General features: G+C 38.4%; 3 protein-coding genes across 6 annotated transcripts; 2 read left to right on the top strand and 1 right to left on the bottom strand.

Moving 5' to 3' along the window:
- The first annotated feature begins 15,049 nt into the window (after nt 1-15,049).
- C4H2orf88 (chromosome 4 C2orf88 homolog) lies at nt 15,050-28,293 on the top strand. Its single transcript, XM_048345087.1, has 2 exons — nt 15,050-15,394; nt 27,484-28,293. The coding sequence occupies exon 2, from the start codon at nt 27,640-27,642 to the stop codon at nt 27,937-27,939; it is 300 nt and encodes a 99-aa protein (XP_048201044.1). The 5' UTR covers nt 15,050-15,394; nt 27,484-27,639; the 3' UTR covers nt 27,940-28,293.
- A 2,559-nt stretch (nt 28,294-30,852) lies between these two features.
- Hibch (3-hydroxyisobutyryl-CoA hydrolase) lies at nt 30,853-75,887 on the bottom strand. Its single transcript, XM_048345086.1, has 14 exons — nt 75,794-75,887; nt 72,236-72,278; nt 70,126-70,266; nt 68,977-69,061; nt 67,307-67,387; nt 63,777-63,829; nt 50,321-50,399; nt 47,167-47,312; nt 44,717-44,803; nt 43,389-43,447; nt 41,738-41,819; nt 36,457-36,576; nt 34,205-34,238; nt 30,853-32,070 (listed from the first exon to the last, which is right to left on the bottom strand). The coding sequence occupies exons 1-14, from the start codon at nt 75,826-75,828 to the stop codon at nt 31,955-31,957; spliced, it is 1,161 nt and encodes a 386-aa protein (XP_048201043.1). The 5' UTR covers nt 75,829-75,887; the 3' UTR covers nt 30,853-31,954.
- Nucleotides 75,888-94,015: 18,128 nt separating this feature from the next.
- Inpp1 (inositol polyphosphate-1-phosphatase) lies at nt 94,016-122,089 on the top strand. 4 transcript variants are annotated; one of them, XM_048345084.1, is made up of 6 exons: nt 94,016-94,439; nt 110,838-111,108; nt 114,240-114,300; nt 115,197-115,397; nt 117,800-117,974; nt 119,854-122,089. In XM_048345084.1, the coding sequence occupies exons 2-6, from the start codon at nt 110,905-110,907 to the stop codon at nt 120,410-120,412; spliced, it is 1,200 nt and encodes a 399-aa protein (XP_048201041.1). In that variant the 5' UTR covers nt 94,016-94,439; nt 110,838-110,904; the 3' UTR covers nt 120,413-122,089. The 4 variants fall into 4 exon arrangements, with proteins under 4 accessions (XP_048201041.1, XP_048201039.1, XP_048201040.1 ...); XM_048345082.1 differs by having other exon boundaries at nt 94,016-94,573; XM_048345083.1 differs by lacking the exon at nt 94,016-94,439 and adding an exon at nt 95,307-96,012.
- The last annotated feature ends 22,090 nt before the right edge of the window (nt 122,090-144,179 follow it).

Here is a 144,179-nt window from a genome sequence, read left to right as displayed (position 1 = left end):
GGACTCTAGTGAATACTACTGCTGCATTTCCTCACATTTTGTCCCTCCATTTCTGTGCTCCCCATTCCTTCCCAAAGACAGATCAATGAACAAACAAGACCAAAACAAAAACAAGCAACAAAGAAAAAAACCCCTCTTGTTTCCATTTTCTGGAGTGAAGTTCTTTTTATTTGTTTTTTTTTTTCTATTTATTGTCAAAGTGTCATGCAGAGAGGTTACAGTTTCATATGTTAGGCCTTGGGTACATTTCTTGTACTGTTTGCTGCTACCTCCTTCATTCCCCCCTTCCCCCTCCCCCTTTCCCTCTTCCCCCATGAGTTGTTCAGTTGGTTTACACCAAATGGTTTTGCAAGTATTGCTTTTGGAGTTGTTTGTCTTTTTATCCTTTGTCTCTCGATTTTGATCTTCCCTTTCACTTCCCCAGTTCTAATACCAGTATATACAGTTTCCAATGTACTCAGACAAGATAAAGTGATTGTGCGGGTATAAACACAGGAAGGGGATACAAGAGGATCATCAACAATGGAAGCTATGGTTTCATATGGCATGTTGAAAGTAATTACAACAGTGATAAAACAGTCATTTCCATAACATGGAGTTCATTTCACTTAGCATCATCTTATGCGTTCATAAGAACATAGCTATTAGGCTCTTGTGATCCTCTGCTGTGACTAGCCTAAACCTGTGTTAATTATTCCCTATGAGGGAGACCATAGAGTCCATGTTTCTTTGGGTCTGACTCACTTCACTTAGTATAATTTTTTGCAAGTCCTTCGATTTCCTTACAAATGGGGCAATGTCATTCTTTCTGATAGAGGCATAACATTCCATTGTGTATATGTACCACATTTACCTGATCTATTTGTCTACTGAGGGGCATCTGGGTTGGTTTCATATTTTAGCTATGACAAATTGTGCTGTGATGAACATTGTTGTACTGGTGGCTTTAGTGTGTTCTTGTTTGAGGTCTTTTGGGTAGATGCCCCAAAGTGGGGCTGCTGGGTCATAGGGGAGCTCTATATTTAGCCTTCTGAGGGATCTCCATACCGCTTTCCAGAGTGGCTGAACCAGTTTACATTCCCACCAACAATGAAGTAGGGTTCCCTTTTGGCCACATCTCCTCCAACATTTATTATTGTTAGTTTTCTTGATAAAGGACATTCTTACTGGTGTGAAGTGGAATCTCAATGTTGTTTTGATTTGCATTTCTTTTATGGCCAGTGATGTAGAGCACTTTTTCATATGTCTCTTGGCCATTCTCATTTCCTCATCAGAGAAGTCTCTTTTTAAGTCTTTAGCCCACTTGTTGAGAGGGCTGTTGGTTCTTTGCGGTTTTGTTTTGGAGGAATTTAATTATTTTAGTTCTCCATGTATTTTAGATATGAGGCCTTTGTCTGTTGTATGGCCAGTAAAGATCTTTTCCCAATCTGTGGGCTTTCTGTTTATCCTTTGCCCTGCAGAAGCTCTGCAGTTTGATGCGGTCCATTTGTCCATCCTTTCTTTGATTTGTAGCATTTCTGGGTCTTTGTTAAGGAAGTTCCATCCTGTGCCAAGGAGCCCAAGTGTTTCTCCTACTGCTTCTTTTAATGTTTTCAGGGTATCTGTTTTAATTTTGAGGTCTTTTGATCCATTTGGAATTGATTTTGGTGCAGGGTGATATATAAGGATCTAGTTTTAGTTTGTTGCAGGTGTTGAACCAGTTTTGCCAGCACCATTTGTTAAAGAAGCTATCTTTCTTAGCCCCTTTATCAAAGATTAAGTAGGCATAGTTCTTGAGATGGAGAAGAGGCCAGTATGGCTATGCATTTGTGGGAGGAATTAATTAAATGGCATGAGATTAGAGAGGCAATCCAGGAAAGAGCTTCATGCAAAAGAGGAAATGTTGTATGTAACATGTAAATGGGAGAAGCTAAAAATAGCCAAGTTTCTAATTTGAGCCATTAGTTATCATTTTAATTAAAGAAAACAAAAATTATATTTGGCAAATGAATATTAAATATATTTGTACCCGAGCCTGGTGGCATATAGTTGTGGCTTCAGCTATATGAGATATTGAGGTAGATCATTTGAGTTCATAATTTAAGAGCATCTTGGGATCCAGACATGGTGGTATATGCTTGTAATCCCAGTACTTGAGAAGTGAAGGTAGAAAGGTGATGAGTTCAAGGTCAGCCTGGGCTACATTGTGAGACTGTCTCAAACAGGAGGATGTCAAGTTGAGAAATTTCAGCATAGAGATGGTTTAAAGCTGTACAATTGGGTAAGCTCACCTGAAGAAACACTGTAGGACAAGAAGAGTACCTACATCAGGCCTTGTGGTGATGACAATATTTACAGATTAAGTACAGGAGTAGGAACTGCTAAAGGCATGGGAAGAATACCAGAAGAATGTGTGGTCTCATAAGCGAAGTAGAAAGTACTTAAGTAGGAAGAGACAGGAGGTAACTGTGACTGAGAAATGCCATTGTATTAGAAAATACAGAAAATGTTAGTGTCTTTGATAAGGTCGGATATCTTATCGCTATGGAGCCCACTGTTGGGGTCTGAACAACCCCTTTCTCCCCCCACGGGGAGAATGGTAACCACAAAATCTATGAAAGAGCAGTCAGCCTGGCCCTCCGCTAGCGGAAGGCCAAAGGCGTGCTCACATGGGCAAACGCTAAGTTGAGGAAAGGTTGCTGAAGCCTCCCCTCCCCCCAGTCCCCTCACATGTTACCAAGGGCGGAGGCGAAAAGGAAGGCATCAGGGACACGCTGCAGTGGTGGGAAGCGTCTCAAAGACTTTAATATGGAAGGGCACTTATATAGAAGTAATGGCGGGAAAGAAAGGGGGCTGGCCAAAGGGCCAGTCATAGGCTAAGGACCATGTGCATCAAGTGACATCACGAAACTTCCTTTGTGGGCGGGACAACCCCGTCATGGTGGCACGCACGTGTTCACCTCCCTAGGGGTGGAGGCTTTCTCTTCCTGTTGAGGTGGGAGGGGCTCCTTCCCATTGTCCCAGGGCTGGGGGGAAGGACAGCCCCCAACAGCCCACTCCTCATATCAATGTTGAACAGGAAAAGTCAAAAGAGGATAAAATGCTTGGGTGCCTTCCCTCTTACCTTCTCCAAGCACAGCAGGCACAGCTCAGTCATCAAACTACTTGGGAAAGAGCCTATTCTGGGGGGCTCCACCTGGTAACCCTATTCAATTACATAATGAAACCCCAAGCCCTAACTGCATCCAGTCAGACCTTACCCAAGTGTTCACCTCATGCCTCAAGGTGAAGTTTCATTTTGGTAACAAATCATTACTTATCATCAAGGAATGAAAGGGAAAGAGAAAGGGACAGGGAAAGGGAGAGAAAAGGTGGGTACTGGTGACTCACTCCTGTGATCCCAGCTACTCAAGAGTCTGAAATATGGAGATTGTAGTTTGAAGCCAGCCCCAGAAGAAAAGTCTATGAGAGTCTTTTCTCTAATTATTACCATTAGAAAGCTGGAAGTGAAGGTGTAGGTCAAGTGGTAGAGTGTCAGCTTTGAGTGAAAAAGCCAAGCAAGAGATACAAGCCCTAGCACTGGAACCAATGAGAGAGAAGGTGAGGGGGGAAAGGAAGAGAAAGAGGAGGAGGGGAGGAAAAGGGGCAAGGGAAAGGTGGGGGGAGAACCAGTGTCTTAGCATGGTGGACTTAGAAGCAAGACTAGGATGTGGCCAAGAACAAATGGAGGCTTCCAGTTATAGCAGAATGTTTAACTAATACAAAGTTCGTCACTCTCTAAATACTTAAATTCAGATACCTAATTTAAATTTGTGGTGTGGTCATAAGAATCAAACAAAAATTATCAAGTATTTCTTTTTTTTTTTGGCCAGTCCTAGGCATTGGACTCAGGACCTGAGCACTGTCCCTGGCTTCTTTTTGCTCAGGGCTAGCACTCTGCCCCTTGAGCCACAGCACCACTTCTGGCTGTTTTCTATATATGTGGTGCTGAGGAATCAAACCCAGGGCTTCATGTATATGAGGCAGGCACTCTTGCCACTAGGTCATATTCCCAGCCCTTAGTGTTTCTTAAAAGAAATAGGAAACCAAAACATATTAGTTCATAAAGGATTAACTCCAAAGGTGAGGTGAAGGGGTAGAAATTGAAAGGCAAGAGCCAAAGAAAGAAATCCCAGGATCTTAGGTTGTAGTCTACCGGCAGCAACAGGAGGTAAGGTGGTCTTTGTCTTATGCAAGGAAGGAAAAGAGAGCTGAATATGTCTAGAATGGATACATGTGAAATGCAGCACCTTTGAGAGGAAAGTGAAACTAAGTATCATCCCAAGGAGAAAACACTAAAATCTTGTCTCTGTTTTGCTTGGTTTTTTATTTTGGATACAACCTTAGTGTCATCAGATAAGCTGGAACAGGCTTATTCAATGCTTGACTTTGGTGTCTGATACTATCTGAATGATACAGAAATCATAAACCAATAAATAAATATCAACATATTTCTCAGACTACTGACACTCCTGAATTGCATGGAGAGGCAAATCCTTCTGGAACTTCCTCTGCCCAATCCTCCAGAGCCTACTTTCCTTTTGGGGTAGAACTGAGATCATACTAGGATATATTAGAGGGGAAAAGTATAGGAACTGAATGCTGATTGTGATTTTTCTGATTCTGGGCTTAATTCTGAGTCTGGCTGTGGGCCTAACTCTTCAGAGACCTTAAAAATAAGTTGTTCCTTCCCTTCTGTCTGGATTTTATAGACTAATTTCAATGTCTGAGAGAGAATGAAAGACACAAGAATGGAAATGTTGATCATATTATGTTAAGTAGAAAATGTAAAACCCAAGAGAATTTCCAGAAACAAAAAAGTAATAAAAATACCCTCAAAGCATGAGCTAAATTAGTAATTAGACACAGCTGAAAATCAAACTCTAATCCACCAAAATTATTCAGTCTGCAGCATGAACAGATCAGAGTTGGAAAATATGAGCAATTATGAGATATTGAAGACACAATGAGAAATTCCAATGGATGTCTAAATTCCAGGAATTCCAGAAGGAGAGTGTTAGAGGAGGTGGTAAAGATATGACAATTGAACATTTTTATGTTCCCTGATGCACATTAATTTTCAGATTTAAGAAAGTGGAATTCCAAAGTGAATAATTAAGAGTCTATACCTGTCTGCAAAATGTCAGAGTGCCAACTATGAGGATGGATATTAATGAAACTAGAGAGAAAAGAATCCATGCAGAAAAGTTAAAGGAGAATAAATTTCCACAAAGGGTGAAGGGAAAACATCCCTTGGATTAGATGTATAACCCCAGATAAAATATTTAAGAAGATAGATCAAATATTGTCATATTTAGATAGAAACTAAGTAAACTATATGTTGACTGAAATATTAACTCAAGGATGTACTCACAGTAGAAGGAACTAAATCTAGAACAAAGGACTCTAATGTAAATAGCACTGTTGAAAAAGAACTATTACTAGGAATGGGAAAGAGAACCATAGAGAAGTTATTTAAAATATGGAATAATAAAAATTATTTAATCTTGATAAATTGTAAAACATAGGGGAAAATGGAGAACCTTCTAGAAATTACAAATTTTCATAATTATCTTAAGAATTGTGATACTTAAATATGTGGAGAATTTTTTTAATCAACCAAACTTTTTTTTCTATTTTGGATGAGTTTCCTAAACTGTTGTAAAAACAGAGTATTCTTATCTTCTATCACCTATTCCGAAGAATAAAGCCAAGGAGCTTTCACATGTATTCTACGATACTATAACTATATCAATACAAGAAAACCATTTAGAAATTATAGTATAGCTAGGTGTCAATGGCTCATACTTATAATCCTAGCTACTCAGGAGGGAGATATGAGGACTGCAGTTTAAAAGTCCATGAAACTTATCGCCAGTTAGCCACCAAAAATCCAGAAGTGGAGCTGTAACTCAAAGGATAGAGTCTTAGCCTTCAGCAAAAAAAGTTCAGGAATAGTATCCAGGCCATAAATGCAAGCCCCAGAATTGGCATGCATGCATGCATAGATAAATAAATAAATAAACCAATATAAATGGTAATAGTACTCATGAACATAATTCAAAAGTGCCAAAAATACACAGAGCAAATTCTGTAATTTATTAAAAACAGTTACAAGAAGTTTGGCTTATTCTAAAGAAAAAGTTAGAGAGAAAAGTTTAGCATTTGTAAATCTATTTTTGCAAGTTATCACCTTAACAGAGCAAAGTGTTCTCCATCACCTGTGCATGAAAAAACATTTCTTAGAAAACTCAGAAGCAGGTATCCCTATTCTTTATGGCTAACGGTACATTCAGACTAACAGAGTTCAAATTTCAGAATATTTTGGGCACAACAATGGCAAATGCAGCATTAAATGTATTAGTTAAGTCAATAACCAGATTTATAGGGCAAAAGAAAAGAAAAGGAAAACTACCAGCTGGATGCTGGTGGCTCACATCTGTAATCCTAGCTATTCCAGAAGCAGAAACATTTGCTAGACAGGATTTCCACAATAACCAGCAAAAGTAGCAGGGCTTGTGGCATAGTTCAAGTGGTAGAGCACCAATCTAGCCAGAGTGAGGCCCAGAGTTAAACCCTAGTACTGTCTTCCCCTAAAACTCCAAATCTCATAGCAAGCAAATACCTAAATAGCTAAACAGAAACTTCCTCTTTAAAATCAGAAATAAGAAAAAATATTACTAATTCTATTTGTATAAACTAGAAAAGGAAGAGACTAAAAATAAATGACATAAGGATTAATGAATGTGCTGGTACTGAGGCCTGAACTCTGAGCCTTCAACTCACTTGGCTGTCTTTCTTGCTCACAACTATTGTTCTACCATTTGAGCCATGCCTCTGTTCCTGGATTCACAAAAGAAGAAGGTTGTGTGGACATGACTGTCTACATTTTAAAAATTCTAAAAATTTGCACACGAACTATCTGAAGCAAGTTTAACAATGTGGCATGTGTAGGCCCCTGAATTAAACTCCCCAGTGTCACTCCAACCCTCCCCAAAGCCAAATCTTATAGCAAGCATTTGTACTACACAGAAAAATATACAAACATTCTCTTTAAAATCAGCAACAAAACGAATGTTCCTATTGCAATTTGTTTAGCTAGCAAGGAAAAAAATAAAATTATAATATAAGGGTTTGTGTGTGTATGCCCATACTGGGGCTCGAACTGAGAGCCTCTCATGCTCCCACAATGGAAAGAAATTGCATTCCTTCATTGCTAGCTTGTTTGGGTTAAGATACGGCATAATAGCTGGACGCCCTCAGAGTAGGATAATGGTTCTCTACACATGAAACTCTATTGGAGAAATATTAATAGCTTTAAAATTGTACAGAAATAATTAGGGCTGCCAAAACACAAAATACAAATATTTGTATTTGAAAAGGAGAACACAAGAAAGTAGAAGTTATTTGAAGCTATTAAAAAAAAACAACAAAATCAGGCCAGACACAATGGCTTGTGTAGTGGCTCATACTTGCAATCTCAGGTTCCTGGGGATTTATAGGTAGGAAGATCACTGTCTGAGGTCATCCCTGGAAAATACTAGAGATTCTTCCAGAGAAAAACAACTAAAATAATGAGCTGTTAGTATTGCTTGAGTGGTAGAGCACTTGTCTACCAAGGGCCTCACTGAGTGAACTCATTTGAGACCAAAAGTGAGTTTAAAGGGATAAAAGGTAATTTATTAACAAAGAGTGGCATGGGAGGGGTAAGGTTTTGTCTTAGTTCAGTCTAATTTAACAAAAATAGACTGGTGGTATAAATGAGGACTATATATCTCACTGTTTAGAACTATGGAAGTCTGAAATGGGGTGATCTGCAGATGGCTGGCTTCCTGATGTGCATTCTATAGCACAGAAAAAAGGATGGGAAGAAACTTCCTAGACTCTAGGCTTACAAGGCACTAACCTGCTCATGAGAATATCACTTTAATGACTTTACCACCTCCCAAACACCCATTCCCAAATGCTATAACAAGGCAACTATAGTTTTGTGTGGTTTTATTTTGTTGCTAGTCCTGGGGCTTGAACTCAGGGCCTGAGCACTGTCCTTGGTTTCTTTTTTCTCAAGGCTAGCACTCTTCCATTTAAGCCACAGTGCCACTTCCGGCTTTTTCTATATATGTGGTGCTGAGGAATCGAAACCAGGGCTTCATGTATACAACACGAGCACTTTACCTCTAGGCCATATTCCCAGCCCCTATAGTTTTAATATATAACTTTGGGGGTAACACAAACATTTAGGCCACACAGCCCTACAAAACTTAACCTTAGTTAGGTTATTATGACAAAATGTGGTGATGCTTTCTTTCCACCAGTAGCACAGAACTGAGAATTAGAACAACTTGGTAAAGACATAATTAGGTTTTAAGCTGCTTCTTCATCTATATATTGTTGCCTGTTTCCTAGTTTTTCAATTTATGCAATATTAGTTTCCCTGTTATTGTTTTTCCCCATCTGTTCTCAACCAGGACCCATAAATGGGCTATGGAACACTGATGGAACACTAATTTTGCTCTTAGAAAGTATAAATAATATAACTATAACCATAGAGCAATCTCTGTGACACTTTTCTTTAATGAAAGAACAACATAATTCATAGCTAATCCCCAGGGGACATGGTGCAATTGTAGTAAAGATGTTCTAATGTACCTTACCTTTCCTTAGAGTAACTATGTTCTGATTTGTTAAATTCCACTTTGAGAGAGTAGTCTCAATTCTTTGATCAAGCTGGTGGGTTATCTGGGATGAACGTTCTTTCAAACTGAGCTAGCCACTGTCTTTGAAAGGAATTTTGACTTAAATATCAGATGGGTTCATAGTAACTGTCTTTAATTAGAAGTAGTTCTTCAATTAAAATGGTCATGTAATTCAAAACTGGAAAAGTATAGTCAGGTTTTTAGAAGGACTAATCAATGGGAAGCTGATCAATGGATTCAAAGGATTTCATTACCTTTGGTACAGGTCTCTCTGAAAAACATAAATGAGATTTAAAAAAAACAGTAAAATTCTCATACTGTCCAAAGTATTTGAAGGTCATGGAAAAACTGGAAATTAGATTAAAACAGATTGTGAAACTGTTCTGGTAGCTAATTTCTATCTAATGACAATATAAAATGATCATCATTTGTTAACAATGAAGTTTTACAGACATATCTTTATAAAATCTTTTGTTATGCGCACCATGAAATCTCCTTTGCCTGTGTGTGTGTGTGTTTGTGTGTGTGTGTGTGTGTGTGTGTACTTAGGGTTTAAACTTATGGTCTGGGTGATGTACCTGAGCTTTTTTGCTCAACCATTTGAGCCTCAGCTCCACTTCTGGACTTTTGGTAGCTAATGGGAGAAAACAGACTTTCCTGCTTGCTGGCTTTGAACCACAATCCTCAGATCTCAGCCTCCTAAGATGCTACGATTACAGGCATGAACCACCAGAACTTTGTGTTTCTTGAAGTACATAAATCCAGTGGATAGTGGTCCTATTAAATTCAAGGATTTCAGATCTTTGCAAATAGTAGATAGAGTAACCATAGATAAACCAAGTTTATGGAAAGAAAATGAGTTATGTGGAACAACAAGCAAGCATCCTTCGTGAATTTTTTCCCCAAGCATTTATGGTAAGCCAGACAATTTAAACTTTTCATTGAGATTTCTGTAGCATGGTTGGTCAAGGCCTTTAATTTCTACCCTCACACTCAGTATTTGGCCTGGGCTTAAATTTCAGTCCTACCTCATGTTAAGAGTTACTTTGTCTTGTCCATTTTCTTATATTTAGAAGAGCAACCATACATGACTATGGGGAATAAGTGAGATTGCATGTGAAAGGTTATTATGGATCCCAAAACATAGTTTAAATTTCATTTTTATGTCCGTTAGAGTAGCTCTGTACTCCATCAGAGGTTAGTTAAGAGAAATGTCACAAGCACAAAATAGTATTACATGGATAGACTATGCCTTGTGTTTAACTAGATGGAATTCTTCAAGTACTGTTTATTTAATATTTGACTGTTTGTTTTCTAAGAAAAGCATCTAAAAATGATTGAAAAATTCCCCTTAACCGAAGACTAGAGCAAGTCACAGCCTAAGGGTATATACAGGAGGACATCAAGATGTTCCCAGCAGTGTTGGGATAGAGAGAGTCCACAGCCAGGAGGGTCTAAGTTTTCATGCTGCAAAGCAACTCTTGAGAATATAGATTTTTGGCTTTGTAGAAATTTTTTTAGAGACATGGAATTTTACTATGCACTTTAGAAACCCTATGTAGTATGTAGGTCATATCACTTATGGTACAAGAAAAAGCTACTTCATCCCAGAACACCCTATTGTAAGTTATAATCATCAGACAGTCATGTTTTAGTCAAATCCAGCTTCCTGCACTGACTTCTTTCCATTGGTTTTAGCACTGCCCATCAGAACAGTGTAAGACTACTTCTCAGGTAGCTATCCTATTTTCCCTTAACTTACTAGAACATACTAGAACTGTCTTTCATAGCTGTTCGCCTTTTCAAGGTGTGTTGTCAAATAGCAGCTTCATTGAAAGAATGAGATAACCAATGGATATGTGAAAAACCCAAAATTCCAAGGGGAGAACAAACTATTTGGATGAAATCAGGACAGATTGTTTTTAAAACTCGGAGCAGTGAGATAATGCAAAGTGAGTAATTCTGAAAGACACATATGTCCTAAAAACAAAACATACAATACAATATTATATTTGAAATGGTACATTCTTAGATAGTGATCATTGCAGTATTTTTTTCATTTCAACAATGTCTATCTCTCTCGTTTACAAACAAGCTGGTCCCATCTTAATGTCAGGTAATCCAATGATTTGGTCTTGCATTCTGGGTATATGTTAACAAGAAGGGTCTTTTGCAAGAGTGTGATTAAAGTCTACAGCAAGGATTTGAAGCCTGCTTGAGCACAGGAATAACTGGGAGTTAGAATGACAGAAGCAGAAAAAAAATATAGGATTAAAATGGATGGGGCACCATTCACACCTATCGCTAGTTCTTCATCAAGAAACATTCTTAGATGTCATGGGCTACAGAGTGTTGAAGATCAATACACCACATCTGCTTCTGAGTTGTTAAAGCTTTTCATGTGAAACCATAGGGTCTGACATGAAAATTGTCTGTCACCTACTTGAAGATCTGAGGCTCTCAGCCAAGTCTAAATAAAATCTGAACACATACAAGATAAGTTTTAAGAGATCATTTCTTTTAAAGAGACCATTTCAGCTTGAATCCATGAAAAAATAAAACTTGGATCCATGAGAAATTTATCTAGAAGTAGAAACTTCACCTCAGAACACATTATTGTAAGTTATGACCAAAAGACAGTCCTGCTTTAATCAAATTCACATTTTTAAGTAATCAATAAAGACTTTTCCCTATTATGTACTCTTCATACTACGTAAGAAATGAGGAAGCAGAACTTCAAATCTCATTTTCAGGTACCATCATGTTATTTTTTCCTGGTTCTTTGGTTACTTTATTTTGTTAGTATTTACATTTTCCTCTACCTGCCCAGTTGAAGTTGTCTCCTTTTTCATAACCTGAGTTTATTTGGGGGTGGGTGATGAGACTAAATCTTTCCTGTGATTTCTATGCCTTTTGAGCAAACATGCTCTAGCCTCATGTGAGTGAACACTTATTCTATCTAGCTATTTTTCCCTCATCACTACTGTTGGAAAACAAATTATGATCTTTGGCCATCTGATATGACAGTATGAGCCCACTGCAGAGAGGGCACAGATTTTTCTGTAGGGTCCCCTTGTCTTACTACTTAGAGTTCTTTTAGAGAAATTTCTTTTGCTTGGCCGATTGCTTCCTGAAAAGGCGCAAAGTTAAATAGAAGTTAAATAGAAGGTTGAAAAACTCTGTGCTTAGGGAAACCAATGGAGGGGAATCTGTTGTCCCCATGTCTGTAATTTGTCTATCTGATGTTGGAAGTGGACATTTTATGGGACTGGGAAAGAAAACGAGAATTCTTTATCAGGAAGTATATGGTGATGGCGATTTCTTGATTATTTCACTGAAGGTTACTATTTGGCATGCAGTCCTCATTGCAGCTCAATAGTTCTTTGTCAACAGCATGGTCACTAGGGACTGATAGCTTATATTCAAAGGTCAAATTTTTTTTTTATCATTTCTGTTGTAGTATTTTTTTCTTTCCATTGTCTTCATGACAAAGAGAAAGCCTACTAAAAATCTTGTCATATCCTGAGTGCTCTCATGTTAACCACACTGGTATTAGGCCATCTCTGGGGAGGGGGTGCTTTGTCCCTTTCTCATCTCATCCCCTTGCTCTTATTTCTTTTTTGGGTGTGTGTGTGTGTGTGTGTGTGTGTGTGTGTGTGTGTGTGTGTGTATGTGAGTCCAGCCTGAAACTTAAACTCAAGTCTTTGGCACTGTCCCTGAACTTTTTTGCTCAGGGATATTGCTCTACCACTTGAGCCACAGCTCCATATTTGGCATTTTGGTGGTTTCTTGCAGTCTCACAAACCTCCTGCCTGGGATGGCTTCAAACCATGGTCCTTGTATCTCAGCCTCCTGAGTAGCTAGGATTTCAGGTGTGAGCCACCAGTGCTTGGTCATTTCCTTGCTTTTGAAGTTTATTTCAGATTCCTACAGTTGGTCTCAGCTACCATTAGTTCTGAGGAGTTCGGGTCCCATCTCCTCTATTCTTGTCAACACCAGAGAAGATGAAAAGAGGCCAGAAATACTGGATCCTAATCCCCAGTTCCAGGCTGGAGTAGCTGTGATGGAAGCCAGCCTTTCTGAATCCCAGCAGCTCAGGAAACCTATTTCCTCCAGCTATCTTTAAATCTTACCAAGGCACCATATTGACCATAAGTACTCCCTGCAACATGAAAGAAAGGGCAAGGCTGTTCCCACAGAATCAGCTCAGCATTAGGATTCTGGGTTTGAGAAAGGCTCCGTGGAGAGGCAAGAGGGCTGTGTTTATGAAAGTAATTATGTGGGGTCTCTGTGGGCCTTCAACCTGACAAGCTCTTTCCAGTCTGCATCCATCAGGGCACACAGGCACTGGCAGAGGTTTTGCCCTACCAAACTCAAGCTAGGTCTCTACTGTCCAGCTTGACAAGATGGAGGATGGGGGAGGAGGGGTCAGGCAGCTCAGTGTGGTATAGACTTTGTTCCTCAATCACCTGCTTCAATCTTAGACCTAACTTAGGCTGAGAGCTAAAACTTGGTAAGCATAATTCAGTGTGTCCTTCAATCGAGTAAAACAAGGTAATGCACATACATCCGGGATTTTTTGTTTTCTGTTTTTGTAGAGGTTACAAACAAATTCCTCACTCATATTTTCCTTTTGCCTTTGTAACTGGAAACTCCAAAGTACAAATCTCTGTTTCTTCTCTCACCTCCAGCACATCAAGGATTCTTATCCACCTCCCAATGTGGAGCCTCTGCATTGGTCACGCAGAATGATTCTAGCACATTTCACAGCCTTAGAACTGGAGAAGGAGAAGGCAAAGAAATTACCTAACTGTAGAACTAGGCGTAAAGAAAACCTTGCATTTTACCATAATTATTTAGGATTGAGCGCCTGATGTATGTATGGCTAATTTATTAAATCTAAGTATGATCATTTGTATAAACTAAAATTAATGCTTATCAAACCAATTGATATAATAAATATTTTCATCTTCTATGCATGCCGGAATGCATTTACTCCAACTCTAGTAAGCATTGCAGCATGATGAGAATTTGCATTTCTGCACGACTATATTTGAATATAAACATTATGTTAGCTAATTTAAGCATAGTAAAAAAATCAAAACAAAGTCTCAAAGATTCGCAGCTGGATATTGTGTAACTCCTGTTTCTCAATTCTTCTGCTATCAGAGTTTCACTATTTTACCCTAAAATAACTGTCTTCAGACTTTAAGCTTTTTCAGCTCCAATTTTTTTCCTGTTCAGTTTTGAATCTGAACTTGGCTTCAGCATCCTCATCCTGTAATGAGAAAAAGCCCAACGAACTTATCAATAAGGTCCCTTCAGGCATGAATTTTGCATTGACTCATCCATTGTAGAACACGATGAAAATAATAGTTCTTTTGTCATTCTCTTGGGGCAGTTACTACTGCTGGGAATCGCTGGGCAGATACAGGCATCACATGGAATGTGGGAAGAATGATTGAATCATGGCTATGTTGTGAGTGAGAAAATGGCCTTTCCCCAGATGTTCTGAGGCGAAACAAGCTTGGAAAACGTTTATTGGAGAAATATAAAAAGTGACTTACAGAGCCAAACTGCTTAGGGCAGGCAGAGTTGCTGGCTGGACCACCCTACAAGGTGTGGGGATTGAAATCAAGTTAGGCTGCTAAACTTGAATTTGAGCTCCAGAACTTAGAGAGGAAGGGTGGCCCTCACCTTTGCAGGCAGAGCCTGAACCACCTCCAACCTGGATCTAACTCAGTGGGTTTGCAGCCTAGGGGGTGCAGAGAAGGAAATGGGGGCTGGAGGTGCAAGGGCTTGCTGGCTTAGCCCTGGTAACTCTTGGACTCTAGATTCTGCAGGAGATGGCAGCTGTTCGGATGGCGCCTTGGGGGTGGGCGAGCGAGCGTGCGTGCATGCGGTGGCCAGACCCAGACCCACACCCACACCCACAGGTGAACCCAACTCTGTCCTGACCCAACCCTCCCTGCCGAGTTATTCATTTTGGCCGCCACCGCAGCCGCTACCGCGTTGGCCCGGCGCAGAGGGCGTATCCTGGAACCACGCATCCCTCAGCCGCCACCTGCGTGGCCGCGCGGGCCGGGTGTGGGGCGGGAACCCGCGCGGAGCGCGCGGCGGCGGCAGGAGCAGAAGGAGGGGCCGGGAGCGCGGCCGAAGGACGCCCCGTCCTCCAAGCGCGGCCACCGGGCGCTGGAGGCGCCGCTGCCCCGCCTGCCCGGCTGCACTTTGCCCTTGCCCAGCCTGACGCCAGCAAGACCCTCCGCGGAGGAGCGCCCGCTCCGGGTGTTCGGGGACTGTCCCCTGCGCGGAGTCCAAAGGACCGGACGCCGCCTCGGCCCCCTGTGCGTCCAAGGCCGGCGATGGATGGCGTGTAGCCTGAGTGGACATCTGCGAGGCGGGCTACCCGGACGTGGGGCTGTCGTCCTTGTTCAGCCGCTGTGCCCTTTTGATTGTTCCAACCGGAGAAATCCGTGAGTTTCCAGGGGACTTTAATAAAAGCCTAAGATTTCTCGGTCAGCTGTCTTGGGTAGAACCTCCCATCTCAGTTCCCCGATCTGAGGAGAGTGAGCTGAATTCACCCCTTCCATTTTGTTCTGAATCCTCAAAAATAAAGACATCGCGTCAGGAGCTACAGGCTCACCCTCCTTCCCACCTGAAGAGTGAATGAAGACTTTCAGGTAAGAGATTTGCCTGTGCACATTTCATGCCTATGCCAAGCTGTCAGGCTCAAGCTCTTAAAGTGGCACACGACGAGCTAAGCACGAGTTCTGTACTCTTGGGAGCTGTGGGCGGATGAATGTTGGGGGGAAAACAATGCAATGAACCCCTCAGCCGTAGAGAAGGGGCTGAGAGGCAAAGCAGACCCATTTGGGAGTGGTTTCTTGTGTCTCCAGTCTGACCTCCGCCCTACACACTTGATGGAAGTAGGTTAACATAAAACATCAACTAGTAAATGCTCAGGTCAAAACTCCCTTTTAAGGATCTGGTGTACGTGCTACTATTTATCATCGGGAAAATGTTTAGATAAGAAATCAGAGGAGTAAAGAACCGGCTCTTATTACGATCAACTATAAATCAAACCAGGATCAACAGTTGGATATTCCTTTCTCCCGTTTCAGTTTCCATACCTGAAACAGTTGCCACTTATAAATGGGAAACATCATTATTTACATATAGCAGGATGGCCTGGAAAATAATAATGAATTTGTAACATTCTGTCATCAAGCAAAAAGTATGTATGTAATGAAAAGGGGTCCATCTGCATTGTGGGACTTCTTCCAGTCCAGGCCGAGCAGCCACATTTTAGTTGACTGCCACTGACAGGAAGTTCACTGAGAGGCATCTCTCCTGTGTGTTATCAGCAAGGCCTTGTTTACACTGAAGAACTGCTTCCTGGAACCTGTTTCTCTTGACTTCTACTTTTGCCAATAACCCTCCAGCTTTTGAAATTATATGCAGGTGTTTTTTTCTAAGAATACCTAAAACTTCGATCAGTCTAGAAAAGGCTCATAATCAAAAAGTAGTTAAGTGAAATCTCTCGAGTGATACAAAATTAGGATTTTTATCTATTTGATAGCCATTCCGATTCCTTATTTGTACGACAGTATCTGCCCAGGGTGTTGTGAAGATGAAATTAATGATCTCCGTGATATACATGTAGGTGCCAGATTCAGTAAATATTCATTATCTTTATTAATCATTTAATGTCTACATCCTTACCTAAGACCCTTCTTTGTGCTGAAGATCTTTAGCCCCAAGTTAAAATAAGTAAATCAGGCTAATCCCAAAGAGTATGATAAATTCGACCCTCAAGAAAATATTCTTGACTAAAATTAGTTGACTAAAAACATCACAACTCCTTCTTTCCCTCTATCCCTCCATTTTGCTGTAAAGGTAAACATTTTTCAAAAATTGTGTAATTGACCATTTCTTGAACCAAAACATTTTTTATTTTGTCATGTACTAATTAAAAAACTTTCTCTGGTTTCTACTTTGTTAAATATAGTGGGTTTTGGGGGGGGGGGTTGTTTTGTTTTTGTAGACATAGGTCATACCAGGGTTTGAAGTCAGGAACTCAAATTTTCTAGGCCCTTGAGCCATGCTTCCAGCCCTAGTTAAGTATATTTTAATATTAACTCTCATGTACATCATGTTAATTCTGCATATTTAATAAGTTTATTCATTTAAGTCATTGATAATACATGGGAAAAGTCATTTTGCTATGGGTTTGGGGGGGAAGAGGGGCTTATTGTATTTGTATTGTAATTGACATATAATAATTGTACCTGTTTATGGGGTAGTATGGCACATATATGTATATTCATATATATATGATATATGTAATATGACATATATATTTGTAGTAGATAAGGGTAATTGCACCTTATCATGTCATTGTGTCAGGAATATTCAGAATCCTGTCTGTTTTGAAATACTCAATTATTTTCATCCAGTTGAATGCTAGAAGTTCCTTACATCTTTCTGGACTTTCCATCTAACCCTCCACCCCCACCCGTCTCTAACCTGATCCTCCCTATAGTAGAACCTCTGTTCTACTCTTCTGCTATGAAGGCTTTCTGAAACTCTGTTTGGAAGTGTGGTCCTGACATCTGCTAGCTTCTTGACTTTCAGAAACGTCTTTCATCTCATCCATATTCAAAGTACTGACAAGCCAAATATAATTATGGCTGGAAATCTAGTTAGTCCTCAGTAAGTATTGCTCAAATTAAGGCATGAGGTAGACTGCACACTGATCTTTACACTGTTCCAGTCCATAGAACAGTCTTCTCTCTAAGACCATCATGAGAACAATCTAATGTTGTTGTTGGTCATTGATTGGGCACTCTCTTCAAGCATTTTTGCTCAAGGCTAGCACTCTATCACTTTGAACCACAGCTCCACTTCTGGTTTCCTTGTGGTTAATTGGAGATGAGAGTCTCACTGACTTACTGCCCCAGCTGGCTTTGAACAGTGATCCTCAGATCTCAACTTTCTGAGTAGCTAGGATTACAGGCATGAGACACCAGTACCCAGCTTATGAGAACAAACAATCAAAATCAAGAGAACTTGAGTATTCCCTAGTCTATCACAAAATTGACTTTAGTTGAAGAGTGAATGATTCTTCTTCAATTGCTAATTCCTAGAATTCTACAATCTTTTATCCCTCTAAATAGTGTGAGTTCATATCCTGACTTTTACCCTAGGGCAAGCCAACTGACCTGTAATACTTTTCTTCAATTTTTTTTTTTTAAAGTTGATGTGAGACTCTAACTTCTTTACACAAGGTTTTCTGGGTGCTCAGAAAATTCCTGTACTCATACCAGAGCTCTTTTGGGACCCTAGAGAGTGATTCACCCAGATGTGAGGTGTGCTTAGCTCTCTCTCTTAATGATTTTTCTATCCTTTCTAGCTTGAAGCTCATTTGCTGTAAGTCAGCACAACAGCTGCTGAACAGTTCTGTTTTCTTTCTCTAATTAGTAAATATAGCATCTGCCTTTGGATCTGGGAATTCTTTAACTGGAGCTTGTTTTCCATAGCCACTGTTCAATGAACAATACACGCACAAAGTTGGGGGATGAGGAATAAAGTCACACATGAAATAACATTAACAGGGCAGGAGTATATAACTCTAATCAGTATGTGATATGAATATAGCCTTGTGTTTTCATAATTCCTTAAAAATTACGAGCTGTAGCTGGCATGGGTGACTAGAACCTGTAATCCCCACTACTCGGAAGGCTCAGATCTGGAGGTTCATAGTTCCAAGTCAACCTTGGCAGACTCCAACTCCCAAATAACCAGCAAAAACCTGGGCTGGAGATATGGTTCAAGTGGCAGATTGCAAGCCTAAAAATAATTTAAGACTGTGATGCCCTGAGTTCAATCCCCAGAACCACAAGCAATTATTCATTAAGAGTTATGAAACTAAGGGAGGTTTCCAAGGACATGAAGGAAACAGATTAGTGACCAGTGGAAATTGACCTGAGGGCATGATAGAGACCTAGGAACCAGAGCTTGAAGACCTAGCTCAGAGGTATACTGACCTACAACACTGTAACCCCTGCTCTCCCATTCCATGTGAGCACCCAGAACAGGGAAGAACTATGAAAAGTTCCCTCTTGGGTTCCAAGTGTCTATCACACTGCAGGCAGGCACAAATCACCAAGCTTTATATATTTATTGATAAGGGCCTTGATGTAGAGAACTTTTATGTGAAAAAGGAGAAAAAATGACTTTTTTCTCATGAGTAATATTTAATCTCATCAGAGAGATAATATTTATAAAGTTCAGTTAGAGGATTCTGAAAAAGACAGAGAGGAATTCTGGGAAGTCTGCATGGAGATGAGCTTCTCTTGAAGCAGTACTTTGGTTTAAGTAGGGATGCAGGGAAAGGGTGCTAGAAAGAGATGCTGGGAAGGGTCTCAATTTAAGGAAATATAAGAGGAACTGGGCATGCATTGGCTTGATGGGAATGGAAAATTCCCTGAATTACCAACCTCCCACCATCTGAAGTACTGTACCCCCAACCAAAAACAGCAGGACATGTGATAGCTTCTTGGGAAAAGGGGTGTTGTATATATAGCCTGAGGAATGATTGTAAATGGCACACTTACTGAATTTTTGTTCTTTTATCTAGAGTCCAATTGCACTTGAACACTGTGTTCTCTGACGTCTCCACATCAGAGTAGTGCTCCTTTTCAGTGTTTAAAATTAAATATACTGTTGCCTGGAATTTAATCAGTGCATAGCACTTAATACTCTTTCATTATTTATGCCTCCTACTTGTTCTGAAGTGTTTGAATTGGTTTCAATGCATACAGACTAAAATTGGATTTATAGGGGAGAAAAAATTAAAAGCGCTTCTTGTATCCTCCTAGATTTGGTGACTAGGGCCTGACAATCAAACTGATGCAAGGCAGATATGATGAGAAAAGAGATTTAATTACATATGGATGGTCAAGAGTTCAAAGAGGAATCTGAGGCTTATCATAATGGGCAAAAAGTGTATAGAGAGTCTAGATTGTATTTTCTTTACTAGTTGTTCAGAAGCTACTTTTGATTTCCTGTAAGGACTTATTTACAATGCTGGAGAAGCTGCTGTAGTTTACAGTTTGTCCTCATAATCAGGAGTGGCCAGGTGAAGCCACATGCTATCCATAGAAAAGACCAGAAGAACTGAGAGAAATGCCTGCTTGTTTCCTGCTCATGGGGGCAGGGACCTGATAAATGAGATCAAGTATTCACATCTGACCTAAGAAATGTATCACCTTCTTTGACCTTGAAATTCCTGCATGGCTGTTGACATTCATTGGTCAGACTTCTTTCCATAATTCTAATTACAAGATATAATCTAAGCATTTAAGATAATAACTGGATGGTAGTACATTAAAGGAGCCATCTGAAAAAGAAAAGAAAATAAAAGAAACATACCTCTGGTCAAGGCAGATCCTGTATACTTCGGATCACACTTAATTTTCATGATGACTTAAGTGGAGCCCAATTTACAGGTAGAGTCATACCACCAGGTTCAATTCAGGCTGAGCAGAATCCCAAGCATTTCACTTACCAATGCTATTTTCTCAACCCATGCACTAAACAATTGTGGTTCCGCACCTGTCCTGCTGGCCCGCAGCTGTACACAGCAGGCATTCTGTGTGCCGGAGGAGCCTGCTACTTCAGTTTCTGAAGTCCTTATTGTGGTAGTCTTTTGGTGACTTTCAAATAGTCCAAAACCATAGTTATGTGTTCCTAGCTTATACTTTTTGGCAAAAGAAAAAGAACAGTAAATTTAGTCTATTTCTATTTGTTTAACTGGTATTACCTTCTCTTGTTAGGAATTTGTAGTCCAATGTTTCTAAATATCCCCATCAATGTCCAATTTTCATGGTCCTTACAAGAAGGAATACATATCCTTTGTATCATCATTAGAGAACAACTAGCAACAAATATGTGGATAGGAACTCAGTTGCTCATTTTACATGAACTATGTATGTCTTTAATTAGAATTTTTATTGTGTATCTACATATTTTTGATGAATACATGTAAACATGCATAAGACTTTTGAAAAGACCCTCATATGGCTCTGGGGAAGTGGCTTAGTGATAGAGGGCTTTCCTGGTATGCACAAGGTCCTGGGTTTGATCTATAGCACTGCAAAAAGAAAAACGACTATAATGTGATGGTTATTATATGAAGATTTGAATTAATTAAAAGCAAAGCTCATTTTAAGTCATGATTGATGGTTTCACGGACTTGTATAAGGATACAGAGCATGACATAAAATAGGACAACCATAAACAGACTGTTCAGTTACAATTCAAGTGGATTTGGAGGGACTTAGCAGGCTCTAGATTTTGGATTTTTTTCCTCCTTAGATTTTTGTCTGGGAGGAGGTCAGCTCCTACCCAAGTTGTGGATTTTTCTGTCCTAACCCCCCTGGCATAATCTCAAGGATCTGAGTCCCCTCAATTGTATTGCACTCAAGACAGAGGATTGGAGCTCAGGGTGCACCATGCAAACGCTAGGGTAAGTCTTTAACTTGGTGATTTGTATGAATGTGTCCATGCACTGGGATTCAGAGGGAAGAAAAAAGAAAGACTCCATTTGATGTTATTTTTGGTTGAAGAGGACAAAACCCAATTAGTCATAAAGTTGAGAACTTGAATGAGAAAAACGAGACCTTGACAATCACAATCCAGAAAAGGAATTATAGTAATGTAAGATGCATGAATCAAATATATTAAAGTGTTTGAACAATTGTAAAAAAAAAATTAGTTGACCTCACTTACTAGGGCAAAATACAACAAAGATATCCTGTCTAGTATCTTTCCTAATTATAACCTCAGTAAATTCTTATCTCATCCCACCCCTCCAGCTTTTAATTTTATTTTGTTAGATTTTGAAGGCATGTTAGTCCTGAACACACAGTTCAACACTCCATGTAATCAACTGGCTAAGAGATGTTCTCAGTGCAATCTCTTTTATCTACCATGGAATTATATACTGAAATATATAAGGTATTGCTGTAAATATTTTTGAAAAAAATTATTTTTGACTATTTTATGTTTATGCAATCAGCCAGTTAATCATGACCAAAAATGCCAAAAGATTTCCTGGATAATATCCAACAATTAATGTTGGATTTAATGTCTTCAACTAATGACTACCGTAACTTTCCAACCTGACATATTATTAATATAGTCTGAAAATTAACTTAGGACAGCCAATCCTGTCTACTTTCCCAAGAGTAGTCATATACTCTGCTGAAGTACTTACTTTTCATTATGGAAGGCCAAATCATACAAATCTTACTTGTCCTTCAATAGTGTAAAAGCTTAGATTGCAACTGCTTTTTATGTCTAGCAAACATACAGACAGCTGCAACTATGAATAGGAGATGTGGAGGACAAAATTACTACAATTTGGCTTTGACTTTTAAGGATCAAACTGTGTGTATGGGGGGGAGGTGCTGGGCATCAAAGCCTTATGCTTAGCAAGCACCTACCACTGAGCCACATTCTGTGTCCTGCCTCACTATTTCTTTTTTTTTTTTTTTTTGCCAGTCCTGGAGCTTGAACTCAGGTCCCGGGCACTGTCCCTGGCTTCTCTTTTTGCTCAAGGCTAGCGTTCAACCACTTGAGCCACAGCACCACTTCTGGCTTTTTCTATATATGTGGTACTGAGTAATTGAACCCAGGGCTTCATGTATACAAGACAAACACTCTACCACTAGGCCATATTCCCAGCCCCTGCCTCACTTTTTAATTCATGATCAATCTTAAGAGATTTTTGTGGATAAAAACTACAAAACTAAGATCTGAATAATATGTGATTAAGTTAATAATTTACTGATTAATTAAATCTGATTAAGTTAATATAGTTTACCAATTATATTCTATTATGGTACCTGAACTGCTTTAGCATGTGACCAACAGTTCCATTAGATAGTTACTGGAGCAGTTGATTACCTAATAATGGAATATATCAGTGATATTTTACCCAAGGCAGGACCTTGAAGATCAGAGCTGACAGCCAGTCTAGGATAGTGACCCTAGATTTGCTTTGGACCCTGGGAAGTTCTAAGCCATAGAGTTCCTGCTGATGATCAAAGATGGGAGCAATAAGAGAGTAATCAGTCCTGAGAAAGAGCTACTTTGGCTTAACAATTACCTTCAGAAGTTCTAGAAGTTATAGAAGTTCTGTACATTCAAGAGGTAGAGAAAGTTAAACACGTACCAATATTTATGATTGAAGAAATTATTGTTGGAGCAACTAGTATTGTATTGTGTGTGTCCAAGGAAGAATCTAGTAGGAGTGGGAGCACATGAACCCTGGCTCAGTCTCCTCTGTATGTGGAAGCATATTTGATTTCATCTACTAAATGGAAGGAAATAGTAAATATAATTTAAACTAATAAGCTAATGTGATGGATAACTGAAGAACAGTAATCTTCTATCCTTAATAGAAGCACTATAAACCTGGTGAAGACTGAGATCCTATATATAGGTAAGAAAAGTGTGATTAAACTATCTTGTGATCTTATTAATCTACTTCCCTGGATAAGCTTATATTCTCCCCATCTTAGTTTAACAGTGCTGTTAGGGATATGGCATGCTCTCATCCTACCCCCAAATTAATTTTTTATTGCCATCATTTGAAACCAAAGCACTCTCCATATGTTCATGAAGGAAATGAGAAATAAAGCCCTTGAGTGAGCAACGAGAGGTTTTAGTTTGAAGCAAGCCTAGGCAGAAGTCCATGTGACTCTTATTTCCAATAAAAGTACTCAGAGCTCTTTTTACTCAAGGCTAGCTCTCTACCATTTGAGTCACAGCACCACTTCCATTTTTTGAGTGGTTAATTGGAGATAAGAATCTTACAGGGACTTTTCTGCCTGGGCTGACTTTGAACTGGGATCCTCAGGTCTAAACTCCTGAGTAGCTAGGATTACAGGAGTAAGCCACTGGCACCTGGCTTTATATCAACTTTATATTCTGAGATACTGATAAAAATCACTTATTCTAGGAATTTAGGGTTATAATCTTTAGGATTTTTCTATATGTACAATCATGTTATCCACAAATAAAGGCAGTTTTCTTTTTAATCTTCAGAATTTTATTTGTATACACGCCTATTATGTTTTCAGTTTTAAAGATTTGTAAATGTTCTCTTTTTTTCCTTCTTGGACAGGACCACTGGTATTATATTAGATAGAAATCATGAGAATGAATATTCTTGCTCACTTAGGGAAAAATGTTTAATCTTTTACCACCGTTTAGCATTAGTTTAAAAACCCTTCTAATGTGACTTTGCTGAAGATTTCTAGCAATATTTGTTTTAGCAGATACTTTCTGTTTCTACTGAGAAAATCTGATTTTTATATTGATATGGTATATTGATTGCATTTTACTTTCTTTCACTCCCCCCCTTTTTTTTACATTTTACTTTTTAATATGACAGGCATAAATACTTCTGAATTCTTGGTATAAATCTTAGGACTAAATTTGTCATTTACAGTACAATAATCGGGTCCATGTTTCTGAGGACTGGCCTATAAAGTTTTTTCGTACTCTGTCTTGGTAACAGGATGGCTTCATATAGACAGTTTGGCTAAGACTGGGATCACTTTCTCAAGTGTGTGGTGTAATTTTCTAGATAGCCTTTGGACCTTGAAGGATTTGGGGGAAGTAAGACCTAAGTTAAAATTTCAATTTCTTTAATTGATTTTAGACTTTGTAATTTTCCTTATGTCTACATCACAGTTTTAATGGTATAAAGTTTTTCATATTCTTTTAATGTCTGTAAAATCTGTGTTAGTATTTCTTTTTCTCTTTGTAATTGCACAATTTTGGTAATAGGTGACTTCTCTTAACAGTTTAAATAGAGGTTTGTCTATTTTATTAAATTCATTTTTGGAGTTAAGATCTCACTGTATAGCCAGGCCTACACTGAACTCTCAATCCTTTTGCCTCCTACTTCCCAAATAATAGGATTTTGAGCATGTGCCACTATGCCCAGAGTACTGGATGTTGCTTTTCTTCTTCGTTTGGTGCCAGTCCTGTGGCTTGAACTCAGGTACTGTCCCTGGCCTTTTTGCTCAAAGCTAGCACTCTACCACCTGAGCCACAGTTCCATTTCCAGCTTTTTGTGGTTAACTGGAGATGAGGTTCTCAGACATTTCTTGCCTGGGTGGGCTTCAAACTGTGATCCTCAGATCTCAGCCTCCTGAGTAGCTATGAGCCACTGGTGCTCTTCCTAGATGTTTTTAAGGAAACTGTGGTTCTGTTGCTTCATTGATTTCTGCTGTTGTCTGACTTCTATGTATTCTGTACTTTTCTTTAGCTCAAACTATTTAAGTCTGTTCTTTCTGTTATAAACATTTAAATATACCCTATTTCTTCCAATCTTTAAAAATAGATTTCAATACTTTAATATATTGTAACTTTTATTTAGTTGAAAATATAATTTCATCTGTGACTTTTTTGTACTTAAAAATACAATATCTGTGAAGGATCATGGTTCAAAGCCAACATGGGAAGGAAAGTACATGAGACTCATTTCTGATTAACCAATAGGAAGCTGGAACTGTGGCTCAAATAGTAGAGTGATAGCTTTGAGCACCAGTTCAGGGACGCAGCACATAGGCCCTGAGTTCAAGCCCCAGGACCAGCACAAAGACGATATATTTTGGATATTTTTCTATATTTATTTCTAACTTAATTCTAGAGTTGCTGGAAAATGTATTTTAAAATTTCAAGCCTTTGAAATCTTTTGAGAATGTTTCATAAACACTTGGCAGGAATATGTATTTGCTTGAGTATAGGGTTCTATAAATGTCAATAACTCAAGTTGGATCATGTTATTTAAAACACCCAGTGGGAATGGTAGCAGAAAGGAGTGGTAGCTCCTGCCTGCCATCCTAGTTACTTGAGAGGCTGAGACCTGAAGGATCACTGTGCAAGCCCAACCCAAGGCAGAGAAATTCATGAGACGCCTTTTCAACCCGTAGCTGAGTGCAGTGACACGTGCCTGTCATCCCAGCTAGCAAGAAGCAGACATTGGGAGCACAATTCCAGGCCAGCCCAAGCAGAAAAGTATAAAAGTACACCTCTAATGAAGGAGCAAGTATACTGGAGTGCTTCTGTCATACCAGTTATGACAAGAAGCAGAAAATAAGCAGATCACGCATGATCTGAGCATATTCCTGGGCAAGGAGCAAAAACCTATCTAAAAAATAATCAGCAGTAGGGTGCTTGCCCACCAATTGCAAGGCCCTGAGTTGAAAATAAATGCTATGTATTTCTTCTTTTGTATTTAGATATTCTATTAGTTACTCGAAGAGCAATGTTTCTGTCTCCAGCTGTGCTGGTGGATTTGTTTCTCCCTGAGTTCTATAAGCTATTAGTTTTCATGTATGTTGAAGCTGTTAGTTACATATTTATATTTTAACATACCTGTTTTAGACAGCATAAAGGGGGAAATTTGGCACTATTTGTAATGCTTATATAAAACCAAAAATCCCAGGAAATAGGACATTCTGGTGATTCTACGGATAGCCTCGTAGTTGACACTCATCTAATTCTCTAATCTTTTTTGTGTTATTTATGCCCAGCTCCTTCACTGTCCCTCACAGTACATAACAGATATGGTAGTAAGTCATCACATGCTGGGCTGCACAACCACAGTCCTCATGTCCACATAGCTGAGTCTCATAAACAAGACAGACACCCTTTCTGAAATCTGGAGCTTCATATGAAGCAGTGTGTACAGAACTAAAGGTAATTAAAAGAAAAAGGCTAGAATTCCTTTTTTGCCTTCTATATCATCCTTGTTAGAAAGCAAGAGGGACCACATATACTATTGTGAGAAAGAAATGGGGTAGAATTTATAGAAAAAAGTATCATAGTATACCTGGCAAAGGTTGCCTTTCCTAGACTTAATTACAAACTATTAAAAATGAATTAGGCTTATGCTGTCTTTGATCGTCTAAAGGTCAGAGATTTCAAAAGCAAATTTTATGAATGTTTAGAGCTCTATCTGAAACTCAAAAACTAAGATATTAATCTGTGACTGTAATCTCACTCAACTGCTCTGAGATGGCTAGTGCTCTCTACAGTGAAACTGTTCTGTGTGTTTTAGTTATCCTTACATCCTACCTTCAAACAAGTTCACTCAGTGACACGTTGGAAGCCCAGGAGTCACGTGCTCTCTGATCATCAAATCAGGGTGGGGATGATATTTAGGAGGAGAAACGTGTAAACTTAAGCCATCATTCTCTGCTAAGCAAGTGGTAAACATTCAACCAGAGGATAAAACCTGATTTTTAATATGCCATGATGTGCTGGCTCACGTGGTTTGCAGCAGGAGCACATTTTGCTCTGTTTCCTGTGACATTCAAGATCAGTATCCGCAAACATTTTCTGTAAAGGGCTGGAGGGTAAGTATTTTCAGCTTTGTGGACTACATCAATTCTGCCATTGTCAGCATGTTTATAGACAACATAGAAACAAATGGACATGCCAGTGTTCTGACAATACCACAGGAATCTAGAATTTGGTCCAGGAGTGATGTATGTGGTCCTGTGATGGCTGGTATAAATGAATGTGGATAATTCAAAAGCTTGAGAACATGTTTTCATATTTGTAAACTGCCACGTGAAAAGAACTTGAATCATATTTTGCATTCTGTGTTATACTGTTTCCGCACATTAATGAATCCTATTTTACATTCTATAACTCCAAAATGAAAACTCCCTTCTCTTGACAGATAAATACCACACGGGAATAGTGAGGGGGACATTGATCACTGAAGTGGCCTGGTCAACATCGAGCGAAGGACCCCTTATTGTTTTCCAAAGATGCTGCAGAAGTAGTCTTTGCCAGTACTGCTTTCCTTCCCTCAGCCAAAGCTCTTCACACCACCATGGGCTGCATGAAATCAAAGCAAACCTTCCCATTTCCTACCACATTTGAGAATGAGAAGCAACATGAAAGTGAAGAAGCCTTTATACCAGAAGAGAGACTTCTACCTAAGATGCCCTCTTCAGGCACCACCCAAAAGGCTGGGAAAGTAATTCCACCACCCAGTACTGTGATCCTCAAATATGCAGAATCCCTGGCTCAGGAGATCGTGAAGGATGCCTTAAATCAATGGGCAAGCAATAACACCAAGTACTGTGACATCCCATACATTGAGAATGACAGCTCTGACACTGCAGGATGATGGAACTTTCCTGAACTTTGCATATAGCCGGTGCTAGTTTAAATACATGAGGCAAAAGCAAACACTGGTGTGAATAAGTACAAATAAGTCCACCTGGATGTAAAAACATGTGTGATAAATGCCACAAGTATAGGAATACTTAAGAAGAACTTGTGTTTTAAGCAGTTCTCTGTTAATGGCAATTTACATTGCATCTAGGTCACAGGCTGGACTGAGGGCATGAGCCTCAGTAATCAGCTGTCATGTCATAGCACATCTTCCCCAGGCACCAAAGAGAATGCTGGGAAATAAGTGCCCCAAGTTCCAAGTGGCTGTTTTATTGGATTATTTTTTAAATGACTATTTCTTTTATACCAAAAAAAAAAATCCCACCTGCCTTTTTTTCTCAGAACACTTTGGCAAGCAAATGGCTCTCAAGCCAGTGATCCACATGTGTCTTATTTGTCAAAATTATCTAGGTTAAGGATTCCCACTTATTTACATCTACCACCTAGGATTAGAAAGTGAACAGTGTAAAATCAGGTCCACTTGACCCCTGTTCTTAATATTTTTGTGGATGATAAGTGTAACTGCCACCTTGAACCTCACACCCTCACTAGAACAATTATAGGAGGATTTAGACTTTACCATCTTAAAAAGATAAAACTGATAGAAGCCATGACGTGGTATATTGCATTGAATTAGGCCCTCAAGTACCCCTTATAAATTGATTCAGTAAATCTCAAAAATAACAGAAGCCTAGTGTGTAGGAGTAGAGTCTGGGGTGAAGGTTAACTGTGTGAAGCTTTTTGTTGTCACTGCCTGTGGTGCAGTCATCAGCTACATAACTGTGGGGAACTGACGACACAGATTTGTAGCTTACTACAAAACAAAATAGAGCACTCCTCTGAAGGGAATACTCACATTTTTTAGTGGTAATACCTGCCATAGGGTATTTTTAGCCATATGTTATAGTACCTTCATAAGTTAAGGCACTTTAAAAAAAAAGAAAGTACTACTTAAAAAACAGCAACAAAAGATTAGATGAGGTGAAAAACACTGAAAAGACAAAACATGTAGGAAAGAAGGAACAGGACAGGAAAAAGGTACTGAGACTCTAGAATTATCTTTTCATCAAGATTGTCAAGTTTGTTGGAAAGGCAACTAAGCCCAACTTATGTTTGATACTTTTATAAAGGTATAATACACCAGTAACACTGATATCTAAAAGCAGGTAGAAAAAGGCTTGTGGTCCTCTAAAAGCAGATTAAATATGCTTTTGACTTTGTAAGCAGGTAGAAAAGGCTACCTCTAATTTTAACAATACTTTTTGAAACCCACAATCAAATAGAGCAAATTCTCCAACCAAAAGATAATTAAAATGAGTAATATGCCATCTTCCAGGGAAGCTGGCACATCTGATCAATTTTAATTTTCCTATGCCTCAGGATTTGTACCGTTTCCTGGATTTGCAATCTAGAAACATGTATAGAAGAGGCCCACTCATTCCCATTCATACTAGGATCTGAGTATTAAGGCTAAGTACAGAAAGTTTTCCATAAAAAAAAAAAAAAACAGATTTCTAGGTCATGAGTGGAGGTTTAAGGTTGTGAATGTTTATGCTAATTACACAGACAAAAACCTAGGTTATATTGCTTTTCATTCATCTTATTTTGTGACACTTGCTGCCAAGTCATTTAAATAGACTTAAAATAATGCTTCAGGGAGTACACAAAAGCCATATAAAGCAGATGCCACACTAAGGTTCGCAGCATACATGGGGACCAATACTACTGGGTTAGGGTTATATCTAAATATTTAATTTGATTTTCCCTCATTGCTCTGTGCCCCTACTTCCCAGAGGTGAAGCAGGTATATCTAGGTAGAAGCCTAAATTTCTACAGCCACCTCACCCGCCAACTGTGATGGAACACTTTTATCAATCAAAACAGCCATCATCCCTTTCCCTGCACCATATATTAATAGAGTATGATGTGTATATGTTCTAAGAGACTTTGAAAAAAATGTATATCAGCCATAAACAAGGCTTCTATGATCAGAGAATTAGTGGATAAACCAGGTGGGGAGGAGAAATGAGCTGAATGAAAATTGGACAGTTATTAGAATAGTTTGGCCTATCACCAGTGTTCTTACAAATGTTTGTATTCAAATATTGGTTTTACTTCACTTTGAAGATCTTTCATGGCCAAGGAACAGAGAAGAGACAGGAGACCTTGAAAGAATCACTAGTTACTAGAAAGGGAAACATTAGTAAAGGGCACAAGGAACTCCTAGAACAACAAGAACCTCCCAATGGAAGCAGATCTTCAGAAAATACTCGTGCCAACTCCTAATACCAATCCAATACCCAGTTGCTCACTGTTGCCTTCCACACTCATCTCTCTTGTGCAGTTAACTAACTACAGGCCTATCATCCTACAATTTTCCCCTTTCTGTTGCCTTACCAATTGTTTGCAACCTAGATATGGTTATTAGCACTTAAAGCACAATTGAAAAGGAAACAAAAATGATTACCATCTTAATTCCAAAGGAATAATTTGTGTCAAACTGCCTTATGAGCATGAAAAAATAAACACAGAACTAAAATGGAGTTTATTTCATACTCAATATCATTGGCACTTCATGAAATGAGACAGAAATGTATACTTCTGTATTACATGATCTTAGAGCCAAAAGTTAGAGATATTATTAATGCCAAAAACAAGTAATTTTAAAGCAAAGTTCTACCAGATACAGTTTTTAATCAAAATGCCTTTCTTTCTGTCACTGGCTTTAAAGAACTACCTGCATCTTGATTTACAAAACACAAGTATTATTTAACAAATTCTCTCTCCTGTTAGTAAAGTAATATTATTTTTTCCAAATATTTTGTCACTCTTTTGAAACTGTACAATAAATGCAGTTGCAATTAGCTAGTTGTGAGTTCCTCATTTAATTGATGCAGATTCATGTCAACATTTTATACAAAGGCATTTTTAACATAAAAGTATGAAGTGAATAGAAACCAAATACATAACAATAATAAATAGGTTAATTTATGAGCCTTGAAAATATAAGTATGTCTGATATTGTAGGCATTTTTATTCCAGACATGTTCTTGAATTTTTTCGAAGAAAAGCCCTTCATGTCAAATAGAAGAGGAACTGAGCAAATTTAAAATTAAAGCAATGAGCTGCAATCTCCCCTCCGTGAGAAGCTGCAGGACATAATCTCTGATGTCCTTTCCAGATCCCATAGCTTTTTGTAAAACTTATTCCTTCCTAGAACTTCAAGGTCTTTCCCCCTGGAACTCCATGAAGTTTCTTGCATAGCTTAAAAACACTTTTCTGCCAACAGTACCAATTATTGAAAATACATTTTAAACTGCTCTGAATTTTCTGAGGCAAATTTTTAAGGTAAATTGGGGTTTCACCAGAGGAAGGTATTCCCATTACTTTAGGGAAAGCCAAGGCTGAATTAATACATTGGATAGATTAATTACATGACCCCTCTTCTCTGGTAACTCAATTTCAAAACATACTTATAAAAAAGGAAATTCTATGCGACACGTAACATTCGTCCCCCAAATCCCAGGGTCTTTTATTTTTGATCGTTTATACTTGGTTGTATGATCAGCATATAAACCACTATTGAAAGGCAAATATGAATTTAGGTTAGGTATCACTAGAAACTTTCAAAATTCCCCCTTGTCTAAACAGGGATTGGCAAACTGTGGCAATGATGAGACAGACAGTTGGTATTTCAGGCTTTAGAGGCCATGCAGCTGTGTTGCGACTGCTCAATTCAAAGCAGCCTGTAAACAGGTGAATACAGCTTTCTGAACACTGATATCTGAAAGTACTGTGACTTTTCACATGTCATGAAGTACCTATCATTTCTTTTCCCAACCACATAAAAGTGGAGCAGTCATTGCTAACTATCAGGCTGCATAAAAATAGGCACCAAGCCAGATTTAGCCCATGTGCTGTAGTTTGCCAACTCCTGCTACCAAATATACCTTAAAATGTCAGCCACCTCAGAATTTCAAATCATTACTTCCCAGAGATTTAAAATAATTATTCACATCTTCATCAGTAACTTCTTTTAGATTAGCTGGTTTCCACTTTGGGCTCTGGTCTTTATCAATTAAAACTGTCAAAAGAAGAAAAAGATACCAGCACATTTACTTCTGGTATGATTTTACTGAGTAGACAAAAACTGTGTTGTTCTAGGTATACATTTCTATAGCATATTTTTTTCCTATAAAGTTACAGTTTTCTACATGATCTGTTTTTCTCTTAAACCCTCAAAGAATTTGCTCAGATAGCCATGTTCTCTGATGAACAATGAGGGTATTTCTCACCACCTGAGCTTCACATCACTAGCTTTAATAGAAGCTAGATTAATACAGTTCTTTGAACATTCCTTTTCCTTCTTCAAACAAAATCACTAATGAAATGTCCATGTTACAAACAGCTAAAAATCAGAGCTGGTATAGTTGAAATGGAAAGCAAGGGAAGAGGTCCAGTTCTGCTTTGGGAAGAAAGTTAATGACTAAAGGTAGAAGGGATTTATGCTTAATTAAATGTGGACACTGCTGTTCTGCTGAATCCCTCTAGTTTAGAGAGCTCTAAGTTTAAAAAAAAAAATCAAGGCTCTGTCAGGTTATCATGCAGCCTTCCACTTCTCCTGTTACCACGTAGTCATCACTGAGTGTAGCTACCTAATATTCCCAGAGGATGGTAAGTGTGAGGCAATCTGTAACCTCCTCTTAAAAAATAGAGTCTCATACCCATTTACTGGCTGTAATACTATAGTTCTGGTGCACACTGTAGTTATGTAAGGTGTTATTTGGGGAAGTAGGTAGAGGGCATGCAGGACTTTATTATTTTTACAAATGCATATGAATCTACAGTAAAACAGTTTTCAAACCATGGTTTTCAACATGTTTACAATATGCATAATTTTAATGAAGAGTAAAAATAAATTCTATGGATAACTGTAGAAACCCAATTTAAGTATTAAAAGGTTAAATAAACAGCGGTCTGGAAAACAAGGAAGAAGGCTGCATTAGGAGAAAGGAACCTTTATGTAAATGTGGAAATTAGGTGTTTGTTTTGAGGGGGTGGTTTTGTTTTTCCTTTTTGAGAGGATGTGCCTCTGCCTTTCCTAGACTGGTCTCAAACTTGTCAACTCAAACTCCTGCCTTTATGTCTCCAAAGTAGGATGGACTACAGACATGCATACTGGATGGCTTGAAGGTTTGGTTGTCTAGCATGTGACTCCAGAATCCGATCCATGATATCTGATCCAGTGGTATCTTGACCAGTATTCTGGTCTATAACCAATTTCAAAGTTTACATTCCCTACATATTGTAAATGAAGAATAATAATGGTGAATTCTTTCCATGACAATCTCTTCCCTTTTAAGCCTTCTGGCCAATATTATCTACCTCCTTGAGATACTACCAAAGGACAACAGAAAAGAGTATTACTAAAATCTGTGCCAGTTACATTTAAGCTAGCAAAAGTTTTTGCTTAGAAGAGATATAACCACCACTACCAACAGCAGCAAATTTCTAAGGCAGGGCTGTAGGGCAGTGGTAGAGCACTTGCCTAGCAAGTCTGAAACCCGAAACCAATCTTTAGTACAAAAGAAATATAAGAAATATAAGAATATATCTAGGGGCTGGAATATGGCCTAGTGGCAAGAGTGCTTGTCTCATATACATGAAGCCCTGGGTTCAATTCCCCAGCACCACATATATAGAAAACGGCCAGAAGTGGCACTGTGGCTCAAGTGGCAGAGTGCTAGCCTTGAGCAAAAAGAAGCCAGAGGCAGTGCTCAGGCCCTGAGTCCAAGCCCCAGGACTGGGGGAAAAATATAGATAGATCTATCTATCTATCTATCTATCTATCTATCTATCTATCTATCTATCTATCTATCTATCTACCTATCTATCTATCTATCTATCTGGACTGGTGCCAGTGGCTCATGCCTGTAACCCTAGCTACTCAGGAGGCTGAGATCTGAGGACTGTGGTTCAAAAAGCCAGCTTGGGCAGGAAAATCCATGAAACTTTTATCTCCAAACACAAAAAGCAGGAAATGGAGCTGTGGCTCAAGTGGCAGAGTGCTAGCCTTGAGCAAAAGCTCAGAGGCAGCGTCCAGGCTCTGTGCTCATGCCCCAGGACTACCATTTAAAAAATGTGGTCTTTAATTAGCAGCATATATTCACAAACCCTTGATAGCCAAGAAGGAATTATAGTAGTTATTTGTTACTCACCAGCTCTAACACCTTCATGAAAGTCATGATTTGCCTGAAAAAAAAAATTGAGATTAAATGGGTCGAACACCTTCATGAAAGTCATGATTTGCCTGAAAAAAAAATTGAGATTAAATGGGTCGATTTCTAGGCATCTTCATTCTTGGTGCTCTCCCTCTTTCCCCTGCTCCATGTCGGCCTCTCACTTCCATGACCCCAACCTGAATTGTGACATCCTGAGCCTGAACTACCTCCTAATTGTTTTCCTTTCAAGTATGTCCATTGACCATATTCTTGATCCTCTCTGCTTATTCTATGGCTCCTGTCTGTGCAGGCTTCCCTTCCAGCCGTCTTTCATCTGTTACCTAGTCACTTCCCTAAAAAATGTCACCTTCTGCAAACCTTTCTATTTTACACTATCCTGGCAAAATCCTGTACCAGCTGAGTACCAGAGATTTCATTTAAAACAAGGCACAGAAAACTAGTTACCTACAACCTATCATCTCTCCCTAGTCCCCAAAGCAACCATTTAAGTTATTTTCTATCTTCTCCAGTTCTGCCCAGCTTCACATTCTTACTATGTTTTCATGTAATGACTCACCATCCACTAACACAACAAAGTCCTCTGATGTGAAAATCCTATACACTCACCACTAAAACACCGGCCACCAACCATGGCCATTTGTACCTGTCTTCTTTCATGACTGTTGGAGGGGATTACCTCCTTCCCTCTCAGAGGCCAGCCCCTGCTACATTCTAATTCACATCCCTTTGTGCCCTCTTAAGAACTCTTCTTGGTAAGGAATCTATTTCTCAGTTCTCCAGACATCATCCATAGAGTCAGTTTAACTGAATGGCTGAGTATACACAGTTTAAATGTCTTTTTATTCCAACAACATAAGCCTAATATGAAGGTGTCTGTCACACAGTAACACCTGTGAGAAGGAAGTGAACTGGTTTATCTCAGAAGTGCACTAAAAGCACAGTCAAAATGTGTGAGGACTGTGTGAGGCTCACAGGCTACTGGCCAGACTATCAAGTTTACATGCCCTGTTCTGCCTCACAATAGCTGCACAACCTCCATTGCCTCATCTTTAAAATGGAGGCAACAATACCCATTTTCACAGACTGTGTCAGACTTAATAGAGTGCCAAACAGAGCAAATGTTCATAACACTTAACAGAGCTTCATCTTCATGGACATCCTCCAAGTAGTGACTTTCAGACATGGCTTATGAGAGCTTTACTTCTAATCAGATGTACTTTCCATATCTTAAGTATTTTGAAGACATTACATCCATTAAAATGTCTGATTTCTGGTTATTAAGTCAAGTATTCCTCTTTGGCCTTAAGCTTATTAGTAGAAATAATATGCTTCTTAAAGGCTCTCTACCACACAGGATGATCTGTCTCTGGGAATCTTTTTTTTTTTTTTTTCTTCTTCGGCCAGTCCTGCGCCTTGGACTCAGGGCCTGAGCACTGTCCCTGGCTCCTTTTTTGCTCAAGGCTAGCACTCTGCCACTTGAGCCACAGCGCCACTTCTGGCCATTTTCTGTATATGTGGTGCTGGGGAATCGAACCTAGGGCCTCATGTATACGAGGCAAGCTCTCTTGCCACTAGGCCATATCCCCAGCCCTGTCTCTGGGAATCTTAACATACAGAAAATCACTCAAATGTTTTATGAAATTGCATTTCCTGCCATTACTGTCTATTATATTTACAATGGAACTGTCAATGGTAATCAATTTAAATAGGTAGCAGAATAATAACTTCCATCTGTGCACTTATTGGACATATATGTATAAAATCTGCTTATATATATTATTCCTCTTTTTACCAATGAAGAAGCTCAGATTTGAAGCATTTATGCTTCTTTGTCTAGGACCAGGAAAATGTGGTACATATACACAATGGAATTCTATGCCTCTATCAGAAAGAATGACATTGCCCCATTTGTAAGGAAATGGAAGGACTTGGAAAAAATTATACTAAGTGAAGTGAGCCAGACCCAAAGAAACATGGACTCTGAAAAAAAAATGATTTCTTCTTATGCTTACACACAAATATAATTGATATTTCATAAAGGCTTAAAAATAATCTGGAAGGCAATATTTTCATACACTTACAACTACCTGGATTATTTTCTTTTCACAAAAGAGATTTATAGGTAATTCATTTTCTTGTTTATACTTTTCTGTACATTACACATCCTACAATGAATATATATTGCTATCCTAACTAGAAAGCCATAATTAATAAAAATAAAACCTTACCATGCATGCTTGACTGAGCCGGTATTCCATTGTTAGTACTTCCTGCAAGGTCTTTGAAGATCCCTCTATGAGTTGCCTTAGTGTGATCTTCAAGGACACTGGAGACATTTTACTAATGACCTTTTGGGGGGAAAAAATAGTAGTTGAAGACCAACAGTTCCTTTATTGACTAGAATAAACTCGCTGACATTCTATGTATGTTACAGTAAAATATGCCCTTTAATGTTATTTTTTTAAATTTTTTTTATTTTTTTGCCAGTCCTGGGGCTTGGACTCAGGGCCTGAGCACTGTCCCTGGCTTCTTTTTGCTCAAGGCTAGCACTCTGCCACCTGACCCACAGTGCCACTTCTGGCCATTTTCTGTATATGTGGTGCTGGGGAATTGAACCCAGGGCCTCATGTATAGGAGGCAAGCACTCTTGCCACTAGGCCATATCCCCAACCCCTTTAATGTTATTTTTTATGCCTAACATAATCCTGGCAAAGCACCAAATAAGTTTTCTAAACTGATACAAAAAAGAAAACAGATCATTCCATATGTGAAATAAATTCTTTATCTATATTTTTTAAAATCAGTATTTACTTGATATAAATTATGATCTCAGGTAGATAAACAGCAGTTACTTAAATGAAATTAGTGGACATGTCACAAATCACTAATATTCACAGAGGACTCTGCTTTATATGTAGACAAAGGATGGGGTTGGGAAAGATGGGGAGAATGATGGAAGGGATAACATTAAGATACATGTGCTCAAAAACTGACATGTGGAATTGAAATAAATCCCTTTTATAACTACAAAAAAAATAGAAGGATGAGAGGGTCTATTCTCTCATTACGTGACTCTGGAAAAGTCTCAACTCAACTGGGCTCTTCAGTCTACTCACTTTGGAAATACAAAAAACAACTCATGTTACTATGAGACACTGTACTTTAGTATAAGTATGAAATAGGAATTTTATACATAGCTCCAGTGCTGTGCTATTTGTTTTCAGCTTAAAGATTCTACTACCTGAGTTGCAAAACGTATATAAGTGTGACTATCTTGCTGGTACTGAATCAGTGTTTCAGATTTAAATTTTATTTTAGGAGTTCAGAGAATTGAGAGAACTAGGCTACTAGTTTTCTAAAAATGATAAATTTCTCTTTAAATGGAAAAAAACGATATAGAATTGAGAAAGGGTCTCATTTTCTGCCCAAGCCCGCCTGGATCATGATCTTCCTCTGCACACTTCCTGGACCACAATTCTATTTACACTGCTGCCATAGCTGGAATTACAGGAGTTATGGGAATCTCAACTTTTTGTCCACAATCTCCACAATCAATCTCAGCTTCCCTGGGGCTTAAACTCAGGACAAGGTCACTGTCCCTAAGCTTTTTCATTCAAGACTAATGTTGCCCCAGTTTGAGCCACAGCACCACTTCCTGTTTTCTGGTGATTAATGAGATAAGAGTCTTACAGACTTTACTGCCTGGGCTGGCTTTGAACCTTGATCTTCAGATCTCAGTCTTCTGAGAAGGTAAGATTACTGGTGTGAGCCACCGGCACCTAGCAATCTCAGCTTCCTGAGTAGCTAGGATCTGGGCATGAGGGTTATTACCAAGCCCGATTTTTACTTTTTTTAATGAATGAAAAGATAATGCTAATACTGACTTTTAAATAGAGATGATGAACAGGAAATGAGAGGTTAATTAAGAAACTAAAGGGAACAAATTGATTTGTTCACTACGTAAATCAAAGGAACACGTGAAGGTGTAGGATAATTATAATTTACATATGCATAATATTGCTCTTCTCTGAATAAAGACATGACATATTTCAAGTCTACTAACCTTCTATGAAATAGAAGTTTCTAATCTCTCCAGTAAGAAATAAAATATACAGTTTCTAAAAACTTACTTTGTACTTCTAAAAATACTGTGAAGAGTATAAGCTACACAGTAGCAATTTAAGCGTCCAATGAGGTTAGAAGGGAAAGATTCCCTGCACTATTTTCTGATCTCCATAGTAAGTCACATAAATCTTACTCAACATATTAAGTTTATGTGATTATTCTCTTGGACTTAGTCCTCCCAAATATAAGGATTGGATTGCTTCTGTACTTCAAGTGGCCCAAAGAGCATCTTGTCTATTCTCTCATCACACCTGACACCTGAAATTCTCTATGATAAGATGCTAAAATATAGGGTTAAACAAACTTTCAGAACCTATGGTCTAACAGAAGAGTAGGAGAGGAAAAAAAACAACAGGATCAGGACAAGCACACAGAGATACACAGGCCTAATTGGAGAATGCTGCCATTGTACAATGGTTTACAACACCACCACCAAAAGATGGGAAGCTGTGTCTCAGTTTTTGTAAGGTTTAGGTGGCAAACAGCTCTTAATTTTGTCTTCAAATTAGTGGAATTAAGTCAGAGAAAATCAAACCATATGTTATAAATCATATTCACTGTCATTTAAAAAACAAATACAGCAGAAAAAAACCCTTTTACATTCTGTTCTGGTAAATCAATCTTTGATATTTAAAAGTTTAAGTGAACCATAGCTAGGCATTATATTTTACTATGAATTAATTTATTTCTAAATGATCATATACTTGTAATTGCAAATCTTTGCCATAAGTATTCAGGCTGACAACCAATACAAATTCAACTTTCTATTCACTGTATAGTGCAATTCCATAGAAACAGTCATTAATTCATTCTTTCAATTTAGACAGTTTCACTACGCAGTCCTGGCTGGATCCTCATAATGCTGAGATTTTAGGTAGATGTCACCACTCCAAGCTCAGCATTTAATATATTTGTACCACTTTGAAATGTATGCAAAGATCAAATAGCCTTTTACTTAAAGCAATACTATTTTTTTCTTAGATATAATGTGTGTGGGGGGGGGGGTTATTGAGCCAGTATCTTTTCTAAAAATGCTTTCTGCAACTTTATTTCACACTCTCTGATAACTTCTTAAATGCATGAATGGTTTAAATAACTTTGGCAAAGATGATAAATACTTCTATTTCACAATATCCTAAAATGTTCATGATAGTATTTAAGACTTTAAGTGACTCAGGTCCATGAGGGCACTGGAGAACAGTTTTCTCTTGTCTACATAAGTCACTGCCTCCCCCCCCCCCCCCCACCAAGATTTACTACTCTACTTTCCTTGACAGGGTCTTTCAAAGAGGACAAGCATTTAATTAAAAATCAACTTACTGGTTGTTTTCCTTTTGCTATTCATGCTTTTGCATTAAAAGAGAATTCATTTCTCAGGTTTTCTTTTTCTGTCTAAAGAGTAGTATAGCTGTGGCTCTTACATTTAGGTATGTAATCTAGTTTGAATTTTTGCATAGTGTACAAGCCATGCATTTTTACATATTATTTTCCCCTTTACATTGGAATATCCAACCAGACCCCTTTGTTAAAAAGACTACCTTGCCCCTGGTGAAGTATTTTGGGCTTCCTGAGCAGCCATTTTCTAGTCTTAAAGAAGGTGTGAGCCTCTGCTGATGGGGAAGTGCATTCATCTCAGCCAGACCTTAATGAGCAGTGTTACTTACTCAGCACACTGCCTTCCTGTAAGTCTTCCCTTGGTCTTGTGGAGTTTTGCCTGAAACATGCACAGATCAATATTCTGGAAATTCTTCCAGGAGGAAAGCTGACGCAATCACTGTTGCCCTTTTGGGGGATACAGACAATTGCTTCATCTCTTTTCTCCACTTTTCGAATTCTTTACACATCAGAAGAATTCCTACTGCAGGCCATTCTTCATGAAGGACAGCTACTGATTTACTTTGAACTAGCACACTATTTGAATGGTTCTCAAAAGCTTACAGAAGGATTAGTAATCTTTTCAGGTTTAACTTCTCTTTTTAGTATTTTGCTATTTCTTAAAAAAGGGAAAATGAGGACTCTAAGAATGATAGCCAGGTCAGAGATTTTTTTTTTTTTTAAGAAATAGCAAAATACTAAAAAGAGAAACCTGAAAAGATTACTAATCCTTCTGTTATATTTTTACAAAGGATTTTGTGTCATGATTTTTTATGTTAACATCTAGTATAAAAGTTTCATTGACTCTTCACAAATGAGTACTTTAAAATCAAACATAAATCTCACAGTTGTAATTAGAAAGACAAAAAAAACACCAACCCTCTGAGTTTTCTGGTACTGAAAAGGAATTTATATGCCCTCTCTCTAAGCCCTTGTATCCAGAACGCAACAAGGAGCACACTTAAAAGACTGAAGGCAATGCTGGTTTCCTTGGCCATTCATCCCATCAGTCCAAGGCATGGTCCTACAATCCTACCTACTTGGAAGGCTGAGACTGGGACGATCATGTGAGACTAGTAGGAGCAATAAAGGTTCACAAGCCTCCTTCCTGATGAACAGCTAGACATGGTGTCACACACCTACCATCCCAGTGTGATAGGAAGCATAAATAGGGGATGATCAGAATCCAATCGTGTACTGAGGCAGTGAGACCCTATCTCAAAAGTAATCAGTGGGGAAAAAAAAAAGGTCTGGAGGCATAGCACAGCTAGAGAGTGCCTTTTTAACAAGCATGTAAGACTTTATGCAATTTCTGTCAGTAAGTTTCCTGAGAGCTGAAATGCTGTGACTATATAAATAGAGGAATGTTTCCTTTAAGGAAATATACTCTTCCTTCCTTTCTATCTAGACTCTATAATACCTCAAGTTTCATAATCCCATGACAAATGAAGGTCATAAAATAGCCAGTGTGTACGTGTTTCTATTAAAATAGCTTTTCCCTTGTTCACACCAGCTGAGTTGAATTATTTAAAAAAAAAAAAAGAGTGAAAAGTCCCTAATTCTGAGAAACACTACTTAAGGCTAGGCTTTGGCTATAGGTGAGTCTCTTTCTAGTTTAAATTGGATCATTTTTTCATGAAACCTTTTACTTTAAAAGACCATATTCCATAATAAACACAATTTATGGATTAATATAATTTCAGTATATCATCATGTGACTATCTTTTAGCCCAACTTTTCTAATAAATATGGAACTAAAAGCTAAATCCAGAGAACAAGAAGAACTACTCAGAAATGAAATACAGTTACTAAAGTCCTTCTCTGTTATATTCAGTTCGCCTTTGTTTTTCACAACTGGCCGGTAGGCACGGCACTTGGGTTTAAATCATGGTTTGATGGCACTGCTCTCAGAGCCTTCCTGTGTCATTACACCCAGCAATGACCCCTCAGGAAAAGCTTCTCTGACTGGAGAATTCGGCATACTTGGGGAAGGGAGGGTCCGTTTATTACCTTCAACTGTTCTAGAGCAAAAGGTGACCCATCTTGCCGTAAATTTTCAATAATCTGCTCCATAGTATTGGCTGAAAAACAACTATTAAGAAAAAAAAAGTATGATTTTACCAAAGTGCAAGTAATGTCCTATTTCTTTTTTTTTCCAAATTTTTATTATCAAACTGATGTACAGAGTGGTTACAGTTTCATATGTTAGGCATTGGATACATTTCTTGTACTGTTTGTTACCTTGTCCCTCATACCCCCGTAATGTCCTATTTCTAAGATAACAACAGATCTGTCTGAATGCTTCTCCCTAATCTGGTATCAATAATGAAGAATTCTTTGGACTATTTTATAGAATAATGAAATAGAATGCTATTTCCTAGTGAAAAGTGTTTATAGCCTACCATCATTAGTTCTAAACAATACTTAAGTCTCTTTTGTTTCATTACATTGATGGACCTATGTGGAAATAAATATCTCAACTGTGAGAAACCAATGTTTTTAAAATGAAGAGATTGAAACATTATCTTCCAACTGTTTTTTCTTTTTTTTTTGGCCAGTCCTGGGCCTTGAACTCAGGGCCTGAGCACTGTCCCTGGCTTCTTTTTGCTCAAGGCTAGCACTCTGCCACTTGAGCCACAGTGCCACTTCTGGCTGTTTTCTGTATATGTGGTGCTGGGGAATCGAACCCAGGGCCTCATGTATACAAGGTAAGCACTCTTGCCACTAGGCCATATCCCCAGCCCTTCCAACTGATTTTTCTTCTTTCCTTAGACAGTATGCAATTTCTTACATCACTGTACACTTTTCCTGGCTGACTTAATAAGATCTTCAGGAAATGACTTACAAAGATAAAAATGTATTCAATTATTATTTTGTAGCATCCTTCCCCCCCTCCTTTTTTTTTCTTTTTCTTTTTTTTTTTTTTTTGCCAGTTCTGGGCCTTGGATTCAGGGCCTGAGCACTGTCCCTGGCTTCGTTTTGCTCAAGGCTAGCACTCTGCCACTTGAGCCACAGCACCACTTCTGGCGGTTTTCTATATATGTGGTGCTGGGGAATTGAACCCAGGGCTTGATGTATATGAGGCAGGCACTCTTGCTACTAGGCCACATTCCCAGCTCCTTCCCCATTTTTTAAGAAGTCATTTTGTGCTGGATGATGGTGACTCATGCCTATAATCCTAGCTACTCAAGAGGCTGAGATCTAAGGAATGCAGTTCAAAGCCATCCTGGGCAAAAAGTTCATGAGACTCTTATCTCCAATTAGCCACCAAAAAGCTAGAAGTGGGGGCTATGGCTCAAGGGGCTGAGTGCTAACCTTGATTAAAAACAAACAAACAAACAAAAAACTCAGGGGCAATACTCACGCCCTGAGTTAAAGCCCCAGTACTGGCACAGACAGAAAAAAAACAAAAGTTGTTTTGCATTAAAATGGATTAGTATAGAATAATATTTGACTAGATAGTGATTACTATTTCTCTTTCAAAGAGTTAACAAGAAGATTCTTCCAAGCTTACATAAAAATAAAAGCACTACACTATCTGATCTCAGAATTTGCTACATTATAAAACACAAATATAATTTTTAAAATGTTAGCAAATTCAATTGAACAGATTATTTCCAAAGGAATACAGTAGAAATAATTGAGATCTCTTTGTAAGTACCTGTTTATTCTGTCCATGTGTTCCTCAAGTATAAAAGACTTGTCTTGATCAATCTTGCACTGTTTAAAAATAATTTGAAGAAATTAAAACTGCTTTAAATGCTCCCAAACTTCCTATTTAATTATATACTTTAACAGATTATCACTTTCAGTAAAATTACATCTAACACTCTCATAAATAACTACCACCATATGCTCAAAATTCAGACAGTATGTAGTATTCTAGACTTGTTATTAAAATGGATAAACTATCATCTACATGCATCTATGAATCCAAGAACTTAAGGGATCTGAGAGGTTATCCTGCCACAGTTCTCTTTGATCTACCATCCCTCGTGTCCCCGAAGCTCTGACCTCCAGAGACAGAAAACAGCACCCCAAGAAGGTACTCCCAAGGGTTGGCAATACAGTAACTAGGCCCCTGTTGTTGTTTGAATCCTGGGCCAAAAGTCCATCCTCTAGACTTTCTTCTTTGATTTAATCTCTTGATTACTGTATTCATTTCTCATAGGACAACACAGTTGTGTGTGTCTCCTCACGCAAGTCTTCTTCATGAACAAGTCTCAGTTTACCAGGCCATTCTTCTTGTCATCTCACCCTCCCCCTTTTCTTTTCCTTTTAGTAGCACTCGGGATAGAACCTAGGATTTGCACAGACTGAGTAAGCACTGCAACTGCGCTTTAAACCAACACCTACGCCTATCTGCAGAGATTCCTGGTCCTTTAGAAGGGCCCAGAGCAGGAGTCAGGTTACTTCTTCCTGGCTTCAGCAGTGAAGGATGATTACAGCACTTGCAGGTCTAAGTTAACTGACCTGGGCCTTCTCCTTTCAAGCTCTCATTATGGACATCTCATTTTCCCCCTTTTATTGCTCTATTATAATTTTACTTCACTTTCAGGAGAAAATAAAGCACATACTTAGAAACTACAAGGTTTTTATAGATACTTGGCTTTTATATAAAGGAACTCATGTTAGATAACATAAGTGAGGAATTGAATCTTGCAATACATTTTATTATTAAAGATATATAAAAGAGTTTTATTTTAGTGGTAGCACCCATAACATGAACACTGGGCCTTTATTACAGAAATGCAGTGTGTTGTAAAAAGCCCTTCCAAGGCTAATCACAAGGCAAGTTGTGCAGCTGCCCATTAAGATGTCATCTTTTCAGACAGCAATCCTACGGACTTTGGAGAGCTGACCCATCTAACCAGGCTTTAAAGCAAATAGTCCCCAGTACATGTATAATGTTTTTCAATGAGTAATTTTTAAATTACTTTTCTTTCCTCATAAATTAAAACCTTAAGGTTTGAACACTGACAAGATTACCTCTGCATGGTAGGTTGCTAAGACATTTGCAATGTTTTTTGCTGAAGGAGATTTCAAGGCTACCAAATCTTGTTCTAACATGGAAATCTAAAGGGGAGAAAAGGAAAACAGATTTGAAACACCATAAAAATACAAAAAGCTTTTCTTGTTTTTATTTTATTTATTTACTTATTTTTTATTTATTTACTTTGGGTGGTACTGGGGTTTGAACTCAAGGCTTTCTACTTGTTAGGCTGAGAGACATCTGAGCCATGGCACCAATCTTGACTTTCAGACAAAGTCTTTCATTTTCACTCAGGCCAGCTTTGGACCATGTACCTCCTGAGTAGCTGGGACAACAGGCATGAGCCACCACACCTAGCTTGTCTGTTTTTTTGTTTTGTTTTTCTTTTGGGGGGGATAAAGTCTTGCTAACTTTTTTCCTGGGGAATACATCAGGATCCTCTGGATCTCTGTCTCCCAAGTGGCTGGATTACAGGCTTAAGCCACCACACTGGCTGAAAGTTTTATGATACTCTCTCTCCAGTTGGGTCACTGAAAGAAACTGGGCTGAGGTAGCAAATACACTTTTGGAAGGAGGGAACCAAGATGGAACTTGAAATGCAGGGTCTCTAGTATGAAATCCAAAACACTTCTGGTCCCAAGCATTTCAGATGAAAGATACCCAAACTCTATTGCAACCAAAGGTCTCATTTATAAAATTCACCACATGACTTGTAGCTACTCTACTCACTGCCTAGCACCATATGCAACCCACTTACCTTTCTATTCTCTCCCACACCTAACTTACAATGAAATGGGACCTTTAAGCTGAGGTTTTCCTGTTCTTGTTTGTATATTCTATGTGAAATGCCTTTTCCTGACAATACTCACCTTAAGATCAGTAAACTACAACCTGTATGAAACAATCTGGTCTTTTCTTATAGGTAAGCTCTTCCACTTTTCATGCATTATCTTTAATGTATACCACTCTTTTTTTAAAATCTACTACAGGCCCTGAAATGGGCCATTCACTTGCTGCAGATACCCTCAATGGACAAATTAAAGAAAAGGGGGAACTGTGCTTCAGCTCGCTCTTTCCTATGCTCAACCAAATCCACCATACTAAAGTATGCTTCCTATAGTAGCTCAGAGTAAGGGTCAGATAGTTGCTTACACTAAGGATAGGCAAAACATGGAGACGGGTCTGAAGTTCAGGAAGAGAATTCTATGAGTGTCCAAACAGTGCATTTTATTCTATCCAAATATTTTAACTTCAGTGGTAGGCCAGAGGGGATACATGAGAGTAAAGAACTTTATTGTTTATTAGCAGTTTTTAGAGATTCATATAATAGTCTAAAAGTCAAAGTAATCTCTGGTATCAAAATAGTTAAATTTTGAATTACTTTGTTGTTGGTGGTGGTAGTGGTCAAGGGGCTTGAACTCAGAGCCTGGGTGCTATCCCTGAGCTCTTTTGCTCAAGGCTAGTGCACCACCACTTTGAGCCACAGTGCTACTTCCAGTTTTTCTAGTGGTTACTTGGAGATAAGAGTCTCAAGGACTTTGCTTTGAACCCTGATCTTCACATCTCAGCCTCTTGAGTAGCTAGGATTACAGGAGTGAGCCACCAGAGCCTAGCTGAATTCTTTATATGTCAGTTACTGGGTTAAGCATGTGACATGCATTCTCTAATTTAATTTTTATAATATTCCTTCCTCTATTCTAAAATGTCTTGTCCTCAAGATCAGATATTCATGTGAAGACTATGTGCTTCCTAAGAAGCAGACTTCCCCCCATAGCTCCACAGATAGAGACCATTACACAGGCCAGGCCAGCCAGCTGGTACATTCCACTCACTTACATGGTTCAGTGGTGAGATAAGCCAGTTCATCAAGAAAAACTAAGTCAGCTGAAGTAGATTAAATCACAGACCTCTGTCTGAGAATTTGGGATAAAGTCACCTGAGATTATTTAGCTCTTCTTGATGTTACATGTAATACAAGAAGTTTCAACTATGATGGTAACACTAACACCTCATTTTGGAAGCCAAAAGAGTTAAGTTCAAGTAAGGACTAAAATTCAGGCCTATCTAGCTGCATACTCTTCACCACTATGCTATCCAGTGCTAAGAAATTTGGCCATCTAGTTAGAAAAAAAGGAAAAGATGAAACAAAACAGGCAAAGATAAATAACATTCATTCTTCCTTGAAGCAAATACACTTTTAAAAAGTCACAAAAAGAACACATTTTGCAATGCAATTATATGAACTGCACTAAGGAAACTTGTAACCAAGAGAAATCTTCAAGAATGTTCTTACAAAATAAGAGCTTCCTTTCATTTTATATGAGGCGATTGAGAATCCAGACACTTACCCACCTCCTCTTAGAAGGTCCAGGACTCATACACATTTCTGCTTTGGGGTCTCAACCACCCACAATATTTTCCTCATACAAAATAAACACCTAGTTACCTTTCCAGAATCTATGAAGTGTGTGGCAATTCCTGCTTGGTACACATCTCTTCCTTTTAGTCTGAATCCTGTTAATGCAAGCAAGTAGCCCAGTTTTCCTGAAAGTCTTGGCAAAAAATAACCTCCACCCACATCAGGGAATAGTCCTGTAATTAAATACAACAAAAAGTGATTAACAATGACTCAGATAAAGATGAAGATAAACTTCTTAGTTTACATATTCATTTCTCTCTGGAGTTTGCACCTGTAATACAAAGATTATGAAGCTAGGTACTATACAATACAATCAGTATCACAAAAAATCTTGATATAAATTGTACTAAATTAGTATGTATATTTTTCAAAACATTATCTCAATATTTTCTTAGTGAAGCAATCGATAATGCTACCTAAATTTTCTTTTCGCTTATTAAAATAACATTTAAAAATAAAACATGTACTCCAAGGGCTGTTATATTATAGACAAATTATTTAAATCGCTACTAAGCTCAGGATAAAGTGTACTAAACTTAATCATGTAATATTATAAAGATTGATAAAATAATCATTACTACTATTGAATAAGTAACTGGCAGCAAAAATTTTTTAGCATAAATCCTCAAATTCTTTCTGGTTCTACTTACCAAAAGAATCCTAGAATTAAAAGAGTGAACAGCATGCTCCTGAAAGTGGAGATATTAGTACCTAAAACTAGGAAGGTCTAAAGTTGAACTAACCCCTCCCTAACTTCTACCGTTACCCACGTCCACAAAGGGAACAACAAAGGAGCACCCTGATACTTACTCTCATCCCCACCCCATTAATATTCACCAGTACCTACACCCTACTGATTCCTCCTCCAGAGTGATCTTTTTCAAACACAAATCCTGACTAGATTCCTGCATTCAAGTCCTTAAAACCGTTCCATGGTTTCCCTTAGGTGAAAACAATCATGCTTACCAATCAGACTCTTCCAAGCCCTATTATACATCTTACTACTCAAAATACTCCAGTCACTCAGTTTTGTTTATAATTTGTCCGGCATTCTATTCTTCCTATCCAGAGGTTCAGCTTGGCAGATCATTGCCCAAGTGAAAACACCCTCTCATTCTGAAACATGCTCTCTTCCAGGTCATTATAGTCTCTCAATTACCCCTGCCTCCACCACAAATGGCTGCTTTTTCCAGTTTCCCTGGATGCCTCTACCTCTTTTGATTGGCTGTCAAATGTTGTTAGATAACTTCCTCTTCCCTGTGTATACATTTTCCTTAGATCTCCTGGCTTTAAGTAACATCTATATGAGGAATAGTCTTGTTATAGACTGAACTATGTCCTTCCAAAATTCATGTTGAAGCCCTAACCCACAATGTGGCTATTCACAGACAGAGCCTTATTAAGTCTGGCAACCTAGCAAACTATTCACTGCCAAATCCAGTTACAGTTTTTCTCTTGAGTATCATACTCTTATATCTGCCTTGTAGGTATAACTATAGCTAATAAGTTTCTCCCAAACCACATCCTGATTCATATCCCTTCTTTCCTTGGTCAGCCTTACCCATCAAGTAGCACAGCTAAACCCTTGGGCGTCATCTCAGACTCCATTTTGTTAACTCCATAATGTTTTCCAAGTTCATTCAGTGCTATTCCACCATACTGTTTCAAGCTGGAATTTCCTTTCTCTAGATCTGTGCTGTCCAGTACAATGTACTGTGCTGATGAGAATGTTCCGTAATTTATGCTCTCCAGTGAGGTCCAGCCATATGTGGCCATAAAGCAGCTGAAATATGGGTGGTGCAACTGTGGAAGATTTGACTTCAATGTTTAAATTTAAATTGCAACGTGTAGCTAGTGGCTATTGTGCCAGACATTGTAGCTCCAACTTGGTAAATAGACCCCCTAAGCAATCTCATTTTTAATATTAGGGCATCTTTACAAGACTTTATCTTGAAAGCACCAAATGATGTCTAAAAATATAATCGAGACTGTGTCACTCCCTACTACACAAATTTCCCATAGCTTCTTGCCAAACTCTTCACTGGAGGTGGCCGTGTGCCTCTAAGAGCACATTCAATCACTCTTGCCCTAGATTCAGACCCACTTGCATGCATTTGATTTGCTGTAAAGGTTCATTCTCACCTTTACGTTTTTGAACCAATTTTTCCCATGCTATACATTCTTATACTCAGGCCTTAATTAACTGACCTCCTTCCTATTTTTCAAACCCTACCTCAAGGGACATTTCCTCATTTCCTCTCCTTAACCATCCAATCTAGCATGACCATATAGAAAATTTACCTTGGGCAAGATGATCCACCAGGGACCACATTACCTTCCTACCTGAAACAACTATAAAAACAGACACATGCCAAGCATGGTAGTACACACCTCTAATCTCAGCACCTGACAGGCAGAGGCAGGAGGATCAAGGAGATTAAAGGCCAGTCTGATATACACACCAAAAAAACAAGGGTTAGAAATAGGACTACAGCTAAGGAGTAAGTGCTTGCCTAGCATTTATAACACCCTTGGTCTTATCCTTAGAACCACAAAAATGTGTAAAACAATGTACACATTGCATATCAGACAATAAAGGAAAATAACTTCTGAGTATCAGAAGATAAGCAAGGTGTAATAGCTCCAGCTTAATGCCTTGTGAGTTTCCAAGCCTGGCATAATCCTTCATTTGAGAAGTAAAGCTAAGAATCCAGAGAGACCGGGGCATCTAGAATTCCCAGAAAAGTGCACTAAAGAAGAGATAGCCAGAGAGAGTACTGCAAAGAGAGGAGAGAGAAATTGAAGGAGGGGACAGGACAGGGAAGAGAGAAAAGATACAGAGACAGAGAATATGAACTCTGGGTATCTGAGAAAGGGGTAACAAATCTGTATGAGGCAACTTCCTGAGACTAGAAAGTATAGGTAAAGATCAGAGGAAAGGGAACTGGAAACCCACACAAGACTGAGGCGATGTGTGTTCCCACTAGCTAGACTAGCAAGAGCCATGATTCAAGGGCACTGGGTAGATGATGCCTGTGGGGAAGGGTGGGGGAATAATTAATTAGCACTCCCATGAATACTAGTCCAATTATCCAAACAAAAACAACAATAAACAAAATCCAAAATAGATAAAAGGAGCAAATTCCTTCTAAGTAATTAGGAAAACTGTCTGATATTTTACCTAGTCCTGTTTCTGGCATTGCAAAGACAGACCGTTCAGTAGCCACTCTGAATTGCCCATGAACTGAGACGCCAACTCCCTACAGAAATAAGAAAAAAGATTTTGGTTTAACAGTATTGTAGAAATTAAAAGCAGAAACCCACAAATATCACAAAGCAAATGAAATATATTTATATCCCAAAATATAGGTTGGAGGGAAGCCTAAGCCATACAATTTCAGGAATCCTTGATACCTGAAATTGATTGTTGTCTCTTCCCCTGTCACTTCAAAATAGATGCAGCCTAAGACATGGTAATGGGCAGTGTAAATGTAATCAAAGTATACTATATGCATGTATGAAAATGCCATGATGAAACTCATTAAAACTACCAACAAATCCCAGAACAAGTTTGTATTGTTTATTAGTAGCAAAAATAATAATAATGATCCCAAGTTATTCCAATAAATTTCAGTCATTCTGAAAAAAATATTTATTTACTTACATATTTTATCCATTTTTCTCATAACACTTAATGAGGCCAATTATAAAACTCTTAAAATCAGTTACTAAACAATTTGACTGAGAATCTACCTCAAACTTACATGGTATTAAAAGAGACAACAAGTATTTGTGTCATCTTATGAGGAGTCCATGAAAACAAAGTTCATAAGCTGGAGCTTGCTGCTATCAGTGTAACTGCCTGTATTATGCTCTTTTCTCATCAGTCAGAACTTCTTATTGTAGTAGTTCTTCTCATCACTAATTCTTTTTAACCACTTCTCTATCACTGACATCACAGAGGAAAGTGAGTTAAAACATGTATTTACTTTCCATAGGAGTTTGGCAAGTGTTAGCTAAAATAGAGGGCTTCATTTCTATTTGAGTCTTTTAGTTTTACATTAAAACCTCCCCACTTCTTTCAAATGCTTTCAAACTCAGTTTACTCACTTGCTAGTTATCAAGCCTTTCATTATGAACATACTTAGACATATTGGCAATTTCATATAAACTTTTTGTGCTGTACTGCTTAAAATTTAATAGATCATGTTCACAGACATGGAAATGAATAAAATTCTTTGGTCACAACATCTTATGGCTACCACCTAGCAATCGTATCTATAATAATATTAGATTCTCCTTATATAGGTAATAGAATTAGGTTTTATGTATTATGTTAGAACATAGTCAACTGAAGATATTAACCGAAATTAGTATATACTTTAAGACTATAATGAAATCTCACAATTCTTATAAAAATAAAACACTAGTTATATTGATAATTCTTATATATTTGGGAGGAAGGGTGGGACTGGGTCTTGAACTTATGGACACTTGCCAGGCAAGTGCTCTACTAGTTGAGTCATGCTCAGCTATTTTTGTTTTAGTTTATTTTTCAATTAAGGTCTTGCACTCTGCCCAGTGCTTATCTCAAACTGTGATTCTCCACTACACACCCCTTCCACACCACATGTACCTGAGATTACAGGCATGCACCACCATGTTTTATGATATAGGCCTCCATAACTCCCCTTCGCCCCCCCAGGCTTCCTATTTGTACCTCCCACATAGATGTGTTTATATATGTGTACCATAACACTTGGGTCACCTATGTTATTTTAAGAGCCGTTGTCTTGTATTTTATTCTCAACTTTTCAGAAATGTACTGCTAAGAATTTAAAGGAAAATATTGAGCTGAATAAGCAGCTCTGTCCCAGCCTTGCATAATTTCTCACTGCCCTAAAAACCTTACTAATGAGGTTTACCATGATCAGACCTTACTGATAACATCAACAATTGTAATGCATAATTTATTAATTGCACAAGATAGTGCCAGGTGGGTTTTTTTTTTTTTTTTTTTTTTTGTCAGTTCTGAGACTTGAATGTAATAGCTTCATGCTCAGTCGGCTTCCTTGGTCACAGCTAGCACTCTATCACTTGAACCATGCCTACAGCCCTGTTTTTTGGTGCTTGTTTTGAAGATAGAGTCTCATGAACTTTTCTTCCCTGGCTGGCTTTGACCAGTCTCAGCATCCTGAGAAGCCTAATAGCTTTTTAAGTGATCATTGAAACACTTGAGCTCACCACAGTAAGAAGAGGTAGAAATGAAATTATGACTATAGTTCAGTATTTTTATACAGTTATGATTTAATGCTTCTTTACAATTATTTACACTTTTGCAGAATGTTCACTTGAGTTTTAATCAATTTTAATTTTTATATTAGAACTGTGTATATTTTACAGTAGAAAAATTACTTTAAAATTGACCATTATCTATACATATTTAATGATACTAACTTCTCCTGGGTTTTTTCAAATTTCTATTAATTGTTGCAAATCTCTGGGCAAAAAAAAAAAAACTTTCCCTCTAGAAGTTCGAGGGTATGTCCTCCAAGGCTTCACTGAAATTCACTGTAGCTTTAATTTGCATTTCCTTTGTGAGTAATGCAGTTAAATGTGGTTTATTTTTGAGGTTTATTGTCTATCTGACATCCTCTTTGTAATGCATCTATTCTAATCTCTGCTTGTTTTTCAATTAGATTTCCATATTGACTTCTTACTGGTTGGCTATACATTCTGGATGTAATTCCTTTGTCAGATAAATTTATTCCAAATATATTTTCAGGGAGGGGGAGGAGGAGGAGGAAGAAGAAGAAGGAAGAAGGAAGGAGGAGGAGGAGGAGGAGGAGGAGGAGGAGGAGGAGGAGGAGGAGGAGGAGGAGGAGGAGGAAGAGGAAGGAAGAAGGAAGGAGGAGGAGGAGGAGGAGGAGGAGGAGGAGGAGGAGGAGGAGGAGGAGGAGGAGGAGGAGGAGGAGGAGGTTGAAGAAGAGGAAGAAGTGTCTCACAGACTTTCCTGACTAGGCTTGCTTCTAACTGTAATCCTCAGATCTCAGCCTCTTGAGTAGCTAGGATTACAGGCATGTACCACCAGCTGTGAAGTCATTCTTAAAAATATATCAGGTTACTACTTTTGAGCACATATACCCAATATATACCTAAATATTTATGAAGTATGTATTATTTATGTATGTCTTAGGGTTAATTTCTGTTGCTGTAGCAAAATACCCAAGACTAGGTAATTTATCAAGAGTATAAGAGCTGAGAAGCAGCTAATCAGCATCTAGGGGGCCTTTCTGCTGCATTACAACATCACAGAAGGTACCAGATTACAAGACAGAATCATGCACTAGCTCAGATCTCTCTTCTTCTGTGTATAAGGCCACTAATTGTTATCATGGGGACTCCATCATCAAGACTTCATCTAATTCTAACTACATGCTCACAAACTTCACCTCTAAATAAAGTTCACATGTAAATTTGGCATTGAGTTTATAACACATGAACTTTTGGTGCATATTTAAACTATAGCATGTGTGTAACTAGTCTAATTTATCTAAGTAAATTATATTTAATCAAAGTTTTAAAGGAAATTTCTTTTAAAAATAATACTGCCTTTTATCACATACTCAAACAGGGGAAGTATTAGGTAGACATACTCCTGATTGATCTCTGACTTACCCAAGGATTTTCATAAACTCAGTTAAACATATCGTTTAATATTCCTAGCAGCCAAATGCTACTCTGGGCTACTTTTGTCATCTGTTGCATTAGGAGTTTGCCAAGTGTCAGTCATATTTCTTTTCGATCTGTTTATGCTAACTGTACTTACATTTTTTTTTTGCCAGTCCTGGGACTTGAACTCAGGGCCTGAGCACTGTCCCTGCCTGCTTTTTGCTCAAGGCTAGCACTCTACCACTTGAGCCACAGCATCACTTCTGGCTTTTTCTATATATGTGGTGCTGAGGAATCAAACCCAGGACTTTATGCATGCTAGGCAAGTATTATTATGTACTTCAAATAGCATGAATAAACTGATGGGCATAAAAATAGGGTTTTTTTTGGGGGGGGTGGTGGAAACCAAGTTCAATACTTTGGAAAAATATAAAAAGGCTAAGTCACTATATTTTGGTTTATGCCAAATAGGTCAATTATTTCAATTGACATTGTATTTAGTAATAATGTTGGCAATGTTATTTTGAAATGATTATACACATAAAGATAAAGCAAGTTTGTAGCAATGTTAATATAATTTATAAAAGGCTTGTAATCCTAAGAAGAAGATACAAACATAAACTTAAAAGAACCTAAATTTGAACTGAAAACATTGCAATCAGGGTCCTAAAAACAAAATGCATTTTCATATTTCTCTTTACTAAAAAGGAAGAACTGGAAATAACTGCCAATCTACTGTGCCCAGTAGACTGTGACTACTATCTGCCATTTTGTAAGAGTTGCAACAAAAAAAAAAATGCAGAGGAGGAACCTGGAGTATATTACTTAGCATAAAGTAAAGAAATGGTCAAAAATCTGTGAGCACAGAAGCCAATGTGAAGATCTCTAAGACAATTTCTCTGGTTTGCCTCTACTTTCCGCTCTCCCCCTCCCCTTCCCAGTCACCTTTTGTTTTTTCAGGGTCTTTATAGGTTTCTTGTTTTTTCCCTGGTCAGTGAATACTGATTTGTCTTAGACCTCTATCCTGGACTTGTTATTACCACATTGTATCTGTCCTATATCAATGCACAATCTTCTACTGACCAGGTTCTCAACAAGCATCTCTACTAGAACACAATGAGTTCCTTAACAAAAAACAACAACCTTACAATCTATAAAACTACATAAAGCTAATAGGAAAAACTAGAGTTGAGATAGTCTGTTTAGAAGCTCAGAAGCTGGGCAACTTTGTAATTCTAGTGCTAGCGGAAAAACCACAAGTGGTCCCTGTGACCTAACTTAGATATACCAATGAGGCAATTCCACACCTGCCACAGCAGATATTTAAAATACACAAAAATAAGGCAGAAAGAAGACTAATACTTTAATCAGAGCAGCACTGTCAGGTACTGAGATAGTAAGCGTAGCTATGAACTATGGATGAGCCTCTCTTTCTCTCAGATCTTAGTGAACAATGCCATACTGCCTCTATGGCCCCAATTACAAACCTGGAGATGATCTTTTCTTCTTTCTCCACTTTATCTCTCACATACACACCAACATCAAATGCCACCAAATCTCTTCCTTACATCTCTCTTAGGCCAGTTTTCTATCCGTCCATTACTTCTATTCTAACGCAAATCTCTGCAACCTCACTTGGATCCCTGCAATAACTACCTGAAAAAAAATCTTTATCTTCAATCCTACTCCCTTGCAGTGTATTCTCCACCCCCCCCCACAAAAAATACCTTTCTAAAATGAAAATATAGTCCAGTTAAGCCCTAGCTAACAGCTTTCCAGAATGAAATCATGATAGACTACTTACCGCTTCTTCCATAGGACATGGAAATGCTCTAGCTTCTTGCTTATGTCATACCCCATTTCTACAGACAATAATAGTGTTCTTCCACATTGCATCAAACCCTTAAACACCTGCAACTGATCATATTGTATCCTTCTAGTACCATCTTGTCCCAGGCCAATTCCTCCTCCTGTTAGTCTCATGTCAGTGTAACTTCCTCCACAATGCTTCCCCTACCCTGTTCCCATACCACTAGCCTATGCACACACCCACATACTTTCAAGGCTGCTACTGTTATGAATTGCCAGACAACTTTCTGTTTGCCTAGAGACAGAAAGCTCCATGAGCAAAGACAATTTGTCACTATTTTATTTCCAGTATCTAGCATATAGATGCTTCGTAAAAAACAATAAAACAACCAAGCAGAATTGTCTGGGCCACAAACCATCAACCCAACATGGAAGGGTAAAGGCAAATTAAAAATGGTACAGAGGGAAAGATGCCTGCCATCTCACCTAGAACCTACAACTCACAATTCAAAGCAAAATGAACAAAAAAAATCTGACCAATACAACCACAAGTAATGGCCAAGGACAAAGGAAAAAAACTCCTTACAGATCTGGAAACCTATCTGAAACAATGAAAGCTGCCAAGAACACTCACACCCAAGACAGTCAAAGTCCATTTCCCAGAACTCAGTATTTTAAAGTGGGAGGAGACAATAAAGCAACATTCTCTGTAAAGAAACAGAAATCCTCCTCAATTTTGTACTTGGACATTCTTAAGTAAGATATGTGTGTGTGCATGTGCATGCTGCACATGCATTTGTTGTATAAGGGGTGGATGGTATATTGGGGGTACAAAAAGGTAGAGTGTGTAAGGGTCTAATTAAAATGGACAAGTGATGAGCTAGAGTTAGATCACTGAAGATAGACTGCCAGGCAGCACATTTGTTAGAGTATAATATACTACATTTTGATAAATTAATACAAACCAATGCTTACCTGTGGAAAAAAAAACTCATTGTGAAAATTGAGGGCTGAGGATATAGTTCAAGAGCAGCAATATTCATCTAGTATGTATAAGGCCCTAGATCTGATCTCCACAAAAGGAAGAAAAAGAAAAGGAAACAAATTGGCTCTAAATATTTCGTATGAGAAATTCTGCAACTAAAAGCAATACTAACTCTCCCGATGAGATGGAAGGAACTCGTTGGAGACTATCAAGAAAAATAAGTTATCCGTATACACTTAGAGAAAGTACAAGAGTGACACTGGATAAAAACAAATGAATAGAATCATGTGGCCTACACACTTAGAAATTCCTTCTATAATCTCTTCTCACAGCTCCTTCTAGGTTACTAATATCTCAGTTAAAACTTTTTTTTTCATTTCTTCAAAGAATTTTAAAGTGACTATTTTTTTAAAAAAAAAGATTTAAAAAATGTGGAAGTGGAGTGGGAAGTTTAGAATTCAGAAGTCCCTCTAAAAATCTTAACTGAATTCCCAAAAATGATTTCATCTCTTCTTTCAGGTTTCTTTCTTTGTTTTTTGCCAGTCCTGGACCTTGAACTCAGGGCCTGAGCACTGTCCCTGGCTTCCTTTGGCTCAACGATAGCACTGTGCCACTTGAGCCACAGCGCCACTTCTGGCAATTTTCTATATATGTGGTGCTGGGGAATCGAACCCAGGGCTTCATGTACACAAGGCAAGCTCTCTTGCCACTAGGCCATATTACCAGCCCCTTCTTTCAGGTTTCATTAAGCGCCTAGGTTCCATTAAATGCTTTTTTTTTTTTTTTTTGCCAGTCCTGGAGCTTGAACTCAGAGCCTGAGCACTGTCCCTGGCTTCTTTTGGCTCAAGGCTAGCGCACTCTGCCACTTGAGCCACAGCGCCACTTCTGGCCATTTTCTGTATATGTGGTGCTGAGGAATCGAACCCAGGGCCTCATGTATACAACACAAGCACTCTTGCCACTAGGCCACATTCCCAGCCTCCCATTAAATGCTTTTAAGAAAAACCTAACACTTCATTACAACATAAAGAACGTGTTCTTATTTTCAATTGTCACTAGCAGTAGCAAAGTCACTTCAAAACAAAGAGTACCAATTCTATTTAACAAGCCTTTACAATATATCAACATATTTTACCTTAGAGGACTGTTCATTCTTTTCATAACAAAGGACATGTCTCAAGTGACACCATCAGGAGCTAAATATAATTAAATTGAGAGCCCATTTAACTGCTCATCAACACCCACATGGTCACATTCACATGGTTGGTCGATGTCCTGTAAAGTCATTTGGTACCATACATATTCCCTGTTTCTATTCCCACTACCATTTCCCTATCAATCACAATGTACAAAAAGACAGTGTTCAGTCACAGGTCTAACTCCATTTTGTCCCTCTGGCTGAATTTGGCCTCTTTGACTTTTTTCCTCCTGAGTCTTTCTTCACAAAATCAGCATGACTGATGGGTAAACATCTTATGACAAGGCACTGAAACTATTCCTAAAGTATGGTGAACCTTGTCGAATATAGCACCCCATGATGAGGTCACCCACACATGGGAGCCAATGGCAACTGAGACTGCACCCAGGCGCAGAAGCAATCACCTCACAGGAACCAGATTGCTTCTCTTGAGGAATGATGAGGGACAAGGCAACAAACAGTACAAGAAATGTATCCAATGCCCAACGTATGACCACTGTAACCTCTCTGTACGTCAGTTTGATAATAAAAATTTGAGGAAAAAAAAAAAAAAGAGATAACTTCTCAAGATAACTTCCTAGAACCAGAACTTGACAGTAACGAAGCAGACCACTGGTTTGACCAAGATGACCTGTGCAAACTTCTAACCCCTAACCCTGTTTCCTTTTGCTATATAATCACAAAATCCCTGTCAGCTCCTTGGAGAGATACCTGGGGTCACTGAACCTCTCTGATCTTCCCTAGGTGTTCACTGATTAAAGATCCTTTCTTGCTCTTTAAACACTGCTCATCTCTTTAGCATGTGGGACAGGTGGTCAGCCCAGTCTGTTGACAGTCTCAGAGCTAAGCTTTTTTCCTGTAATAATCCCCTTCCTAAAACATACTTTCCAACTATTTTCATTATTGATTATGGAAAAAAGGAAAAACTTATTTTCTTCCACCCTTCTGAATTTTTAGCTGGGAGCTCCATGACAAAAGACAGGTCAGTAAGAGAAACAATAAACCTGGTACCTGGGAGGAGTCCACAGGAAAGTTGGAGACAGTAGTTTATGTAGCCTCTTCAACTAAAGAAAGATACAAGGAGGCAAATTATAGGAAGGTTTCCAGGAAAAGCATGCAAAACAAGAGCTATGTTTGTTTTACAGGATAAACATTGGTGCCTTCTCCACAGGTAGGTATTTCAGGAGATGTAGGCATCCCTCTCTCCTCTCAGTACAGAGACAGACAGACAGACAGACTCCTTTACAAATACAGATTTGTCTTATGGTGTAACTTTTCTTAGAAAAGGATAACTTGTACAGTTTTCAGAGCTTTTCCTATTCCTGCTGGTTCTCAAAATAGTCCTATGATAAAGTGATCTATTTGATGTGGCATATGTTGGTTGTCTACAATCACAAATCCTGCTGCTGGTAGCAACTTAAAGTAAGTCACCTTGAAAAACACAAAAACAAGTCCACATTATACCCATAATTTGAGTTGGCCTGGAAGAGCCAATACTGTTTCCTTTATAAAATTTAAAGAGAGGAGAGGAGAAGGAGGAAGGAGGGAGAGAAACAACTAACTTTTCTTTAAATTCAGCTCAGTAGGATGAATACCATGACGTAGGAATAGTATTATGGGCATGGAGTAAAAATTTAAGATAAATAAGTACTTTCCCTTTATCTATTTGAATTTTATTTTTAAACAAACTTGTCTTCTTGCTAAACATGACTTCAAAAGATGCTTAAAGAGGAAACCAGAAAATTTCAATATTTTTCTTGGAAAGAGAATGAAGCATTATTTAAGTATCTCTCTAGAAACAACTGCACTAAAATATAAATCATTTTACATATTTTTTATGAACTGTAGTGAACCACTTAGTAACACTCATTGTTATTTTACTGTTATATACTGAGCATATATTTGAATTTCAGAAACCTGAAACAGTAGAATATAGCCATTTCCTCCACTAAATGCTGTGCTGATGCTTTTCATGATGGATAATGAGACAGTAAAATAATGCTGAAGAAAAATACTTCCTACAGACAAAAAAAGGTGGTAGGAAGAAAAAAACAATCAAGTTTCATAGCGCCATCTTTTGGACGGTTAAAATTGCTACATTAGAAGAAAAGAAAATTACTGACCAGAATTAAAACAAAGAGACAATTAAACTTTATACCTTTTCTTAAGCCTAGCCTGCCTCATCCTGTGTTCAGTTTGTTAAATTATTGGTCTGAGACTATAACTTGAGTCCCTATGTAACAAACATAATAAAACCCAATCTAACTTAATATACTTTAATAAGCAGCTATGTTTCAGCCAATCATAGGAAACCAACTAATTAAGACCATGCCCAACTGACACAAATTTTACTTTGCCTCTTAGCTCAGCCTATAAAAATTACCTGCTTTTGCTGCCAAGCTGAGCTCACAATTGAGTTTTGTCTGCTCATGTGGTTTCTTTGCTCAATCTGCTCAAGGCATTGTCGCTTAATTGGTAGAATTTTGCCTAGAAAGGCTGATATGAAGTATACTTTTATTCACAAAGTTATTCATGCACCTTACAGTAAATACAAAAAGTAGACCACTGGAAAGAAGATCATACTTATTCAGTTCTACTCAAGACATATGAGCTAGCTATGTTCTTGCTGGGTTTTTCATGTTTAATTAGGGCCATGTTTTCTTACATGCTATTGGTTATGCTCATTGCTTTTGCTTTCATCTTTTCCTCATTCCTTTTACATTTACAAGGCAGTTCCACATCAATATTTCCAGTTATTTCCTTGCCCTTATTCTGTATAACCTTTTTTTTCAGGCCATATTTTGTGTTTATCTCTTTTCTTGAAACAAGGCTTCATTATGTAACCCAGGACTCCACTTCGCAAGTACTTGGATTACAGGAATGAACCCCCATTACTGGCACTCCAGAGCTTTTAATTTCCCCAAGTTAGCACTTCCTTGAAAATGGAAAAACAACAAAACCATGGACAGTATCTACCAACTGGAAGATGGGAATAGCCTGCTCTTGATGATGCTTTCTCACTACACAGCTGCTAGTAGACTCTCTTTCCAAATGACATGCAAGATCCAAGCCAATTCTTGGTACACAAGAGGCTTCACTAAAGGTGGTTTTACAAGAATAAAAGGAGAGACTTCTTTTCCAAATAACTAAATCCCTGAAATATTGAATCAGTAGAATGTTTAAAACTTCACCTTCCTGCCTTGTACTACCTGCATACCTAAGTCCTATCTGTTGTTAGGGCACATGTTTTGGAGGTCATTATCTAACTTTCCACCACCCTTCTGAATTAGGTCTGATTCTAAAGGAATTCTCCAATCCATCTCTACTAAAAGCACTTTGTAATACCCCGATGTGAAAGGCCTGCTTTATGCCCAGAGAAAACAGAAAGGAATATTACAGAGTGGCTGAGAATAATCTGTACAAGCAGGCCTTACTAAATTAGCTCTAATTTATTACCATCGGATTATACTGCTTCTGTCCAATCATTCTTTACTCAGCCATCCATTCTGCATTGAATGTAAATATTAAAGCACAGTTTCATTTCAGAAAGTTCCTGTGACATTGGATAGCTCTGATAAATAGATGTGTAGATGTGTCTCTCTCAATCATCTTTTGTTTTAGCAGGATCAGCCAAGACTGTTGGGATGGGTCAGAAGAGATGTTACTTTTTCTCCCTCAAACCATCTTTCCAGCATCAGCTCAATCCACCGTCCTCTACTTGCAGCCCCCTTCTGACCACTCACTTCTTTGAAGGATTGTCTTTGTTATAGTCAGAATCATCCAATTCACCACTTGTTCTGTAATTATTTCACTTTTTTCCCCAGTTTCATATTAAGCTCTTCAAAGCCAGTTATATTTCAGATTCTGTATAATAACACAGAGGCAAAGCAAATATGATGTCAATTGATAGAAATACCATTCTAAAGAATTTAGTATAAATTGCAAGCAATAACAAAGGCATGGTGGTATATGCCTGTTATAATCCCAGAAACCAAAACACTAAAAAGCAGGATCACGAGTTCAAGTCCAGTCTAGCTTCATAATAAGTTCAGACCAAACTGGGCTGTAAATTCCTGTCCCAAAAACTTTAAGCACTTCCAAGAATGAAAATTTTTATGCAATAGATATGATTAGCTAACCATTAGAAACCTAAAAAAAAAAACCAAACCTTAACATGCCTACGGACCCAGCAACTCAGGAGACGGACATAAGAAGCATTGTGAAAGGGGCGGGTCCTCCCCCGCCAAGCACCAGGCATGCCAGCCTCGCTCTCGGCATGACATGGGAGAGAGGAAACAATAAAGGACACGAAACTGAAAAAAATTCTGAAGAGAAAGCACCATTCTAGTTTTCAACAACAAGACCAGGGGAGAGCACAAACGCAGCACATCCAAGTGCAATGGATAAGCCTCCTCCTGGGAAAACCACCTTCGTGGTAATGGTATCTCCCCTGCCAGTACTAGAGCTTGAAAGTCCATAAGGCTATCACCAGTTTATCTCCAGAAAGACAGCAGTGGAAGCATGACTCAAGAGCCACCTGAGCAAGCAAGCTAAAGCACCTAAACCCCGAGTTCAAGCCCAGTAACCCCCCACCCTCCCACACACAAAGAAATAGCAAAGATTCACGACTGCACTGCCAACAACAATCATTGCCTGTTCTACAACAGTGAAACAATATTTTGGAATCTTAGAACAGAAATTAAGGCTCATATAGACTATTTGACAAATAAAGCAAATGGCATAAAGAGGAAGTAATTGAAGTTCTGATAACAGAACTCCTGACTTCTTTCAAGCCAAGTGTATGATTGACACCAATAGCACTGATATCTCCATTAGAAACTTAATGGTCCATCTAAGCTTTAGATTTTTTTTTATTGTCAAAGTGATGTAAGAGGGGTTACAGTGTCATACATAAAGCAGTGAGTACATTTCTTATCCAATTTGTTATTTCCTCCCTCATTTGTCTCCCACCGTCTCCCCCTCTCCCTTTCCCTACCCCTCCTCCCCATGAGTTGTACACTTGGATTATGGCATATAGTTTTGTAAGTACTGCTGTTGTATTGGATTGTCTTTTATCCTTTGCCTCTCCATTTTGATATTCCCTTTCCCTTCCCTCATTCCGACACATATATACAATACCCAGGGTACCAAAATCAGTTCCAGTGACATCAGGGATAAAATGATGGAGAAGAAAGACAAGAAAAAAAAAGCATAATTTCATGTGGTATGTTGAAAATAACAACAAAATAATAAACTACTTATTTCCATAAAAAGGAAGCATTGTGATTCAAGGCCAGTCAGACAAAAAGTTAGTATGACTCACATCTCAATAAATAAGCCAAGTGTGGTGGAATATACCTGTAATCCTAGCTATTCAGGAGCTGTAGGTAGAGGGATCTGGGTCCACGATCCACCCTAGAAAAATAACTTGAGATCTTACGTGGAGGAAGGAAAAAGAAAAAAGAAGGCTAGGGGAGAATGGCTCAACTGATAGAGTCCTTGCCTAACAAGCACAGGTGCTACTATTCAAACCCTAATACCACCGAAAAAAGAAAAACAACAGCTGAGAATATAGCCCAATAGTGGTGCACTTCTTCTTAGCATATGCAAGGCCATGAGTTTGATTCCCAACACAAGGAAAAGGCCCTATAACTGTAAAAAAAAAAAAAAAAAAAAAAAAAAAAAGGTACATACACTCATTGTTGCTTAAGAAATCTAGCTAATTCTAAAAGTTAAAATAGCATATAACATAACTAACAGCATAAAATATTCTTCTTTTGGGTTGAGATAGAGTGAAACTGCTATAATCATATATTATATCCAAAATCGACAAGGAATGTGAATTGGATCAAAATCCGATTCACATAAAATTTTGTTTCAATGGTTTCTATTGTACACTCTTCACTCTGTTTAATAACTTTTAGTTTATTTTGAATACAACTCACATCAAGGAAAAGGATAGCATCTACTTACCCCTCCCATCGTGATTCCATCAATAAGTGCAACATATGGTTTCTGATAAGAGCCTAAAAGATATAGAGCTTCAATGTTAGTTGGAATATTTAAAATATATTCACTTTTTTCTTTAAAAAATCACATTATATGCTTCTATTTTATGAAGGAAACTTTTACAAGACTTTTATAAGAATATTAATATTCATAAGTAAAATATGTAAATTTAGATGTTAATCTAAGCATAACACTGATTATTTATAGCATTTAATAATTCAACTTGCAATATAAAATAAAAGAATATCTTATTTCAGCTATTGGGAAGTAATATCTGCCTTAATAAGGCACCAATGTTTATGCACACAATTGTCATGCCCCGATTCTAGGATATGAACTCAGAGCCTTATTATCCCATTCAGGTTTTTTAAAAAATAATTATTTATTGTCAAAGTGATGTACAGAGGGGTTACAGTTTCATACGTAAGGCAGTGGGTACATTTCTTGTACAATTTGTTACCTCTTCCCTCATTTCCCTCCCTTCTTCCTTCCCTTGCCCTCTCCCCCCATGAGTTGTTCAGTTGGTTTATACCAAATGGTTTTGTAAGTATTGTTTTTGGAGTCATTTGTCTTTTTATCCTTTATCTCTTGATTTTGATATTCTCTTTCCCTTCCCTAGTTCTTTTTTTTTTTTTTTTTTGGCCAGTCCTAGGCCGTGAACTCAGGGCCTGAGCACTGTCCCTGGCTTCTTTTTTGCTCAAGGCTAGCACTCTGCCACTTGAGCCACAGCGCCCCTTCTGGCCATTTTCTGTATATGTGGTGCTGAGGAATCGAACCCAGGGCCTCATGTATACGAGGCAAGCACTCTTGCCACTAGGCCATATTCCCAGCCCTCCCTTCCTTAGTTCTAATACCAGTATATACAGTATCCAGGGTACTCAGATGAAATACAGTGATAGCACAGGGACAACCACAGGAAGGGATACAAGAGGATCATCAACAACAACAAAAAGCTACCATTTCACATGGCATGTTGAAAGTAATTACAACCGTGATACAATTGTTTCCATAACATGGAGTTCATTTCGCTTAGCATCATCTTATGTGTAGTTTATTTGTTTATGGTGCCAACACTTTCAGTCCAGTATTTTGTTTATTAATTAATAAAGATTTGTGCAATTTTTGGATTTAAAGAACTGACAGATGTCCATTCAGTCTGGCTCCTCATTAAGCTGTTCACTAGTCCTACTTGTAAGCCATAGAAATTACAGAAAAAGCAAATGCTAAATTTATATCCAATTTCATGTCAATGAAGGAAAGTCCCCAGCTGTCAGGAACACAAAAGAAACTTGAAGCCAATAGCTGAGTGGAAACGTAGTTAAAGATTATGAGCTTTGCAATCAGCTTTCTGTATAAAATTTCAGTTAGGAGGAGCTCTTCAATTTACAGTTAAGACTAGAAGAACTTCATTGGTTGATTAGAACTCATAAAAATAATAGCTCTCTTCCCAGGACAGAAAATTCAAGAAAGCAGATGTTCATTCACTTGATAAACAACTAGACAAAACACTCAACAGATAGGGAACAAAGTAATATCCTTAACTTGCTACAAGGAGATCTGAACCAAGAGACATGAATTGTTCAATACATACCATTATACATGACTATTTAAAAACTTTTCAAATGGGGCTGGGATATGGCCTAGTGCAAGTGTGCTTGCCTCCTATACATGAAGCCCTAGGTTCAATTCCCCAGCACCACATATACAGAAAACAGCCAGAAGTGGTACTCTGACTCAAGTGGTAGAGTGCTAGCCTTGAGCAAAAAGAAGCCAGGGACAGTGCTCAGGCCCTGAGTCCAAGCCCAGAACTGGCAAAAAAGAAAATAAATTAAAAAAAAAAAAACTTTTCCAATGATACCCAGTACAAAATATCACCACAGCTTCTCAACATTGTAACATGAGGTCCTAGCTAAAACTTTAACTCTCATACACAAAAATTAGAACATGAAAAAAATGTGCACATAACAAATAGCTCATGTAGAAAGGTGAAGAAAATCTACAGAATTATCATTAGAATAAATTTTAGCAGTTTTTCATTATAAAGATATTGAAATCTAAGGCACATCTATATGCCAAGAGCAGTCACTCAAAAATATAAATAGGAAAACCACCATTAAATAAGGTAATAAAAAATGCAAGTTAACTCAATAAATCTTCATAAAAAAGAAAAATCTAAAGCAATACTTGAGAAAATTTGAAGTTATTATAAAAGCATATGAAAATTAGCCAGAAGAAAGTGTTCTGAAACTTATTTGTGACTGACAGCTGAACAACCTTGTAACTTTACTAAAAATCACTGAATTTTACGTGTAAAATGGGTACATCTTTCTATCATGTGAACTTCAAATTATAACTCCACAGTTGTTTTTAATATATACAGAGATATGCCAGTTTCATGAAGGAAAGATTCATTATCAAAGATGTCAGTGCTCTCCAAGTTAATGCATAATTTTCATTCCAATCAAAAACATCTCTGAGCTGCATCATGAGCACAGCACCACACTGAATTATTACCAGCCCTAGAAAAGAGCACAATGTGAAGTGTATGGAATGTGCATGGCTTTCGTATCATTATAAAGCTAAAAGGTTAAGTTGAATCATCCCAAACTGGAGGACATCTGCATATATTTAAACTACAGAACCCAAAGTAGTAGTTCATACATGTGTAGTAAAAATACAAAATATGGCCTAAGAGAAAACACCACGAATTAATGAAAATGTAGTAACTACAAAAAAATAATAATAGTTGTTTCTGGTGAGAGGAAGAAATGGTACTAAGGAAACCACAAATGAGCTAAACTATAATTTTAATTCTGTAGTACTATATGCTTTTTAAATAAGTGTTATAATATCAAGCAGAAACAGAACATTGATTCTCTGTTAGGTCTGAATTAGTGGGTAGACAAGTACTATACTATTCTCTGTAACTTAATTTTTGAAAACATGTTTGACAAAAGTACTGCTTTGCTTTCATTGAAATCTAGAAGCTCGACCACAAAAAAAATTTTCATTATACAGTTCCTTAAGAATTAAGAAATGATTCTTCATTTTATACAGAAATCTGAGTCCGGAGTTTTTTGTTTCTTATAAAGCTAGCTAGATGATCAGAAATCCCTATTTTTTTATTTTATTTTTTTATTGTTATTATAAAGGTGATGTGCAGAGGTATTGTAAGTTACATAAGTCAAGTAATGAGTACATTTCTTTTTAGACAATGTTACCCCTTCTCTCACTCTCTCCCATCTTTTCTCTCCCATCCCAATCCACAAGGGAATCCCTATTTTAACATTAACTTTATAACAAATAGAAGTAGAGTCTACCAATATTAAAGTGCAATTCTTCTGGAATAAAGTAGTCAGGAGAAATCAACCAACTTTATCTATGCCCAATACATTGTACATAAAAGCTTCAATAAGAGTGCCTATCTAAACAAATCATACTATCCACCCCATTTCTCCATTGCATTTTGAATGCTCTTGGCAGAGTACACCTACCAATGGTATTGTTCAGTATATATTCTTCTCTGAAGAAATCCTGAGCTAGCTTCTGATTTGTCTTTGCAGCTTCTGAGATTGCTATGGAAGCAAAGAAGGAAACAAATTACAAATCAAAAACATGTTTTCTAGTCAGTATAGTCAAATAGATTTAAAACACTGTGATAATTAAGAACTGGAGCAAGCACTCTAAAAGGGCTTAACATTTGTAAACTGCCCATGTTACAGACATGTTGCACTTAGATGCAGATCAACTGTCAAAATTTTAAAGCAAAAATTTGTATTTGATTTACTGTGATATTATGATATATATTCCATAATTCCCAAAGCAGGCCATAAAAATGTCTCTTTCCCAAAGCTGGTCCTATGTTCGAATGTTTTCCTGCTCTGGCTTGGAGCTGGTCATGAAAACATGTTCAACCTCATTGTGAGAAGCAGACGCCCTCCTTTGAGGAGTCCTGAGCCAGAGCTGAGAACAGGAATGTTGCACAGAAGCCAAAATGAACGCGAATGTGCAGGCAGTGGGCTTCCTCACTCGTCTATTAGCATTCTTCATAGCCTTTTTGTCCGGTCACATTTCCATGTAGCTATCACATGCATCACTCATGCTATGCAATAAAGTCTCCATAAAAATCCAAAAGGACAGACTCTGGAGACTTGAATAGGAGATGCCTAGAGGGTGGTTCAGTCAATAGATGCTTCTCAATCCTTTCCCCATGCCTTGCCCTGTATCCTTTAAATAAATGCCCTTATAATAAACCAGTACATGTAAGTGTTCTCTTGAGTTCTATGACCAAGCAAGCATTGTAACAAAATTCAAGAAGTGTCTCATGGGAACTTGGGTTTATATTCAGTGAGTCAGAAGCACAGGCAAAACAAACTTGGGCCTTACTATTTACATCTGAAGTGCAGGGGAAGGGGGGCAGTCTTGAGAAATGAGCCCTTGAACCTGGAATCTGGACACTATCCCCAGCTAGATAGTATCAGAATGGAACTGAATAATAGGATAACCAACTGTCATCCTCAACAGATTTGCTTGCTTAGAATGTGAGGAATAAATCCCACACATAGGTTTAGAAGTGATTTGTGTAGTAAGTCGTAAGAAAAACAAAATTTGGGTTCATTTTCCTTCTATATTCAAAGACTGCCTATATTCATATTATATTTCCTGTACAAAATTATCCGAGTTTCAGATCTAAACTTTACTACATGTACAGTGAAATAAAAAACAAATCTATAAACTAACCATTCTGTATATCACCTTTACAATAAGAAAAAAATCTCTATTCCCTTCATTTTCTAACACTAACAACAAAAATTAGGTCTCTATTTCTTTTTTTTTTGCCAGTGCTGGGCCTTGGACTCAGGGCCTGAGCACCGTCCCTGGCTTCTTTCTGCTCAAGGCTAGCACTCTGCCACCTGAGCCACAGTACCCCTTCTAGCTGTTTTCCATATATGTGGTGCTGGGGAATTGATCCGAGAGCTTCATGTGTAGGAGGCAAGCACTCTTGCCACTAGGCCATATTCCCAGCCCTCTATTTCTTAATAATTATTAACTGTAAAGGTTCTAAAAAGTACCATGAATTACAAACATCCTCAAATATTTACCACTACTTTGTCAGTTCTAATCAGAAAAAAAAAAATCATTTATACCGGAAAAGGAAATTCACCTCTTACATCACCACCAGCACAGAAAGCCTTTTCTCCAGCTCCCTTTATAATGATCAGAAATGTTTCAGGATCTTCTTCCCATTTCTATTCAAACAGAAAACAAGATGGTATGAGTACACTGTAAACATAAATTCATTAAAGACACATTCATATGTGTACACATATATTCACATACATATATATGTATACATACATTGATGGTTTTATAAAACATCTAGAGGAGCAGATCCCATTCATTTCCTTCAGCAAGGAATGAACTCCATTTTCTGTTCTGAGATAAATTAAGAGGGTTCCAACAAGGCTGCTGCTCAAGTTCAATTTGTGATCAGATTTCATCATGGCATCTCAAGATTAGTAAGCCAATTAATATTATTGATTTGATATTAATAATATCCAATTGAGCCCAGGATGAATAAATATGGGCTTAATGATAGTTTACATAAATGTATAAGCCTGGTGAATAGCAGGAAGATTACTGATAGAACAATTGTCACAGGGCTCTGTTCCACTAAAAATGTGTATACAACAGAATAAACAATTTATGATGTTGCTGAAGTATGGAATTGACTTGGAATTGGTAACAATGGCTAAGAAACATGCAGGGCACTAGGGTAGAGCTGAATAGTAGAGCAATTGCTTAGCATTTGTGAATCCCTGGGTCTAGTCCCAGAGAGAGACAGAGAGAGAGAGAGAGAGACAGAGACAGAGACAGAGACAGAGGGAGAGAGAAAGAGGGAGAGAGAAAGAGGGAGAGAGAAAGAGAATAACAAAAATAGAATAAAAGAATCATGAGGCAAGCAGTTTTAAAACAAGTATCTTGAAACCAAAAGGTGATTGTCATGTGGAAGAGATTAAAACCCGTTTCGTTACCTTATGCTCTCAGAAGTAGAGCCAGAATCACTGTTTAAAAGGTCAGAGGAACAAAGAGTGGCAGAAAGCTACCTAAAAGCTTCTGGAAAGGGATTTCTCATAATGAATGAGCCTTCCTATCACCAAGGGTAGTCAATGATTAGTACACAGGAAGGAACTGAGGACTCAAGAATCAATGGAGTCTAGGTGCAGATGCCAGAGAGTTCTGTGATCCTGTCTGATAAAATTCCAGAAATGTTACAACGAATCTACATAAATGCTTTCAGAAAATGACAGACCTTCAGCTGTGAGTAAATCTGCCGAACCATATTCTGGGACAGTGCATTGAGGAGCTTCGGTCTGTTCAATGTTATCACTCCTGCACAACCTTTTCTTTCCAACAACACTTCTCCCGAGCCTCCTGAGTATGTAGACATTCTCTGTGCAGACAAAGAAAACTTAATGAAAAAAAAATACATTACTTTTCTTCACAACCTCATAGAAAATGCTTCATGTTAGTAACTAAAAGAATAGTTAAGCTTGTCTCAAAGGTTTCACAGACTGTAAGTGAACAAATTCCACAGAAAATTCCGCATACCTTCTGAATTATTTTTTTTAATTCCTGAGTGAATTAAGTGATTGAGAATCCCCTTATTTTCTAGTCCTAGAATTCCCTGGACTATAACACACTGCTAAAATGATTACTTTATTATTGTATTTTGCATTCTGTTATATGTTTAGAATGCAAAGACGAAAAAAAGAAAAAGATAGCAGCATGAACAAGTTTTAAAAAGTGACATCTGGGCTGATCTTTGATGTATGTAAAGAAACAGGGAGGCAAGAACTATTAGGTAGAAGAAACAGTACATGCTAGGCAAAAAGCAATTGATATTTGATAATGTTGGTGTGTTAAATATGAATAGAACAGGGGCTGGCTGAGGCAAGGAATGATGGTAGGAAAAGCAGAACAAGCAGTTTAAGGACAGATGATAAAACTTCAGATCTACATGTTACAGAATTCAGAAGAGATGCCTAAACACTAACTTAGGGGCTCACACTATAGACATAACATAACATGCAGTACTAATATAACACTTACAGGAACAGGAATTAACTAATTTTCTAAGACCCTGTCACAAAGAACAATCAAAGTTCACGATGCCACCAATCTTAAGACCTTTTTTTATACAATGACAATCCTATACCCATCACATAGGAACAGTGTGAAATGTAAAATTGGAAGTCAGGAGGCTGGGAATGTGGTTTAGTGGAAGAGTGCTTGCCTAGCATGCATGAAGCCCTTGGTTTGATTCCTCACTATCACATAAACAGAAAAGCTAGAAGTAGTGCTGTGGTTCAAGTGATAAAGTGCTAGAATTGAGCAAAAGAAGCTCAGGGAGAGTGCTTAGGCCCTGAGTTCAAGTCCCAGGACTGGCCAAAACATAAATAAAATTGGATGTCAGTTTAAACTGGAGAACTATAGCTGGAGATGCCTACTGGTAGAATGCTTGCCTAGCATGGCCCTGGGTTCAATCCCCTGTATAGAAAAAAAGAACTGAAAAGTATTAACCGGCATATGCCAATTAAAAGTAGATATCATTTTTTTCCTGTGGTTTTACCCCTGGTATCACTGTAGCTGATTTTGGTACCCTGGATATTGTATATATGTGTATTGGAACTAGGGAAAGGAAAGGGAATATCAAAATCGTGAGACAAAGGATAAAAAGACAAACCAATGCAACAGCAATACTTATGAAACCATATGGTGTAAACCAACTGCACAACTCATGGTTGGGGGGAGGCTGGGGGGATGAGGGAGGAGGTAACAAGTTGGATAAGAAATGTACACACTGCCTCATGTATGAAACTGTCACAGCTCTATACACCACTTTGACAACAAAGAAATGAAAAGAAAACTAGACAACATACTTTCAGTAAAATCTAATAAAATGCAACAACCCATCCTTTATAAAATCATGTTTCACATTTAATGCTGAAATTAATTTTCTTAAAATTAATTTTCAGGCAAAAATGTTTATATTTAGCTAGAAGAGTTTCAGGAAAGGTTATCAAAACCAGAAGAATAGCCAAGCACTGTGGCTCATGATTATAACCCTAACTATGGGAGGCTGCAAGAGACTAAATGTCTACATTGTAAGACTCATATTTAAGTCTAAGCAATTGAACTTACCCATGCTCAATGCTGTAACTAAAATGATTTTTAGCTATATAATACTGATATACAAACTTCATAGGCGATACCAAGTATAACATTATAAAACCAAGAATAATGGTATTCTAAGAGTAAGGAAAACCTGTCATTCCAGTTTTTCCTGACTTTTCTAATAATGACATGTTAAGTTAAACATCGGAAGTAATAAGGCCCGCAAATCAAAAGTCCAAACTTACCAAATGTTGCAGAATGATACTGGTTCTTTTAAATGAACCAAACCTGAAACACATGTAGAATACAATGAGTACAGTCCCAGGGGCAATCATGTCTTCATTTTCAAATTCTATAACCTTTCTTTTTAACTTAAACCCTTTCCAAAAGTCATTACAGCACTGGGGAAGGTATGGTTTAAGTAAGAGAAAGCAAAACTGCCTAGCAAACACTAAGCCCTAAGTTCAAATCCTCCCGCCACCAAAATAATAAGGCATTATTAGTATAAAAAAAATTTAAAGGATTTACCTCTCATTCATTGCTGAAAGGTACAGCAGTGAAATGAGAGCCATTTGTAAGTTTGTTATTCTCTTATAAAATTAAATATATTCTTGCCATTTAATCTAGTAGCCCACTCCTTGAGTTGTCTCAAATGAGTTGAAAACTTACATCCACAAGAGAAAGCCTGTGAGCCAGGAATCAGTGGCTCACACTTGTAATCTTAGCTACTCAGGAAGCTGAGATCTAAAGATTACGGTTCAAATTTTATGTCCAGGCATGAAATTCTGTAAGACTCTTATCTCCAATTAACCACCAAATCCTAGAAGTGGAGTTGTGGTTCACGTGGTAGAGTTAAAAATCAAAGAAGCTCAGAGACAGCACTGACACCCTGAGTTCAAGTCCCAGGACCACTATGCATACACAGAGATCTCCATATGAATTTTTGGCTAACTCCATCCACAATTGCCAAAAAATGTCAGTAACTAAGATGTCAAAAAAAGAAAAGAGGTAGCTTCACTCACACACACATACACACACACACACATACACACACACACAGAAATGAAGAAATGAAGAAATGTGAAGAAATGTGTACTAAGCAGAAGTCAATCTGAAAAGACTACCAAATACATGATTTACAGTGTACAATATACTGAAGAAGGCAAAATTATAGTCAAGAATCCAGGGCTTCATGCATGCTAGGCAAGCACTCTACCACTAAGCCACATTCTGTGCCCCTTAAGGAGTATTTTTTAAATCGTTTCCAAATATTTTTTTAAAATCTGAATACAGTTATCCTAATACACTATTTCTAAAATGATTTTCATCCTGATTCTATTTGTATACATAAGAAAAAACACTGCATAACAAATGAAGAAAAGAGCCTGGGGCCTGAACAAAAAAGCTAAAGGCCACCGACAAGCAGGAACAACACATGGACAATCACAGAGAGGGAAGAACCTCTTCAGTCTCTGAAAAAAAGTTAAGAAGCTGCCCTTAGAAAAGTAACAGTGGTAAGACTACTGCCTGAGATTGCAAATGTGGTTTTGTTCCAGTTACTTGGATCTGGTTAGTGTTTTAAAGCCACAAGCATTCATCAGGCTAACAACACTAAAGGTTTCTTGCCCTCTAAATTTTGGGTTGCATCTCCTGGCACAGAAAAACATAACAGCAGCAAAGACTGTATTATGCCTCCAGTCAACTAAGAAACACATAGAAACAAAAGAGAACAGACAGCCAAAAGAGCAAGAACCAAAACAAAGTAGTTAAAGGAGTAGAAAGCTAATGGGGAGCAGGCAAGAGAGAAAGAAAATAGTATGCCAACAATTTCAAGTTCAGCTCTTTTGAAGAGATTGACCTCCTCCCTCTCACATCTTTACTTATCCATTAAGATCATTATAAGAGCTGGTAACTAAATTCACTTTTGTCTAATCATTTATTTAGTATCTGCTCTTTCAGATGTCAAGGACATCTGGAAATCTTATATAACGAACAGAACAAAAACCTGATCCAGATAACAGAAATGCCTAAAATGCCTCCCAGTAGCTAGAATAAACTAAGTACTGTTGTATTCATGAAGTAAACTGAAGCCAAAAGCCTTGAAATCCAAGCCTTCAAATTTTTATGTAGTTTCTTAAGCAGGAGAGTACTCCTGCAAGCTTCTAAGCATAAATTTTAGTTAAGGTTGGGCTGGGAATATGGCCTAGTGGCAAGAGTGCTTGTGTTGTATACATGAGGCCCTGGGTTCGATTCCTCAACACCACATATACAGAAAATGGCCAGAAGTGGCGCTGTGGCTCAAGTGGCAGAGTGCTAGCCTTGAGCAAAAAAAAGAAGCCAGGGACAGTGCTCAGGCCCTGAGTTCACAGCCCAGGACTGGCCAAAAAACAAAACAAACAAAAAAAAAAAAACCTTAGTTAAGGTTAATCTGGCAGTATTGTATGAAACTTACTAAATTAAGAAGCAGTCTGTCAGCCAAGTTTCCACAAAATGAAAAGGTGATAAATTTGTGAATGTATATAAATTTAAGTGTGGGAGTGTGAGAGAACTTAGATAACATTAGCAACCTAGAAGAATGCTTGATGTTGGACTTAAGGAGTAACAAAGGTGCATTTGGATGCCACTACACTTCAATGGAGGAAACATTCAGATGGTTTTGACTAGCACCAGAGCTCAGAGTAAATAAGACTAGGCACAACTTGTTCATTATCTTCAGAAAAATGGGTCTGGGACAAAAAAAATCTGAAGCCTAAACTGGAACTGGAACAGGTAAGTAGGTAAGTAATAGTGATAATAGGAGCATAAGACAGTACTAGAGAAACCAAAGGAGACCAGAGTTCAAGCAATGTCCAACAATGTCAGCCACAGAACATAAGCCCTTTAATTCCCCTCTTTGCCATTGTAGTCCCTTCCATACTTGTGGATTTCACCGCCGTACACTCAATGGCTTTGGTCTCAGCTCTGTTTTGCTAGAGTAAACCCTACTCCAGGGCTGGCTCAGGAAAACCACCTCTAGTCAAAACTGGCAAGCTAGCGCTGATCTGACATAGTCAATTTGCACCCTGAAAGACAGGATAGAATAACAACAAGGAGAACCATTGGAAATGATCGTCTTTTCTAACTGGGCTATTAACAATTTGTTTCTCAAATAATATGATATTCCTGAGTTAAAAAAAAAAAAGGAGGGGAAAGCAATGAATGTATGTACTCTCCAAGATCTGGTACAGGGGCTAATTGTAAAGTACTAAGAAAGCAAAAAGTGTAACTCCTCTTCAGTGTCAAACAAGCAGTTGAGAACCGGCCAGTGGATACAATGTTAGACTATTTTGCAATAGTAACTACTAACCTTGCCACAAACTTTGGTCCCTTTGTGGGAAAACTTAAAGCAAACTGTTAAAGTTTTATGTCCTCATTTTATCAAGGCAAACGGTAGCTCCAAGACGACTGCACCCCCTCTTTCTGAACCGATGAAGACCGGATTTCCTCGTGGAACACGTTCAAAGGGTTAACATCTGCACACATCCCCACCGACCCCAAGCTACGTTCAGCGAGTGGCCTGTGCAAGCCTGAACCATCCAATACAGCCCCAGCCATCCAGTCACACCACCCAGAAAATGAAGGTGTGAAGTTGTGGCTGCCCAGGTACCAGGAGAACTGAGGGGGACCAGGAGGGAGGGCTGTGGGGGGGAGTCGAGGGGACTGGCCTGGAGGGCGAGTGGATAACCCGGCCCTTTTCCCACCTGGGCAAGAGTAGCCAACGACCCCCAGCCCCCGCCGCTACGCTGGCTTCTTGACCCACTCACCTTGACAGCAGCCTCCACACGTCCTGTTGCCCCATGACCAAATTATATATCTCAGTTAAAGCAGCCGAAGAGACCCGAGGAACCGGTTCCAGGCGTCAGCCCCGCCCACTTCCGTGTGACACCGAGAAGTCCTCCAAGGCGCTAGAGCGGCCCGGTGGCGGGCGGTCTCCGTGCACTCCGCCGAGGGGCGGGGCAAAACAACGGCTTGAAAAAATGGGTTTAGAGCTGGGGGCGTGGTCAGTATCGGGGGCGGGGTCAAAGCCAAAACAGAGAGGATGCTGAGGCCCTGAGAAAAGGAAAACAAAACAAAAACAAAAAAAGAGATTGCCCTCTAGAGGCTGTCTTGGGTAAAATCACCGAGTTTTGGCCTGAGGACCAAAAGGGGATTTATGTAAAAGCCTTTTTTGTATTAATGGGGTGAAGTATTTTGCTTGGCCTTTCTTTTATGGCCAGAGATATTGAACATTTCTTCATGTATCTATTGGCCCTTCTTCTTCTGAGACATCTCTAAGTCTTTAGCCTATTTAAGCTAGGTTGTTTTTTTCTTTGCTATTCTGAGGGAAGTGTTAAATTTTTAGCCCTTGTCTGATGCAGAGATAGTAAAGATCTTCTCCCATTCTGTGGGCTTTCTATTTATCTTGCCGGCTATGTCCTAACAACTCCCACCTCACCCCAGAAAACTAACAATAATAGATGATGGTGGGGAATAGAACACTACTACACTGTTGGTGGGAAGGTTAGCTTGTTCAATCACTCTGGAAAGCACTATGGAAGTTGCTCAAAAGACTAAACAGCTTCCCTATGACCCAGCAATCCCACTCCTGAGAATTTATTCAATTGACCACAACCAGGCTACTCTAAAGCCACTAGCACAACCATATTCCTTACAGCATTGATTATCATCGCCAAGATAGAGATTCAACCCAGATGCAGTGAATGAATCAAGAAAATGTGGTACACAGTAGACGTCTACTCTTCATTCAGAAAGCATGGTATTGCTCCATTTGTAAGGAAATAGAAAGGCCCAAAGAAACAGGTTGCATGGCTTCTCTCACTTGTAATAATTAGAATGTACCTATAAATCCTCTGGATGGTAAAAGACAAAAAAATTACACCTGGACATGATAAACAGGACTCTAAACATTCACACAGTGAGAACAAAGGAGGATATTTTTAGGACCACAAGGCCTCAATATTTATGTGCATGTGATCATATAAAATAATGCTTATTGAAATGAACTTGAAGAAATGGAATCAATAGGTTTTTATTTTCCTTTTGTGGTTTATTTTTTCTGTTTTTCCCCTTTTGCTGCTGTTTTTATTTCTGTACTTTTTGTCTTGTATGTAAGTTTATCTGATTTGGGGATGGAAAAAGAAAGTAGAGAAATGGGGGGGGGGGACAAAGGGTGAACAAGTGAACTGCTGAAACACTGTTGAAAATGAACTACACAACTTGGAGGAAGGAGGGGAAAACTGGTAGAAAACAAAAAAAAATGACACTGATCAAAAAGAAATGTACTCATTGTCTGACTTATGTAACTGTAACCCCTCTGTACATCACCTTTACAATATAAATATAATTTTAATAACAAATAAAAATAAAAGCTAGACCCTGGTGTCTCATGCCTTTAATCCTAGCTACTCAGCATGTTGAGAGAGTGAATTGAGGCTAGCCAGGGTGGAAAAGTCTGTAAGACTCCATCTCAAATACATCAGCCAAAAAATAAAATGACTTAAGGAATGGTAAAAGTGGTTATCCACCTTCCCAGCAAGCAAGCACCAGGCACTTACTTCAGATCCCACTATAAAAAAACAAAAGAAAATTTTATTTTCTTTGAAACTCAATCAGATGGAATGCAGTTGAAAACAAGGAAATATCAATATTGTTTGTTCCTAATCCAACATAGCTGCAATCTTTTTACATTGATATTGGGATATTTCCAGTCTAGTTGGGAAGTTACAGATCATTTTTCCCAGTGACAAGAAGAATCTCTGATAGATAAGGTCTCATCAGCGAAAACTAAACATTACTGTTACTGCAAAAGCACAGTTATTGAGAAAGCAGCTTATTACATCAAGATTTAACTAAGCCATTAGGATACGCTGTGGAGTTGCTTCCAGATCCACCCAAAGGTCAAAGAGCAGTAAACATTCATCACTGAGGAAGTGTTTGGCTTAGTACCAGAAATAAGGCAATAAGTGAAGAGTTTCAGAAAGTTTTCCAGGGCTGGGGTGAGAACTCAAGGCCTCTTTCAGGCTAGATAAACACTACCAGTGAGCCACACTTTCCACCCTAAAAACAAACTGAGAAATTTAGCAGCTTAAAATAACAAACATGTATTATCTCATAAAGATTCTGAGGTTTATGAATCAGGGAGAGGCTTAGCCTGGTATTTGTGGCTCTTAGTTTCTCATGTTAGCTGGGATTGTAGATATTAGAGCACTCACAGTAGGGGGAGGATCCATTCCCAAAATTGTGATTGTTGGTAGGTTTCTAACCATGTGGGCATTTTAAGTAGAAGCTGCAAGCCATAGTATATTTTATAACTGAATTTTCAAAGTAACATTCCATAACTACTGCATGTCCTATTGATCATGCAAACCACCCTAGCAATTAAATGGCAAGGTAGGAATGAGTAGGTAAATATCCTTAAGGATTCTTTGATATCTGGCTCCCATTATGTCTTTAATAGATTTCCCCAGATCTGCCCAGCTTTCATAATGCTTTATTGCTACTATTCTGTTACCACTTGTAAGCCCTTCCAAATATAAACTCTCACTTCTCTTCCTTAATAATCACACCCTTCAATTCAATCTACATTTCTTCCTAAGATATTGCTTTATATTATTGCTCAGTTGCTGAAAATCACACAATTGTCTCTAGCTATGTTGTTCAATTCTAGACATATAAGGCAATTGAGCTACTGAACTAGATTTCTTAAATTTTGAATTTAAAAGCTAAAGCAATTAAGTTTTTAATGCATGTTAAAATAACAATATTGTAGATATAGTGAGCTAAAGATGTAGTCAAATTCACCACAAAATCTGGACTTGGTGGTGGCACATGCCTATAATCCTACTCTAAAACTGAGCCATGAGGTCTCAAGTTTGGGGCCAATCTAGACTACATAGCAAGACTATCTCCAGAATTTTTTTTTTACTTTTTAAATATCATATTAGAAAATATTTATACATGTGACTGACATTGTATATGTGCTAGATGACAATGGTCTATAAGTTCAGTTCAGCATGACCAACATTTAAGGTTAAAAAAACAAGCAGGAATCCACTTTATATCTTTTTTTTTTTTTTTTTTTTTTGCCAGTCCTGTGGCTTGGACTCAGGGCCTGAGCACTGTCCCTGGCTTCTTTTTGCTCAAGGTTAGCACTCTGCTATTTGAACCACAGCACCACTTCTGGCTGTTTCCTATGTATATGGTGCTGGGGAATCGAACCCAGGGCTTCATGTACAGGAGGCAAGCACTCTTGCCACTAGGCCATATTCCCAGCTCCCATTTTATATCTTATTGATTCTTACTTTCCCTAATCCTGGCATTCATATCTCTCCTGAATGGCCCAAGTCACATATGTTGACTTTCTACCCCAGTTCATAGGTTAGGTGGTTTCTCATGAATCCACAGAATCTTTTCGCCTTTTATCCTCTTGTAAAATTTCTTGATCCTGAATCCATAAGTATAATCTTCCCACAGTGTTTTCTAAAAAAATATATTAATATTTTACTTAAAATGTATGTATTATAATAAATATGTATTATACAATAACATACTAGAGAATATATGTAATATCTACATGTATCATGAAACATGAAAATAAAGATATTAAAACAGCATTCAACTGAAAAAATACATTTTGAAAATACTTGTGTTAGCTGCAGATTGAAATCCTTTTCATATTTTTTCCTAACTCAAGAAGTAACCAGAGAATTGAATTTTACATTTATCATTCTATTCCTTTATATTTTATGTTATCTCATCATGTATACATATGCATCTCAGAGAATGTGGTGCTTAATTTAGTTTTTTGTAAGCAGATCCTCCTTTGGCCTCAGTGTGTGAATGTCTAGGGTTCCATATAATTTACCATGTCTGTGTGTGCATATATATATGTAATATATGTGTAAAATTTAGATTTATAGGCACATTCTAGTTACCACTAATGGGAGAAAACATGAAGCCTAGGATGTGGCCAAATGGAACTCTGTTACACTGTTGGTGGGAATGTTAACTTGTTCAACCATTCTGGAAAGCACAATGGTGGTTCCTCAAAAGCCTAAATATACAGTTTCCCTATGACCCAGCAATCCCACTCGTGAGCATTTATCCAATTGACCACAAACCAGGCCACTCTAAAGCCACTACCACAATCATGTTCATTACAGCATTGTTTACCATAGCCAAGATAGGCATTCAACCCAGAAGCCCTTCAGTAGATGAATGGATCAAGAAAATGTGGTATATATATATATATACAGTGGAATTCTACTTACCCATTGGAAAGAATGATATTGTACCATTCATAAGGAAATGGAGAGACATGGAAAAAATTTTGTTAAGTGAAGTAAGCCAGGCCCGTGGTGTATTTTTTTGTTTTGTTTTGTTTTTGTTGTTGTTGTTGTTGTTTTTACTGTAACTGTACCAAACTCTGTTTGTCTGCATTTGAATTAAATTCTAATAAGTATATCACTTCTTGCCTAATTGCTGGGAGCTAATTTTATCACAGAAACAAACTGTACATTTCTTGAGGGTAGGAACTTTATCTGACATACCTTGAGAGTAGGACCTTTATCTGAATTTTAACTTTGATATACTAAATAACTGATCACAAAGTGTATTTTTTTCTTTTTCAATACTCAAAGCATGATAGGAAAGTGTTCTGCCATTTGAGTTTCCTATCAGCCATAAATGACACTTTATGTACCAACAATACTTAAATTTTAATCAGAGTAAGCCTGGAATCGATAGGGAAAAATACAATTGAAATGTTTTATTGTCAAAATGCAAATGCTCCTTGAATAAAGTACTCACAATATGTCAAAGATTATCCAGAAGCTAACACCAGGGCTGAATGAAAAGAGATTCTACTGAGGCAAACCTCAGTGGAAATCAATGATTCATAATCAATGAAAGGTTCTGGGGAGCCTGTGAAATAGTCTTCATGGTTGAATTGAGGCCCCCCAACATACCCAGCACTGTCCTATTTCCTTTCCCTCAATCTCTTCCTTCAATCAAAAATGCCTACCAATGCCAGAAATGAGGTGATTGCTTTGAATGTCCCAATAGCTCCCTTCTGGAACAAGTTTTAGGGGTTCTATCTTTACCTAACTTTGACCTCCCTGGGTCTGTCTTACCTGGCCAACTGTACCTTGCTTCCTTGCTTGTGGGCTGAGAAGGGAATCACAAGACTCAACTTTCTACCCCTTTCTTTCCTACATCTCAAAAGGTATTAACGGGGCTGGGGATATAGCCTAGTGGCAAGAGTGCCTGCCTCGGATACACGAGGCCCTAGGTTCGATTCCCCAGCACCACATATACAGAAAACAGCCAGAAGCGGCGCTGTGGCTCAAGTGGCAGAGTGCTAGCCTTGAGCGGGAAGAAGCCAGGGACAGTGCTCAGGCCCTGAGTCCAAGGCCCAGGACTGGCCAAAAAAAAAAAAAAAAAAGGTATTAAGATCTTCATCTTTCCATTTCACATTCAGTTTCTTAAAATTTTTCCAAACTGCCTTTTGTGGGGAGAATGGTGTGAATGCTTTTAACAAGCCACAGGAAAAGATTCTGCCTGACGTACAATGATGTCATTGGTCCCAGCCCCAAGGCAGTAAGTGTGGTGATCTTTCCCTACTTCAAAGACAGAACATGTCATTCAACATGATGTCTTCAGAAAACAAGTGGGCTACAAATATGAAGGCCAAGAAGTAGAGCATTCTTTTTTTTTCTTTTTCTTTTTTTTGCCAGTCCTGGAGCTTGGACTTAGGGCCTGAGCACTGTCCCTGGGCTTCTTTTTGCTCAAGGCTAGCACTCTGCCACTTGAGCCACAGTGCCACTTCTGGCCATATTCTATATATGTGGTGCTGAGGAATTGAACCCAGGGCTTCCTGTATACAGGACAAGGACTCTTGCCACTAGGCCATATTCCCAGCCCTAAGAAGTAGAGCATTCTTCAACTATTACAGACAAGAAGTGAGGGAAGATCTGATTCAGCAACTCTGGATGATTATATTTATCTTATCTTGTGGATCCCCAAAAGGTATGAGCACCGCAAGATAAACAGAAAGCCCACAGACTGGGAGAAGATCTTTACCAGAAATTCAACAGACAAAGGACTCATCTCTAAAATATATGCAGAACTAAAAAGATTGTCTTTTTCCAAAACAAAACCGCAAAGAACCAATAGCCCCCTCATCAAGTGGGCTAAAGGCTTACAAAGAGACTTTTCTGATTAGGAAATGAGAATGGCCAAGAGACATATGAAAACATGCTCTACATCACTGGCCATAAAAGAAATGCAAATCAAAACAACATTGAGATTCCATCTCACCCCAATAAGAATGTCATATATCAAGAAAACTAACAATAACAATTGTTGGAGGGGATGTGGCCAAAAGGGAACCCTACTTCATTGTTGGTGGGAATGTAAACTGGTTCAGCCACTCTGGCAAGCAGTATGGAGATTCCTCAGAAGGCTAAATATAGATCTCCCCTATGACCCAGCAACCCCACTTTTGGGTATCTACCCAAAAGACCACAAACAAAATCACAGTAATTCCACCAGCACAACAATGTTCATCGCAGCACAATTTGTCATAGCGAGAATCTGGAACCAGCCCAGATGCCCCTCAGTAGATGAATGGATCAGGAAAATGTGGTACATATACACAATAGAATTTTATGCCTCTATCAGAAAGAATGACACTGCCCCATTTGTAAGGAAATGGAAGGACTTGGAAAAAATTATACTAAGTGAAGTGAGCCAGACCCAAAGAAACATGGACTCTATGGTCTCCCTTATTGGGAATAATTAGTACAGGTTTAGGCAAGTCATAGCAGAGCATCACAAGCATCACATAAGATGATGCTAAGTGAAATGAATTCCATGTTATGGAAACAATTGTTGTATCACAGTTGTAACTACTTTCAACGTCCTATGTGTATCTGTAGCTTCTATTATTGATGATGTTCTTGTATCACCTTCCTGTGGTTGTACCTACACTATCTCTGTAATCTTATCTGAGTATATTGGAAACCGTGTATACTGGTATTGGAAGTAGAAAACTGAAAGGGAATACCAAATTTGAGAGACACAGGGTGAAAAAAGACAAACAACTACAAAAGCAATGCTTGCAAAACTGTTTGGTATAAGTGAACTGAACACCTCCGTGGTGGGGGGGAAGGGAAAGAGGGAAGAGGGAGGGGGGTATGAGGGACAAGGTAACAAACAGTAAAAGAAATGTATCCAATGCCTAACGTATGAAACTGTAACCTCTCTGTACATCAGTTTGATAATAAAAATTTGAAAAAAAAAAAAAAGGTATGAGCACCCTCTTCTATGTCAGAAGATGGGCAGTATGGGACCCTGTGAAGCCTGTAATCCAACAGCATTTCTCTTTAGGAATCTGCCATTTTTTCTTATGTTACCTGAATGAAATGAGTAGAACTTTGTATGACAAAGTTTTGGAAGTACCTAATGCTAAGCAAATGATCCCCTGAATCCTTTCTCTTTTCTCTTTCTCAGAACCCAAAGCAAGTTAAATAAGTCCTTCTGAAGAGATACGTTCAAAAAATAAGCATCAGATGGCCATGTGATCATTAATACATCAAAAAACTTTCTGGAGTGGCAAGTAGTCACTGAATTCAAGGAGCTCCAAGGGGGCTCTGGTGAAGAACACTAAGACACAGCTATATACAACAGAGGCCTATTCCCCTGCATTCACAGGGGACTAGATTCTTGAGGGGGAGTTGCCACTCTGTGATGGTAATGCTTGTACACTGGGAGACCTGTTCCTAGAATCTATGAGGCTCTTTTTTTCCCCTTTGTTAGGACAGCCTGCTATACACCAGAGTTAACCTCAAAGCATGCAAGGTACCATAGTTTCTCAATATTTCAAAGATAAATTATCCTTGTCTTTTATATGCTTATTCTAATCATTTGGGGAAGTCCAAATAAAAGGACTGTACCATATACACTATGATGGAGTTACTGAAATGGTCACCGAGAACAAAATTGGAGGGCTGTCTTCCATCTCCCTGTCTCCTTAACTGCGTGGATTCTCATGCAAACATGTGGGCTGTTTGCTTCTCTCCATGCTTTATCTAACTATAGACAAGCTGAATTGGATTTAAGTGTTCTGCTAGATGTTCGACCCTGGAGGTTACATGGAACTATGGAGACACATCATAAGGCTACCTGTCAAATAGCCTACAGTCTTTATACAATATGCTTCCCCTCCCAGCAAGTTATGAAATAATGCATACAGCATAGCACTATTTGTATTTTTTTTGTTTTTGTTTTTTTGGTTTTTTTTGTTTGTTTGTTTGGTTTTTTTTGCCAGTCCTGGGCCTTGGACTCAGGGTCTGAGCACTGTCCCTGGTTTCTTTGTGCTCAAGGCTAGTACTCTGCCACTTGAGCCACAGCACCACTTCTGGCCATTTTCTATATATGTGGTGCTGGGGAATCGAACCCAGGGCTTCATGTATACGAGGCAAGCACTCTTGCCACTAGGCCATATTCCCAGCCCCCTATTTGTATTTTTTAATGTTTCAAGAAATAAAATCAATATAAGTCAGCTTGCACCGGAGATGCACTATTCACAGTAGCCAAGTTACAAAATTAACAGATGAAGGAATAAATAAAAAGGTAGCACATATACATAATGCAGTATTATTCAACAGTAAAAAAGAAAAAAAGAATGGGCATATGTTATTTGCAAGAAAAAATGGATGCAACTAAAAACCATAATGTTAGGTAAAATAAGGCAGACTCAGAAAGCTAAAAATCATTTTTTGTCATATGAGAAATCTAGACCTAGAAAAAAAATAAAATGAATATTAAAAGATTTGGTGGTATGGAACCATGAGGAGGGAAGTGCACATGATCAAAGTACATTGTATACACATATGAAATGTCATAATAAAACCCATCTTAAAAATTGTTTTTTTTTAAAGCCAGGTGTCAGTGGCTCAAGCCTGTGATCCTAGAAACTCAAAAGGCTGAGATCTGAGAATCATAATCCAGACAGCCCTGGCAGGAAAGTTCATGAAACTTTTATCTACAATAAATTACAATAAAACAATTAAATAAATAAAAGAAAGCCAGAAGTAGAGCTGTGGCTCAAGTGGTAGAGCCACTAGGCTTGAGCAAAACATATGGGCCATGAGTTGAAGCTAGGACTGGCATTAACAAAAAGCAATAGAGAGGGTAAAAATGATCAGATGTTGTATCCATGTGTTACACTCAAGGATATGAAAAAGTTGTGTTCTAGTCTAGCCAAAACAGATCTATTAGATAAAGCCTTAATATGTGGTTTGATTTTTTAACAGATAGCATGCCAAATTATCCAATAATTAAAATGCATGCATAACACATCCACAGCATTAGATATAGCACAATGTTTTTAAGAATTTTCATAATATTTTCAAAGACTATGCATGAAACTTATTGCATAGTAATTGTACAGGTTTATTTATTAACTTGCATGTAGTGCAAGGCCAGTACTTTCATTAGTAAAAGTGTTTGGATGATGTAGATATAATTTAAAGGATTTTAGTTTAAAAGTAAATATTTAAAATTACCACTAAGACATCTGCAAATAAACAACGGGAATTTGCCTATAAACTCTGACAGTTTGGTAAGTCTTGCAATGGACTAGGTAAACAAGGTCCTCTGTAATAATTATCACATTAAAGACTACTAGATTTCCCTAGACGTATTTCTACATAGTATATATGGCAATAGTACTATGTGAACATAAAATATTTTTAGATTATGTGTATGTTTCCCTCTGATGAACATTAGATTCCTGAATATTTGATGTTTGCTTGTTTTTGTTTTAATGGTACCAGTATTTGAACTTAAGACTTTTCTTGGTAGTTATGCTATCATTTGAGCCACACATCATTCTTCTTTTTGGTAACTGTTGAGATAAGGTTCTCACTTTTTGGCCAGGGGAAGCATAGACCACAATCTTTCTATTTGCACTTCCTGCACTAGCTGGGATGACACATAGAAGCCACTACATCCAGCTTATCCTGTCAAGATGGAGTCTCTTGAATTTTGGGCCCAGGCTGGCCTAGAAGTTTGATCCTCTCAATCTGTCTCCTGAGAACTCAGATGACAGATGACCACTCTCATCCAGCTATTGGTTAAGATGGAGTATCATGAACTTTTTGCCGAAGCTAGCCTCAAACAACAATGATCTTGATCTCCACCTAGTATAATGGATGTAAACCACTGGTACCCAGAACAGAGTCTCTTTTCAATTGTTCTACTCTTTGGTACTTGGGAGCTTTCTGCTATTCACAATGGTATCCTTTCTTTCCCCTGTGGAAGATAAACAAAGAGGTAAAGTAAGAGCAAACAGTAAATATTGATCTGTTGTGTTCTGATATTCAGCTACTGTACTCAAAAGCCTCCATTGAAATTCCTGTCTCCAAATCCTAAATTAACAAAATTTAAAATGACATTGGCAATACTGGTGGTAAAATGATTTGAACTATGTATAACTTCTGCCTACATTGAGTAGCAAGAGAGTTGTTTAGAGCAGAGACAGTGAAAGGCAAGACAGTGAGGTATGACATGTGGTTTTCAGCTTCAAAGTAGAGGAGATAAGGAATAATCAGTAGCTGATACAAAATTTCTGGATGGTGGTAACATCAAAGTGTGTATTTTTTCAAGTTTAACTTTTGATATCAATAGTGATGACAAATAGGAGGCAGCTGTCCATGCAAGGATCTCCTTCTAGACTCAGTGATATGTTGAGGTCAAAAACATTCATATTCTTTCAGAAGATGAGATTAAGTGGATAAAATATAGGAGACAGAGGGAGCAGGAGAGAAGGGGGAACTGAGAATTAGCTTTCTCTTCATTTTGGGGGTCATGCAATAATGTGAAACTTTCATTTATCTCATGGGTCTTCATAGAAACATCTAGTGATTGCATCTGTTACTGTTTCTAAGACAGAATTTAATTTTGTATAACAAGTAATGCAATTAACTTTTCTTCACAATCTTGTGGAAAGAGTAGAGAAAGGAAAAGAGGAAGTATGGGAAGAGGGGAAATGCTTCTGAATAAAGGAAATTTAGTTCAAACATAACTGCAGTCAAGTATATGTTCTTGCTGGATTCTCAATATTTTCTTTCCATGTATAGTACTTCCTTTGTGGAAACTCTAGATTGACACTCTAAGCTGACATTTCAGTATGTTTGACCAAAAAATAAAGAACTTGGGGAAAGCATTTAGGATCAAATATTGAAAATATGTGAAGGCCTTTTGAAAACTTAAAAGTATTTTTAAATAATGAGTGAGTAGAGGTAATAATATAATCCCCAAATATATCTATTACATCTCCAACTATTATCTATCTAAATAATGAATGAAGCACAAGGAAATTATTTCACAAAATTTAAAAACATGCATAATAATCAGCATGTTAGAGATCTACATTTTCCGCTTGTCTTCCTAGTCTCTCATTGGCTTACTAGGGAGATCTTTGTGGTAAATTTCTTTTTTTTCTTTTTAGCAGAAAGATTTTTCTAACATGAGATATAAAAGATATATGAGGCATATAATTTAAGAAAAAATGATTCCGTATATTAGTTGTTTTTAAAGGCTTCATAATCTGTTTTAGTGCCAAAAAAATGAAGTGATTTTTTTAGTGGACTAGTCATAGAAAATCAATGTCATATTGACACTTTCCACAAAACTTCAAACAATAGACTGCCAAATTGCACTCAGTTCTAAAAATGAAGCTAGGCAAACTTAACTCCAAGGCAAAATGCATAGAGGAATTCTCAATCAAGATGTGAACATTCAAAATGACAAAATGTGTAATAAATCATTTCATAAACTATAATGGGTCTGACAATAAGCTGACTTAAGAGTCATCTTTAGAAAGCTAAAGTAAACAAGAAAATGTTCAGGAAAGCTTAAGAATTAAAGAAAGGGAGCCATGGAGAACACTCTGCTCATAGGATAACCTTTGTCCTGAACAGCAGTTAATGCTACACCCACTCGGCAGATCTGGGTGAGGCCCTGTGCTAAGTCAGGTCAGTTGAAAGTGCAGGGAAGGCCATCCAATGCCTCTTCACTGAAGTTTTTCCACTCAAGTTCTAGACTTTAATTTCCTGGAAATGGGGGGAACTCAAATCCTAATTACCTGTATACTTCAAAGCTTTGATATTTACTTCTGGGACTTCAGAAAGCAGAACTTCTGTGGAAAGGTAAATAGAAAAAAATTAGTAACATTTTAGAAGATTTAACATGTGTGTGCATGCATGCGTGCATGCATGCAAAATGACCATAAGATACGTTATATGTTACATGGGAAAGAACCATAAGGCATTTATTATGAATTGTTTTACAAATTTCTTTTGCTTTCACTATTTCATGCTTATGGTTGTGGTATCTCAGCTAAACACACCACAAATAATTTCCATGTCCTCTAGCTTAGATACATTAGTACACTGAAAGAGTTTAAAAAACGATCACAAGTGTGATTTTTTAAACATTTTTATTAAACATTCAAACATTTTAAATATTTTTTAAACAAATCCTCATTATGATTTGAATTCATGGGATTCAATCTTTTCTAAGTTGGCTAGCTAAGTTTGATTTATATTAGTTAGTGATTTAATGGGAAAACAATAATAAGATTGTGCCATGTGGTACAAGAATTTCTTACAACTAAGTCATATATGGTCATTGATATAACTCACATTTTATTAACTATTCACCACCCTATGAGTTATGTTTATGTATGCCTAACCTGAGAGACAGAGGTGAAAAACCTCATTATAATCCAGTGAACTATAGGCAAAACCAGTATCACATTTCCAGTAGCTGATTTCAGGTGTGAGGCACAGCAGTGGCAAACACATGGTATTGATCTTTGTGACAGTAATTTGAATGCCAATGCCAGTTGATATGACTGATACAACTGTGTACCTAAAGGACTGCCACTGAAGCTGTTGACAAAGCAATATTAAATGCCATGGTGAAATGCTTCTATAAGATGATTAAAGAACAGGGTATAAAACAATGTTCAGTAGCATTTTTTAAAACTACATATACATAGAGAAAGAAGATTGAAATTTTATAGATGTCAATGGTTACAGATTATACAGTAGGTGGTGTTTGATCATCAGATCTCAGCCTCCTATAAATAGGTAGGATTACAAGCATGCACCACTAGCACCTGGCACAATACTATACTTTTCAAAAAAATTAATAGTAAGATTACAGGAGGAGAGCTGAAAGTAGCACTACATTGTTTACCATTTGTTCCTACCAGCACAATGCCCAGACAGAAAGCAAGGACATAATGTGTATTGAATAAAAAAAAATGATCCAATATGAAAAGGCAACTAAAGAAAGAGGAGAGGTGACAGATAGGAAAAAAGCCCTCTAACAATAAAACATTGTGGAAACTATGAGAAACTAGGTGCAACTATTTTGTGTGTGTCATCTATATATTGACAGAATCAGTAATGAGATAGGCAGCATTATTCATGGTAAGGAGTGTGTTGAAAGGTAATTGGTAAAATTATATTATTGACCATGAAATTCTAGGCCTTGAACCTGATGACATATAACAATCAATACTTTGTGTATCTTGGACTCTGGGACTCCAAATTTATATGTCAAAGTCAGCTTCAAAGACGGAGAGAAGGTTCCCAAGTCCTAGCTCAGCTACAGCAACGCAATCTTGACCTAGCCTATAAGAACTGTGAGCCAGGCACTGGTGGCTCATATCCGTGATTCTTGCTACTCAGGAGGTTGAGATCTGAGCAGCATGGTTCAAAGTCAAGCCTGGTTAGGAATGTCCATGAGATACTTACCTCCAATTAATCACCAGAATACCAAAAGTGGAACTGTTGCTCAAAATGGAAGGGTGCAAGCCATGAGTTAAAGAGCTCAGGGACAGTGCCCTGAGTTCAAGCTCCATGACTAACAAAAACAAAAACTAAAAATATTGACATTTGAGCACCACAATCCTGTACTGTGTAATTTCTTTGGTGAAATGCAAAAGTGTTCATTTACAAGAACTACTGGAAGCACTAAGAATGACAGTGATGAGTATGCCATTCTTGAACAGTGGCCTCAGAACAGTAAATCATTCTGTAATTGCCTCATAAATGATCAAATGCTTGGATGTAAAAATCTGACAATTTCCAGAGCCTGCTTCAATAAAGAATAAAAGATTTGTGTTCTATGATGACAGTGTTCCTTAATATTTATCAGTCTGTCATAACAGGGACCAACCTCTACTCAGATGTTTGAACTGAAGAGATTTTATTGAAGACACTGTTTACAGAAGTTGGGACTAGGTTTGGGACTGGGGTTGAATGAAAAAGAAATGAACTCAGGCACTTGCAGCAGTAGGGGCAGACTTGAGTAAATTAAGATAGGAAATCATGTTGGCAGAACCCAATGGAACCTGGGTCAATGGAGGCAGGGCTGCCTCTAGGAGAGTTGGAAGTTCAAAGCTACGGTCAGAAGTCCACCAGAAGCAAGAAAAAAGACAGAAAGAAATGTCTGCCTTACTCTTCCATTCTTTGGTCTTCTGAAGTATTGTCACACACTGGCTGACTCTAGCTGGCAAAAGAGTTAGGGAAAATAGTAAATGAAAGGTCTATGTTTCAAGGCATAGTCTAGCAGAGGAGGAGAGAATGACTGGAGAACAATGTGTGTGTGTGTGTGTGTGTGTGTGTGTGTGTGTGTGTGTGTGTGTGTTCTGAAAAGAGAGCCTTATATTTGTAGGCAGGTGTTTTTTGGTGTGTTTTTTTTTTTAATCACTTGAGCCATGCCCTCAACCTTTCTTTTTTCCAGGTAGAAATAGGCATTCACTATTTTGTAGTGTATACACACACATTACAAAAACAACAACAAACAAAACCCCACAAATAGCATGAATACAATGTCATCCTCCCTACCATCCCAGGTCATTTTACTATGTTCCTGATTTTGCATCGCATTCTTGTAAAACATACTTTCTAGGTAATTATGGATACTGTTTCATGTAATAGATATTCTGCAACATTAAAAAATTAAGACCTTGTAAACAATTTTGCCTCTGTATCAGGTTTTGAGTACTACCTAATCTCTATTTTTAGCTATTTAGTTTGGTTCCTCTTTTGGCCATCACCAAAGTGTTACACTTTCTTGTCATCTATTCTGCACATACTACTACCTTCTGCCAGTTTCAGCTCACTGAATCTATAGCCCCCAAACAACTAATTTTTAGTTGGGGGTAGTTTTTTAAAGCCTGTGTGTGGAAAAAAAAAAGTAATAGAGACAACTACCTGACCATTGTAGAAAATGTCTGACAATCCCTATTATTTTTTTTTTTCCTCTTGTGTTAATTCTGTGTAATTCAGCCTTGAGCCTATGCTGGCCTTGGAGTTACATCCTTTCTGCCTCCTCAGTGCTAGGATTACTGGTATGTACCACCATGTCTGGCTTGTTAAGGAGCATTTCTATTAAATTCCCAGAGATGTTGGTCTTCATTGGTGAAACGGCATGAACATTTTTAAAGCTTTTACTGCCTCCTTCCAAACAGCCTCCAGAATCTTTGGGTTGATGTATGTCCTTCACAGTAAGGTGTACACTTGGTCGGTTGCCACAGTCTGTCCCAAAAGTTGTTAGCCTGTGACTAGCTCTGAGACTTACTTTATTCTCAGTCAATATGATAGAATATCGTTTGAAGTTTTCATTTCTATTAGAAATGTTTGGCCATTTATGGTTTTCTTTCATGACTTAACTATTGCCCACTGGAGGGAACAAGATTTTATTTTGTTTATAAGACCTCTTTTAAATAAGAATCATACTCTCTTACTTTCCCAATACATTGCAGAGTTTTAATTTTTTTCTTATCTGTTAATTTTATTCTATGAAAATTTTAGGTGGAAGAAGTTGAAAATATAATAAAGTATTACTTTTCCTTTGCAATTTTAATTTTGGCTTTTGTTCAATGCCTACTTTGAGATTAATGCAATTCACTGGTATATTTTCCTTGTCCTTTTATGACTTTGAAACTTTAAAAAAAGTCTTCCAGTCCTACTCATTTACTGTCTGAGACAGCTTTTAAGGATGAACAGATGCTTGTACGTGTCACGCAATCAAATTGCTCTATTTCAAACTTACTCTCCACACACAATACACATTTGTGTAAATTAACCTCTTGAAGTTTGTTTCCTTGTTTATAAAATGGAGGTAACTACTTAGTGCCCACTATAGGATTGGTATAAGATCCAGCAGCCATCAAACACATAAAGCCCTTAGTACTTTGTCATTAGCTTTAATTATAGCAGTTAAGGGACCTGCTGCCTGCCAAAAGCAATAACTACCGTGTGTGACCATGCAAAGTTATGAAGTCAGTTTGATATTCCAGAAACAAGATGGTATGTAGTTACAAGGAGTAGCAAGTGTGTATTCGGGTGGAATACCAAGTATGAGTGGCATGGCTGATGGATGGAAGAAGGCAATGAACCTTGAATACACGCTCTCATCTTACCAGAGACCAAAACCAATGCAGGCTTTTAAGCAAGCACTAAACCCATGGAGACACATACTGCAGGATAATCTCCATGGTAGAAAAGAGCAATAGATTCATATCTCCTACTTTACTCTCCCCTCCCCCAATTTCTGCTCCCCAGAAGCAGGTCCGTTCCCTTTCTGCTTCTTCTACTATTTATCTCGTTATTTCTAAGGATAGTGTTTAAATTATTTCTTGATTTGGCCATCACTGATATAATGATGAGGCTAATAAAACGTAGCAACAGAGATGGATGGAAGAAACTCTAAGGGACTGGATATAGAAAGTGAGAATCTGAGAGAGGGTGAGTCAACTAACCTGCCAGTGAGTGGAAGCAGAAAGGGTGTGGGGCCCAAGAGCAGTTGTGATAAAGTGATAAAGTAGATAAGGGTCATAAAAACGGGTTCTTAGAGATGTAAATTCTTTTTTTTTTGGCCAGTCTTGGGGCTTGAAACCAGGTCCTGAGCACCGTCCCTGTGCTCCATTTTGCTCAAGGCTAGCACCCTGGCTCTTGAGCTGCAGCACTTCTGGCTTTTTGTGTTTATGTGGTGCAGGGGAATCAAATCCAGGGCTTTATGCATGCAAAGCGAGCACTCTACCCCTACGCCATATTCCCAACCTGAGATGTAAATTCTTAAGTGATGCTTTCTGCCAGAAGCCTCTACTGCATTAGCTTTCAGTCTCTTTGCTCTAAGGACCAAATGTTGATCATACAATGGGGTGGTTTGAGAAAATACAGTAAGAATATCTGCTAGCTGGAACTTTACACACAGTCTTCCAATTCCTGCCACCCAATGTGTGAGTTCCATGTACAGTGAGTCCCTTGGTCTTTTCCCCAATCCCAAGTGGAAGGGAATAATCTTCTGCAAGTACAATCTCTTCTGCTTTTCCCCATTCTGGGCGTTGTGGTTTGTCCTTTCCCACTGATGCTGGGAGGTGAAAGGATCATGTAGCACAGCTCTGGAGGTCCCGAGGCACTCACAAACATCACTCTGCTTGGGGTAGCCTATGCCAGGCCCCCTTCTACTCAAATGGCTTCATGTTTCCCTCAGAAGTATAAATTCCTACCCGAAGTCCCTCAGAACCACCTAGTGCTAGTCCCACCTGCCACCCCAAATCATCCTTAAGAGACGCTGAGGTGGATCAGTTCCCTGTCCGTGACACATTTCCTGTCTAGGTGGTCCTAGGCCCACACCTTGCAAAGGCAGACAGCGGGAGAAATGGCTATGGTTTGGTGAACATTCAGCATCCTTCACATGGCCACTGAGACACGGTGACCCGAATGCCTCTGGCCAGGAAGTCCATCTTTCACAGCTGCCACCCCATCTGCCAAATTCATCATTCCCCCACAGCACTGGTGAATGAAGGAGCAAGATTTTAAAAGTGAATTTTGTGGGCGGCTCACCAAGAAACCAGAGAAACAATGAGGAGTCCTTTCCTTCCTGGCCCTCCCGTCTGACTCATCACGCTCCACTTGTGACGCGGTGGACGCCCGGCTGTGGCAGGCGTGGGGTGCCCTCGCCTGCCCTAGAAGCCTGGAGGCGTCACCCCGCCTTTCCACGCCACAGCCACCGTCCTAGGGGAAACTAGGGGGCGGGGACCTGGCCGATGCTGAGCTCCAAGATTCAAGGCCAGGCCTTCGCCCAGGCTCTGCCTTCCTCTCCGGTGACCTCCGCCGTCCTCCCGGCCCATCGTTCCAGCGCTGAGCCTGCAGCCAGACGCCCGGCACCCATGTTCTAGTCCTTGGCGCCCCTCCACGCCTCCCCCACCCCGCTGCGCGTGTTCCTCCTCCCTCCCCTCCCCCTCGCTCTCCTCCCCCGCCTCTTCCGTTTCTCGAGGGAAAGACTGTGAGCCCTCTGCTCGGCTCTGCATCCCCGGCTTAGGTAATACGTTTCCTCCCTACGCCACCGACACCCCCGGGTCCCCGCCGCTCCGGCTCCCCCATCTGCCTCCTCGGATCTGGGTCCCCGGCGCTGGCCGGGCGGCGCGCGCGCTCCACCGTGTCTCTGCAGGGCAGGTGAGTCGAGCGGGCCGGGCGGACTCCTGGCCTGGTGCGCCCCGGCCTGCGAGGTGCGGGGGTGCCCTGGCCTGGCCCTGCCCACCACCCGGGCATCGCCGCCACCGCGACTATCCGGGTGGAGGAGCTCGTGGGTCCCCGCAGTCCCCTGGGCTCTGCAGAATCCATCGGAGAGAAATCCGCTTGGGGAGAGAGGAGTCGCGAGCAAACTTTAATCTGTATTCGTTTGTGAAGTCCTCCCCCTAGGTCTAGGCAGGAGAAGCTGGTCTGACAGTTGTCAGAGCCGGGGTTCAGAGAGTAGAGAGCGCAGAGGGCCAGTGCCCCCGGTCCCAACGCAGGCTTTTCAGAGATGCTTCCGAGTGTAGACACTGCCTGTGGACGCCAGTGACCTACTTGATGCCTGTGAAGTAAACACACCAGCCCGGCAGTTAGGAACCTGACTCTTGCTTTTCATTCTCTCGGCCCGTTGGGATGTGGTTTTGTGAGGCGTGGACAGTGGGTGCCCACTGTGGCTAGGTGAAAAGATGCTCAGACGGGGTTTGGCGGAATCACCGAGGGTGGTAGACACAAATTGTAAAGGTGAATGCCTAGATTACTTCACACACACACACACACACACACACACACACACACACACACACACACACGGCCACTCTAAACACAGCACAGTGTGGAGGCTTCCAGTCTTAAAACTAGTCTTAAGGTGTGGAATAAGCAGAAATTTGCCCACTGGATTTCATGGCCAGGTCGACCAGACTCCTTGAGTGTATCCCGTGTGTTTGAGCCATTCCCTTTCATTCCTTGTTTGAAACCGAAATTGGGAAAGTTCAGCTGTGCTCAGCCTAGTGAAGTCTAATGATGGAATCAGTCCACTCTACTATAAACGGTAAATCAGCTAGGTGATCCCATTCTGAACCTTCCAATTAGGGAATATAAGCTGAAAAATAAAAATAATGAGAATAGCTTGCTTGCTTTCCCCGTGCATTCTTACTTAGAATCTTCTCTATTTTTAATTTTTGAGGAATTTTATATTATTTTGAAGTTAATTATTATTCTTGAAGAGAATTTTTGCATAGATAAGCTACCTCCTCTTTTCCTTTTGGAACTAGAGCATAACTTGCTTGGAAACTGCAGCTTAAACTCATGCCCTGTAGTCTAGTGACATACCTAATTATGGGTTTAAATTATAGCCATACTTGTGACTAAAAATAAAAGATAATTCCTTATTTCATATAAAAGACCTGTAAAACACAAGTTTTAAAACTTAGTATATAGATTATTCCCTTTTCTATTTCTAATGTGAAAATGTCTTATTCTATTTTCTGGTACACAGAAATTGCTTTAAGGATAGCAATCAACTGAAAACAAATGTCTGTGAGAATGGTGTGTATGAGATGTTTATCCAGAGGTATGTCCTTGTGAAAATACCATGAGGACAGGTGTGGTATCAAGCCTGTATCAGCTACTTGGAAAACATAGGTAGGAGGATCATGGTGGCAGGCCAGTCAGGGAAGAAAGCATGAGACTATATGTGGAAAAAATTAAGGCAAAAGGCTGGAGGTATGACTTAAGTAGTGAAATGCTTGCCAAGCTAGTTAAAGGCTACAGGGTTCTGTTTTTTTGGCTTTTTTAAAAAAGAGGACTCCCTAATGAAACTAGTAGAACTCTCCATGTTGAAGTTTTTGTTTGGCTTCAAAATTTAGAAATAAAAGCTATGCTACTCATCTCCCATAATTTGTGTAGACTAGTGTTCTCCAAATTTATCTGACTTTTCAAAAATGAGAGGTGGAGATAATGGTAGTTTTGAAAGAGTCCTGTTACAGTTTAGTACTTCCTGAATCTGAATTTCTAAGGAAAAAAGAGATGAAGTAGGCAAAAATGATAAAAAAAAATTCAAAAGACAAAAGTTTGAAAACACAGATGGGAAATGACTGATGTTAGAACAAATGCCTAACATAACCTATTAGGATTCCTCTGCACAAAATGTTCTTAAATGAAAGCTATGGTTTTATTTAATATGATGATGTTCTCATCTAAGAAATTTGAAATGTTTATAGCCCTTTGAGGTGAAGTTTCTTATGTTTGAACTTTGTAAACATGTATTTGCAATTTCGTTTCTTTTATGTGGTTCACAATGTTAATTCAAATTCTTCATATTATAAACCATTTTATTAATGAATCTTTAATGCACTTTTTGTGACTAGTAATCCACGGGAAAATAAAACACTGTACATGTTTCTTTTGTTATTATATTATAATTTTGTTACCTCTTCTGTATTCTGATTAAATTATAGGCAATTATGTCAATATAAGTAACTTATTTGTAGCTTTTATTGAAATGATTACTCACACATCCAAAGTTGAAAAGCAGGGGCTGGGAATATGGCCTAGTTTCAAGAGTGCTTGCCTTGTATACATGAAGCCCTGGTTCAATTCCTCAGCAGCACATATATAGAAAAGGCCAGAAGTGGCGCTGTGGCTCAAGTGGCAGAGTGCTAGCCTTGAGCAAAAAGAAGCCAGGGACAGTGCTCAGGCCCTGAGTCCAAACCCCAGGACTGGCAAAAAAAAACAAAACAAAACAAAAATGAAAAGCAGTAACTTTACTTGCCCATTAAAAAAATGGTGAGTGTGTATAACAACATAGAGTGTTAAACATCTAATTAAATCAAGATTAATTGCTCTAAAGGAAAGTATCAGAACTTATTTTTTTTTCTCTCCTTATCATCAGTCATCTTCCTTTTTCTGAGAGGGATTTGATTTCTTTTTAAAATTTGAATTGACTAAATATTTTAAATCTCCTAAATCACCCAAGTTTAAATTGCTTTAAATATTTGCTAACTTTACTAGTAAATTTTTAAACCTGAGCTTTTTGGGGCATAATAATGCTAATGTAAATAAGAGTTAATGCAAATGGAGTTAAAATTAACATCAAAGGAAGTAATTCAAATAACTAAAAGAAATTGTTCTCTTAATATTGCTGAAAGAAATCTAACTTAACTCAAATGATACCCCTATGTTTTCATTATTATCAGCTTTTTAAATGGAGATTTGTTATTCTAAGTTCCAGAGCCTGTTCTAGTTAATTCTTTTAGAATTTATAACAATCGCATATGATCCCAGTTGTTCTGGTAATAACTAAAGGTCTTTTAAAAAAACAAACCTTTTTATAAGCCTTAGGAACAGAAAGGAATGGGGAAATCAAAATAAAGATAAGATCAAGAAGATAAATGCTAACCACTGTACACATTTATCTGTGATTCTAGGATCAGCAATAATGCAAAAGTATCTAGTATTTTTACTTAAGAGCATTTATAACTTTTTAGTACTTTGAACTTTTCAAATAAACAGTACTATATTCTTTTATTAGTTTATGTTCCTTTAAAAGAATGGTCCACTTGAAATGTGTGTGTTCCATCCAGCAGTTTATAAACATCCCTTATACTAAACATTTTTTTCTACAAAGTAGAAGAGTAAATAGAATCTTAACAGATATACTATTGGTCCCAGACATGGTATATAAAATAATCTATGAGCTCTACTTTCTAATTATAACATTCAAGGAATGTATGTTAGATCAAATAACTCATTTATTATTTTTATTATTTTTATTATTAATTTTTTTTTTTTTTTTGGCCAGTCCTGGGGCTTGGACTCGGGGCCTCTGGCTTCTTTTTGCTCAAGGCTAGCACTCTGCCACTTGAGCCACAGCGCCACTTCAGGCCATTTTCTGTATATGTGGTGCTGGGGAATCGAACCCAGGGCCTCATGTATATGAGGCAGGCACTCTTGCCACTAGGCCATATCCCCAGCCCCAAATAACTCATTTATGATTGAAGAAGTCATTATCATCTTGAAAGCTTTGTAAAAGCTTATAATGCTGGTTTTCTGATAGTTTCAATCCCAAAATTTGCATAATGAGTAATCCTTTACAGATTAATTTTGCTGCAAGAAAATCCTTTTAAACATGTTTATCTTGAATGGAATGAAAATTTGTGGATTTCTAGAACTCCCACTGTGTGTCATGAGGGAGATGGAATGTGATTCTTGTTCTCAAAGCATTTTACAGCCTTAGACTGAAGACCAGTAGATGCCCCAAGAAGTGGCTTGATTGGGGAACTTTAGGCTCTTCTAATAAAGTGCACTAACCCCTTTGCTTACACCTAGACTACTGTATAGAAATGTATAGTCTATTAAAAATTAGTGTAACTGCTAAGCAAAATCAGAGTCAAGACAAATAGCCTAGAGACTTGCTTTGAAAATAATTTTTGTGACTCTATCCCAGCTTCTCTTTTCCAATCAACAGATACTTATTATGCTCTCATTAGACAGTGTGAAATGCTTTTGAAATGTACATTTCCTTGAACCTCTAGTTTTTCTGTGTAAAACAAATATAACATGAAACTTACCATCTAACCATTTTATCTCTTTCCTTCTTCCTTCCTTCCTTCTTTCCTTCCTTCCTTCCTTCCTTTCTTCCTTTCTTCCTTTCTTTCATTTGTTCCTTCCTTCCTGCATCAGACATGGGGCTTTAACTCAGGGACTGGATGCTGGCCCTGAACTTTTACACTCAATTCTAGCACTCTACCACTTTGAGCCACAGCTCCACAACTAGTTTTTTTTTGTTTTTGTTTTTTTGTTTGTTTGGTGGTTAATTGGACATAAGAGTCTTCATGGACTTTCCTGGCCAGGCTTACTTTGAACCTTGATCCTTGGATCTCAGCCTCCTGGGTCGCTAGGATTATAAGTGTGAGCCACCAATGCCCAGCCATTTAATCATTTTCTAGTTTAAAATTGATGTTCCACATAGTTGTATGGTTATAACAACTTTCCATCTTTAGGACTTTATCATCTCCAAATAAAACTATCATTATTAAATAGTAACTCTCCAGCACCCTCTCCTGCTAGCCTGACAACTACCATTCTACTCTGTCTTTATGCATGCTGCTATTCTGAGCGGCTCACATATGAGGAATCATAGAGTAGGTGCCATTTTCTGGTTGGCTTATATTAGTTTAGCATTATCTCTTCAAGAGTCCTCCCTGTTGTAGGACAATTCAAATTTCCATTTCATTTTTTAAAAGTTGAATATTACTCAACCTCTTTTATATTAAATGTCCATACAAAAAAGTAAACCAGGAAGTTTTGCTCTAGAGGAGAGCATACAAGACATTTCATCCAACCTCATCTTTTCTTTTCCTCTTTTATGTTTACAAAAATGAGGATAACAAGTCCTTCAGAGCCTAAATCATGTAGCTAAGGTTATGTGCCTAGTGGGTGAAGTGATCCTGTGGTTAGCTATTCTGTGGACTAGTGAGGGCTTTTTCTATCACACACCTGAACATCTACATGAACAATAAAAAGAAAGTGGTATGTGAGTTGGTGTCTCTAGTAAATATTGGGAACGTTCAGAAGAAAAGGTAAATCAATTTAGGAATTTTCCTAATAACTAAGAAACATTACTCAAATACTCACCTCAAAATAGACTTTGGAATTCTAGTTAAAAATGGTCAAATAAACAATAAATAATATTCTATGGGGAGAGGTTCTTTCTATACAGCCGATATCCTACTTTTTCTGCCTCAAGTTATGTACTACATTTGTATTTTTCCAAATTTATACTTTTGAAAATATTTTCATAGAAGTTACTTCTATTTTTATATAATATGCAATTTCAAACTTTATTTGGCACTACAGTTCTAAACATATTTCTCAGAATACAAATGTAGGGTCAGAACACAGCTGGTAGGAAAATATAAATGAACCATTTCTATATGGAAAGTGTTCCTAACTATGGAAAAGAATTTGAAATGGGCTCATTATCAGTTTAAAAGTATTTCTAAATGAATGGTATATTGTTAATAATTTTCTATTGAGTTCTGGGACAACCTTCAAGTGCCTGCTTTTTGTAAGTATTATACTGTGGTAGAATTGTTATGATGTAGGTCACCTTATGGAATTTCTTTTCCCACAAGCATTTCATTTTTGTTACAATAGGCACTAGAAGTTGACCCAGCTGATGAGGGAGATGGTCATTCTAGTTGGCAGAAATCAACAGGAATCCTTGGTCTGGCCAGGAATAACCACGAAGGAACAGACAGAATTAAGATACTCTTCTCTCTAGTATTTCCTTATATGACTGGAATAGAATCAACTGAAGCACCTTTTTGTCCAGCTCAGATCTAGTAAATCAAGTTTTCCCAGGAGCAAATTAAAATTAAATCTGTATTTTTAACATGTCCCAATTAAAACCTATTCCTAGTAACTTAGGAAGCACTGCACTAGCATAGGCTCCCATTTATAAGCTAGCACAATATTTGAGAACAGTGAGCCTCTTTGTGGCCTATTATTTTGAACAGCATCACCGAATGAAAGAAAATGTGGGCTAATGTGGTCTCATAGTAACCTCAGCAGCGGTAGGGTGAGTGAAATTAGCCAGTTTGCAAATGGTCTGTATGTCATACTGTATGCCACTACTTGGTTAGGGATGAAGGGTAGGAAATGTTGGAGTTAAATAGATGGATTTTTATGTCCCATACCTAAGACATTTGGGAACAAAACCAAATTAGCTTACTATTTTGGGTGATTAAATTAGTCTCCTCAAGGATAGGTCACCTCTGAATGAGACAGGATTCTGATTCAGTGCTCCAAAAATATGGCTCAGAGGCAAATCATCCAAATAGTACTGTGCTTTGTTTTCTGTAAATGAAAACAGATATGCAGTCTTTAGTATAAACAAATACGGGCCCCCGTGCCTAAGAGCACCTGGCTAATTCTGATAAAATCCAAGTATAATAAACACAACCACAAGAATGAATTCTGTGTTTACAAAGCTAAGAGGAAGTCATCAGCCAATATTTATTGAACACCTCTGCAGTGTCTCTTCAAAGTCATGAGAAACAACACATGTTTAAATCTTTTTCCAGACAGAACATAGACATGTAAACAAAATGTATATGTGTTACAGTGATGGGTTGAAGATTTAGCCTGTCTCTGTTCTCTGTCTTGGCTCAGGAGCCAACCATGTGTGATGACTCAGAAATGGCTTGCTTGGAAGAGCCAGCAGGTAGACTCATTTCTCCCCTTCCACACATATATTAAACACACAAGCATGCTCTTATTGAATAAGACATGCACACGTGAAAATATTTCTCTGTGTATAGTTTAATGAGAACTCCAGATCAACCCACCCATGTAACTAGCCATCACTCAGATGAAGAATGTTAATTACCAAGCCACCCTCAGCTGGTATGCCTTCAAAGCAGTTTTTTCTCAGCTTCTGGGAATCCAAGTTTCCACCCAGAAACCCAGAAACCAAAGCAATCAGATCTGGCCCACAAAAAGGAACTTTATTCTGGGTTATTTGGAGAATCACAAGTAGTTCCCAGGCTTTGGATTTAATGATCTAGTAAATTTTCAGAAAAGGTTTGTGTCTTAGTTTCTCAAGTAAGGACATGTGACTTTGGTTTTTGTGAGGTTGTATTTAATAGTATAGCTGGCACTTATTAGCCACTATGTGCAAGGCTCCATGCTAGATACTTTTCAAGAGATAACTTGATTAGTTATCACTGCAAGGCATTACCTTCCTAGTACAATGAGAAGAGGCTCAAAGAGGCTAATTGACCTGATGCTACACTAGGTAATGACAGAAGAGCTAAGTCTATTTCATTCTAAAGATGGTGTCAAATCTGGCTTATTACTATATTTCTTATTATCTCTTAAATACATATATAATCTCCCCCAGTATTAAGGATTGAACCCAGGGTCTTCTCACATACTTTATGTTGAGCAACCCCTAATTCTAGATTTCTTTTTTGGTCAGTCAAGGGGCTTGAACTTCTGGGCCTGGGTGCTGTCTCTGAGCTTGTTAGCTCAACGCTAGTCCTCTACCACTTTGAGCTACAGTGCCATTTTTCTGATTTCTGGTGGTTAATTGGAGATAAGAGTCTCATGGACTTTCCTGCCTGGGTTGGCTTTCAACCATGAGCCTCAGATCTCAGCCTCCTGAGTAGCTAGGATTACAGGTGTGAACCACCAGCACCCAGCTTCTATATACTATTTTTAAGTTTTGATGTTCTTTTTTTTCTTTCTTTTTTTTTTTTTTTGCCAGTCCTGGGCCTTGGACTCAGGGCCTGAGCACTGTCCCTGGCTTCTTTTTGCTCAAGGCTAGCACTCTGCCACTTGAGCCACAGTACCACTTCTGGCCGTTTTCTATATATGTGGTGCTGGGAAATCGAACCAGGGCTTCATGTATACAAGGCAAGCACTCTTGAAACTAGGCCATAGTCCCAGCCCTTAAGTTTTGATGTTCTAATGAGATACTAAAATTGCTACAAATTAGAGTTTAGTCTTTGTAGAGTAGTTTGGGGTTTTCTTCTCCTCACCTGTTGAAGGTTTTGCAATATTCAATGAGGCTTTACTATTGCACAAAAGCTAAAGAGACTAATTCTATCTCACATTGTGATACAATTTAATGTTAATCTATGAATATGTATTTAGTGTGAAATGGTGAGTAATGAAACTCATTTTTGCTGAAATGTAAAGAGGTTGCTAAGTAGATTGTTACAAAACAAAGTTCATGAGGGAAGTAATTCCAGTGCTTGCTGCATCACTAATGATTTGGCTGATAGAGTAGCTCCTAGCATGACAGTTTGTCTGACAGAACTTGCTGTCCACATAATTGGGAAAGAAAATTCTGTCCTATTTTTACTGTTTGGTCCCCAAACAAAAGACAGAGATGGATTGTATTAGCATTTGCTGAGATCACCAAGTCTTCTCTTTCAGGAGAAGTGTTAGGAGCTGGATTGAGTTTCTCCAACATCCAGATATTGAAGCCTTCATCCTCAGGACCTCTGAATGTGACAGTACAGTCAGCTATCTACATCCATGGATTCAACTAACTGCAGATGAAAAGTATTTGAAAAAAAAATGTCTGTACTGGACTTTTTTCTTGTCATTATTTTCTAAGAAAGACAGTATAACAACTTTATATAACATTAACATTAATGATTTAAAGTATACAGAAGGCTGTTCATGGGCACCTTGTGAATATCACAGCATTGGAATGAATCTCCTAAGGATCCCAACAGATGACTATTTGGAGAAAGGACTTTTAATGGTTACATGAGTCTATATGAGTGAGTCCTTGTCCAGTCTTACTGAAGTCCTTATAAAAAGAAGTAGAGACACCAGAGATTCAGAGGGAAAGGGCAAGTGAGGACGCAGTCAGAGGAGCTGCCTGCCTCCAGAATGATGAGAAAGCACGTCACTCTTAAACACAAACTAATAGAAGAAGAATTAGATATTAGGCCTTAAGTAGAGCTTATTGCTATCCTTCCAAGCACCATCGCCGAAGACAAGCAGATGTCAAGAAATCAGGCACTCGTGGCTCATGACTGTAATCCTAGCTATTTGGGAGACTGATATTGAGAGGATCATGGTTCAAGGCCAACCAGGGCAGAAAAGTTAGTAAGGCATTCTTCTCAATTGAGAGAATAACTGTCCAGATGATACATACTTATCCTAACTACCACAGGAAGCTTAAAATAAGGGGATTTCATCTTAGGCATATGCTGGAGCAGAGAGTGAGACCCTATCTCAAAAATAAATGCATCAACAGCATAACTAAGGGCCGGCTGTGGTGGTAGAGTAGCTGCCTAGCAAGTGCGAAGCCCTTCGTTTAAACCTCCATACTACCAAAAGAAAAGTAGAAATCTAAGCAATGTGGGAAAGTCTTCTGGACTTCGAATTCCCATCAAATACCTAAAAGGATTTAGACTTCAATGAAACCCAGTGTGTGTAAAGTGCTTAAAGCCCTCAGGAATTCTACTTCATTTGCTTCCATGAAGAACTCACACAGGAGAGAAGCCATATGAATGTATGCAATGGGACAGCCTTCAGACATCAGCTTCTTGTATGAGCATGGAAAGACTCACAGTGGAGAACAGTCCTGTGAGTGTAAATCATTTGGCAAAGTCTTCAGTCATTAAAAACTTTAATGTTGTATGGAAACCCTATGAATATAAGGAACCTTGAAGAATGCTCTGGTCTAGTTCCTTTCAGAAGCATTGAAGACTCATTAACCTGCCTGAGGAATATAGCGAAGCTTTTTTACACAACTTTTCTAGAACAGGAGAAGGCTTAGTGGGGAGAAAGCCCATTACTGTAAGAAGTAGGAAAGCATTCAGTCCTGCAAGTTCCATTTGTGGTTGTGAAAGGATTCAAACAGTAGAAAAATTTGAGTGGATGAGGCTTAAACACTGGATCAAACCCCTGTAAATATGAGTATTTGAAAATATTCAATGTTGAGAAATATTTTCAAAGGCATGTGAAAACACTGAGTGTTTTGAAATATAAATGGCCTAGTGCAGATTTTCACATGTGTAAATGTTTTCCAGGTGCCACAGTTTTTAAAAAACATAATAAAAGTTACATTATGTGGGTGAGAGAAATAGAGGAGAGATGAGAGACAGAAGAAAGGGAGGAGGGAGACAGAGTATCAGATCTATTAGTGGACCATGATGAGGGAACAGCTACTATCCATTAGGGCACTAGGCAATGAATCTGATAATCAGCTTAGGAAAAAGGTTTTCTGAGGGCAAAAGAGAAATCAAGTATCAGGATAAGCTAGTGGCTTACACTGCTTCAACTGGTGACAGATACCAACTAGATGTGTTTACTTTTTGCTACACAGTGCAATCTGGATGATGATATACTTGTGATTATTATCCAATAATTATTTTCACATACTATAACACTTGGCACTTTCTCTCTCTATATACACACATACATATAGATAGATATACATAGAGACAGATATAGATATGGATATATATATATATATCTTTTCCTTGGCTAGAGTACTAATAAACACCACTGGATTTCTGCTTCTTGGCTGGGCCAGAATCTTTTCCTGTTACCTCCCAGATGTGTGATTGTGGGCAAATTGCTTAACTTCCTCTTACCTAAGATTCTTCACCTGTAAAGTGGAAATAATTATACCTACTTCCTAATGCTGTATGAGAATCAAATGAGCTAAGTTACACAAAGTGCTTAGTAGATAACTGACATGTAGTAAGCACCTAGTAAACATTGGCTGCTGTTAATTGAACTTTAGCCTATCACTTCTCATGAATAATAACATCAATATATTCAACTAGGATACCTGCCACGAGGTGCTAGCCACCCCTGAATTGTTACCATATGGTATAGAATAAATGGAGGAGCTAGCCACCCCTGAATTGTTAGCATATGGTATGGAATAAGTAGCCTGGAGAAAAATAGCATATAGTACAGAATAAATAGCCAGCTTAGAGTCATCTAGAATGATAACAAAATGCAGATTCCTAGGCTGTATTCTCAGGAATTCTGATTCTATAAATGGGAGTACTGCCTGGAAATCTGACAACTTAGTAGGCACCTCAGGTAGTTCTGTTACAGGTGGTTCTCAGAATACCCTTTAATATTTCTAATCAAACACCTAGCAAGTGCAAGGCTCTGAGCTCAAACCCCAGAACTACAAAAAAAAAAAAAAAAAAAAAAAAAAGAAGAAGCAGAAAAGAAAGGAAGGAAAAACTGTAATAAGGGTTATAAATTGTGGTAAATATCATAACTTTCTAACCATAAGTATGATTTGTGTTTAAAAGTAACTTTGGCTTTTCTCTACACATTAATGGTTGGTTGCAGAACCATACCAATAAAGTTCCACCAAGTTATTTGCCATCAGGTGCCAGCTAACCCTGAGATGAGGGCCCTGATAACAGTGAATGTGAATTGACTTAAAACGATTATCTGAAAAGTAATTTCCATGTAAAATTGAAGAAATTCTGTACTAGATGTGGTCCCCAATTTCACCATAGTGATTTATCTCAACTATTTCAGGTAAGAGTGAGTGACTAGTTCAGGCTTCTTTCTTGCCTGAAAAACTGAGTTGAGGATGGATGGAGAGAGAATAAAACAGCTTACTGTTGATGTGGCTCATTCACTCAGAAAATGGTAGATCAGCTATGCAAAGTAAATAGTAAGTTGCTTTCCCTAGAACTCCTGTACTCAAGTAATTCTTCTGTCTGAGCCTTTGCAGTAGGTAGAAGAACAGCATACAGTGCTGTTTCAGCAACAAAGCCACAGGAGAGGTTTTGTTTGTTTGTTCAGAACGCCAGAAATCTGGAGGAAAGGAAATAGCTGTAAAACTGCTGGTTGGTTAGGAGTGCTGGAGAAAATGTAATCTCAACTGTTGTAACTGGGCAGTTCTGCATGAAACTTGGCAAAATCAGACAATGATCCCTCAGGCCAGAGTGAAAAGTGACTGAGTTTGAATCTTGGAACTGAAAACTTCAATTATTGTACTATAAATTTCTAAAATTGTGTGTACATGTCAATCACAAGTGTTCTTTATGGCTGAAAGTTCTTTCTCATTGGTCATGTTGCTATGCTTGCTAAGCAGTAACTGCTCACAGCGGTGGTGGGTGGCAGGGGTGGGGGTGGAGGGAAATAGAACAGTCCTCAACTAGAAAATAAAATGAAAATGAAAAAAAAAAAAACACCTGGGTCCAAAGAAGAGAAATTCAGCTGAGCACCAGTATCTCCTACCTGGATTCCTAGTTACTAAGGAGGCTGAAATCTGAGGATGGTAATTCAAAGCCAGCTGGAGCACATTTCTACCAGAATCGTATCTCTAATTAGTCAGTACCATAAGTCTTGAGGAAAACAAAAAAACAAAACAAAAACAGAGAAATCCCATGCCTGATTTACATAAGCCACTTGGTGCAGAAACTCACCAGGAGTTATTCAGCAGTGTGGATGGTACACTGCTTCTTTTCAGAAAAGAAAGAATTTTAATGAAGTTAAGTATAATAGACCATACTGCTATTGTTTATCTTGATCACTTTCAAAGTGAATTCCTTAACAGCTTTAACAGTGTTTAGGTGTTATTGATTTGTTGATTTCCCTCTCCCCTTCATTTAAATAATTGCAGAACATTTACTAAGAAATCAAAATGATAGTATGACTATGTATGCATTTTTGTGTGATTTATACATAATTGTAGCAAGTAATATGTTATATGTGCCATAAATTACAACTCCTACATCAAAGTGTCATAGTTTTATTAATAAATTTTTAATGTACAGGTTCAAGTCAAACCAAAGTGAGACTTTCAGCATAATTTATTCTTGAAAGATAAAGCATTGACATAGGCAGGTGTTTTGTTTAAATCTTATCTGTGTCATCTCTACCACCTGAAGGTTTTATTAATTGCCAAAGTCATATTTTGTTTTGACACTTGCCTTGAGTTAAAAAATTCCTGTAGCTTCATACATAATTGTTCTAAGATGACTTAAAATGGCATTTCTTACTATAAAAGTACTATATTGACTATTGAATATTTGAAAATTATAAGAAAGTCCAATTACACCACCCACAATTCTATTACTATTAAAACACTCTGTTCTCTGTCTCTCTCCCTATCTTTCTTTCTTCCTTTCTTCTCTCTGTCTCTCTTCTCTGAACAAGCATAAGTGATTACATGCTACTATACTATATGTAGTCATAGTTCTTTTTCTTACTTAATATTATAATATTCACATATTTTCTTACCATCAAATATTCCTCCAAGCCATGACTTTGCTTCTTACATACTATTCTTTTTTTCCTTGTTTCCATTTCTTGGAGTTGATTTCACAAAATATTGATCATATGCACATAGCTACTGAGCCTTTGCATAGCATTCATTACCAATGTTTAAAATTAATTTTGCCACTATAATTTTAATCCACTTTGTGTGGAAATGTTTTAGCCCAACTCTATGCTCCTATTGTGTCTGTATCTTCAAAGTTGTACTAATTCTCAGTATCCTACAGCCCATTTAGAAAACTTCTCTTTTGAAGGAAACTGTCTAGTGTGATTACAAGGAGCCCAAGCAACTGTGTATGACCAACAGAGCCTGAGTCCTGCCAGTTGGTCTTGTGCAACCTTGATCAAGTTACTTCACCTCCCTGAGCTGCAGTTTCCCTAACTGTAAAACAGGATAGATAATCCTCAAAGTAATTCCCATAATGTAATAGGAAGTAGTCAAGTTTTCAATAAGTTGCTGCTATCAAAGTGAGAAGTGTTTCTGTCCTATTTGCAAGATAGGGCCAATAGATAGATTAAGCAATGCTACACGACATTCTTTTTTTTTTTAATCTTATTTTTGAATTTGCATACATCTTAGTAATATGAGAAGATTTTATTGTGATAATTCTGTACCTGCATACAGTGTATTTGCAAAAGATCATCCCTACCAGTATATCGCCTTATCCCTTATCCTCCTTCCCCCTTGCTTCCGTGTTTGGTGAGTTTTATTATATCTAGATAGACATATCATGCACTTTAATCCTCTTCACCCCTCAGTATCTTATCCTTTCTCTCTTCTGCTGATTCCCCCCAAATAAACCCCCTTTTAAAAATTCATGCCCTAGGGCTGGGGATATAGCCTAGTGGCAAGAGTGCCTGCCTCGGATACACGAGGCCCTAGGTTCGATTCCCCAGCACCACATATACAGAAAACGGCCAGAAGCGGCGCTGTGGCTCAAGTGGCAGAGTGCTAGCCTTGAGCGGGAAGAAGCCAGGGACAGTGCTCAGGCCCTGAGTTCAAGGCCCAGGACTGGCCAAAAAAAAAAAAAAATTCATGCCCTAGTATTATATTATCATCACCACCACCACCATTTGTGTGACACACCTAGAAGCCAGAACTTTCCAAGTTCCCATAAGTTGCATCATTTTATTTGACCTTTCAAGATCTCACAGACAGGAATGTTTTGGTGGTGAGAGGGGAAGTCGTCTGGGAGCTGGCTTGTGCTGTAGCCCAGGAGTAGCCTCCAAGCCTTGTGAGAGTGTGGGTGCTTGCTGCCCTATCTTAGTACTTGAGAAGTTGCTCTGGACCTTCTCCCTCTGTCCTGGGTACAAGAGAGGCTGCAAAGCCTATGCTTTCACTCTATATTCATTGTAAGAATCTGGCTTGTAAAAAATAGTGTACCATGTCTATCTATCTGTCTGTCTAAGACTATAAATATAGATTCTTTTTTTTTTGGCCAGTCCTGGGGCTTGGACTCAGGGCCTGAGCACTGTCCCTGGCTTCTTCTTGCTCAAGGCTAGCACTCTGCCACTTGAGCCACAGCGCCACTTCTGGCCATTTTCTGTGTATGTGGTGCTGGGGAATCGAACCTAGGGCCTCATGTATACGAGGCAAGCACTCTTGCCACTAGGCCATATCCCCAGCCCATGGATATAGATTCTTATTCAAAGATTTTTCAGATTGTTGTAGAGAGTACAGCTGACTCCATCTTGATTAGGAAAACATGGTACCAAGAATGTTGAGGGGAGTGGAGCTGACCCCATCTTGATTAGGGAAACATGGTAGCAATTGTTAAAATGAAGTTAAATATTAGGTCAACCTGACCACAAAATTCTGCTTCTGTAAATGTCTTGCTTAATTTGTTTGTTGCTTGCTCTACCCCGTGCGTAAAGCCCCTACATCTGTGCTATGCTTTTACCTTTATAAACCCCAGCTCGAGGACTGTTAGCGGTTGTCGTTTCAGCTCCCAAGTCTGCACCCTGGTCCTGGCCCATCAGCCCGCTTTTCACTGTCGCAGTTTCAGGTCTGTGCTGAATCCCTGGCTGGTCAGTTCGCTTTTCATTCCCCAATAAATCCATCTTTTTGCTTGAGACTGTCTCTGCATGGTGGACTCTGGAGGGACGTGGATTTGAGTTCCGCTTGGGGTATCGCCCCCGGGCTTGTAACAGGATAATTCAGTTCTTTGTATAGTGGAGTATTTGTTTGGTTGTTTTGTACTAATACTAGGACTTGAAGTCAGGATCCTCGGCACTGCCTCTTAACATTTCCTGCTCAAGACCAGAATTTGCCACTTCAGTCAGCGCTCCACCTCTGACTTTCTTTCTGGTGGCTAATTGGAGATGAGTCTTTTCTGTCCAGGCTGGCTTTGAACCACAATTTTTAGATCTTAGCTTCCTGACTATCCTAGGATTATAGGTGTGAGCCACTAACGTCCAGCTTATAATGGAGTTTTGAGAGTATCATTGTTTAAGATGTTTAGAAACAAGTTTCCAAAGTTCAGATTCGACTTTCATTCTGCCATTCTGAGGATGTGACCATCACAGCCATATAGCTGTTGTTCAGCCAAGCTGACCAGGTTATGCCAGATGAGCATGAGAATTGCCCTGACATCGCTCTCTAAACTGCTTTCTCTTTCACATTCTTGTACTTCTCCAGCTGACAGCCCAGGGAGTGTGGGCACCACTTCCAGCAGCTGCCACTGAGTAACAAGCAAGGTTCAGAGATGTCGGAGATCCTTCGGGAGTTGCTGTGTGTCTCTGAGAAAGCTGCCAACATCGCCCGGGCTTGCAGGCAGCAGGAAGCGCTCTTCCAGCTACTCATCGAGGAAAAGAAAGATGGAGAAAAGAACAAGAAGTTTACAGTTGACTTCAAGACCCTGGCTGATGTACTGGTACAGGAAGTTATAAAACAGAATATGGAGAGCAAGGTAAGAAAGGTCACAGTCAAAAGTAACTAAAACATTTACCACACTAGTTCTTTCTTTCATAGCATAGCATGCTTTCTACTCTCCTGAATGACTAGCACCTGGGATTCAGGTAAACACCATGGTCCCCCTCTTCCTTATTTTGATTGTAATTGTAATTGTTCATTGCAGAAAACCTTTAAAGTATAGAAAAACAAAATAAAAATCACACATAATTTAAACACCTACATTTAAACATTCTCTATAGAACTTTTCATTTGTTGGAGTTTCCTCTGTAAATAATATGCTTTCTAGAACACAAGTGAAATGAAAAATTCGGATGCCACCACTAGATAAAACCACAGGAATATTTCATTCAATGTTCTGAGAATGTCTTTGTGTGTCTTTGTGTGTGTGTGTGTGTGTCACATTATTTATTTCTACAGAAACAAGGGCATACAGTTTTGTGACCCTCCCCCCCCCTTTTTTTTTTACATTTTGATAGAATCTAAGTCTCATAGTCCTTTTGTTCATTTTCCAAGTCCTGGGACTTGAACTCAAGCACCTGAGTGCTGTCCCTGGTCTCACAGGGACTTTTCTGCCCAGGCTGACTTTGAACCATGATCCTCAGATCTCAGCCTCCTGAGTAACTAGGATTACAGGCATGTGCCATTGGTGCCCAGCTCAGATAGTGGATTTTTTTTTTTTTTGGTCATTCATGGGGCTTGAACTTGAAATCAGGCTGAGTTTTTTTCCCCTTAAGGGAAGCATTCCACCACTTTGAGCCACAGTGCCACTTCTGGTTTTCTGGTAACCACCAGAAATTGGAGATGAAACTGTTTGCTCCCTGGGCTGGCTTTGAGCTGTGATCCTCAGCTCTCAGCTTCCTGAGTAGCTAGGATTGCAGGCATGAACCACCAGGGCTTAAGACTCATCTTTTGAACTTAATCCTTTGTGTAATGTTATCTTGGTTATGAGCTTGTAAGTCAATAAAGTTCCCAATTATTCTACTATTAAAACATCAAAATTGATTCTAGAATCTTGAGCTAATTGGAAAAAATAGTATTCAAAAGTATTAGTAGTAGTAATAAATGTTTACCATGCACTTATACACTATTCTAGGGCCTTAAACATATTATTTAACCCTTATAACAATTTTATGAGGTAAGAACTATTCTGTATGCAATATATGGTAAAATGATGGCACAGAGAGCTTAAGTAACTTGCCTAAGATTACACAACAGAAAAACACTAGGACAAATTTCTGATCCAGGCAAACTTCTCAAATCTAATTGCTCTTCAGTACTATATTGCCTTTTATGTGAAAAAAAATGTCATTTTTTTTAAGTTGGAGGCTACAAATTTATGGCAAAAGCATTCTAAAATACTGAAATTTTCTATGACGTTCTTAAGATTTCAAAAGCCACTTAGTAGCATTTAAGTGAAATCTTTTTTTTTTGTTTTTTTGGTTTTTTTTGGCCAGTCCTGGGCCTTGGACTCAGGGCCTGAGCACTGTCCCTGGCTTCTTTTTGCTCAAGGCTAGCACTCTGCCACTTGAGCCACAGCGCCACTTCTGGCCGTTTTCTGTATATGTGGTGCTGGGGAATCGAACCCAGGGCCTCATGTATACGAGGCAAGCTCTCTTGCCACTAGGCCATATCCCCAGCCCTTAAGTGAAATCTTGACTAAAGGTAGAAGAGAATTAAATGGCTCCTGAGATGTTGGCATTCCATTTATTTTCATGCCCTGTAATACATGGTGCCAATAAATGAAATGAGGCAACTTTTTCCTATTTGTTGTTGTTGCAATAATGAGTAAAAGGGTGGCTGAGCAACTGGATTAGATATATATTGAAAGTAATTTTTTATGCATTAGTAGTTGTCTCAAAATATAACAAGTTCAGGCAATTGTTCATTCATGAATGTGAATGCTTTAATTGATGAACAATTACCTACTTGGGCTATCTAATGACCTTATATGCTATGGTGTTCAAAAGTCTTTAAGCAGGCTTCAAAACAGTTTCAACTCTCAATGAGCTGATTGTCAATGAGCTTCTGTTGATTTGTACTCTTTACAAAAGACAGATGGAAAAAAAGTGGTTACATATGGCCATTATTAAAGCTTTTGACCATTGACAGATGACTGAGCTCAAGTATTTAATGATTTCTGGTTTTTATTCTCTGAGAGCATTACCCATACCATAATTAAAAACTAAAGCCCATGCCCCCTTCTAAGATGATGTTTGCCTGTTTGGGCTTTAGTTGGTTGTATAAGATTAACACACTATTTAGAAAATAATTCAAGGCAACCACCTGTGGCTCATGCCTGTAATCCTAGCTACTCTGGAGGCTAAGATCTGAAGATTGCAGTTTGAAGCCAGGTTTGGCAGGAAACTCCATGAGACTCTTATTTCTAGTTAAGCACAGAAAAGGCCAGAAGTGGTGCTGTGGCTCAAAGTGGTAGAGTGCTAGACTTGAGCAAAAGGAGCCTAAGGACAGTGTACAGGGCCAGAATTCAAGCCCCAGGATTAGCAAAAAAAAATAACAGTAGAGAAAGAAGTAATTACTACGGAGAAAAATGAATCTGAGAGATTCCATATCATAGAGATATAGAGAAAAGATTCTAACAACTCGTTAGTCACATTGGTGATTGAATTATTGCTTCCATATCACCTTTCTAACTTCAGAGTTAGTGGTATGTGCAGAAACCTTATCTGAAAATTAAAACAAAATGTAATGTTATCCTCTTAATCTCTTCTATCCAGTCTCAGGTATAAGTGGGTATGTGATCAATAATATTTACTTGTTTAACTTACTAGAGTGCTTTGTTATTAGTAATGGTTAAACTAGCTTTCTTTGCAAACAATCTAGTTCTATGGCCCTGTTTAGAAGGTTGACCCAGAAGATAAGGAAACCAGAGCTCTGCCATGATTTGGACTTTCTAGAGGTGATTAGAAGCTGAGAACTAATTGAAGATTAAGCACTAAATCAAGAGAACTCTTTTAGTAGTTAGTTGGTTTCTAGAATTGGAATTTTCTGAATTTCAACTCTAATTGTGCTACTTAATTGGCAGTATAAAATTCAAATCTGTCTAAATTTGAATGTGTAGGGGCAAGTTTGTTATTGATTTTTTAAATCATACTCTGAACCATTCAGTTTCCAGGCTTGGGGAAAAACATTTTTGGAGAAGAATCCAATGAGTTTACTAATGATATGGGTAAGTATGAGAAGTTTAATGTGTCTTTGTAACCTAATTATCGATGATATTCTCCTCTCCAACTTACACCATGAAATAAATGGCTGTTAGGAAGCCTTTCAGTGCAAACATATGTTGGAGTGTTAAGCTTCATTTGTGCTTTACCTCAAAATAGTGTTAGCGTTTAAATTCGAGACATAGGGGCTCTTGGAATAAGTTAGCCAGTCCACATACCATTTAAAATATAGACCTGTACAATAATACATTTATAGCATACAACATTTGGGAAATTTTCATGATCTTTTGGGAATGTAATGGAAGTTATTGATGTGTGATTTGAGATGCATTGATGTGCATCTTCACAATTTTCTAGGCAATTTCAGGCCTTAGATTTAAACCAATTTGTGGGTCCCCTGTAGTCCCTATGGGCCTTGGCTACAAATGTAGAGGAGTTGTGGTGTTAACAATACTGTCATCTGGAGCCAAACACCTCATTTCTCTGGAGCTCAGAATCTTTTCAAAGGTACTTAGACCAACTGAAAACTTCCTTTTAGTACCAAGGCTTTTGTGTGATATGGGGCATCAGTGTGTTGCCCAGGCTGGGCTTCAACTCTTAGGCTAGTAGAATAATTGGGGATGTTGTCTACTTACCATCCTATAATCAAGGCAAATGTAGGTGGATGGGGGAGCAGATATTTGATTCCTAGAACTGGCCTTCTCCATTCTATGGGGCCACCAAACATTGTGGCTTTGTGAAGGTCTCCAGGTAACTCTGGCAGTCATCCCACTTTAGCAACCACTGGTAAGGAAAGATTGCCCTCAAAGAACCTAAGTGACAGATTTTATGACCTCCTCCTCCCAGTCTTTCTCCACTGCAACTCCTGAAAGGTAATGGTTTTATTTTGTCTTTATTCTAGGGGAAACAATAACTGTGGAACTTTGCTCAACAGAGGAGGAAACAGCAGCGCTTCTTTGCAAAGTCCTTAATGGCAACAAGTTGGCATCTGAAGCACTAGCCAAGGTTGTTCATCAGGATGTTGCCTTTACAGACCCAACTCTAGATTCCATAGACATCAACATTCCACAGGACATTTTGGGAATTTGGGTAGATCCCATAGGTAAGTATAGGGTACTAGGTTGGTTCTGTTTGCATTTGCTTACATGTTCTTGTTCACAGTCCTTTGTAGGGGAGCTTTAAAAAATTAAAAATATAAAAATAAAAATTATGAAATATAGGTAGGAAAATGGCTGTTGGAGGCCAGCCAGGGAAAAAGCATGAGCCCCTGAACGATTAAAAGCAAAGGACTATGGACAGAGCTAAAGTGGTAAACAGTTGTCCTACAATTGTAGCCCTGAGTTCGATCCTAGTACCATACAAAGATAAAGGGTTGAGGTGTAATATGTATCATATGTATGTGTACATTTACATACATGTTATAGCTATGTGGATATATATGCCTGTATCTATGACAGGTGTATATGGGCATCCACATGAATTCACAACTTGTAGAAGACTTCAGTGACAAATAGGAACATGAAGTCATAGCAGTAAGGACCAACTGATATGCCACTTATAGAGCACTCAGCTCTAACAGATTGTTTACTGCCATATGGACACAGACAATATCTTCAGATGCTAAAAATCTAGGTTTTTAAGAAAAAACTCTCCATTTTTAACCACTAGCTAGTAACTTGACCAAACAAACCAATGATCAAAAACATAGTACATGTCTAGCAAAATGCAGCTGAATGTGTCTCATGAGCAGTTTGTGAGGCTGTGTAAAACTTAACTAATATTTTTTACTTATTGTGACAGAATGATAAACCATAGCTCATTGTTTAAAAAGGTAGACCTTGTCCTCAATGATGCTGTTAATATAAAGCCAGGTATTAATTCTAAGTAATAATATACTTCTTTTTTTTTTCTTTCCCACTTCCCTGGCATATTTCACCTAACAGTTGACCATTCATTGTGCTGAGCATGCAAACTCTTCCACTCTTCTCTTCCAAACAAAAGCACATAAGCATATCAGGAAATGGGTTTAGTCATAAAGGAATTGCCTAATCCTCAGCCAATAGATTATATATAGAAATTTAAGAATCTGTCCCAAATTCTGTCCCAAATTATCACTTCAAGGTAAATTGGTCTCTGTTATGATTCCTGAGGGACAGGAACTTCTTGCTTCCAGATTCCATCTGGAATTGATTCTGTTATTTCAATCTCTGGATGTTTGACAGTCAGCTGCTAGCAATCTCCATCTCTTTATCTTTCACAGGAGTACCAGTAATTTCTTCCTTTTTGTGCCAAACCTCATTTTCTTGTGACTTGAGGAACCAAAGAATAATGATAGCAAGAGACAATTGCCCCTTTGGCAGGTTCCTCAAAGGAGGCTTTTCTAGCTCACATTTTACTAGGTTTCTGATAAAGTAACAACTATAAAATAATCCCACCAGTTATTCTAAGTTGTTAGCTTTAAAATACTTTTGGCATCTGGCACAAGTAATATGAAATGTGCTATGTTCAGAGCCTCAGAATTATAGCCATCTCATCTCCCTTTAAATGTGCTTGTAAGAGCTGAGTGTGGTAATACACATGTGTAATCCCATCACTTTAGAGGTTGAGATAGTAGGATCAAGAGTTTGAAGTCAACTTAGGTTGGACAGAAACTAAAGACTTCTTAGGAAAATGAAACATAAGCAATTTAATAGTGAAATAAAATACTAGCTCAATACAGGTGACATCCAAAGTTTGTAAACTCTGGTTATCAAATTTGTAGAAGGAAGATGTTAGATAGGACAGAGCTTCTACAGTAAACATCCACCTTTACTGTATGTGGTTTTTTTTTTTTTTTTTTGGCCAGTCCTGGGCCTTGGACTCAGGGCCTGAGCACTGTCCCTGGCTTCTTCCCACTCAAGGCTAGCACTCTGCCACTTGAGCCACAGCGCCGCTTCTGGCCGTTTTCTGTATATGTGGTGCTGGGGAAATCGAACCTAGGGCCTCGTGTATCTGAGGCAGGCACTCTTGCCACTAGGCTATATCCCCAGCCCCTGTATGTGGTTTTGATAACACACATTAAAAAGGTACTTTCTAAAATCCAAAGAAATTTTAAAAGCAAAATTTTAATTTCTGTGCACTATTATGCAGCTCAGTTGATGCAGACAAGCTCTCAGTCCCATAGGGTATTCCATTGTGTTTAAGTCATTGTGTAATCTAAGTGTGTTTTACTTTGGCTCCTGAAAAGCAAATGGTAGCCCTCAAAGCAAGGAAAAAGTTAATATACTTAAGTGATAACGTGAAGATTTTAGATTATTGAACATTGGAATATCTTCAATAGCATTATGAGAAAAATCAACTGTCCTGAGTACGTTATGAACTCTGTGCATGTAGTTTTTCCTCAAGGGCGGTCTCCTTGGAAACATACACCTGCACAAACCAAGGGTCCATTGTGGATATATTCACTACTGTCTTTTAACAGCGAATTCCTGACACAAAACCTAACACATCCACTCTACTTTTCAGATTCAACTTATCAGTATATTAAAGGTGCTGCTGATATTAAATCCAACCAAGGAATTTTTCCCAGTGGGCTTCAGTGTGTTACCATTTTAATTGGTGCCTATGACATGCGAACAGGGGTGCCACTCCTGGGAGTCATCAATCAACCCTTTGTGTCACAAGACCCAAATACTCACAGGTAAAATAGGAATATTTCTGACCTATCATGGCTTTTTTTCTTTTTAGTACTTGTAGTCTGTTTTTCTTTTGTCAAGATTGTCACCTACATGACATTGTTGGAATCATTGGGTTATTCCCATGGAAAGACTGTGAAGTTATGCTTTCAGTCCTGGATTTGGCAAAATTTTATTTAGGGCCAACTACATGTTGGTAGAAATTTGAAGAGAAACATGTTTGAAGATAATCATGGCTTTATATTTGTGATAGAGTGAATATTGTTCCCCATTTCCAGAGTACACTTAAAACCAGATGAATTTAATGGTATTAATACTGACCCTAAATATATTTTGAAGATAGATGTCATCACTGTACTGCTAAAGTTTTGTACAACTTTAAAAGAAATGCAAAATAAAATGTGTATTCTATAAAAGGATTGGTAGGTAGGGCTAGGATTTAAAACCTCTCCTTATAAGCACTGTATCACTTCCATTTTCTGCCGCCTGCCTTCCTGCCTGCATGGAGAATGGCCAGGAGTTCAGCTGTCTTATTCATGGCTCATGTTGAGGGGTTGACTCTAGAGCAAAGCAGAGTCTGAGTAAAAACAGCATCTTCAGAGTTTTTTTTAAATTGAAATAGGTCATAGTTTTCCATTTATATGGGTCTAGATATTGAACTTTGAGTTACTTCAGGTGAGAATAGTTTTTGTATTAGTCATAAATTCATTGTTTTCCCTCTATTTCTGCTTCTTGCAAATCAAAAAATGCATTTTAATAATCTTTAAAGGATCATTTAAGCCAAGCATGGTGTTGCCTGCCTATAATCCCAGCACTAGTGTGGCAGAGGCAGAAAGGTGCGTTGAGTTCAAGATCAGGCTGGGCACATAGCCAGACTCTGTCTCAATTTTTAAAGAAAGTCATTAAGAAATTTAAAGGAACTGGTACAGAACATGGAGATTCTCATGGCTTAGAATTAAAGGTGGTCAACAATTAGCTAGTATTAGCTAGTACTACAGTCTCTGGAGTGAGACTTGTAGAATGTGAATGGAGCTTCTACTACGAGCTGGGTGTGCCCCGATCAGGTGTTTACTTTCTCTAAGCCCATTTCCTCATTCCTGTACATAGAACAAATTACCCAACATAGAGGATAAGTTAAGCATTGAAGAATGAAAGATATTATTGTTGCTGCTGAAAATAACAGCATGACGAGTAAATCTTGTTTGGTGTTAGAAGCAAAAGTGGATCTAGTAACTAAGAGAAAAAGGATGATCAAATGATGACAAACTTGGGACAAAAATTGTGAGAAGCCAGGCATGATGACACAAATCTGCAATACTGGTTAGTTGTGAGGTAGAGATAGAATGGTCTCAAGCTTGAGGGCATTCTGTGCAAAATGAGGGAGAATTTGACAAAGTAATTTTTAAAATAAGTAAATAAGGCTGGGGCATGGCCCTAGGATACAGCCCTTGAGTACGCGGGTTCAAACCCTAGTTCCACAAGTATTTTAAGAGATTTGAAGATTGATTTATCTATTCACCCTTTCCCCTATTAAGTTTTAAATGCCAAAAGTGGCAATGTTGCAGTGTTTCCGGAGGCCAGAAACCCCATAAATATTTTAGTACTGCTCTTTTTTTTGATAGAATGATTGCAGTAATACTGGAAGCATCCCTCTCTGCAACAGCGCAGCTGTTCGCATATAAGGAACTTTTCAAAATGAAAAATTGTTTCAAAATGGAAAATTATCTACTTATTTTCTATTTCTAGGACTAGAGACATTAAAACTCATTATGTTATGATGAATTGTGTGTGCATGTTTCCTTATCATTGAGCTTTGAAAGCAACCTGCATAACAAAAAGCAAAAGTGACCATTGACTTCACTGATGGACATTTTTCTTGTACAGCTGGAAAGGACAGTGCTACTGGGGCCTTTCTTACCTGGGGACCAACATCCATTCCCTTCCGCTCACCATCTCGAAGAGAAATGGCACAGAAGCGCGGATGGCAAAGGCTGGCTCTGAGGCAGAGTCTGCCCAGCCCTTCTCAGCAGTCATTAGTACCAGTGAGAAGGAGACCATCAAAGCCGCACTGGCCCGTGTCTGCGGAGACAGCATATTCCGGGCCGCGGGGGCTGGCTACAAGAGCCTCTGTGTTGTCCAAGGCCTTGTTGACATTTACATCTTTTCAGAGGACACAACCTTCAAGTGGGACTCTTGTGCAGCTCATGCCATCCTGAGGGCCATGGGTGGGGGGATAGTAGACATGAAAGAATGCCTGAAGAGAAATCCAGAAAGGGGGCTGGAGTTGCCACAGTTGCTGTACCATGCGGAGAATGAAGGTGCTGTTGGGGTAGATCGCTGGGCCAACAAGGGAGGACTCATCGCATACCGATCCAGGAAGCAGCTGGAGAGGTTCCTGAGCCTCCTGATCCAAAACCTTAGGCTTGTGGAGACACAGACTTAGAAAGGTTGTAACTTCAATGTACAGTGCAACCCAGACTCAACCTGTATCCCATTATCTCTATCATTTGAAGATAGTCTTGTCCTCTTGATGGCTGGCATTCTTATTCCTCTTTTGAGGAGCATTTTTCATTATGTGTAAATGATGTTAATTTTGGCTCGTTAATGACATTCATACAGCAGTTAAATTGATATGATATTCTTATAGTGAGTATTGAGTTGTTAATGTTGCTTGAAACACGTCAATAAAGTCTTGGATGAGGGGGAAAAAGTGCTGGTTGATTAGAACTACTTTGAACATCTATGGTGAGAGCATTGCCCTGGAAATGTCTGAGATATTAGAATTCAAGAGGCATTCTCTTGAATTTTGTTTCCTGTTTTAAAAAGAAAATCTTCACTTTTAGCCCAGAGCATCACATTTTTAATTTGCATAATGTTACCAAGTTCATGTAATTTTGAGAATATTCTGGGGTTATTTCCTTTCTTCAGTAAAGCCTGGATCTCTATGGGTTCCCTTCTAAATTCAGAGGCAGGAAGGGAGTTAGAGATACAGGAGATGTGGAAGGAAGGGATGGGGAGGGAAAGAATATATATGTGCAAATGCTCATAAAACACACACTTGATTCCTGGAGGTAAAGCAGAAAGGGATGGAATAATGGTTTGTAATTTTATGTACTTCACCAGAAAAATCAGAGTTAGGCTCTCTCCATATATACACACACATACACACACAATCCTTGTGTGTAATATTCCAGACTGAATGTTCTCTGACTTACAACACAGATCATGAATACCTTTAATATTAAGTAACTCCTCTAGTTCTTTCTGACATGCGCCCTCTAGGGGCCCATGGACGTTTCTACAACACCCTCTATTCAATTACAAATGAAAGCATTTTTCTTCTAGTCTTCATAACTGAACAGACAAATAAGATTTGTATTTGTTACTCAACATTGATACTTTGAATTATGTATGCATTTTGGAATGACAAGCAAACATGCATTATTCTAGCATATATTTTGTGGTAAGAATACTTACAATGTCTACATTTTCAAGTACTCTATTTATTGTTGGCAGGTTGTAATAGATATCCTAAATATATTATGTCTAGTTGAAATCTTGTAAGCTTTTGACTATCTCCCCTAACCCAAAAGTATCTCTCTCCACCCAGTGGGGGTTCCCATAGAACACTATTCTACTCTCATTCAGAGTGTGACTTAAGAATCCACAAATATATGAGATCATGGAGTTTTCCATTCTTGGTTTATTTCACTTAACACAATGTCCTCCAGGCTCATCCATGAGTCACAAATGACAGAGCTTCATTTTTGTTTACAGCTGGACAGAGTTCCTTTGTGTACATATCACATTTTCATCAGTTCATTAGGTCAATTCCTTATCTTTACTGTGAATGATACTGCAATCAACAGAGGAATGACATATCTCTGACACAGAAGAAATTACATTTCCTAAATCAACACTTCTTAGCATTTTGTGACATGCAGAAGTTTCAATGACTTCTTTAGTGACAGCTTTAGAAAGTGCATATTGAGCTCTGTGCTTGTATATTTTGGTCACTGGCAATCTTAATTTAAAGATTAATGTGAAGACCCAGTTCACTCTTTACAAAGCACATTGGAAATGAAAGCTCAGGGCCCCCACTGCTGCATGCAGTGGAACATAGCTCCAAAAACAGAAGAATGCATTGTCAGTATGAACACTACTAAAGTATGTAAATCAACAGCATGCAGTGAAAACAGTCATCTTTAATGAGATTTGAACAATTTCTCCATTAATTGGAAGAAAAACTCGAGAGAATCAAAGATCATCAGTTAACATATATTATGTGGTCAACCTCTGTACTCATGGCTTTTGCATCCACAGATTCACCGAACTTTGGGCAGAAATATTCAGAATTGTTTATATGTGCTAAATATAGACTTTTTGTCTCATTATTATTAAGATAATTCAGTATTAAAATTATGCATGGATTTTACATTGAGTTCAGGTGTTATATAGTCTCAATTTTAAGTAGATGGATATAGATTATATACCAACATTTTGCCATTTCACGTGAGAGAATTATGAATTTGGGTGCCTATGGAGGGCGGCATCTAGGAATCAATCCTCCTGGATACTGAGGAACAACTGTATATTGTCAGTGTTTGCAAGAAAGTCAAGTCTCTACTATGAAGTGTACATCTATCAGGGCTGCATTGTCCTCACCCAGGTAGGTATGATTTCTAACTAGTTCCTTTAAAGGAAGAACATAAAACATAGTTGCAAGCTGGGAACAATAGTTCAAGCCTGTAGTCCTAGGTATTTTGGAGTCAGAGATAAGGCATCTTGGTTCAAGGTGAGCCTAGGCAAAAAGAACTTCAACAATGGCAGGGTGTAGTGGCAGTATGCCTGCCATCCCCAGTGACACAGGGAAGCATAAGAGGATCACAACCCATGCTGCCTGGGCATAAAGTAAGACCCTACCTTGAAAATAACCAGTGGAAAAAAGGCATGCCTGAAGTGGTAGAGTACCTGCCTAGCAAGCACAAGGCCCTGGGTTCAATTCCCAGTACTGCATGCATGTGCACACACACACATACACACAATTATGGGATAATATATTAACATATAATATATGATTATGGGATAATTCTTGTCCATTATTTTGCTTCAATAAACTGAAATGAACCACAAGTAACACTTGATGTACTAAACCCCTTGCAACCAAGGAGAGCATATGAATCCACCTAAGGGAAAGAGCATGGGCTTCACCCCCACCTGTTATGTGGTCCTAGTAGATTCTAAGCCATGTAGCATCTATGAATCCAAGTTTTTCATCTGGTAACAGGATCTATCCATTTTTTAGTAATAATGCAAGAAGCAAATAAAATGTTCACAAAATGTCTCTGATGGAGTAGATGTTCAATAAAACATAGCTATTAATACTTTTACTATTTATGTGAAATATAGTTTGAGTCAACCTAAAAACCACCAGGAAACAAAACATTAAACAAGTGAAAGCTATTCCATTGTATTCAGAACATATTGAGCACTGAATTACATATTCTGGATTAGAAATTTATGTGCATATTACTTTAATAAGAAAAATTGTGTACTCCTGGATACAATGGCATAACACTGCCTTTGTCATTGAACTAAATGTTTGACTTTCATTTTAAAAAAAACCAAGGTGATTAACTATTCAATATTCGCTCTGTGTGTGTGTTTGTGTGTGTGTGTGTGTTGTGTGTGCGCGTGCGCACACGCGCACCAGTATTAGGGTTTGAACTCAGGGCCAGAGCTTTGTTCTTGAGCATTTGTGCTCAAGGCTAGCACTCTAGCACTTGGACCACAGCTCCACTTCCACTTTTTTGGTGGTTAATTGGAAATAAGAATCTCATAGACTTTCCTGCTGGGCTGGCTTTGAACAGTGAGTCTCAGATCTCAGCCACCTGAGTAGCTAGGATTATAGGTATGAGTCACTGACATGCTGCTAAGATCTTTTTAGCACATCTTTATATAACCCTTTTACCTGTTACTGTCTACACTATCCACTTCCACTAGCTCTAACTCAGCTCAACTATTATTAAGGATTGGGCATAAATCATTGTCCTCTTTTTTTAAGTACTAGGATTTGAATTCAGGGCCTCCCAACCTACTAGGCCACCAGCCTTGAGTCCTAGTGTCTCCTCTCATCAACCTAGCTTTTTCTGCTGATTGCTTAGAATATAGACATGTTAGTGTCAAATCTTTGCTTTAGATAGCTTGCTGAGTGGGTCTACTTAAGGAGCTTATTTGCTCAGTCCTGTTCGCTGGACAGGACTTTGAACACATTCACACCACAGAGAAGGTCACTATTAACAGGCTTTAAACAAGACTACTCCTCCAAAACTGGCAGATAAAATATAAATATATATTCACTGTTTTCCCCAAAGGGGAAATTAACAAAAGTTTCTTACAATTTTCTTCTTGTCCCCAGATTTGTTTGTATGTTATCTCTAAATGCTAATTAGTCAAGGAAAAATGAGTAGACAATAAGTTGTAAGCATTCCTATCTACTTAATAACTCCACAGAGTCTAGCTTGGTAATTGGGGTAAAAACAAGGCTAAGCACCTGCAGAACATAAAGCCTACAGCACACACAAACAAATCCTTGAAAATGGTCTGGTAGAACTGTTCTCTCAAAATGAGTTCCCTTATTATTCCTATTGACACTCAAACTAGCCAAAAGTCTACTTCTAATAAAATATTTTTAATTTTAATTTATAAGATTTTTCTTTTCTAGGCTGTACTTTTGAAGATACTAATCTTATAAGTACCATGACCATTTAAGATTAAGAGTTTCTCCCCTTATACATAAATATTTATATAATACACATGAATTATATATGATGTATATTGTATATTACTGTATCAGATGTTATACAGCTATGATGTGAACTTTATCTGACCTGGTTACAGGGATTGGTGAGAAGATTCCCCACTCAGAAGGTCACTGAGCTTGTTTTAATGATTTCTTACTGCCATGTTGAAATTACTAAAACTTTTATCTTTGAACTTGCATTTTGTGAGCTTCAACTAGACTCCAAAATGTACATGAACTTTAAGATTTGTCCAGACAGACTGAGGGCCTAGGCTGTGGCTGACCTCTGAGTTCTCTGAAGCCAGCTCACATGTGGGTGCTTGCGAGTATCCAGAGATCTTGCACGTGCTTGGGTAGTCTGCTGTGTGGGTCAACATTGTCTCCTGAGGACCTCCCAAAAAAGATAGCCTCAAGTTTACATCCTCAGATATCTGCTTCCATCCTATTTTCAGCATTGGATTCTAAACAAAACTAAAGCTCCCTGCATGGTTAAAGTGCCTCTTCTAAGAGCGTGTTCCTTACAAAGTTTCTTCATATTATTTTACTAACCTTTGGACATTTATGTATTAAAAAGTTGTTCTAGCCAGGCACTAGTGACCTATGCTGGTAATCTAAGCAACTCAGGAGGCTGAGAGGTGGAAGATCACAATTCAGTGCCAGCCTGCATCTGCATCTTCAAAATAACCAGCAAAAAAATCAGGCTGGACATGTGGCTCAAGTGTTAGAGTGCTAGCCAAGCAAGCCAAGTAAATGTGAGGCCCTAAGTTCTAACCATGGTGTCAGGACACACACACACACACACACACACACACACACACACACACACACACACACACACCCCTGTTTCCTCTTTGACTACAAATCGCATGATCTGTGTAATTATATTTTGATCATCAATTAATTGTAAAAAAAATTATAAAATACCCCCCACAAAAGCACCAGGAGAGATATACAATGTGTAAGTTCCATTCACAGTGTTACACAACTTGGGCCACATGTTCCAGTGGACCTTTGGTGGGTGGGATTCCATGAGTTTCAGAGCAGGTGCAGGAAGTGTGCTATACATGTGATTAAAAGCAAGTCTCTGTGAGCATCAGAACTTGCTTGGATCATGAAGGCAATGGACTTTCCAGGAAACCTATCATATCCTTTCTTATGTTTGTTGTTTTCCTGTATGGGCCAATCACATAAGTTGAAATAGTGGCATGGAAGGCATAAGAATGACAGGGCAACTTGTAGTCTTCCTTTCCAGTCCTGGCAGAATGTGTATCAATAAGTGAAATAAAATCAGTTGAGTTTTCCACATGTTTTTCCCCTTTCCCAGTAATAACTATATACACACCAAAGCACAGCTATGAAAAGTGAACTGTGCAATGTGATGGTTTCACCTGTGAGTGAAACACTCCATCTGCTGTAAACTAGCATTGCACAATGTAAAATGACAAGTAACATTCAAGCTGACTCGAATTTGTTAGTTTTCTTTACTCAGAATGACATTAATTTGCAAACAAACAATAAGGACAAAACCCATTGTAAGCTGAGAGTCACAGAGGTAGGTAGAAAAAAAATCTTTTAAATTTCTTTAGTGGCACCTCTCCTCCTGCTTTCACAACAAGAGAAGCTGGCTTTTTGTTTGGAATTGGCTTTTTTTTTTTTTAATATAGCCAGCTCTGAATCAGTCCCATTACATTTTCTGACTTTTTGTTCTAGCTATATTTTTGTCAGCTTTGCTAGTCAGGCCCAAACCTAAACCACCAGAGAGCTAGGTTTCCTGTAACTGTAGGTTTGCTGTGGTTATTTGAAAATTGGGGTGATAAGGGTGTAATAAACCTGGGTGGGTCTAAGAGTGTTTCTTACCTGGCAAGTTAAGCTGGCATGTTGAGATCATTCTAACATTTGCTGGAAACCACACTGCCCACCAGGTGGCTCTAGCAGATTTGCAGACATAGATGTAACAGTCCAGGCAAATTGTTGCAACACACTAGTTTTGGTTAACCTTTACCTATCAATTGGTTACTTTTGATCTGCAATGTCACATTTTAAATAAATGTCTTTCTTAAACAATGTTTTAAATACTCATTACATTCCGCAGTGAACTGGAAAATGTGGAGAAATGAAAAGGGAAAGCCAACATCCATACACAACTACTGTTAACATTATAGTTAATTTCTCTAGACTTATTTTTCTTGTAGGGGATGAGAGAAACAATGTTGAACCCCAAGAATGGGAGGAGATATTTGTAATATATATCTAACATAGGACTTGTATGCAGAAGACCTACAAATCTATAAGAACCAGACAAAATGCCTTTTTTTAAATGAGAAAATGAAAAGGTATACAATAGCAAAAGCTGTCAGGACAGTGCACCAAAATGTCATAAAGATGCTGCTACACTCACCAGCAGTCATCAATATCAAGTATTAAAACAACTAAAATTTTCTTATATTGCTGGTGGGAGTATAAATCTGTACAACTTCTGAGAGGTAGAAAAATGCTTGGCAATATTTAACAATGTTGAACAAATACATATTCTATAGCCCCTTTCCCAGCATGCACCTAACAGATATATATATATATATATATATATATATATACATATATGCACATCATAAGACATGTACAAAAATATCAGCTGAGCACAGTGGCTCACACCTATAATGTCATTTACTCTAGTGGCTAAGGCTCAAAGCCAGCCGAAGCAAAAAGTTCACAAGAAGACCTCTATCAGTCAATAAGAGTTAGATACAGTAATTCATGCCTGTCATCTCAGCTACATGGCAAGCATATATAGAATTGTTGTGGTTCAGGCTGGCCTGGACAAAAAATGAGACCCTCTCTCAAAAATAACCAAAGCCAAAGGGCCTGGCTCAAATAGTAGAGAGGCAGCTTGGCAAATATGAGTACTTGAATTCAAACTCTAATACTACAAAAGAAAAAAAAAGGATTGACAGAATATCCATAGCATACTAGTCATACTAGCTAACATATAAAAAGCTAAGTAAATGCTTAATTTCCACAGGATAAAGAAATACAATATGGTTTGATATAATGAATGAGACAATATGTATTAATCTCAATGTTCAATGAGAGCAATATTCACAATTGTACTTATGAGATGATACCATTTCTATAAACAGAACTGATGGAATACACTATCAAGACCCCAAGAAGATCCAAGTATTCTTAGGAAGTACCTTACTGAGGAGAGCCAGGAGATCCAGACCACATTCCCAGAAGGCCCACATTCCATTTTCACTCACTCTGAAGAGCCTGCCAGGTTCACAGCTCCCTGAAGAGCTAGTTGAAGGCTTTCTTGAAATTATAATTAATGCCAGTTTAGACCTCTGCCTGATCATGTGTCTTACCTCCACTTGCCCTTCCTTACTCTCCCTCCTTAAGCACTTATTATTCTTTTCTTCCTTCCCATTATTGATTCTATCTACACCATAATTTTAGACAGCTCCCTGAAGAACCCAATCTGCAAAATCTTGGGAGGTAATGAATGTTAAATAGTGGGATTTCTGGGGATACCAGAAATTCTGTTTATGCTCTGAGGCCACATATAGAAATGTTGTAAATGTTACATGTATACTTAAAATTTATGTATTTTTATGTAGTTATATTTTAGTGAAAATGTGCCAATGAACATACGCAATGAAAGTGCATATTTGAACATTTCTTTAATTGTAACATGGAGACAGACTTTTAACAGTGAAATTGCTATATCAAAAATGTACCAGCCAGGTGCCAGTGGCTCACAGTTGTAGTCATCCTATCTACTCAGCAGGGTGAGATCTGAGGATTATGGTTTCAAGCCATCCGGGGCAGGAAAGTTTGTGAGACTCTGATCTCCAATTAATCTCAGAAGAAGTTGGAAGTGGCACCTGTGGCTCAAGTGGTAGAGTGTTAGCTTTCAGCAAAAGGAGCTCAGGGACAGCGCCCAAACCCAGAGTTCAAGCCCCAGCTTGCACCAGCAAAAAAACAAAACAAACAAACAAAAAAAACCATGCAATTTTGGAAGTATGAGTGTGGTTTAAGTGGTAGAACACCAGCCTTTAGGGGCAGGAAAAAAGCCAAGCAAGAAAAGGCCCTGAGGTTAAGCGCAAACTACTGGCACAATTTTTCCACCTATAAAATATAGATGTCTAGGATGAGTGTGGGGACTTCCGGGAAGACAGCAGAGGAGCAGCAGAGCCCTAGCTGAGCTCCCTCCAACATAGCAGTTTTCTCACCCCATAGAAACTTTTACTCCTAGAAAGACAGCCAGAGTAAGTTCTAACAGTACAGGGATTCTGGCCAGGAAGGAAAAATCGACGTTGTTCGTCTGAAAACACAGATTTGAGCTCTGGGCGGCATCCCACCACCGTGCCAGTGCCAGCACCGGCACAGCGCCTGGCACAGCGACCTGCACTCCGCACGGCTAAAGCACACAGCGTAGACCAGGGAGAAATCCTCCAGACGGCAGCTGAGCACGGATGGGCTGAAATCGCAGAGAAAGCGTGAGTACCCCACGAAAGATATTCTCACTCATGCCCACAGAGCAGCTTCTGGAAGGTAGCCCTTCCTCCACCGCCAGAGCAAAGCGCCATCTTTGACACTGGCATAGGGTCAGACCAGACTGGAACTAAAGCGGGCCTGGGGAGAGCGAAGACAAAGGAGCCATCTTTGAAAAGGGCAAGAGGGACTGACCAGTGAGAGCCAGCTCCGCCCAGGAGAACGCCTCCTGCCCAGGCGGGAGGCTTGTCCTGGGCAGTGGCTTAGAAAGAGGTGCCCCGCCCTGCCCACTGGAATTTCTAAATTTAAAGAAAAAGCTGCGAGCAACTACCGGCGGCATAGAAACACCAGACGGGGGAATAAACAGTTCCTGAGACAGATAAACGGTCCCGTCACAGAGAAAGCGCAATACCCAGCTCAAAACAGAGCTGAATTCCATAGCCAGCTCCACCAGGCAGATGCCCCGCTCAGGAGGGAGGAACCTCCCCCAGGCAAGCAACTCTCATCCAGGTAAACCAGGCCAGAGGCACCCCGCCCTGCTGAGTCCACAGCCTATTCAAAGCCAGGCGTTAAAGGCCGCGGCCACACAGCAGACAAAGGAGCCACGGTTCCCAGGCCTGCTCATGTCCCCATCTATAGAGGATGCCCAAGGCCTACCTGCAAGCTGTGCGAACCACAGAGACCCAGGATTGCACCAACAGGGGAGAAAAGTCAGAACAAATCCACCTCCTGCAAACTGAAAGCAAGTCAGACCAGCCAATCAGGAAAATAGACTGCAGACCATCTCAAGGAAACCAGAAACTGGGGAAAGACCACCCAAACAAGGAGGACTCCATTTTTTTATTTTCAAATATTTTTTAAACTTTTTAAAATTTCTTTTTTAAATTTTTTCATTTCTGAAACGTCGTTGGCTTTTTTGTTTTCCATTTTTACCTATTTGTTTTATCAAGTTTTTTTTTGTTCATTTTTCTGTTGTTTTTTTCTCTTTATTTTTTATTTTATTTTTTAAAATAATTTTTCTCTGTTTTGTGCATCTGTCTTCCAGTATTTTTTATTTCTCTCTTTGCATTCTCTTTCTTTAAAAATTACTTTCCTACGAATAACACCTCCACTCTTTTCTGCTAACTCTCCATTGTCTGTCATTTTAACCTTGTTCTTTCTACTGATTCTACTCTTCTCCACATTTCCACGTCACTGAAACTAAACCAAAATCAACACCCCCCCCCCAATACATTTTACTCTATTCTCTTTACTACCTCTAACTTTCCCTCCTGACTTACTGCCAGGACCTCCAGGTTCCATTGACTCCTGGTTATTAGATAGAGGGTAGCCCTGCTTAATCCAAGTGAATCAAAGGGGTTCATAGAGAAAGCCAGTCCTAAAAGAACTTAATATAAGAACAAGAATTGCTCATAGGGTTGTAACAGTAAATAAGTAACTACTGAATACAGGGCCCAGGATCAGTTGTTATATTGAAATTGTATTCTTTAGGAACACTAAATCTGATTTTATAGACAGGTATACAAGGTATCTGTATATAATTGTGAACTTATAAGATTTATACAACAGTGCTTGGTAAGGGCTGCTTTGGGTCTTAAACAATGCTCACAGGTGCTTGTAGATTGCCATTCCCAATCCAAATGGGCAGAAGAAACACAAGAAAGATGGCAAACGATGAAGTCTTTTTTCCCACTCAAAACAAGGAGGAAACAGAGTAGTCAATCAAAGACATAGAAGAAAACCCTCAAAATGGTCTACAAAGTCTACTGATAAACATGTTAAATGAAAAGTTTGAGTCAATACAGCAATCCTTCCGTAAAGTAATAGATGATTTCATGGCCTCAACAAATAGAAAGATAAATGAAATTCAAGAGTCAAATGAAAAGATAGCTACCCAGGTAAAAGATTTGAGAGACAACACTCAAAACCAAATTAATGAAGTAAAGAGGTCCATGCAAGACCTAAGAGATGACATGGAAATCATCAGGAAAGACCAGTCAGAAGGAAAAGAGATTCGAAATCAAGTAGCTAGCCTACAGTCCCAACTAACTGAAGCAGAGGATCGAATCTCAGGAGCTGAAGATTCCCTAGAATCTATGGAGAAAGATAAAAAATCAATACAAATCCAGTCCAATCAACAAAACAGGAGATTCAAGACATGATCAGGAAGCCCAATTTAAGGATAATAGGTATTGAGAAAAACTTAGAGAAAGAAGTTAATGGGATGGACAACCTATTTAACAGAATATTAGCTGAGAACTTCACAAATATCCAGAAGGATAGGCCTATACAGATACAAGAAGCATTTAGAACCCCTAACTGACCAGGCCAGAATTGGACATCCCACCGACACATTGTGATCAAAACAGGATCAGTAGAGTACAAGGAAAGAATCCTTAAAGCTGTTAGGGAGAAGAAAACAATCACATATAAAGGAAAAGCAATCAGAATTACCCCAGACTTCTCAGCAGAGACCATGAAAGCAAGGAGAGCCTGGAATGAGGTATACCAAACACTAAATAAAATAACTACCAACCAAGAATACTGTATCCAGCCTAACTCTCATTCATAGGCGAAGGTCAAATAAAAGTCTTCCACAGTAAGGAAAAACTGAATCAATATATCTTCACCAAACCAGCTTTACAGAAAATCCTCAAAGATGCACTATACAGGGAAAATAATCAAGATCCCAATGCAGACAGAGAAATGAACCCTAAATAGTAAACATCAGATCAAGAAATGGGAAAACACAGCTTTTAACAAGATAGTGATAATGAAAGGAACAAACGATCCTCTCTCAATCCTAACTCTCAACATTAATGGACTTAATTCTCCAATCAAATGACATAGGCTCATAAGTTGGAGCAAAAATCAAGATTCATCTTTCTGCTGCCTCCAAGAGACACATCTATCCAGCAAAAGTAAACATCTTCTAAAAGTGAAAGGCTGGAAACAAATCTATCAAGCAAATGGCCCCCATAAGCAGGCTGGAGTTGGAAGCCTAGTATCAGACAAAATTGACTTCAAATTAAAAATGGTAAGAAGAGACAAAGAAGGTTACTACATACTAGTAAAGGGATCTCTCTTACAGGAAGATATAACCATTCTAAATATCTACACACCAAATGCAGGAGCACCCAACTTCATCAAACAAACACTACTGACTCTAAAAACACTCATAGACCCAAACACATTGATAGTTGGAGACTTTAACATTCCACTATCACCTATGGACAGATCAACACGCCAAAAACTGAACAAAGAAACCACAGAACTAAACAATTGCATAGACCAACTAGACTTAACCGACATCTACAGAATATTCCACCCAGCAACAACAGAATACAAATTCTTCTCAGCGGCACATGGAACATTCTCCAAAATAGATCACATCTTAGGGCACAAAGAAAATCTGTACAAATTCAGAAGTATCCAAACCATTCCATGCATTCTCTCAGACCACAACAGAAAATCCTACAATTCATGGAGACTAAACAACACACTGCTGAACCATCAGTGGGTCAGTGAAGAAATTAAACGGAAATTCAAATGTTTATGGAATTCAACCAAGATGAGGACACAAAGTACCAGCTCCTTTGGGACACAGCAAAGGCAGTACTCAGAGGAAAATTTATATCTCTGAGTGCATACACCAACAAACTGCAGAAACAGCAACTCAATAATTTAAGGAAGCACCTTAATTTCCTTGAAAGAGAACAACAAGCCAAACCCCAAGTCAATAGACAGAAGCAAATAATTAAAATCAAATCAGAATTAAATCAATTAGAGACGGAAATCAAAAGAATCAACAAAACAGAGTTGGTTCTTTGAAAAAATCAACAAGATAGACAGATCCCTGGCAAACCTGACCAAAAAATGAAGGCAGCACACTCAAATAAACAAGATAAGAGATGAAACAGGTAACATCACCACAGAAATAACTGAAATTCAGAAAATAGTAAGGGACTATTTTGCAAACCTTTATGTCAACAAATTCGAGAACTTGGAAGGAATGGATGATTTCCTAGAAAAAATTCATATCCCCAAATTCAACCATGAAGATTTAAACCTTCTAAACAGACCCATATCCAGTATTGAAATAGAAACGGCAATAAATGATCTCCTATCCAAGAAAAGCCCAGGTCCAGACGGATTCACTGCAGAATTCTACAAGTCCTTCAAAACAAAACTCACACCAATATTTCTCAAACTCTTCAATGAAATTGAAAGAGAACATTCACTACCAGACACATTCTATGATGCCAGTATAACCCTCATCCCAAAACCAGGCAGGGACTCATCACCGAAAGAGGACTATAGACTGATTTCCCTGATGAACATAGATGCAAAAATTCTCAATAAAATTCTGGCCAGTCGATTTCAACAGGTCATCAAAAAAACCATACACCACGATCAAACTGGATTCATCCCAGGGATGCAAAGTTGGTTTAATATATGCAAGTCAATTAATGTAATCCACCACATCAACCGGAGCAAGGTAAAGAACCACATGGTTTTATCTCTGGATGTGGAAAAAGCATTCGATAAAATCCAGCACCCATTTATGCTAAAAGCCCTGGAAAAACTGGGATTCCAGGGAACATTCCTGAATATAATCAAGGCAGTTTATGACAAACCAACAGCAAGCATAACTCTAAATGGTGAAAAACTAAAGCCATTCCCTTTAAAATCAGGAACAGGCAGGATGTCCACTCTCTCCCCTTCTCTTCAACATAGTACTAGAATTCCTAGCCAGAGTAATTAGGCAAGAAGAAAATATAAAGGGGATCCAAATAGGAAAAGATGAAGTTAAACTTTCTCTCTTTGCAGATGACATGACCCAATACCTAAAGAACCCCACAGACTCTACCCCTAAGCTACTAGAGCTGATCCAAAACTTTGGCAAAGTTGCAGGATATAAAATAAACCCTCAAAAATCAACAGCCTTTCTCTATGCTAATGACCTGAAGACCAAGGCTGAAATCAGGAAAGCAACTCCTTTTGCAATAGCCCCCCAAAACATAAAATACCTAGGAATAACCGTAACCAAAGAAGTGAAAGGCCTCTTTGATGAGAACTTTAAAAGCTTGAAAAATGAAATTAAGTCAGAACTAAGAAAATGGAAAAATCTCCCATGCTCCTGGATTGGGAGGATTAATATAATCAAAATAGCAATATTGCCAAAGGCTATCTACGAATTCAATGCAATACCCATTACTATCCCAACACCATTTTTTAATGAAATAGGGGAAGCAATCCAGAAATTCATATGGAACAATAAAAGACCTAGAATAGCATAAACAATTCTAAGCAGAAAGAACAGTACTGGAGGAATTACAATACCCAACTTCAAGCTGTATTGTAAAGCTACAGTAATAAAAACAGCTTGGTATTGGCACCAGAACAGGCCTGAAGACCAATGGAACAGAATTCAAGACCCAGAAATGAACCCACAGAACTATGCCTACTTAATCTTTGATAAAGGAGCTAAAAAAATAGTTTGGAAGAAAGATAGCCTCTTTAACAAGTGGTGCTGGCAAAACTGGTTCAACACATGCAACAAACTAAAACTAGATCCTTATATATCACCCTGCACCAAAATCAATTCCAAATGGATTAAAGACCTCGAAATTAAAACATACACCCTGAAAACACTAAAGGAAGGAGTAGGAGAAACACTTTGGCTCCTTGGCGCAGGACAGAACTTCCTTAACAAAGACCCAGAAAGGCTACAAATCAAAGATAGTTTGGACAAATGGGACTGCATCAAACTGCAGAGCTTCTGCACAGCAAAGGACATAGCTCACAAGATAAACAGAAAGCCCACAGACTGGGAGAAGATCTTTACCGGCCATTTCACCAAAAGATCCTACTTATTTCTAAGCTTCAACTATGATTGTATATACAATTTCCAAATTTGTAAAGTAATAATGCAAGGCTGGATTTGAACAAGGAAAAGCCCTCATCTTTCTTTTAAATTCCAGACTCATATTTCTAGTTGTCTGCTTATCTTGTCAACCTCTGTGTCCTGCCAGTCCATGAAATTCAATTTTCTCAAACTCATCATCTTTCCTATCATGTCTCCCCCCAAACATCTGTAAGTTCCTGACTCTAGGTCTCTATTCCATATCTTTCCCCTAGAGGAAACCTGTGGGTCCTGTTCTCAGCCTTGAGTGCTTTCTCCCTGCTCTCTCCTCATCTCCTTCTTATTTTGAGCTTTCTCCCTGCTCTCTCTCCATCTCCTTCTTATCCTAGAGAGCATTCTCCCTGCTCTCCATCTCCTGGCTTTTGTCAGCCTTTCATTTCCCAGTCCCAGTCACCATTTTGGCCAAACCTCAATTACCTCCAGCCACACTGTGCATACAGACGCGGCCAGACGCGGCCAACATGACTTTGAGGGGAACTGTGATAGTTTTAAAAAGCTTAGCGTAGGGAATAGAGGTTCTGGATCTGCCACAGCAAATCATGTGCAACTACAGATAGGCACGATCGCTTGTGCCCCAATCTCTTCATTGGCCCAAGCAGTCACTAGAGGCACTTCCAATACCAATGTGTATGACCTATTCATAGGCCCAGATAGCCCTAAAATCTGGTAACTTTCTACTAGCAACTAAGCTTCACTTTGTCTTCTAAGGCTTGACACCTGCCCTTTCCTGCATGACAGGAAATGAAGAGAACACAACAGGTGAGAACATGGAAGTCACTACTTCCAACTTGAGCCTCATACTATCTATCTGTTCGCTTTTACTTGAGTTTTTTGCCTTTCACTCTGACCATGTGCAGCTTCAGAATTAGAAAAGTCTTGAGATATTATATGAAGAGTGCCAAGATCATTACTGCACATTTGCCTTTTATCTAAGATCTTAACTCCTAGGATACTGGCTCCCCCAAACTCCTAAAGTACTATTGCTGTCTCTTTAGCCCATCAAGAAAGATGAAAGCTAGAGGTGCCCCTCCCTCTGCATTTTTCTCTCTCTCTTCCTTTCTCTCTCAATATTTCTGAAATCAAACACTGAAAACACTGATCATAATGGAAAAAGGAGAAACAACCCTAATAACAATGACCAGAAACTGTTGAAATAATAATATTCCATATATAACAGTAGCCTATAAAAATCACTAAAGATGGTTAGAACTAGATGCATTGGTATGAAAAAAATAGTCATAGTATTACTATATTACTAAGTGGGGGGGAGCAATTAATAAACAATGCCCAAGTTAAAAAAATTTTTTCTTCACTCTTTTAAAGTTAACTATGGTAGCACACACTTGTAATCCTAGCACAGACAGGAGGACCGTGAGTTCAAGGACAATCCTGGAAAAATTAGACACTATCTCAGAAAAATAAAAGCAAAACAAAAAATGGTTGGAAGTATAGCTGAAGAGTTAGAGTGCCTAGAATGCCCTGGATTTCCTCTTCCTTCCAAATTAGAGTGTACTAAATTTATTCATCATTATGATACCAAGGGATAAGATTGAATATGTATCTTTGTTTTCTATCTTAAAGTGTTTTCAATAAGTAAGCACTATTCTTTATGACTAAGGAAATAATGATGTAAATATTAATGTCACATTTCCTTAAGGAAAAAGCAGTATTTGGGCTATAAGTTACAGTTCTTCTCTGCAAGTTTTTTATACATGTCTGCCCTCCTAGCAGCTTAAGACAATAGAAAATACAAAACAGGCCTTGCACTGGTTAAGCCAGTGAATGAAATGTATACATACATAATACTTGATGTAAATATTAGAACACTGAGACTGGTTCCCTATATCTAGTTATCTTCTAAAGAAGGATTTCCTATGAAATTATGGAAGAAGGTTTTTAGGAAGATCACTTGAGCATAGCCATGCAGTTTTCTTCAAATAGCATGAATTTACAAAATGCTGTAAGGGTATATATTTCTCTGAGATCTCAAGCTCCTTAATATGCTTTCTATGTTCTCTATTTCAATACAGACTGTACCAGAAGGTTGAGTGCCTGATAAATATTAACTGAAAAATTGCTAAATTATTGATATTTCATTACTTATTTATCAGAGAAATGATGAGCTGGTATTTATAGTTGAGAACTTTATTTCTATCTTATTTTAGCAATATTAAATTTAGTAGAGATTCAACATTTACTGAGCTAAGTGAAGATAAACCATTAGCATTTCTTTGATATAGGATAAATAAAGAACACTAACCTTACAGTCAAATTTTTCAAAAATACCAACACAGAAGTTGTTTTTTCCTTTTCAGTGGTAAGCATTTTACATATTCTTTCCTTCTTTCCATGCCACAATACCTAGCAAGTTATTACACTTTAACATTGTGTTAAAAGCAAATTTTATTCATTTTTATTAATTCTAGTTCAATTATTATTTAATAGTTTGAATATTTCATATCCTAGTACAGGAAATTTCACAAATTAAAGATAATATTTAATATTTATTTTTGCCTTGGTTTGGACTAATGCAAAATGAAGGACTAATGAAGATCATTATTTTGGATATCTGAGAGGTTGGGAATAGGAATGCCATTATGGATACTGCTGCATTAGGATCTAAGTCAGATGTAGGTATGGATAATGTTAAATAAGAGATGAAATTGACCTAAAATAACTGAAGGTGACTAGAGATTTTAATCTTTATGCTCTAGGCCAGAAGAATTGAATAGACTTTACATTGGAGGAGAGAAATATGAGTAAAGCATTACATTTTGAAAAGTCTGTGTTGCTCATACTTCATGCTTTCTATTGTAATTATTTTAATTATAATTGATTCATTTATGGCCATGTCCATTCTAGTAAGTCACAAGACTCTTGGTGGAAGAAGCCTTATTTTTATAATTCCTTATATCACCAGAGTGTAACTCTCTGGTCTATCATGGTAGATTTATTATCATTAAAGAAGAGCAAAATTAAGAGACAATAAGGTCCATAAGATGTATGTAAACAACAAAAAAGTCATGAAAAGTACATGAACTTTATACCTAAACATCTATTATTGCTCATTAAAATTCTTATTAGGCCTTATATAGGATACCTTATTTAATCTAATGCTGTCAAAACAATAGCTAGCCTCATTCTCAATAGTAAAGTAACAATAATCATAGTAGGGACAATATTGATCATCATATGTTCACTACTACTTTTTCAATATAGTAAGATTTTTTTAAAACAGATACAATTGCTGAAAAAGGGACCAAGAAAAAAAGAATATTATTGATAGTTGAATATGATCATGTTCCTGAAAATCTCAAGAGCAGTAAAAAAAAAATAGGAATAAACAAATTAACCTACCTTTTCTTTCAATTTACATTTTAAATCTTTTGAGTCCATTGTAAGTTGCACTTTCTCCACCAGCTCATAGTAAGGAAAGAAGAGATAGAACATGGAAGTGGGAGCCAAAAAGAGCCAACTTCATTGTCATTGTTATCATTGTGTTTATCCACTTATTTACCCACTAATTCCAACAAGTATTAATTCTCCCCTGTTGTAGCTTCCATTTCCACCTGAGTTAATCAATGTCAGTACCTCGGTGTTTATCCTTCTACACCTTTTTCTAGGCTCATAGGAGTACATTCCAACTATCAGGCTTTGTGTGAGGTGTGTAAACTCAACACTAACGCCACAGAATGGCAGGCAGGTTCTGTGACACATTACCATGATAGGTCGTGGCTGCTTGTAACCAGTAGTCATTCTCTTCTCTTTTCATTGTAATGGAAGTAATACCTGTGAACATGGCTGCTCACTTAAAGATGGATCTCACAGTCTTCCATGCCCATACAATGAAGTCCTAGCACTGGAACTTAAGGAATATCTACAACTTCAGTTCATGCATTTGAAAGAGATGAACATAGCTTTCTCTTTCCCAATGACAGGAATATGCCTGCCATATTAAGATGTAGATTTTGATGATGCCATGTTAAATTTTGAGGTAGAAGTTTTTACAATGAACAGGCATTGAAAGAGCATCAAAACCTTGGTGCCCAAAACTATTGAGCCAATTGTTTGCCTTTAATTTTATTTGGGGGAGAAAAATTATTTTATCTCATTTAAACCACTGTAGGTAAGCTATTACAGTGGATTATGCTCTATTCTAATAACAATGTTGAGCAACATTCAAATCATTAGAATGGTATTTAACATGTTCTGTGATAGAGAAGGCACATAGTAAATTAAGTTACTGAGGACCACAAAATTGCTGTGTGATGGCCATAAAGTTTTCCCTGTGATCTGAAGGAGTGGAGCATAAACCACTCCCTTCTTGAAAAATTTCTACTCTAGGCATCAGAGGGAACACACCCTTCTGAGTTCCACCTGCCTCTGACTGATCCTTAGTTTCTTCTATACCAACTGGCAAATGTTGACCTTTTCAATGCTCTGTCAAGATAGTCTCTCTCTCAAAGCTTATCTTCCTTATTGTAAATAGCATCTGCTCCTGCCAATTGCCAAGCCCAGCCCTTTCTTCTGAGCTTTGGACTCATATTTAATTGTCTTCTTCACTGTTCTCCTTGCAAACCTCACAGCACCTGAAACATGTCAAATGTGAACTTATTTTTACTTCACTCCAACCTACTCTTCCCACAGTCTCCTTCCTCAATAAAGGTTAATCAAAATCTACCCAATTGCTCAGGCCAGAAAGCTGAATCATTCTTAATACATCATTTCCCTTGCCTCCTACTTATCATCCAACTTATCAGGTGTGTTCATACATACCTAAAAAAACAAAAAAAAACCCTCTTCTCAACACCATCCTCTTTTCTCCATCCCCACTGCTACCACGATGGTTTAGCAACTCTTCACTCCGCACTACTTCCCAACTGAGCCTTGCCTCCACTTTACCCCACTCCTTGCTACTCTCTAACAGAAGTCACTGTGATTTTTCAAAAGCATGAATCATATCTCCTAAACATATTTCAGTGTATTATTTTGAATTTAGAAATGTTCAAATACCTAGTCAGATGTGTATGTGTGTGTGTATATTGTGACCAAGCTCCTGCCTATTTCTCCAACTTCATTTCCTCTTTGCTCACCACTGACTCTGCTCCAGTGACAGGACTCCAACTTTTTCTTGCCTCAAGATTATTCCTTCTTGAGGGAAAAAGTCTATTCAGAAACTTCTCCTGATCATTTCCTACTATTTCTTCATAGATAGCTCTCTTTATTCTCCAATCTAAATTATATTCTTCCTGCATATAAATCTGGTTTATTTCCTCTGTTGAAGACGTCTGTTTTCTCCCCTAAATCCACTCTCCCTTTTTTACTATTTGTAAGAATAGAATTTAGCTGGGCATATGGCTAATAAGTGAAAGATATTTCCATCCTTTGCACTGCCATGTGACTAAGTTCTAGGCAGTGGAAAGTGAATATATGTCATGTGCACATGTGACAGGACTTTCCTTCAGTGACTGTGTTTATAGTTTCTACACACCATGAGGGGAACAATGAGACCAGAAGCAATCAATGGTACACCGGAGATGGAGTCCATGTGTTTGTTTTGTGGGTGGCAGAGCTAGTTTGTCGGGAACAAAATCCAACAGAAACTAAAATTCAAATGGAATATATGAAGGGGTGTGGGATGTGATCAGAGAGAAAAAGGGAAGAAGCCAAAGGAGGGGAGTTTCCAAAAGAGAATATTAGCAATGTCCAATATTACTAGCAGGTGGAGAAGGAAGTAGTTATCACCATTTTCATTGGAACAAAATATTCAATGTTTTCTTTATAAACACACACATATGCAAATGAACAAAGATTCATAAGTGATTCAGAACCAGAGCTTGAAGCCAGCTTATATAGGTTCTCTCATTTACTAGTGGAATGGTCTTGCTTCACTTTGATATGGGCCACTTTCTTCATTTGTAAAATGGAATAAAAGCATCCTACCTGTATGTGATGGATGTTAAAGATTGTATGACTTAAGATATTGAAAGTGCATTGAGCACTGTCCGTCATATGGTAAGGATGTGTATGCTGTTAGATATTTTTGTCATTGTTAATCAAGGCGCTGTTTATTTGATTATTCAAGAATAAATAATTCTGCCAAGGAAAGAGAAAACAATTTTGTAAGGAAGATACATGAAATGAAAATACAAGGAAGTTGTTTGTGAAATACAGTAAGTAGTGAACATGATGAGCTGAATATAAAGGACCAACTGGGCACCAAATATTCTAGATATGCTAAATACCAATGAGGCATTCAATATTCAGGAAATAATAAAATGATTAATCATGTGTGACACCTATGCAGGGTGCATTTTCTTTCCACCTGTGAAATGCAGATAAAACTCCCAGATTCTCTCTAGATTAGTTGGTGAACTATATAGCCAGGTATATTTGCTGCTATGTCTCCTTATAAGACAAGTATGTCCTGAGTCTGACACCAGGCACCTTCTGTCTTCCAGTCCTCCTTGTTCAGCCCCATCTCTGGTCTTTGTAACCACAGAATTAGGCAGAGAAGAAAATGGCTGCAAATGAGGAGGGTGGCATATGAATCAAAGCATATTTCCTAACACAATGTCCGTTTGTGCCCTATCCTAAGTGTCTTTTTCCTGGCTTCTTGCCATGTGCTCCAAAATGCCTTGTGATTTCAACATCTTAACTTTGTCTTTGAACCTTTCTGTGCAATGGCTTCTGGGATAGCTTGACTGCTTGTGTGTTTAGAGGCTAATTTTCCACACCACACCCACTAGGTTAGCTCACAGAAGTTAGGAACATGAAGGAAGAGAGGCAGGTCACTTTTTCTTTCAGTACAGTCCTGTCTTCTTTTATTATGTGGTATTGTTTTTAAAAAGAGAAATTTAAATATAGTGATATTTAGCAGTAGAATGACCCACTAGATATAGCCCCAAATCCTACTATTCTTAAAATAATTGTGGTTGTCAGGAAAAGAAATCCTGCCCTAAGAAGGCCAACTAAAACAACACATTTTCCTCTGCTGCCCCATGAGGCTGTCCTGTCCTATCTGAAACACAAACACTAGGTTTGGTTTCTAGGATGACTTGACTTCTTCCCTTTTCAACATGGAACCGCCTTTACAGCCAGGAACTAGCCTATTCTTCCCCCAAGTTCTTCCTGTTCTCTTCCATTTCCTCTCACCTGTGGGAAAATACCTGAAGCAAATTAAAAACTCAGCCTGTTGGCTTCCTTTCCTTTCTTTCTTTCTTTTTTTAAAGTTGTTTCTTCAATAGCTGGACAGATCAGAAAGATGCTGATTCTATTATGCATTTCTATCATGACCCAGCTACCAAGAGGGTACTTTCTGAGCAACCCAGATGCAAACAATGCAGTAGGAAGCCACACTAGACCAGAATCTATACATGCTTAGTCCAAAAATCACCTTACTTGTTTCACTGAAACCTCTAGTGCTCCCTGCCTTTTACTTTTTTTCTTTTTGCCTGTCTTCTTGTTTTTCCTTTATTGTCAAAGTGAAGTACAGAGGGGTTACAGTTTCATAGGTAAGGCAAGTACATTACTTATCCAACTTGTTACCTCCTCCCTCATTCCCCCCCATCTCCCTCCTCCCCTCTCCCCTCCCACTCCCATGAATTGTATGGTTGGTTTACCCCACTAGGTTTTGTAAGTATTACTATTGCAATGGTTTGTCTTTTTATCCTTTGTCTTTCATTTTTGGTATTTCATTTCCCTTCCCTAGTTCCAATACACGTTTACACAGTATTCGGGGTACTAAGATAGGTTGCAGTAACAGCAGAAGTAAAGTGCCTTTTACTTTTATATGTAATATTGGACGTGGATTTATCATGAGGCTAATGTGTTGTATGTTTCAGGAATCTTTCATGGGAACCAGAAGGAACCTAGCAGCTACATTTATAATTGTTTTGCTTTTTTCCTAAAGAGGGACTCCAAATTCTGAAGCTCAGGGATTGTTAAAATTCTCATTTCTAAGATTTTGTACCTAGGAGTTCAATACCTGGACTTTAAAGCTAGCTTTCTCTTCTCTTAGCAGTTTGGGGTAGATTATAATTTCCAGCTTCAGTTTTCTGGTCAAATGGGAATAACATTGCCTATACCAGTAGAATTATGGCAAGGCTTATCAGTACTTGAATGTTATATAATAAACATTAATAAATGTACCACCATTCCTGCTTTTAGCAGAATAAATCATAAACTCTGAGGGCGAGATCTGGTAATTACATTACATGCATACAAAATTACTTGTTGCATAAATACTTCACAAATAAATACTTCATAAATAAATACTTCACAAAATCAACTTCACTCTCTCCATGCCCTTTTGCACATGTCCGGTTACCTCTTCAGTACGGTGCTCCCTTGCGGCCTTGTTAAGCAGGGTGAGCTGTGAGCCTCAGTGTACCCAAGTCCTTTCAAACCCACCAAGAGGTTTACCCCCTTCCTCTAGCCGCTTCCTTTTTCAGGGTCAACTGAGGACAGGGCAGATTAAATGCACAGAGATAACGCACAAGTAGCGTCAGCTGCTCTGTGTCTGGCACCTGAGAGCCCATTAAATGATAGCTATTACCATTCCCATAAGTAGCCCCTATCCTCCGCACCACATCAGCGAATTTTTAAGCCAAGGGAAGAGGAGGAAGGTGCAGGGAGTGTGTGTGTGTGTGTGTGTGTGTGTGTGTGTGTGTGTGTGTGTGTGTGTGTGTGTGTGTGTGTGTGTGTGTGTGTGTGTGTGTGTGTGTGTGTGTGTGTGTGTGTGTGTGTGTGTGTGTGTGTGTGTGTCTGTGTCTGTGTGTCTGTGTGTCTGTGTGTGTGTGTGTGTCTGTGTGTGTCTGTGTGTGTTGGAGGGGATGAGGAGGGATGCTACATCACCGACTGTTCTCCCTTCTCCGCGGGCTTCCCGAGCTGGGCTGGGTGCAGGGGTCCCCGGGGACCCCGGGGCGGGCAGGCGGGCGGGCGGGCCGGAGAGGGGCCGGGAGAGAGGCCGAGCGCCGCGGACGACGT

This window comes from Perognathus longimembris, chromosome 4 (genome assembly GCF_023159225.1).
Source record: "Perognathus longimembris pacificus isolate PPM17 chromosome 4, ASM2315922v1, whole genome shotgun sequence".
Lineage (NCBI taxonomy): Eukaryota > Metazoa > Chordata > Mammalia > Rodentia > Heteromyidae > Perognathus > Perognathus longimembris.
The sequence above is the reverse complement of the archived record's forward strand: the minus strand, read 5'-3'. Positions and strand labels throughout refer to the sequence as shown.

What these genes read in the sequence shown, in the direction of transcription:
- Inpp1 (XM_048345084.1), top strand. Translation starts at nt 110,905, where the DNA reads ATGTCGGAGATCCTTCGGGAGTTGCTGTGTGTCTCTGAGAAAGCTGCC. An exon ending in AACAGAATATGGAGAGCAAG is followed by an intron (nt 111,109 to 114,239) that starts GTAAGAAAGGTC and finishes TGAACCATTCAG; the next exon opens with TTTCCAGGCTTGGGGAAAAA. An exon ending in CAAGACCCAAATACTCACAG is followed by an intron (nt 117,975 to 119,853) that starts GTAAAATAGGAA and finishes TTTCTTGTACAG; the next exon opens with CTGGAAAGGACAGTGCTACT.
- Hibch (XM_048345086.1), bottom strand. Translation starts at nt 75,828, where the DNA reads ATGGGGCAACAGGACGTGTGGAGGCTGCTGTCAAG. An exon ending in TAGCAACCTACCATGCAGAG is followed by an intron (nt 43,448 to 44,716) that starts GTAATCTTGTCA and finishes ATTTTTAAACAG; the next exon opens with TGCAAGATTGATCAAGACAA. An exon ending in CACATGGACAGAATAAACAG is followed by an intron (nt 41,820 to 43,388) that starts GTACTTACAAAG and finishes TTTTCTTAATAG; the next exon opens with TTGTTTTTCAGCCAATACTA.
- C4H2orf88 (XM_048345087.1), top strand. Translation starts at nt 27,640, where the DNA reads ATGGGCTGCATGAAATCAAAGCAAACCTTCCCATTTCCTACCACATTT.